This window comes from Phoenix dactylifera, chromosome 10, assembly GCF_051530095.1.
Source record: "Phoenix dactylifera cultivar Ajwa chromosome 10, Ajwa_hap1_PhDact_Kaust_v1.1, whole genome shotgun sequence".
Taxonomy (NCBI): Eukaryota; Viridiplantae; Streptophyta; class Magnoliopsida; order Arecales; family Arecaceae; genus Phoenix; species Phoenix dactylifera.
Window position 1 is genome coordinate 31,294,926 of NC_143199.1, and position 121,896 is coordinate 31,416,821.

The 121,896-nt window shown below is 40.3% G+C and overlaps 11 protein-coding genes, 2 long non-coding RNA genes and 1 other non-coding gene across 21 annotated transcripts; 9 read left to right on the forward strand and 5 right to left on the reverse strand.

The window, feature by feature from the left end:
* The first annotated feature begins 3,463 nt into the window (after nt 1-3,463).
* On the forward strand, nt 3,464-7,767 carry LOC149752760 (uncharacterized). The gene is made up of 2 exons (XR_016396719.1): nt 3,464-5,063; nt 5,293-7,767. It is a non-coding gene; the product is annotated as an uncharacterized LOC149752760 (long non-coding RNA).
* Nucleotides 7,768-13,593: 5,826 nt separating this feature from the next.
* LOC103707007 (uncharacterized) lies at nt 13,594-16,195 on the reverse strand. 2 transcript variants are annotated; one of them, XM_008791331.6, is made up of 4 exons: nt 16,020-16,195; nt 14,116-14,276; nt 13,888-14,036; nt 13,594-13,818 (listed from the first exon to the last, which is right to left on the reverse strand). In XM_008791331.6, exons 1-4 carry the CDS (start codon nt 16,069-16,071, stop codon nt 13,731-13,733), a joined length of 450 nt encoding a protein of 149 aa, XP_008789553.1. In that variant the 5' UTR covers nt 16,072-16,195; the 3' UTR covers nt 13,594-13,730. The 2 variants fall into 2 exon arrangements, with proteins under 2 accessions (XP_008789553.1, XP_008789552.1); XM_008791330.6 differs by having other exon boundaries at nt 14,116-14,327; nt 16,020-16,191.
* A 1,117-nt stretch (nt 16,196-17,312) lies between these two features.
* Nucleotides 17,313-24,372, reverse strand: LOC103707006 (cell division cycle protein 48 homolog). The gene is made up of 9 exons (XM_008791328.6): nt 24,073-24,372; nt 23,796-23,961; nt 22,964-23,192; nt 19,697-20,463; nt 19,373-19,594; nt 19,208-19,279; nt 18,819-19,100; nt 18,365-18,724; nt 17,313-17,838 (listed from the first exon to the last, which is right to left on the reverse strand). The coding sequence occupies exons 1-9, from the start codon at nt 24,105-24,107 to the stop codon at nt 17,539-17,541; spliced, it is 2,433 nt and encodes an 810-aa protein (XP_008789550.1). The 5' UTR covers nt 24,108-24,372; the 3' UTR covers nt 17,313-17,538.
* A 4,288-nt stretch (nt 24,373-28,660) lies between these two features.
* LOC103707005 (dolichol kinase EVAN) lies at nt 28,661-39,385 on the forward strand. The gene is made up of 14 exons (XM_008791325.6): nt 28,661-28,998; nt 29,596-29,708; nt 31,542-31,736; nt 31,871-31,975; nt 32,544-32,614; nt 32,731-32,808; nt 32,884-33,113; nt 34,330-34,519; nt 34,600-34,665; nt 36,704-36,792; nt 36,885-36,999; nt 38,131-38,182; nt 38,283-38,383; nt 38,962-39,385. The coding sequence occupies exons 1-14, from the start codon at nt 28,811-28,813 to the stop codon at nt 39,073-39,075; spliced, it is 1,707 nt and encodes a 568-aa protein (XP_008789547.3). The 5' UTR covers nt 28,661-28,810; the 3' UTR covers nt 39,076-39,385.
* An 8,305-nt stretch (nt 39,386-47,690) lies between these two features.
* On the forward strand, nt 47,691-49,157 carry LOC103707004 (auxin-induced protein X15-like). The gene has a single exon (XM_008791324.5). It carries the CDS (start codon nt 48,512-48,514, stop codon nt 48,878-48,880), a length of 369 nt encoding a protein of 122 aa, XP_008789546.1. The 5' UTR covers nt 47,691-48,511; the 3' UTR covers nt 48,881-49,157.
* A 1,575-nt stretch (nt 49,158-50,732) lies between these two features.
* Nucleotides 50,733-55,960, forward strand: LOC103707003 (U-box domain-containing protein 12). 2 transcript variants are annotated; one of them, XM_008791322.6, is made up of 4 exons: nt 50,733-51,168; nt 52,972-53,088; nt 54,204-54,617; nt 54,705-55,960. In XM_008791322.6, the coding sequence occupies exons 1-4, from the start codon at nt 50,857-50,859 to the stop codon at nt 55,764-55,766; spliced, it is 1,905 nt and encodes a 634-aa protein (XP_008789544.2). In that variant the 5' UTR covers nt 50,733-50,856; the 3' UTR covers nt 55,767-55,960. The 2 variants fall into 2 exon arrangements, with proteins under 2 accessions (XP_008789544.2, XP_038971265.2); XM_039115337.3 differs by lacking the exon at nt 52,972-53,088 and having other exon boundaries at nt 50,751-51,168.
* Nucleotides 55,961-57,068: 1,108 nt separating this feature from the next.
* LOC103707002 (ABC transporter F family member 1-like) lies at nt 57,069-62,349 on the reverse strand. Of its 2 annotated transcripts, none has more exons than XM_008791319.5 (6): nt 62,099-62,349; nt 61,779-62,001; nt 59,982-60,055; nt 59,685-59,895; nt 59,356-59,590; nt 57,069-58,370 (listed from the first exon to the last, which is right to left on the reverse strand). In XM_008791319.5, the coding sequence occupies exons 2-6, from the start codon at nt 61,995-61,997 to the stop codon at nt 57,313-57,315; spliced, it is 1,797 nt and encodes a 598-aa protein (XP_008789541.1). In that variant the 5' UTR covers nt 61,998-62,001; nt 62,099-62,349; the 3' UTR covers nt 57,069-57,312. The 2 variants fall into 2 exon arrangements, with proteins under 2 accessions (XP_008789541.1, XP_088562129.1); XM_088706003.2 differs by having other exon boundaries at nt 61,779-62,004; nt 62,101-62,329.
* A 3,605-nt stretch (nt 62,350-65,954) lies between these two features.
* Nucleotides 65,955-70,921, forward strand: LOC103707001 (uncharacterized). Its single transcript, XM_026804582.3, has 2 exons — nt 65,955-66,094; nt 70,302-70,921. Exon 2 carries the CDS (start codon nt 70,389-70,391, stop codon nt 70,773-70,775), a length of 387 nt encoding a protein of 128 aa, XP_026660383.3. The 5' UTR covers nt 65,955-66,094; nt 70,302-70,388; the 3' UTR covers nt 70,776-70,921.
* A 4,390-nt stretch (nt 70,922-75,311) lies between these two features.
* Nucleotides 75,312-76,795, reverse strand: LOC103707000 (heavy metal-associated isoprenylated plant protein 3). Of its 2 annotated transcripts, none has more exons than XM_008791318.6 (5): nt 76,690-76,795; nt 76,480-76,606; nt 76,166-76,392; nt 75,959-76,046; nt 75,312-75,812 (listed from the first exon to the last, which is right to left on the reverse strand). In XM_008791318.6, the coding sequence occupies exons 1-5, from the start codon at nt 76,696-76,698 to the stop codon at nt 75,445-75,447; spliced, it is 819 nt and encodes a 272-aa protein (XP_008789540.4). In that variant the 5' UTR covers nt 76,699-76,795; the 3' UTR covers nt 75,312-75,444. The 2 variants fall into 2 exon arrangements, with proteins under 2 accessions (XP_008789540.4, XP_017698238.4); XM_017842749.5 differs by having other exon boundaries at nt 76,480-76,603; nt 76,690-76,757.
* A 4,371-nt stretch (nt 76,796-81,166) lies between these two features.
* LOC103706999 (uncharacterized) lies at nt 81,167-85,417 on the forward strand. Of its 2 annotated transcripts, XM_039115336.3 has the most exons (5): nt 81,167-81,354; nt 81,511-81,625; nt 81,733-81,795; nt 84,037-84,096; nt 85,092-85,417. In XM_039115336.3, exons 1-4 carry the CDS (start codon nt 81,270-81,272, stop codon nt 84,089-84,091), a joined length of 318 nt encoding a protein of 105 aa, XP_038971264.1. In that variant the 5' UTR covers nt 81,167-81,269; the 3' UTR covers nt 84,092-84,096; nt 85,092-85,417. The 2 variants fall into 2 exon arrangements, with proteins under 2 accessions (XP_038971264.1, XP_008789539.1); XM_008791317.5 differs by lacking the exon at nt 84,037-84,096 and having other exon boundaries at nt 81,170-81,354.
* A 5,348-nt stretch (nt 85,418-90,765) lies between these two features.
* Nucleotides 90,766-96,839, reverse strand: LOC103706998 (ABC transporter B family member 1-like). Its single transcript, XM_008791316.6, has 10 exons — nt 96,133-96,839; nt 95,990-96,044; nt 95,726-95,901; nt 95,446-95,646; nt 95,100-95,359; nt 94,696-95,012; nt 94,061-94,284; nt 93,138-93,511; nt 92,350-93,055; nt 90,766-92,245 (listed from the first exon to the last, which is right to left on the reverse strand). Exons 1-10 carry the CDS (start codon nt 96,643-96,645, stop codon nt 90,980-90,982), a joined length of 4,092 nt encoding a protein of 1,363 aa, XP_008789538.5. The 5' UTR covers nt 96,646-96,839; the 3' UTR covers nt 90,766-90,979.
* Nucleotides 96,840-105,747: 8,908 nt separating this feature from the next.
* On the forward strand, nt 105,748-109,679 carry LOC120104383 (uncharacterized). 3 transcript variants are annotated; one of them, XR_005506792.3, is made up of 3 exons: nt 105,869-106,235; nt 109,122-109,400; nt 109,513-109,679. It is a non-coding gene; the product is annotated as an uncharacterized LOC120104383 (long non-coding RNA). The 3 variants fall into 3 exon arrangements; XR_016396720.1 differs by having other exon boundaries at nt 105,870-106,235; nt 109,122-109,196; nt 109,292-109,679; XR_015969505.2 differs by having other exon boundaries at nt 105,748-106,235; nt 109,122-109,679.
* LOC113462715 (U6 spliceosomal RNA) lies at nt 105,898-106,000 on the forward strand. Its single transcript, XR_003385698.4, has one exon. It is a non-coding gene; the product is annotated as a U6 spliceosomal RNA (small nuclear RNA).
* Nucleotides 109,680-118,138: 8,459 nt separating the features above from the next.
* On the forward strand, nt 118,139-121,135 carry LOC103707032 (uncharacterized). Its single transcript, XM_039115335.3, has 3 exons — nt 118,139-118,741; nt 118,910-119,039; nt 119,370-121,135. The coding sequence occupies exons 1-3, from the start codon at nt 118,606-118,608 to the stop codon at nt 120,025-120,027; spliced, it is 924 nt and encodes a 307-aa protein (XP_038971263.2). The 5' UTR covers nt 118,139-118,605; the 3' UTR covers nt 120,028-121,135.
* Nucleotides 121,136-121,896: the final 761 nt, after the last annotated feature.

Here is a 121,896-nt window from a genome sequence, read left to right on the forward strand (position 1 = left end):
GATTAGTTTGTTCTGGATTGGATGTCGTCAAGGGGACCACCATGTGTTTTTTTGCTACTTACTTGTTTTGCATGAAAACTTGCACCTTACTAATTTGCATTCTACTGTATATTCGTAAATAAAATTTTATAGTTCTCTCATCTTTCCGCATTGTTTTTCCATCTTCTCCCCTGGGCGGTGAAGAGGCACATGCTTCGAGTCCAACCCTTGTTTTAACTTTTTATAGGTATCATTGAGGTAGGGAAGACTTTGACCAGTACACTTGAGTCCTTGTAATTTAATATAGGTCGGCGATCAGATCCCCACTTCCGTTCTAGCTTTTTAAGTAATAGTTCGTGCAGTATGTATGTACTCTCTTGGACTTTGTAAAGAATGTTTATAGAGGTTTGATGTTAATTTTATGCTCTGCACCGTGTGCATCACATGGCTATGCACCAAGCCGATCACCTCATCTTCTTATTTTGCTGATTGATGCACTGAAAGTAGATGAGATGATTGGTGTGGTGTATAATTTGCTCAAGTAGGTGCACTACTGCAGTCACAAAGAGGACCGTTGGCTGCAAGAGACCTAGTTTGATATATATGCAATCCATATATTAACTTGTTTGGGACTGGAGTGCTATCTAGTACTGTGGAGCAGTTCTACTGTCTCCTTTAAATGTGGTTGAACTTAATGAAACAAAAATATTGGCATGCTTAGGCCAGGCCAAATTCTCTATTTCAGGGGGGTTCAAGTATGAATGTAAAAAGTAGTTGCACCTCCTTGATCTAGCTGGTGAGTCTCATAATATTTGCCAACATCATCTCTAAGGGAGACATTAATCAAGCTCCTCCATTACAGTTGAGCCGTTCAACTTCTCAGCCGATGGCAAATGAAGGCTTGCAGTACGGTGCCGTGATCACATCCATGAAGGCGAGATTCTTCATAACCACTGGAGTTTCTGCGTAGGAGATTTTTTGTTTGTCCATGCAGAAATCAAAAGATTGCACTGAAAAATTTTACGGAGGTCCAAGTGAAGAGCAGGTTAAACCTTGGAAGTATAGTTTGACAATACCAGCTTTGCGTTTTCTCTCTCTCTCTCTCTCTCTCTCTTTGGAGAAGGAAAGAGGGAGAGAATTAGCTTGGCAGTTCATGACTTATCAAGAGATTGATGTTTCGCATATGGTTCCTTAGGTATCTCCAGGCATGGGACAAGCAAGCTTATTACTTAAGTTGTTGATAAGATTGTTAGTGCTCGAATGGATTTTTTAATCCATGACGAATATGCCAAGATCTAATATCCAAAGAATCAGTTCTGCACTCCATGTTTAATTAACTTCAATATGGACAATTTTCCCTGCAATGAGTTTGACTGGCAATGCCATTGGCGCTTTGTTATCTCTAGTCAAGCAAAGCATTATCCCTTTCCCACACAGAGAGAGAAAAAAAACTCAGGACAGTTGGGTTGGTGTCTTCTTGTGTGAAGCAAGAAATGGAAGCCCCATTGGGAGACGAGAGGCACCTTCTCTACTGAAAATGGAGTCCCGGAGCAGCTATTGGGGGAGCATTTGCTTAGGAGTCGGGATTCTTCCTTTTTTTTTTTGGGTGGAATTAAGGTAGGAACGGGTAACGGTCTTCACCTGTCTTCTTTGACTGTAGCTATAATTGGAAGATTGGATTTCTCTTGGGTTTTTTTTTTATATATAATACATATAAATCATACAACTTCAGTATAAATATATCCACGTAAGTCAGAAAATATAATAAGACAAATTCTAGTGCGAGTACATCCACGTAAGTTAGAGAATACAATAAGATGGAAAGAAAAGGGGTAGCCTCAAGTCTATCCTATAAACTATCAGAATGCTGAGCTACATAGGAGATAACCCGGTCAGTCGTCTTGTTCGCCTCCTAATACACATGATTGATTAAGATCATTTTTTTCCGGATGTTCTGCAACAGCAGATGCTCGCCATTTGCTCTCATCGGTTTCGAAATCTTGTTCAATAATGGATTAGAAAGGATTTTGATTTAAACTTTTTGCTCATTAGCATTTGGTAACTTGTCATGTACCGCATCATGCTACGCCTGAAAGAGCAAGTCTTAGTTTTCCTTACATGATGACAATCTCAAATAATCACTTTTATACTATTTTAATGGCTTTATTACTATAATAATCTTGTTATTTTACAAACATCAGATCACCATCTGACACCAAGAAAATATCAAAATTTATTGTTGGTTCCCTTTTTCAATAATGTTCAAGTATATATGCATCTATAATTTGGTTAACTATTAGATGACAATGCTATTGCTGTGCAAGTTATTATATGCTATTATAACAGCTACTAATAACTACAATGACAGAATGACGATATAACAAAATCATTTTATACTAGCTAGATTTTTCAGAAAACTATTAGCCTACGATAACATTTTATGAAAGCAAAAATATTGATGGAAATGTGCTATATACTAAAATAGCACACATCTTTTAACTGAAAAATTACCATGATGTTTGGAAGATACAAAATAAAGTATTTTATATTTAGGTTTTTTTTGTATATATACCTTTCTAAATATTAAAATTTACATAAATACTCTTCTAAAATTGATATTTGCATATATATCCTCATTAAACACTTGTTTTGTATATATACCTTTCTTTTTCTTTTTTTTTTCTTTTTTTTTTTTTTTGCGTATCTGCCCATGCCATCTAATGCCATTAAGAATTTAGCAATTTAGATTTGAAATAATGAAAATACCTTTAGCAGGTAAACATGCAAAAAAAAAGTTTATAAGGGTATTTATGCAAATAGCAATTTTAGAGAGTATTCATACAATTTCATATATTTAGAAGGGTATACAGGCAAAAAAAAAAATCTTAAATATTTGCATAGATACCCTTCTAAATATTAGAATTTACATAAATTTCCTTCAAATTGATAAATATTAGATATAGTAGTTATTATAAATGAAGAAGAATAAAATAGAATAATTTCATGATTAGTGAAAGAACTTCCATAAATCTTTTTGTTATCTAATTATCGAATCAATCTTTTCTTAAGCACTATTTTTATAGAAAACATTAAGGAGCAGGCATTAGACAAATCCGAGTGTTAAAACAGATTGAAATAAAAAAAATAAAATTAGAAGTTTTTGCATGTAAACCCTTCTAAATATATAAAATTGCATGAATATCCTCTCGAAGTATTATTTGCATATATACCCTTATAAATATTTTTTTTATATATCTATCCATTAAGGATATTTCAGTTATTTTTAATTTTAAACCGTTAATTTCTTGATGGCGTTGGATGGTGTGGGTATATATGCAAGAAAAAAGTAAAATAAAAAGTATATATGGAAAACAAGTATTTTATAAGAATATATTTGTAAATATCAATTTTAGAAAGGTATTTATGTAAATTTTAATATTTAGAAAGATATGTATAAATTTTTTTTTGTATTTTATCTACGACTTAATGAAATAATTGTCTTCCTGCCTTACAAAAGATCTACAGTTGTTCACTGGGGGGAAGGAGAAACTACAGCTGCAAGGAAAGGAAGGAGAAACTACAGCTGCAAGGAAACAAGAAGCGTGCGTGGACCCATCGTAAGATGGGGGCTGAAATATCACCACCCAGATCTGCGGCTCAATTTATAAATACCCCTGAACTTCTCCCTCTCGCTATCCCCCTATGATCTATCCATCCTCCTCTCTCTCTCTCTCTCTCTCACTGTCTCTCTGTCTCCCCATGCTCTCTCCTTCCAGCCACTCAGCTGCCTTTTCTGGCCATCCTTGATTAGATGACCATGGCTTTTTAGGTGGAGACATGTCAGATCTCGGGCGGAAAGTGAGGATCCAGCCGGTTCTTGGCCGGAATCAGGCAGCCTTCTTCTCTTATATTTCGCTCTAGTCGTTTGTTATCCTTCTTCTTTTACTCCCTGTATGATCCCTATTATTATTTTGAAACGTATCTATCTGTTCCTAGTCCTCGGTCTCTCCAGAAGAGGTGAGGGGAGAAAATAATAACTTCAGGACTTGGATCTCCTTGTTCCTTGGATTTCGGTGGCGGCGGCACCATGCAAGCTAGAATCCGGACTTTTGTGGAGGTTACTGCACGACTGGACTGGATTCTTGTGTTCATTAGTTGTGCATAGAATAGATGGAATAGATCTCATTTTTACCTTCTTGTTGCTGCCATCTCTTCTTTTGGACCAATATCCAGACATAGACTTTGGCTTTTATTGACTTTTATTCTCCATCTCATTTGGATGCAACGCTACTGCATGGGTTTGGACGGAAACAGTCGGTGTTTGCGGGTGTAGCATCATCAAGATTCACATGGGCTGGGCGATCCGAGATCGTGACATGGTCCCAAATGGGAATCCTGATGATGCTGCATCAGCAATAAGCGACTATATATGCGATCTGGAAGAAGATGCTGCCTCCACTGCCATTCTTTACCCACTCCACCGAGGTTGGATTTCTTTATGTCCTTCTTGTCATATAATTATTGGGACTGTTTGTTTGTCTATAGGAGTACTTATTCCTTCTTGTTTTTAACTTCCTACCTTACTGCCGGAGTATAAAGAGAATAACCTGATTTTTTGCTTTGGAAGAGAATAACCTGATTGATGGAGTATTTAGAATGGGTATTTGAGGCTTGAGATGCTATGCCCTCAGCAAAGTAGATTAATTGCTAATCCTGCAAGATAAATTCCAGGTTCTCACTATTCCCTTGAGCTGATTTGTGTTATATATTTTTTCCTATTTTCGGTAGAGATTCAAATGCGTTGTCTATGAGAATCACAATATGATTCCATCGTTTTAGTCCACGAGTGGAGGATGGATTTTATATAAACCTTGCCTATAATTTTATGCTTGATCTTTCTATGAATAAGTTGTGCTTATTTGGTGCCAAAGTTTTGATTCTTTAGGTTGGTTGCTAGCTTCTTCTTCATTTGTGGCCCTTTGGATGTTAGCTTTTAGGGAATCAAGGAGAGAATATCATGGAGGAAGGGTGATGCTACATGAGGCAAGGGCACACTCCCAGTGAGTATCCATCCACTACTGCAGGTAATATAGCTGATCCAGTATCACCACAGTTTGGTTTCATCTCTTGGTGGCCTTGAATTTTTATTGAAATATATGTTGCATCAAGGGAAATTTTATTGAAGGAAACAAGAAGGGCCAGAGACCTGTTATGCCTAATTTGTTAGATGCTGGCATTCGGCTCCGGGAACTTTTTTTCAGTGAACTTCTTGAGGTTAATTTTTCACAATGATTGAGTTAATTAATCCTGCAGATGGATTATTGGGCTCTGCAGCTTTGGCGTATGAACCCCATCAAGCTAAGGAACATCATAAAAGGAGAAATAGGTTTCTCTTGATCTTCCCATTGTGCATTTCTTTTTGATAAAAGGGGAGGAATAACCCACCTAAGCTTTTTGTCTAAGAGAATGAGAGCTTGCAAAGCATTTAATTTTCCTGCTAAGAATGATTCCATGCCCTTCTTGCTTTGTAGATCAAGCATACTACATTATTGCAATGATAATCCCACAGATATATATATCACCATTGATCATACTTTTAAGCATGCATCCATTGCTAGATTGTTGAGCGTCGGACTGCAGGCTTATCGAGCTGTTATCGACTGTCATTTCTTAATGATTGGATGATGGGTTGTCCAATCTTTAATTGCATCAAAAGAATATTTGTTTCCGGGTTTCCTTGTCTATCTGTGAAACTTCTAGTACATCTGCAAATGATAATACGGGTTATATTGGATGAATGGTCTGGTGATCCTTTTGGATATTTGTATTTCTGTAGCAGTGGACACCTTAAAAAAAGATTACTAATTTTTTTACAGAATTTGAATCAATCAGAGTGACAGATTCCAACTTATATCTAAGATTTAAGTTATGGGGGGAAAAAAAAGAACTTGAATGTGTTCAAGAGATCAATATAACGGAACAACAAATAAGTATTCCAATCCGTTGCATGTATATGCATGGTTGTATAGCTACAAGTTTTGCGGGCATATAAGTTGCATTCAAGAATGCAATATTTCATCCTCTTGAATATGTGTGAATTCCCATTGACAAGTTTCGAGTATATCGGCCGCTATTTCTTCTACTTCTTTTCTAGCTGTACTATTTCATCCTCTCTTTTCATTGTTTGTTCTTTTTTCAGAAAAACAAAAAGAAAAATGTAGTCAGACAAGGTGCAGGAAAATCATTTTTGAGCCTTCTGAAAGAGCTTATCAGTGGAAGAAAAGACTTGAGACATGGAAATGCCCTTAGAATGAAAGCAACAAAGAAAAAGAAGGGCAAGGCAGGGTTTACCATTAATTAGTTAACACTTATCCATGACACATGCACATGCACCCAGCATAAGGTATATCCATTTTGCTAATACTTGTATGTAAGGTGGAGGGACCCCTCAGGACATCTTACAGAGAGGTGTCTGTAAAGTGAATTCCACCCCTCTTCTTCACGTATAAATTGACTCTGAATATATACAATGGAAGCATGCACACTCGGCCTCTGGAACATTTTTTTGTGTGTTTAAAATGCTTTATACATTCTAACACATCATATTATGTATGTTAGAAATTATAGTAACTCAATTTCTCAAAAAACAAAAAGAGAGACATAACAGTAACTCAAACATACACATATACCTTTGTAACTGTTCACTTAGTGCATAACATATGCTCCTCTCTCTCTCTCTCACTCACACACACACACACACACACACACACACATGCACCGGACTGGAATTAGTTTGGTCTTCATATAAGTTCAGATGCTTACTTTTTAGGACTTCATGAATTGCACTTAGTTCTGCAAAGTGATGTTCTCCTTTAAGGCACTGCAAGTAGTTTTAAGAAGAGTGTCCTTAGAGGACCGGTACTTTTGATGCAGACTGACATTTACACAAAAAAAAAAACCTGCATGCCTGCAATGCTACTTTGTTCTCTTTGATATTTCTTTCCATTGCACACCTAAAGCTCTCAACTGGTCGGTCCTAATAGGATTATACTTGACATTGCTGACTTCTTTAGTCAATGAGCTCTCCCTAGAATATTTTGATCGAGGATTTGACAAGATTTTTTGTTGCTGGAAATTGGACCCGGGGGCTACCACGAAGCCAGGACAGGGGGAGGAGGAGCTCCGCTACCGGAAGGGCGGACGGTGGCGCGCCGGCCGGTGACGTCCTCCTGGAGGGGTGTAAGTCCTGCAAAAAGCCGGTGGTCGGGCTCCCCGGCGCCGGCCCTCCGATGCTTAAGTCAGAGGGGGCCAATATGTGGAGAGAGCAGGGGAGAGAGTATGTGGAGAAAACAGCAAGAACATTTGGATAAGATAAAGAAGACGAAGAGGATGATGTCCTCCCTTGTGTCTGTGTTTTCCGGCGGGTTCAGTCCCGGGGATCTGTTTCCATTTTTTTGTTGTCCTCTTCCCCTTGGTTCTCCCAGGTTCCCTTTTATAGGAGGGAATTACGTTACCTGGGAGGTAACCGGGGGATTTGTCCCTGTCTGTGATAATTGGGCACGATTTGGCCCATTTATGGCATAGTGGAGAACGGGGCCGAATCAGACCGGAACCAGGGAGTTGTCACGGTCGATCGGACCTGTTGGAGTGGTTGAACCGCCGGCCGTAGCGGGCCTGGGGTCTGTGGATGGTAAGTGCATTTATTACCGAATGAACCGGCGGCCAGGTAGAGCCATACGCTCTGATGGTTCAGTGATCCGGAGATCGTCTTGGGCCGTGTTCATTAAATGCCTGAGTGCATCGGAGACTTGAGGGAGTCTCATGCATTAATGGCAGGTCGTGCCGAACGCCTGCGGAGATCTTATGTCTTGATGGCTTGGAGATAGTGGCAAGTCGCAAGCCGTAAGAGTTGTCAAGTCCCTTAGAGGGTTAGGTGGAAATTGGATATTTGGCTAAGGCATGGTCTCGGCCTGCTGTGCTCGGCCTTCTGGTCTCGGCCTTCTGGTCTCGGCTCTCTGGTCTCGGCCTTCTGGTCTCGGCTCTCTGGTCTCGGCCTTCTGGTCTCGGCCTTCTGGTCTCGGCTCTCTGGTCTCGGCCTTCTGGTCTCGGCTCTCTGGTCTCGGCCTTCTGGTCTCGGCTCTCTGGTCTCGGCTCTCTGGTCTATGAGCTCGAGAGCGGAAGAGCCCGATCACTTAGGATGAGCTCGAGAGCGGAAGAGCCCGATCACTTAGGATGAGCTCGAGCTTGCTGATGGATTTGGGTGCTATAATTACATTTGTGGGGTGGTCCATTTTTCCACCAACACTACCCCCCGACTTCCGAGTCCGAGCTGCTTTTTGGCTCGGGCGAAGGAAGTAGTTCAGTCATCGATCGTCCTGGTGCTGTGAGCGTTCTTACACCAAGGCGACTGAAGACGCTTTTTCTGCTCGGAGTCCGTTCTTTGGGGACGTCGGCAGAGAAGAATCCAAGTAAAGATAAATGAGAATGTAAAGACATTAAATGAATGGGTACCTTGTACCGTGTGCGTCCTTGCGCCGAGGTGACTGAAGACGCTTCTCTGCTCGGACTCCGTTCTTTGGGGGACGTCGGCAGAGAAAAGTCTAAGAATAAAATAATGTAAAGATATTAAATGAATGGGTACCTTGTACCGTGTGCGTCCTTACGCCGAAGCGACTGAAGACGCTTCTCTGCTCGGACTCCGTTCTTTGGGGACGTCGGCAGAGAAATCCAAAAATAGAAGAGCGGGCTGAGCTCGTTGGCTGAAGACGATGGAGCACGAGCCGAGCTCGTCCGGTCAGAGAGGACCGCTAACTCATAGCCGATGGAGCACGAGCCGAGCTCGTCCGGTCAGAGAGGACCGCTAACTCATATTCGGGGAGCACGAGCCGAGCTCGACGGTGGAAGCCGATGGAGCACGAGCCGAGCTCGTCCGGTCAGAGAGGACCGCTAACTCATATTCGGGGAGCACGAGCCGAGCTCGACGGTGGAAGCCGATGGAGCACGAGCCGAGCTCGTCCGGTCAGAGAGGACCGCTAACTCATAGCCGATGGAGCACGAGCCGAGCTCGTCCGGTCAGAGAGGACCGCTAACTCATAGCCGATGGAGCACGAGCCGAGCTCGTCCGGTCAGAGAGGACCGCTAACTCATATCCCGACGTCTCGGGCGTCCCTATAGCCGGGGCATCCCGACGTCTCGGGCCATCCCGACGAATCGGGGCATCCCGCTGTGGCAGGGCATCCTGACCGTGGTCAGGGTAGGAGAACGAGCCGAGCTCGTTGGCTAACCTGAAAATAGATAAAATATTGAATTTATTTGAAGCCAAAGTGGCGTCCTGTACCTTTTGGAGATATTTTAATAACTCTCGAGCTTCGAGGTCCCTCAGGACTTGGTTCGGCACCGGCCTTCTTTGGCTTGATTTTTTAGGTGTTTTGCGCTCGGGTTTCTGAGCTCGGTCTGCATGAGCTCGACGGGGGCTTCAGTGATGGCGACGCTCTGAAAGGGGAGCAATGTCGCGGGCGCCGTCCCAAGGACTTACGCCCGTAAGGAGGGAGTACATGCTGGTTTCTTGCTTGCTGCCGGAAGACAGAAGACTTGGAAGGATAATGGGATTTAATGGGGCTGTACCCTTTGTCACAGAGGCTTACAATCCCATTTTAAAGCTCCATAACTTTCCTTCTCCAAACCTCAGCTTTTATTTCTCTTTCCCCCCAACTCGTTGACGTGAGACTTGGACTACTACTTCTCACTGGTTGCCCCCACATACGTCGTTGCAGCGGGAGCCATGCCTGATTCGAGATGGCTCGGGAGTCAGGAGAAAGTTTCTTCCTCTGCTTCACATGATTCCGTGGAGGCGGCACAGGAGGGGCCTCCACTTGTTGCAGGCTTTGGGCTGCAAATAGCTAGCGCTTGGACTTGCTGCACAAGCGCATCGAAGTGCTCGAGTTGGACTTGTGGAACTTGATCTACCGGAGATCTTGATGGTGAATTTTGGGCTGAGCGTTTGGGACTTGGAGCATGATACTCGAAGGGGAAACCCGCTTGTAGGGGGCTCCGGTTGAACTGGAGCCGGAGGAGGCGGTGCCGTTGGGATGCCCCTGGGTTGCAGGCTTTGGACAGCGGTAGCCAAGGCCTGCACCTGTTGTACCAGGGCATCGAACTGCTCCGGCCGAACTTGATGAACTGACTCGGTCGGAGGTGATGAGTTTCGGACGGAACGCTCCGGGCTAGGTGGAGGACGTTGAGAGGCATTGGAAGCCCCTTTGCTTCTTAGCTTCATGGCAGCGAACTCGGTCCCTTCCTCTAGCGCCAACTGTTGCTGGAAATTGGACCCGGGGGCTACCACGAAGCCAGGACAGGGGGAGGAGGAGCTCCGCTACCGGAAGGGCGGACGGCGGCGCGCCGGCCGGTGACGTCCTCCTGGAGGGGTGTAAGTCCTGCAAAAAGCCGGTGGCCGGGCTCCCCGGCGCCGGCCCTCCGATGCTTAAGTCAAAGGGGGCCAATATGTGGAGAGAGTATGTGGAGAAAACAGCAAGAACATTTGGATAAGATAAAGAAGACGAAGAGGATGATGTCCTCCCTTGTGTCTGTGTTTCCCGGCGGGTTCAGTCCCGGGGATCTGTTTCCATTTTTTTGTTGTCCTCTTCCCCTTGGTTCTCCCAGGTTCCCTTTTATAGGAGGGGATTACGTTACCTGGGAGGTAACCGGGGGATTTGTCCCTGTCTGTGATAATTGGGCACGATTTGGCCCATTTATGGCATAGTGGAGAACGGGGCCGAATCAGACCGGAACCAGGGAGTTGTCACGGTCGATCGGACCTGTTGAAGTGGTTGAACCGCCGGCCGTAGCGGGCCTGGGGTCTGTGGATGGTAAGTGCATTTATTACCGAATGAACCGACGGTCAGGTAGAGCCATACGCTCTGATGGTTCAGTGATCCGGAGATCGTCTTGGGCCGTGTTCATTAAATGCCTGAGTGCATCGGAGACTTGAGGGAGTCTCATGCATTAATGGCAGGTCGTGCCGAACGCCTGCGGAGATCTTATGCCTTGATGGCTTGGAAATAGTGGCAGGTCGCAAGCCGTAGGAGTTGTCAAGTCCCTTAGAGGGTTAGGTGGAAATTGGATATTTGGCTAAGGCATGGGCTCGGCCTGCTGTGCTCGGCCTTCTGGTCTCGGCCTTCTAGTCTCGGCTCTCTGGTCTCGGCCTTCTGGTCTCGGCTCTCTGGTCTCGGCCTTCTGGTCTCGGCCTTCTGGTCTCGGCTCTCTGGTCTCGGCTCTCTGGTCTCGAGAGCGGAAGAGCCCGATCACTTAGGATGAGCTCGAGAGCGGAAGAGCTCGATCACTTAGGATGAGCTCGAGAGCGGAAGAGCCCGATCACTTAGGATGAGCTCGAGAGCGGAAGAGCTCCATCACTTAGGATGAGCTCGAGCTTGCTGATGGATTTGGGTGCTATAATTACATTTGTGGGGTGGTCCATTTTTCCACCAACATTTTTGAAAGAGACTTGCATTTTGTATTTACTTGGAATTTATGCTCTTAGAATCTTGCGGGTCAGATTTGACCAATATTAGCTTTTTCTAAGAAAAAAAATAAGGAAGCTCATGTTGGTATTTTCCGAACCAAAAGCCATAAAAAGAGACCTTAGAGGATAATTGATTAGAAGGAACACTTTATTACAGCTCATACCAGCTTGTCATTCATGTTACTCCCAAAGGATTGGACTTGAAAGGGCCATGGTACTGCATGCTTTCAGATCTCTTTAAATTTACCTCCTTGTCGCTGGATTATTATGAATTCAGGCTTTTGATCTCTCAAGATGATGTTTATTTTAAGCATGTTGTTATCATATACTACTATGACAAATCTTTATTTGGTTCATTAATCTTCGGAACAAAACACCCACCAACTCCAAGTTAATTTGTGAGCCAACTCGCCCGGCGACAATATGAAAATCTTTTACATACTTCTTTTGTTTGAGACCATAATCTTTCATGTCGCTCCTTTTTTCTTTTGGTTTGCTTGCGTTGCTTTGCCGTGGTTATTAGTACAAAGTAGCTACAGTGTTTAGCTTTAGTCTGTAAGCATTGCATGTGAAGGCGCAGGCCCTCGTGGGGGCTACAGACTGCTGAACCATGTGATGTTTCTTTGAAAACTCAACAAGAGCAGCTAAGCTCATGCCCGTGTAGTAGTAAATAAAAGTAAGCTAAAGATATTTTCCACACACTTCCTTTAATCTTTTACTCTTTCCGAACCACTGCTAAGTAACCTTGTTTCACTTGTTTTTCTTTAAAATGCACATATAAATTTATCCAGAGTTCATGTCAGATACTGCATTCGCCAACAGTAATGTTTGCTATAAGTTTTCCTGCAAAAAATATGTTTGAATACATATACGTTCTTACCTCCAAAAAAAAAAAGAAGAAGAAAGATTGCATGTACGCCTTTTTAAGATGCAGTATAGTATAGCAAGTCCAATTAAGAGGTATTATTGATCAATATTCTAGAAAGTTATGCATTAGTTTTTTCTGCTTGGATGCAATACAATGTATATCTAGTATACATTTTTATTTTTCCTTTTATTATATTTATATGATCATATTATCTACTTATAATTGAATTACAGCCGAGTTTGTTAATGCATTTATCATTGAGAGGCATATTTAAATAAGCCTCTTGTTCATCATAGGGAGTTTATTATTATTGTTTTTATTTTTTACAAACTGAGCAATGCTAAATTAATCTCACAAACAACCATAAGAGTCAGAAATAGTGTCCGAGAATCTCTAGAGCCTGGAATGTGTCTTCCATGCTGTCGCCATCGCCATTTCCATTGGCCAGGTGATTACCCAGAATCCTCTCTTTCATATTTTATTATTCTCTTTCGTAGCCTTCTCATATCTTGTAAGAAATATGCTCAGGATAACCCAATTACTGCTTCTCCCTCTACTCCAGTCTATGCTACCTTATTTATTTTTGTTTTCTTGTTGCATGAATTCATATTGTTTAGGCTTGGCACTTGGATTTGTGATATTGCCAATTTAATATGTGCCATGGAGGAATTGCATGTTGGGTTGGAGTGAAGAACTTGGATCGTCTTCAGTTATCCACCGGCTGCTGTGGATGTGAAGGTTATGGCAGTGGATATATTCTTTCTTCTCCGACCAAGTTCAGCTTGGTTTTCAGCAGGTCAGGTTGCATCTCGGAGAATATGTCGGGCTATCGGCAGCAGAGCCAGAGCGGCAACTACCAACAGCAGGCAACACTTTCCTCTTCTTCGTATAAAGGAAGTAAGAAATGGAGTTAAGAAGAGAGGAGCCAGAGTGCTTGATGATGTTCGGGTAAGGACAGTGGTTTGAGAATGAATATGGGATCTTTCAGGAACCAGATGTTAACAGGAAATAATATGAAAGTATGATTCTTTTCTTGGGCAAAATAAATTATGATGATATGTTTGCTTTCCAAGTAGTGTCAGGTTTTTGAGGAAGGAAGATATCCTTGCATGTGTAATGAAGAGGGTCTTGTTAAACTTTTACAGGAGACATAAAGCAGGACCAGCTAGAAACAATGTAACCTACATGCTGTATATCATAAATCAACAATCCATCCACTTCACATATCTTTTTGCTTGGCAAAGAAATTTTTCAAATCCATTGTAATTTGATGTTTTACAGGGCTGTCATGCATAGGATATATATGTTCACAACAAACACACGATCGAGACTATAGTACTTGGTTATAACCCAATCTGAAGAGGCTTACCAGCTTACTCTCCCAGTCCCTCCACACGTACGACAAGACCGAGCTGAAGAGCATTTCGAGCAGTAACTCCATTTCTTTGGAAGCCTGAAGAACCAAAACAGGTATGAGTTTCATAAGCATGCTGTGTGGAGGACAGTGAAAAGTCTGGCATACCCTGCAGTGTATCGAGTGGCCATGTTCTTTGCAGCCATTCTTGCCTTCTCAGCACTGTCTTCTGACAGTTTCTTAAGTACAAATCCCTCTCCATTACATTCAGCACAAATACCAGAACCAGCACAATCTTCGCAAATTTTTAAAGAGCTCTGCCTAGTTGATAATGTAGTTAGGGAAATAACAATGCAAACAACAGGATCCATGTTACATGATGATCAGAGAACACACCACGGTGGGGTCAGAAGCTTTCTTTGTCCTTGCAAGAAGTGCCGCTGCAGCACTCACAGCAATGGCAGAAACTATCACTGATGCAGCAGTTTCAGGTAATGCAGAGGACACCAGGTGATTTTTTTGTGTCCTTCCGTGTGAATTAAAGTGAAATGGAGACCCTGTAGAAGGATTGTTGGCACCTTGTACCTTGAAATTTGAAATTATAATGGCTTCAAGGCATAAATATTATTATCAGGAACAAGTACAAATTAGTGGAAAAAATTAAATTAAGTGCAAAAGTCTGAAAGAAATTCACTATGAAAAAAAATCCATAAGAAAGATATCAAAACATAAACAAGATATATACTTTTGAAATCAAAAGTTATTCTCTTACATGTTGGACTAACTGAAGTGAGTACGGTTAAAAGAAAAGGGCCATCTTCCCTTGTACTCAATGTATCCATGATCCAAGGGCAAGACCTAGATACATTCATACAGCCACTTACCTGCAACGCCTCTATACCCACATCGTCAAACTTGTTCTATTTCTGTCATATTCAATCAAGACTGTCCTTGCTTCAATTAATTCAGCATCAATAAATCAATAATTCCTTGTATGATGGTTTTTATATACAAACCTCTTTTTTTATTATTTTCAGAAAAAGGATAAAAAATGTTCTTTGTTTAATTCTTGTGCTGCATTTGGAGTTGTTTTTATTTCGTTCTAGGATGATCCTAACTTTTTGGGCATCCGGGCATGTTTGGTTAAGAAGAGTTGGATTTTGGAATAAGAATTTAGTTGGGGGAAGTCCGATTCCCATTCCGATTCCGGAGGGGAATAAGAACACCCCAAACCCCCAAAATTCAATTCCTACTCTTTCCTAGTATGCAAATCACATTCCAATTCCGATTCTTATCCAGTCACGAATTAAATACGTCGGAGGATATGGCCATTCCGATCCTCATTCCGATCTATTCCGATTCCGATTCCAGTCGCGAACCAAAAGCACCCTAATAATATATGGTTTCCCTGCTACTGTGACAGAACATATATTACACCCATTTCCAGCCCACGAAACTTAGGTAAAACCAGATGAAAACATTAGCAAGTTCAAGCTACCTAGGCATGACCAAAGAAAAGTCAAGAAGTTGCAGCAGCTACCTTTTTTTTCTCCTCTATTGCAACTAATCCTACTCATTCTAGTCTGAGTCATGGACCATCCAATTTACAAAACATAGATATATAAAAAGTTTATCTTTCTTAATAACCTTTCTTCCATGATTCCAACTACCTTAATCTTCTAGAATAAACTTGTCCTCCTCACTCCAATCAGATCATGAAAAAAACCTGCTCTCCCATCCCATCCCCAGCACACAACTCTTGAGTTGCATCCAAGTGACTCCCTCTCTTCCTGGTCCCACTTCAATTAAGAAGCTCCATTGCTTCGCATCATTTCTCCTCAGCTTCAGCATACAGCGTCGAAAACCTCTCCGAACTATATATTATAACCCATCGGAATCTCAATACCTGCATTCCCGAGAAAGAATAATTCGAGAATAAGTCTACTTTGAGATGCCAACGGGAGGGATAGGTAACGCCCAACTCCCCTCGGTCTCGCATTATATCGATCGTATCGCATATGTCGAGAGACGGGCTTCACCAAAATCCGGCAAACTATGCGTGTTGACGTCGGAAAGGCCAACAAAGAATTGAACATGAATCAAATTCCAGAAACACAAACAAAAGAACAAAATAGAATCCAGCAACGATCTCAATTAGCATTAACGGTTCAAATTATCAGATAGAGCCAAACAAAAGAAGTACCAATAAGAATCGAGAGGAGGAAGGAGGGGCACAGAATATCGAGGCGTTATCGAGAAATTCATCTAAAAAAGTTAAGTAGGAAAGATTAGCAGAGTACCCCTTTTGGGAAAGCAATTCGTTGATGGGGCTGTCGGTGGTCGGAGCACCATTTCGATAGCAGGAAGAGAAGGGTGGGAGCGTTTAGCCGCCCACCTCTCGTTCACCGTCGAGGTGATAAGAACCGGAAGTCCGCGCAGGAAAATAGTGCTACGTGTCCCCGGAAGGGCTGTAATGGCAAAATCGACCGGGTTGGCACGACTTTTAGCGACATTTTCGGGTTATAAGTACAAAGCATTGTACCAAGAACCAGCAGGCTCTTAACGGGCCGGATCTTCTGTACGCCTCGGACTGGGTTCCTTACAATACCTGGGCCCGTCATTGGTTGGGACAAATCATGGGAACGTATTTGACGCTGGGTTATATGCGCATGGCAGTCAAAGAAGACAGCCTCTTTTCTTTTCTTCTCTTTTTTTTTTTCTTTCTTTTTTTTTTTGCCTGAAATAGATGGTTTATATATATTTAATTTGGATACATTCAAAAAAATCAAAATACAGCAAATTTCAGACCAAAACTGCACTTTGTTCGATAACCTACTCTATTTAATGAAGAGGTCTCAGGTTCAAGTTGATAGCTTGAAGAAACTTGGACTTGTTTGTCTTCCCTGTAACGGCAGACATACAAGAAGCTGCGTTGTTGTTATTTAATGTGGAATCAGCGACTCTTTAACTAAAACTTTTCCGACCATGTGATACTCTAATTTAAATTGATTTCTCCATTGCTGAACCCCAAAACCTACTCTTGTCCCACCCTAGCACCCCCAACAAATAATAATAATAATAAGAAGAAGAAGAAATCTCCATTCACAAGCATGAAGTGGGCATCTAAGGAACTCCATGATTTTCAGATCATACTAGCTGTAAGAATGTCAGAAGCTCTATGACACGATCTGGATGACATTGTCCCTTCAATTAACTTCGTCTAGTGCACTCGACTTTACCAAAGTTATGCAACTGAAAAATCAACTGGCTGGAGACTTGAATCATGGCACGCTAATTCATACAACCAACATTAGCTGAGCTTTTCCATTTGCTCTCAATGACAGTATCACTGAGCGAAAAAGCGCCAATCGGACCTCGTTTCAAAAGGTTATGGCTCGGAGCTAGTTACCGTCCATCGATAACAGTATGTGCTACTACCTTATGGGCCAGATTCAATATATCACTTGTTCTAATCTCAGACTATTGAGATGCATGAGCATTTGAAAACAGGAAAGCATCGAACAAGTCTTAAAATTAGAGAAGAATATGCAGCGAGATAGTTATGACTTCATAAATGCAAAAAACAAAAACAATTTAAGCTACTAAAATCTGAAATTTCGGCATTGAGTTTTGTAGGGCACCAAAGGCCATATACATCGTAAACCGAAGAATTTCTGTTAAACTCCATTCTAAATAGGCCAGTTAAGTCCTGAATCCGTTGCCCCATAAGCCATCCTAACATATTAATAATTGAATAAGTAGTTGCAACATTTAACAAAAGATAAATGGTAGAACGGTGCGTGACTGCATGTTCATAATTTAATTGTATAGATCATCCTCATCAGCGCCAGCACCTGACGTAGCAAATGGATCAGATCCAATAGTCCCAGCACCTGTGTCCGACTCAGTTGAGAAGCGGAATTCGCTTCCAAAGCCCCTCGATTGCTGCAAAGTTTGCGCAAAAGCCTGGTATTTCCGTATGTCAGCATCACTGACACTCCTTCGGGCAAACTTCATTGACTCTTCGAAGTGAACAGCTTTGATCTCTGCAACTTCATCAGCATCATCTTCCTCCATAGCCTCTGGATTTTCGCTCCTCTTCCTCTCCCTTTCAATATCCTACAGCATTCAGAGAGGAGATAATATTAACTCCCATAGACGGCTTCAAAGTTTTATGCATGGACATCCGTTCAAAAAACACAATGGTCTTTTGCATATCCGGCCAAGAAGTCAGTGAACCAGATTACAAGGCTGAGAAGTTAGAAGGTCACCTAAATATGTTCCTTCCATGAGCGAGAGAGAGAGCGAGAGAGAGAGAGAGAGAGAGAGAGAGAGAGCAAATAGATAGGATCAAAAAGGGAGAATTGGAAATGGGATAGTGTGAAGTAATTGCAGGATTTCATGGGACGGACTAGGAGGAAAACAATGCAACATAGGCAGCAAATTAATGGGATAAGGCTGGTTTTCTAAGTATAACGTTCCACATAATCAGAAATACTTAGTATCAGGTGCATCATGCACAAAAACCTGAACCGAAAAAAAAAGAGAGAACAGGAAAATGCAACTTTAATCGAACTGATTACGTCAAGAAGTCCCCAAAAAGCATATGAAAGTTGCTCTAATTAGACCCAAGGCTGAAACTTACCTTCTCAATGTTTTCTCTAATAGCATATTTGCAAGCCCGTTGGCAAATCTCAGTAATATCTGCCCCACTAAAGCCTTGAGTGTACTTGGCAAGAGCCCCCAGGTCCACCTCTTTTGCAACAGGGGACTTCCTTAGGCAAGCTTTAAATATCTGGTAACGAGAGGCTTCGTCTGGGAGGGGGATATAAATTAACTGGTCAAGACGGCCTGGCCTGAGCAATGCTGGATCTATGATGTCAGGCCTGTTGGTTGCCCCGATGATAAAAACAGTTTTCTTGGCAGACATGCCGTCCATCTCTGTCAACAGCTGATTGAGAACCCTATCAGCAGCGCCTCCTGCATCTCCAACACTGCTCCCTCTCTGCAATACCACAAAATATAATAATCAAAAAATAAAAAGAAAAAGAATAAAAAGTCAGAAACCAGTTAATTGTTATATACATGTCAAAACAAACCTGAGTAGCAATGGAATCAAGCTCATCAAAAAAGAGGACGCATGGTGCAGACTGGCGAGCCTTGTCAAAGATTTCTCGAACATTCGCTTCACTCTCACCAAACCACATAGTCAAAAGTTCAGGACCCTTGACACTGATAAAGTTTGCTTGGCATTCATTAGCAATTGCCTTGGCTAACAAGGTTTTCCCACAACCAGGAGGTCCATAGAACAGGACTCCCTTCGAAGGTGACATGCCAAATTTTTCGAACTTCTCAGGATGTTCAACTGGATATTGAACAGTCTGTTTAAAAAAGGAAAAATGGGGAACACAAACCAAAAGAAAAGAGCATTAGTGAGGAACTACAGCATAATCACTAGAATGACTATAAGATCATTTCTTCTACACACCTCCTGCAGTTCCCTCTTGACATTCTCGAGACCACCAATATCATCCCAGCTGACATTGGGCACTTCAACAACCTGCTCATCAAAGGAAACAAATTGTTATTCAGTCATATTAGTACTCGCTTAATTATTGCAGATGCTGGGAAACAAAAAGGGCAACGCACTTACTGTTTCTCGGAGTGCAGACGGATTACTGGTTCCAAGAGCAGTCTTGAAATGTTCATTGGTGACAGCCATAGAGTTCAGTATCTCAGCATCTATGCTTTCATCTTCTAAGTCAATGATGTCCATTTTCTCCCGTATGCACTGAAGAGCAGCTTCTGTGCACAAAGCAGCCAGATCAGCCCCGACATACCCATGCGTGTCCTTGGCAATTCTTTCCAAATCAACCTGTATGTGCAATAGAACATCAATCACCACCATGAACTCAAGAAAAACTTTGAGAAAAGGATGAAAAACTGTGAAAAATTAAGGAACAATCAATGGTCTTACATCTTCAAGAAGCTTCATGTTCTTTGTATGGATGCGAAGAACTTCCAGACGTCCAACTTCATCTGGCACACCAATGTCAATTTCCCTATCAAACCTCCCAAACCTTCTGAGAGCTGGGTCGATACTGTTGGGCCGATTGGTAGCACCGATGACAATTACATGCGCACGAGATTTCAAACCATCCATCAAAGTCAAGAGCTGAGAAACAATACGCCTCTCAACTTCTCCATGGGTTTTCTCCCTCTTAGGAGCAATGGAGTCAATCTCATCAATAAAAATAATTGATGGTGCATTTTTTTCAGCTTCTTCAAAAGCCTTCCTAAGATTGCTTTCACTTTCTCCAGCTAGTTTTGACATAATTTCAGGGCCATTGATACAGAAGAAAAATGCTCCAGTCTCATTTGCAACAGCTCGGGCTATGAGTGTCTTCCCAGAACCAGGAGGCCCATACAGCAAGATTCCTTTTGGTGGTTTTACACCAATAGACTTGAAAAGTTGAGGGTGCCTTAGTGGAAGCTCAACTAATTCTCGAATCTGAGCCATCTGCTTTCGGACACCACCCACATCATCGTATCCTACCTCATTAAGTCTTTCCTCATCCTCTCTTTTCACAGGTTCCCCCTCACAGAAGATCTCTGTGTCTGGAGCAACAACACAATACTCGGGTGGGTCGGTTTCTATAACCTTAAATTCTACACTTCGCATTCCACCTCTAACAAGAAAAAGATCCCCTTTCCTTACAGGGCGATATGCCTCCAGAAAATATGCTGCAACACATATGGGAAAATAAAAGGTCAAGATAAAACATCTAGCAAGTACAAAAGGTCCGTGAATGCTACCAACATATTTTCATTAAGAAGGAATGATAGTGATTGCACAATGCATCCAGCAGGACTGCAAACTCCCAAACAAATATCATATTCATATAGTGCTATACAGTACTTTCAGAAGAGAGATACACAATGCAGAATCGCATTAACTAATGGGTTGAAGCAAAAAAAAAAAAAAATGCAGATGGCTGTGACCAATGTTATGCCCAGATATTGAAAAATACCAACTAGTACTCATTTCAAATAAATGATGCCTTGTAAATCAATATAAAATCACATTCAAATTCTTACAACTTTGTCCTTTTTACGTAAAGGGGGAGAGTAAAGGAAAGAATTAATCTCACATAAGGTTCTAAATTCTAACTTACTAAAACTGCAATTCACCTTGTCCAGACCTGAAAATGAGAAATCTCGCCCCGCCCCACCCCCCCACCGGTGGTTACTCACAAGAATTCCTATATCACTTAATCCCTAAAAGCATATTAATAGTGAAAGAACATTCAAATGAAGCTTGAGAAAGTTATTTGGTCAGGCAGGCAATAAGTACAGTGTAACATCTCATAAAATATTGCATACTACTCAACCAATAAATGGTTTCTAACAGACAGAGTGAAAAATGTTTAATTACAGTAGAAAGAGAAATCCTGGAAATCTTCTCCATGATCCCTCAACAAATAACATAATCAAAGTTTTTGGTCATTTCTAGCTTCCCAAGAAGAGCAGTCAACAGAATATGCTGTTTATATCCTTGAACTGTTCTTCTAGATTTCAAAGTTGAGTCATAAGTTATTTAAGATTATAGAACATAAAATAATAAAGGAAGAACTAACACAAGCTCCTCTAAAACATGCAACTTCCCTTGCACATGCAAGATCAAAAGCATCATTAAAATTTTCTTTGGCCAATTATTGCAAAAAGTGAACGCAAAACCCTCACAAAAGAATTCATCCTACTATGTGTAATTTTATCTCAATTAGAAGGTCAAAAATTAGAAAAAGAACCTTTAAGATAGGTGATGCACCAGGAAAAGAATAATTATCAATCATCACTAACAAGTTACACTAGACAGTATAGGATCTTAAGATTCAACTAATAATAGAAAACCTTGGAGGACAGAATACATTAATAAAATTTATTTATTCAACATCTTAACTCAACGACAAGATATGCACAGAGATTCTCCTTACTCCTACCTCAGCCAACATATCTCCACCTTCAGGATAGAATAAATCACTGTGGTTAGTTCTACAACTATTTATGATAATTTTTTCTTTCCTTTCCACTGCGTGCCATTTAAAAGTGTTTTACCTCACTATGTCAACTGTTGGTGCCATTCCCACCCTTCCATTAGCAAACTCATTAACAACTTGCAACAAACATACCTCAACATGCTCATCTGCATTGCCATCATTTTATGCGCAAAGGTTATCCTCACCAGTCATTCAGCACCTCTCTCATCTTCAAAACTGGCATTCAGTTTTATACAGATATTCGAAACTGAATATAACCTAAGTTACATCTGCAAATTCTTTTAGGTAGCAAGACAGTTTGTCTTTGTGAAAACAGAAGTAGATATCTAGCTTAGAAGTTGGTTCCACTCAAATGAATGCCATCATAAACCACCGAATAAGCATTGCAAATTTACTTGAGATGTGCCAGTTCTCTCATCAACACAAATTACTATAGGCAATTACTCCTCCCTCCCATATAACCACTGAGCTATGACAAATTTAGGGAAGTGATTGCAAAAGGAATCAATATCTAAAGCAATCTACCTACAGTCAGCAAGTTACGACGGTATATAAGAAAATCATATTTGACGCTCAAAGGCTTTCATGCACTATATAGTGGGAAGATTTCTTCTTTAATAGTATTTTAGCATGCCTTCTATGCAAGACAACACAAGCAACAATGGGGTGCAACGTCCCCCTCAAATCATCTACATGTTAGCTCCCTGTACTGGTGAGCACCATTGGAGCTCCCTGATCAAATTAACAGGTTGGACCAAATATTTCACAGGGGGAGAGGATGTTTGCACCATGAAAGGCATGCATAACCGCACAAAAGTTGGATTTTTTGATATAAGTAATAACAATCATTGTAAGAAACCATACTGACTCTGCTCTGCTGAAGGAAAAGGCACTGCTCCTTCAAAAGGCTAAACAATTAGTAGATAATAGCAGCCAATATAAACTTGTACATATGATCATATCAGATATGCAAGTCAAAAGCAAAATGCAGGCCGTGCATTGATGCAGCAGCATTCTAAATACCATAGAGCTGATTAAATGAAATTCATATAATAATTCAATAACAATAACCATTTGAAGTCAAAATTATCAAGCAAGTCTTTATAAAAAAGAAAAAAAAAATTGAATGATTTTGAACTTAGAAAGAATATAAAATAGATCGGCATGATATGGAAAATTAAACTTACGCTTCAAATATGCATCAAACAAGTTCCCTGTAACACCTTCAATGGTATCATCTATGGGAAGAATATGGACACGCTTCCCGTACTTCACATCCTGGCACTGATGGACAGAAACAACATCACCAAGCCTAACCCTGAGATTTGATCTAACAACTTTGTTCATCCTTATCTTAGGCTCTTCACACGCATCATCAGCAAGTGCGATGCAAATAGTATCTTTCCTTTTCTTGCCCTAAAATTATTCAATTAACAAGTAAAATTTAGACAGTCGCACCACAAAAGCAAAACTCAGAAACAAATATATCAAACAAAATTCATTGATCTTTAAATTTCCTCAAAAATTTGAAGGATCCCGTATCATACCACAGATATCTGTAAGTCTTGAAAAAATTGAAAAGCTATCCGTGGTATGTCCCGTACCACAGATATTGTGAGTTTTGAAGCTTGGAAATTTAATCGGAAATAAAGACACTAGAACGAAACCCTAATTCCCAGAAGAGATGAAAGAAAACATGCGATTTTTCTATAAGGCGAAGGTCTCTATAACTGAAAACTCAAGATCCTAAAAAAACCCATCTTTCTTCAGCTATCCCAAGAAGTGGTGATGAAGGCACAAAATTTATAGATCAACAGATCCAACTACTAACGAAGGCATCAACAAAAAAAAATAAATCTGATCTTCCGAAAATCTGACAGATTCGAACCTCTGCCCACGAAATACTTCCTTAACTCCATCACAAAACCCTAGATTTCCAATACCCCAAAAAAAAAAACAAAGAACAATACCTTTAAGAATTTTAAAAATAATAATAACCACAAAGAATAAAACCGCTACCTTCAGCAGGATCGTATCGCCACGGAAAAGCTGCAGCTTTTCCATCGTCTCTGGGTGCAAAGAGACCACCGAATTGTCGTCATTGACAGCCTCGTCCACGATCAATCGATTCGCGGCCTTCTTCCTCTCAAGAATCGCAGTACTGAAATCCCTCTTCGTGCCCTTGCTGCGATTAATTTAACGATTTTTTTTTTAAAAAAAAATGAAAACTCATGAATCAAAGCCCTAACCCTCAATAAAGGAACCCAAAAAGACAAATGAAATAAAAAAATCTTACGAATCGGAAGAGGCGGCCTCGCCCTGATTCGCCATCGAGGAGAAGAAATCGATGCAGGGAAAGAAAAATATATGGGGTCGATGGGCAGCAAGGAGATCTCCAGGTATTTATTTATAGAAGCCGAAGGGACCCGAGGCCCGGGATACTTTTCTTCCCGGTTGGACTTGGACTCCCCTTGCTCTCAAAGAAAGAATCTCACCCGTTGGATGAGCGCTCCTAGTCCTAGTATGAGATCTCCGTGGCCTGATGGCCTCCCCTCCCCACAGCTGAGCCACTCGCAGTCGAGAACGGATTTGGTTTGACGTGGGTGGATCAGGGCCGTTCGTTTTTTTGATAATACATAAAAGCTGTGCCAAAACTAGGGGTGGCAATCGGGTCGGGTCAGGCATAAACAGGTCGGGTCAAATACAGGTCGGGTCAGAAAACTATAAATCTGAATCCGACCTGTTTATTAAACGGGTCAGGAATTACAAACCTGAACCTGACCTGTTTATTAAACAGGTAATCCGACTCGACCCGTTTAACCTGTTTAATAAACAGGTAACCTGTTTACCCAACCCGACCCGACCTGTTTAACCTGTTTGTCCAACCTGACCCGTTTAATCTGTTTAGACCTATTTAATCTGTCCAACCCAACCTGTTTAACCTGCCCAACCTGACCTGTTTAGACCCATTTAGACCCGTTTAACCTGTTTAGACCCGTTTAACCCGTTTAACCCATTTAACCTGTTTAGACCTATTTAACCTACCCAATAGTTAAACGGATTAAACGGTTTAAACGGGTCAGACATCTAAAACCCGTATCCGACCCAATTAATAAACAGGTTAAACGGGTCGACCTGTTTACGACCCGAACCTGTTTAGGCTAAACCCAAACCTGTTTATGGCGGGTCGAACACGGGTCGGGTTGGCGGGTCGGGTCATATTTTGCCACCCCTAGCTAAAACTAGGATATGTAGTGTATTACACTACTAGAGTCATCAAATAACGTTTTAAAAACTCAGCTGGAGGCTTGGGAGGCCCCATCCTCTGGTCATCTTAAGGTGAATTTCAATGAAAGTCTGCCTGCTAGTGATGATAGTACTAGAGTGGCATTTGTAATTAGGGACCATGGCTCCAGATTGATTATTGTGAGGATTATCGTTCCTTCGAGATTTTAGCATTTGGGATGGAGCTCAGGATAGCATGAGAGGGACTCTCCTATGTGAGACATGTATTAGAGGTTGGATATATCATCTTGAAGGGGGACTCAGTCTCGTTAATTGAGCACTTATTAGAGGAGAGGCGGGAGAAGGCAGAGCATCCGCTCCTAGGCGACACACGACAGATGCTGCGGGAGTATCGTGCTTTCCAGGTCAGGCATATATTTCGGGAGGCGAACAAATCTGCTGATTAGATTGTTTTATTTGATGCCCATCATTCTGGAGAATTTCTTTAGACCCAGCAGGCTTCTGTTCTTTTTTTTTTGTATAGCCTTCTTGCCAGTGATGTAATTGACTGTACTCATGCAAAATCAGTGTGACCAGCCGATATACCAAAAAAAAAAAAGAACTCAGCTAGAAGCCTGTCGTTTGGTGAAAACTAGATGTTTTCTGCTAACGTAGCCGCAGTCATCCAATCTGCCGAGCAATTCCAGTCTCGATAGATATGGCTGGCTTCAAAATACATGTATAATTCTTTTTCATTGCATCAAAGTCTTTAATCAACAGGTTGGAAATCAATGAAATTCATGTTAAAATCGTAACAGTCTTCTTCAAGCCATATTTGTTAGGGTTTAAATTTACGAACTGCACAACGCACTACAAAATCAAGAAATCTAAATAATACCATCTATTTTATTCTCTATCACCCGCGATCAATTGTTCACGTGTGATTTGGGTGGATAAGGGCGCTAACAAATTTTGAGGCTGATATGGTTGTCGATCCGATCTCTTTTGGAAATTGTTGAGGACTAAATCTCTAATAGTCTGCTCATCTTCCTTCCATCCTCCTTGTGGATTGCGTATCATACTGATGTGGTTGCGACGCCTCCTCAAAATGGTTGATCTATATAATTATTTGGTATTTGCATCACCATCTTTACACCATAACATCCTTGACTTCTGCCTCTAGAATTTTTCTTGTATGTGGAGGTTCCTATGATAAGCTTGAAGGGTGTTAAGTAACTACATGGGCTCCTGATCTGATAATCCTTCAGATCAGGCTTCTAAATATTTTGAATCTTGGTGGGAAGACTGAATACAGTTCCAATACCCAGATACAAGTCATAAGGTAGTGTCAAACATAACCAGTTGGATCTTAGCATGCCTCCTTCCAAATAAACTAGTAGATAGACCATTGTGAATTTGTGTTAAGAACTCGTGACTTCTGTCGTTCGTGCCTTAATAAATTGTTAACAATAAATTTTATATGGGTACATGCAAAAGGGCTCGACCCTACTATGACTCCATAGCTAATGTACATGAGCACAATGGTTAACCATCCAATCACATTCTTGAATGCTCCTTGTTTGCAAAATAATAGCATTGGTTACGATTTTCGACTATATGATGTTAATAACTTTTCTCTGGAAGTAATCTAGATCCTCGAATCCAATAAAACAAATCATGCCATCTAAATCGGTGGCGTCTTTCCATCAATAAACAAAAAACAGTTCGATTTCGCAAAGAATTTCTTGACATGCACCCAAATTACAGCATGTTGCAACTGTTGGTTTCTAACCTGATTCCATGATCAATGATGGTTTTATCCCTATTCCATGTAACTCAATCATAATAAACTCCTGAATTCAGTCCTAGAATGAGCTGAGTGGAGTGAGTCAAGGTTTGGAATATGGGCTCGGTCACATCGAGGAAACATTCAGGCATTGGCTCAAGTTCAAAATAAGCTCAACTGTTCAGGATTAGACCTATCTCAAGTGCAACTTCAGATAAATGGATGCCGAAACCAAGCTCGAGTTTAAATTATTTTGCGATCCAACAGGAGCTTTCTTATTAATTATTAGCCATATTTTCAAGTACGGATTGCACCGAACTCGTCTGCCCGCCAAAGGCAGTTTGAATCAGCTCTCTTAGCTGGATTTTGTGGCTCAATAGTAGTTCATCAGCTAGCCACTACCAAAGCTTATTTAGCATATGGTTTCTGAAGATTATAAAGGCCAAAGCTTATGTTCGCTACCCCTTCATGGTAGTGCTTCTTTGGGCTTCTTATACTTTTGAGTATTGGCCTTCTGTATATATGTAATGTGTGTCTGCTTTTATGTTTTGGTATAATGGTTGTAATCCGTAAACTCTCTTAATTTTTTTTTTTTATCTATATAGCAACTTCTCTTTTTTCTTTTTTCTAAAAAAAACATCACTGCCAAGTTTTTTTTTCTTTTTTTTCTTTTTTTGTACATTGGCTGCTCACACTAATCTCACGTGAGCACAGCCAGCAGTGTCAAAAGCAAGAAGGTAGCTAGGTGGAGAAAGAACAGTAATACTCCGAGTCCAAAGAAACTCGCCGAAGTGATAAGCAGCATATGAGACGACCCGGTGAGCAACTCTGTTCGCCTCTTGGTAAACATGCACAGCTTGAAAGGTATTACACTTCCTCACTAGCCACTGTATGTCACTTAGGAGCGGGTGATCTGATCCCCTCCTTTCCTCGTCCAATATCCATCTAATCACCGCGGCTAAGTCTCCTTCAAGAATGATGCTTCCAGCCCCTAACACCTGTCTCACATAGAAAATACCCTTCCATACAATACGGAGCTCTGGCCCAATAATTGATGCCTTGAAGGAATGTCGCCTCTTGCCGCAATCAATCTAGAGTCTCGGTTCCTAATCGTAAAAGCAACTCCATCTCCCTCACCTCTGCTTGGCAGATTTTTATCAAAATTCATCTTAAGATAGTATAGGGGCAGGGGCTCCCAAGATGCAAAGAACAAAACCGAATGCTGTAGTAGCATAAAGGTAGTCACGTATTTCCCTAGCCATAAGCAACCACGAGGCCCTCGGTGACCTCACAATAGTCCAGAAAAGTTATGAGGCCCAAATCCCTTGCGACAGCCTACTGTGTCGCTTCCTGCTGGCGCGCCAACTAGTCAATGACGCTGGTCTCGCGTATCACTCCAATAGACTTTTGCCACGTCAGTTCTAAAGTGATTTGTTACGGTACTAGATATTTATAGGTGTCCGCTGAGCTGTGCGATGCGAGTACCCGCAACCTACACGATGACGTAAACCGGTTACCGATTCAGCGACGCGTTTGTGGTGGCCCACCCCGTTCGCCTCAGCTCGCAACGCCAAGGCGTAAAAGTACTAGTCGTTCCAGGCCTACCGCCAATCTGGCGGACCAATCTAAATACGAACCAATATGCGCCGCCTGCGTTACTCCTTTCTTTTCAAAAAGATTATTTTCCATGCACCAGGTTCACGCCATCAATTACAACCCCTCATTCTTGCAATAATGCATCAAGAGACGTGCTATATTAATGAGGTCCACCGGAAATGAGCGGTTATAATTGTTGACGTGGCATGATATGAAGATTTTTGGTTGAATTAGTCCACCGTGTGGATATTTCTTCGCTAAAACCGCCGTTTACGGCAGATTATATCCTGCACCGCGTGCCATGATCATCCGCGTTGCGCGTCCAGGTCGCTAACGGCGGCTGGCGTATACACCCGGTTTCCCGAACCTTTTTTTTTTTTTTTCTTTGTTTTTTCCTCGTACTGTTTCCATCCTTGGTCCCTGCGCCATGGCCGGGGCCGCCCAGCACTGCAATGGCGAGAGGGCCGTCGTCTTGCTGTTCGTCTCCCGCGTCCTCTTCTCCGCCCCCCTCTCCCTCTCCTTCGAGGCCGCCGCCCTCGTCCTTCTCACCGTTTGCGGCCTCGTCGTCGAGATCTCCGCCGACTGCTCCACCGCCCTCGACCGCTTCAAGACCAGGTCCGCCTTTCTCCTCCCCATCCCCACAGTTCTTTCAGCAATTATCCCTAATTATTCGTACCAAAATCCCAAAAGTTTTCTTTCGAAAGAATGCTCTTCCAAGAAACGGGTCTTAGATCGGTCGCCACCGATTAATTGGCAAATTTCCCCTCCGGCGTTTCTTTTGAGTTTGATTGCTGTTTTCCTCAAAGGGATAATTTGGTCGTGTGATTGATGCTGTTGTTTCATTTTCATTAAATATCCTCCCTCAAAACTCCATTTTTCCCGGTCCTTCTTTTAGGTTTAAAAAACGTCTGAACTCCATTGGTAAACAATGATCCTTTAGGGTTCGTTATGTTTCTCAATTTCTACATCTAATGCCTTATTTATTATGAGATAATATTTCTTAATTTATTTTTTCTGCAAACTATAGTGGATAAATTTCGTATCTTTTCAGCACGAAGATTGCGTGAAATATGATTTTGGGAACGGTCGTTTTCTTTATCTTTTTTTCTTTTTGAAGTTTATGACATCTTGGAGCTATAGGTTACTGGGGCGGATTCGAAAACTCTCCTTTGGGACGATGTTGTGACCTTTGTCTCTCCCTTTGGTTTTTAGGCCTGGCGCTTCATCTGGGATACTACTTGGTGCTGTCACACTGCCTACTGTCATGCTGTCACGGTTGATACAACTCTCAAGGGCACTATTGAGGCAAGATGCTGGGCCTGAAGGTAAGAGTGGCTGATCTCGGTTTAGTTTCATGACTTGCATTGCTATTGACAGATCATTCGGATTTTACTTTCGAACTTTGGATCTGACAACATTGTTGCAACTGAGGCCGCTGCCCTGTAGACCTATAGATTTTGTAGTTGCTTAATTCCATTGCTATGGACTCATATCCATTGCAGAATTGGTCGATATGCAAAATATCAAACAACTTTGTGTTGTCCATCTAGAAAATGATAAATTATATCAAAGAATATAATAAGATCTTAACTTTATCCACTTGATTCAGGAAGCCTTTGATTTTGCTCACGACAAAAGATGGATATAGTTTTATACTAAAATTCCCAACTTGTATCATAGATTTTCAAGAAAAAACCATAAGAAGGATCATGTGCTACCATTCGGCTTAATTGAAAAAATAAATATATATAATGATGTCTTTCTGAAATCATAATATGATAGATTTGGGACCTCTTGGTTTAGTTTCATGACTCATATTACTATTGACAGATCATTCAGATTTTACTTTCGAACTTTGGATCTGACAGTGTTGTTGCAACTGAGGCCACTGCCCTGTAGACCTGTAGATTTTGCAGTTGCTTAATTCATTGTCGTGGACCCATATCTGTTGCAGACTTAATCGGTATGCAAATATCAAACAACTCTTGTGTTGTCAATCTAGAAAATGATAAACTATATCGAAGAACATAATAAGATCTTAACTTTATCCACTTGATTCAAGAAGCCTTTGATTTTGTTCATGACAAAAGATGGATTTAGATTTATGCTAAAGTTCTCAACTTGTATCACAAATTTTCAAGAAAAAGCCAGAGACATAATTGAAAAAATAAATATATATAATGAAGTCTTTCTGAAATCGTAACAAGATAGAATTGGGACTGCAAGCAGCAATTCTGGAAACCCGCACCCCCACACACCTCGAGTTATTCCTTTGGGGATTCAAATTTCCTTTTAAATATCCTACTATTCTTTTCTATCCATGTGAGCCAATGAAAAACATACATATGTTTGCAAGAGCCGATTATACTTTAAAAATATTGAGCAAGAAAGTTCCAAGTTATGATATCTTTCAAGGGCATAATGCAACAACTGTTGTAAAATCCTGAATCTTCTTGACAGACAATATTCCTCTAAATTAGTATGGCAACTGGATGATTTATACCTTTCACACCAATGAAGCTCTACTGGAGCCATTGAAGAGGTGAATCAAATGTCCATCTCCAAACTAGTTAGCGTCTCTCATCATGTTTTCAACTAAACCTGATTTCATCTAATCTAAATATATCAATTATCAAATGCTTTCTGACGCTAAACCAGAGAATTGTCCTGAGGACAATTAATAGCTTGATAAGAGGTTTGCCTATAATGCAATTTGCTGGGTCTTGTTTTTTTGTGTGTGTATATATACATATGTGTATATATATGTGTGTGTACACACACACACACATGTATGTATATATATGGAAATGATAAACAATTAATTCTTCATTTGCAGATTATATTATTAGGCTAGAAAAGTGGCTGGTTGCATATATATGTGTGTGTGTCTGTTTGTGTTGTCTATTTTGTTCTTTAATATTTTTCTACTGTTCTAGACTGATTGCAAGCTTGCAGATTTGTGGCCTCCATGTAAACATGAAGGTTGTCTGATCTAGGGAATACACCTTTTTTTCTGAGAAAGAAACTAAATTGTTTATTGTCATGGAAAAAAATGTTGCTGCCTCGTGCTTCGTTTATATTTCATTTTCATTTTCCTGCTTTGAATAATTTATTTTATTACTTATTCTAAATCTAGTAATCTCTCTTTGCATGGGCAGAGCTTGCTTATATGAGCATGCAATATTGGACCGTGTCAGTTAGCTGCTTTGGTGTGCTAATCTTCTTCTTTTTCATACTGAGGCGTTCTCCCAACAATGCAAGTTCGAGTTCTCAAGCTTCAAAATATAGCTTTCTCCACACAGTTCTGTATGTACTTACGTGCTGTCTGTTGTTTGCAACAAAATCAGACAGTGGTCAGTCCATAACTCCTTTAAGATTTGCTCTGCTGCAATATGTAATACTATACTGACATGTTATTGGCTTAAATTACAGTAAGAGCAATCTATCTCATGATATGAAGCTGATCTATCTCTTTATCTTTTTACAGGCTGGTTTATCACAAATAATTTATTGTGGTTACTCTGGCATGGACTGACTACTGTGTTTCTTATCCAGCATATTCTTCAAACATTTCCATCCTGTGCCTCCATAGGTTTGTATCTGAAACCTACATTCTATTGTGTGTGTTTTATGGCCTAAGCAGATTTGCATTGGTCTTATGACATTATATACTATTAAGATTGCATTATTGCCTTTTGTTTTAAATTATTTTTTTTTATAAACAAATCTTTGAAATTGCATGATGGCGGGCTTTGGCACAATTGTAAGATTTGATTTGGGTATCATAGGTTTGAAACATGGAAATAGCTTATGCACACACTATTTTCTAAATTTCAGTTATACATCAACAACGGACTCTCTCCTTTACCCCGTGACCTTTTAAAACCTTATTCATCTTCTCTTTTCCCAACATCAAAACCCTAGAATGGTTTATTTGACCTTTTATTTGTCCTTAATCTCAAAATCTATCACTGCTGCCCCATATACAGGTTTTAGGGCAGCAAACAATCGGATTAAACCAATTCTTAATTTAGACTGTTTGATGCAAGATTATTGTGTTATTGCTTACTGAAAAAAAATCCTTATTCAGTTTTTCTAAGTTGAATATGAAGAACTGCCTTTCTTATCTTTTAAACCTTAGCCTTTTGTTTTAATTTCAGGAGAAGCGCTTTTGGTGTCAAGTGGTCTGGTTCTTTACTTTGGTGATATGCTGGGACTGACTCTTTCAAAGGTTGATTGTTTGCTTCATAAGTTGATAATTGGTTTTTTCTCCCCTTTCCATGTTTTGAGAAATCCAAGAAAAAAGTATTAGCAAAACTAACTCGCTTCTTATGAATAATTTAACAGATCAATTTTTCCTTATTATCATCAAAATTAAATTTCATAAGATACGGAACTCGAAGTGAAATAGCCACAGTTATTCAGGTAAGATCCATTATAACATTTGAATGAATTCTATCAGTTCTTTGAATGAATGGAAGGATTTTATCTTTCTTGAAGGGACACTTGCTTGGTCTTCTCCTTTTGCCAGTATTTTACAAAAGTCTACTTCAAATTTGGATGTACTTTGCAAATTTGAATAAGCCTGAAGAGCAAGCCGCTGAAGGATGGACATATAGAAGGATTGGAAGTTCTGCTGTATTTTATGCTTCTCTGTTAGTTATGTTTACAATTTTAGTTCCAGCGTGGATGTACTTCATTCAGGATTTTCATGTGCATCCTTTGCTATGGTAAGCATCCCTGACATTTGATTTCTAGGTACAGAATTGATTGGAAACTTTTAGTCTATTCCCAGTTGCGAGCGCATTGAGTAAATGAAGTATGCTATGTCTATAATATAGCTATAAATGGCTTTTGCTTTCCAACTGTAGGAAGAATACCAGTACTTCAAAATGCACCTTTAATGTCATTCCTTTTAGTTCAAGTCATGCTTAAAGCTGTGGCTTTTCTGCTGGAATATGACCATGGAAATATGAAGTTGTAGATTAAGATTTTCTGTTGTAGTGATATTTTATTTTTTTTTTAATAAATAACAAACATTCATATTTGAAAATTCTCATGACAGGAGGAGAAAGCTTATCCATGTCAGAAGGCTAGAGGGTTTCTGTTATTGCTACAAAATACTGCTCTTTAAGCAGTTAAATTCTTGATAGAAGCTGCTAGTGATATGCTAAAGTGAATTGCTTTATAAACACTGGTTGGGATTATGATCACTTGTTAGTGCATAACTTTTCTGCCAGTCATGGATTGCTTGGTGGTCAATATCCTTTCATATTAGATACGGTGTTATGAACAAAAGGCAGCTACCATCCGTGAATAAAACATCTAAATTGCAAAATATAAAATTGCCCTAACCTTTAATAACCTGCAGAGAGTGAGATTATTTTTCTGATCTATAGTTATTTTTCCTGAACACATGTCAGCTGCAGGTGATGTTAATTTGAAGGAAAAACTCTAATTTGGATAGAAAAGAAAAGGTTAATTAATTTTTTTTTCTTACTTTAGGTGATCAATCAATGAATCTTTCTTATTGCATTTCAAGATATGGACCTTATTATAAAATATGTAGCGAAGAGCAGATCAATAGTAAGTGCAAACACTGAACACTCCTAGAATGCATATAAGCATCAAATATATATTTGATTTCTGGTCTGTATTTTCATTATTGTTAGTTTCAGACTAGGCTTCACGGCCTGTATGCTGATTTTCACCTCTAGTTATTCACATTCTTCAGGCTCCAGCTGATCTAGCATGTCTGAGAACTAATTAAGATAAATGACTGTTTGTAGGTGTCACTGACTATAGTTTATGTTATTTATAATAACTTAATTCTTCAATTGATTGGATGGATAAGTTCTTCATATTTGGTATAAAAGTTACGGTGCAATAAATCTTTTTCAATCCAAATGATCGGGATGTTTCAGTATATCATATGACTTTTGGCAGGGTATTTACTTTTGTGCTCACTGACCCACTGAAACGGCTGGCATTATGCATATACTGGATAGGTGTGATATGTGCATCTGTTTTGCGATTCTACAATATATCAAAACACAGCAAGATTGAGAGGATTCTTCTCCGAAAATACTACCATTTAGTGGCAGTTCTAATGTTTTTGCCTGCTCTTCTGTTTCAGGTGATGTTTTAAATCTTTTAGCTGATGCCTTCAGTAGTCCCATGGTTCCTCTTAATGGTTAATGTATCCGTACTTTGCAGCCATCTTTTCTGGACCTAGCATTTGGTGCAGCTTTGGCAGTTTTCTTAGTATTGGAAATGATTCGAGTAAGTTTTCAACCAGATAGTAATTATTCTTTAAAACACTGTGTATGTTAACTTCCATAATTAGATGTTGAAACATGATCAATGTGAAGCAAGAAGTCTAGCTCTCTTCGTACGTGTATAAACTCCCCTTTACTGCTGATGTGTTAAATTTTTAAATGAAGAAATGACCCAATACATTTTCAAATTGTGTCAAATGATTTTCAGACTTATGTTCTTCCTTGTATTTTAATAGAGTATTGAAGCAAGTATAGTTCACAATTATGAAGTTTTGAAGTCAAGTACTTGCATGAGTATTCTGCCCACCACTTCATCTGCGACTTACTTTCGTTGACCTTCCTGGTGCTTCTTGGTCCTCACTTGTGTCTCCACTATTCATGACAGATCTAGCATGAATAATTGTTTTGAAAAATTAGCTACTTTGAATCTTTGTTTCCTAATTTTTGTTCTACTGTAGATACTAGTAAATTAGTAAATAAATAAGATAGGAATTCCAACCCGTGTAAGCATTAAAAAGATAGGCACATGATTTAAAATGTGAATAATTAAAAAACAGTAGTGCAAAACCACCTTATTTTTGTCAGTTTTGTTATTTTTGCTTTCTATATTTCATCTTGAAATTGAACCGAATGAAATTTTGATTGAAGTCCCACTTACCAGTGTGGTCCATCCTCAGAACATCTAAAGCAACATTATCCTATAAATGCTTTTATGGTTGAATCATTCCTATTTATAAGCATGAAAAATTGATTCATTTATGTTAGATCAAGTTGCCAACACTTGACTTCTATCTTCTCAGTTCTCATTGTGCATACTTCCATTTATGGTCCACCAAATATACACATTTTAGTATTTTGAGGACAACGATGATGTATTCTTAGTTTGACACTTTATGAATATTGTCTAGTTCAAACCAGGATTTTTTTTTTGGGGGGACCCAAATGCTAGTCTACCAATATTAACTGTAATGGTACATCATCTTCTAATGGTGGATTATTGACAAACAGATACATGGTCCTTTAAGGGCTTTTTAAAGTACCAAAGCAAAATATTGATGTCTTTTAGCTACTGAAAATCATCCTAATTGAAGTAGAACTTTCGATCTGTAGACAAGATTGCGAGATATGCATGTTGCCATTTATGACATCATTATCCTGCCATGTAGTAGGTAAGATGGAAAATGATGCATCAACAATCGGAAAGAATGTTAATAGGTTAGAATTATCCTTGGTGGTGAACATGGTTTAGAAGCAGTTGTTGGACTAACTTATATTAATGTCATAATGGTAAAGTCAGGGTATGTGCATCTTTATTGTCCCTTGAATTTTAAAGATTTTATCTTTACTTTGCCTTCTTGGAGTTGGTGGAAGAGATCATAGAAGAAGACGTGCAAGTTGGTGAGTCCTTGGCCAAGTTGGAAAACCAGGTCTTGAACCTTCGGATGCACTTATCCGAAACACCTCATGTTGTATCGAGGCCATCCCCAGCAAGTGGGGTAAATGGTAGTTTTTGACAAATTATTTCATGTTTTTGCGAACCTAGCAGTCATCATTCAGATGGAAAAAATTTCTTTTGCTTAAGGGAGTCATCTTTCTTCAGTTTTTTATGATAATGCATTAGGCTGGGAAGATCATTACAAAAATGGTAGAGGATCACTTCTCTAAGGAAGTTGAATCAGAAGTGATTGTTAGGAAAATGATTGGGATAATTGATTAGATGAGCCCTATAGGTGGTATGCTCATTCAAGGCATCATATTGGTGAAACCCTAATATAAAAACAGTTTTCTCGTCACGGGGAGTGGTTGTGAGTTCTTTGGAGAAAAACTGTGATAAGGTCACGTACAGCAAGATATTTAAAGGTTAATTTAAATGGTGAGCTCCTTTTATACTGTATTATGCCCTCCTCTAACTTTAGGAATGTTAACATGTGTATGTCTGTACACACACCTTTGTAAATGTCTCCGTTTGAATGCTTCATGCGATTAATGACACAACCAAAAATTTGTTCTCAAGCCTCATTAAACGTACACTGTGTGTGCAGGTATGGAAGATATGGCCTCTGGGGCACCTTGTACATCAGTTCATGAATGCATTTACTGATCATCGTGACTCTGAGATTCTTATCATCAGGCATGAATTTCTCTAGCACTTTATCGAGTCGTTTCTTTGCATTTTTGGTTAACTATTGATGTTTCCCTTGTTTCTGTTTTGGTTTGTTTCAGTCATTTTTCCCTCTTACTAGGATGTGCTCTTCCAAAATGGATGTCTTCTGGGTTCAATGATCGACCGCTTGCGCCTTTTGCTGGAATTTTGAGCTTAGGAATTGGTGATACCATGGTCAGTATTATGCTCATATTTTATTAGGTAGTCTTTGTACGCTTACCCCTGTCTTGCATGCCTCTGACTCCGATGTTGCCATCTGAGAAAATGAGATTAATTGGATTATGTTTATCAAATAACAAAGTATGACAATGATGATTTGCTGGCTGTTACTTTCTCATATTATTGTGTCTTTTTGTTTATGATGTAGATCGAATCAATATAAACATTTTTTGAATGTCATCTTGAACCTTGCCAAAAGCTAGGATTTTTTGTAATTGATTTGACATTTTATTTTGTTCTATGTCATGATGCATGAGTAATCATTGTACTGTAATATGCCATTATATTGTTAAGTGGGTAAACAGACTATAATAATTTTTATATTTATGCATTTATGCACAGTGTTTGTTAAGCAGATAGTTATGGAGAAGGGCAACTGAGTGTGCCGTATATTCTTTAACAAATATTTCTATTCTAGGATTTTGTCCAACCCCATCTAGATAGGATAAAACATGCTGTTTTCATATTGTTAATCTCATATTTTGGAAAAAAAGATAATTATTAGTTATCATCTTGATGATGATCAAAACTATTCACTTTGACATGATGGATGATGATGCTCAAATGTCTCATTTTCCTTTATCTTATTCTCCGTCTCTTTCATTATTTTATCCATGAGATTAGCGAGTAATTGTCCCAACCTTATGTTGTTTTATTAAATAAGCAACAGAACTTACTTTCTCCCCAGTGTTGAATTGACTTGCTGAAAGAAAATTGCTGAACATCTCTCTCATTTTCTTCTGATTATTTTGTAATTTTTGAGCGAATTTGCTAGAAAGAAAAGGAGAGAAAACCAAGTTTTCCAGACTTTAGGATGTGGTTTAGAGAGGCTTGAGTAGCTAATAAACTGCAGTTATGAGCCACTTTCACGTGATACATTAGAACAAAAGGAAAAGGGCCGTTTCTATTTAAATTATAAGAAAGAATTATAGATGCGACTTCGAATTTGCTGATGACTGGTGCTATTGTGCTGGTAAATTGTGTTTTTCTGTGTGCGCGCATGTATGTTTGAAGTATTGCCATGGCCTTTCTGCTGTGCCTGAGTGCTTTGTGACCATACTCATGATAGTGGCTCGTTTTCCCCAGGCATCAATGGTTGGCCACAAGTATGGTGTTCTCAGGTGGAGCAAAACTGGGAGTGAGTTGAATTTTCCATCCTGTACATTTTTGGTTACATGGATCATTAAAATTTGGTTTCCTTGTTCAGGCTACTAACATGTGCATTCTCCCATTCTTAGAGAAAACTATTGAAGGTACTGCTGCTGGCATAACATCAGTCCTAGCAGCTTGCTCAATACTACTTCCTCTCTTAGCATCCACCGGCTATATACTGTCACAGGTTCGATCTCTTTCCTCAATCCTTGAAACTTTAAAGCGAAAAAATTATCATGTTGCCTGATGCGTATGCCTTCTTCCATGCGACAAGAGTGTAGTCATAGTTGGGGACTGCTGTGACACGAAAGACTGAATTCCACAGTTTCCATATAGGGTGCTGCAGATGTTTATTGAACAAGTACTGCTACCGATCACTGATCATTCACTGCTCCGTTTCACTAGTCCGATGTGGCAGTCGAGAATTGGTACGGTACATGGGGGATAGGTGGCGGCAGCCGAGGCCACATGTACTGCTCAGCCAATCACCAACTTCCACACAGGACCAGTGAACTGAGGTGATATGGCGGGTGATTGCTAGCATTTTTCTCATCAAATTAGTATCAGAAATGGCATTGCCTTCAAGGCTAATAAATGGATAGGTCATGGTGCAAATCAAGCCAGTCATACCTAAAAAGACATTCATGGCACCAGTTTTACAAATTTTGTTTTTTTTTTTTGGTTTTCTTAATGAATGCTTATGCTTCCTGTCTACAAGGTTATTACATCATGCTGAAGCTTTGTCTTTCTTTCTTATCGGTGCAGCACTGGTTATCTTTGCTTCTGGCGGTCACTGTGAGTGGTTTATTGGAGGCCTACACAGCACAGCTTGACAATGCTTTCATCCCCCTCGTATTCTATGGCCTCCTTTGTTTGTGAGAGTGCCGAAGAATACCTTCCTGGGGTGGCTTTTCACCCTCCCATCTCAATTTTATGATTTTGACGGCCTTGTGCTTTTTCCAAGCACCACTGTACATAGAAGCAGCCTGCAGGCACTCGAAAAGCAACAGGATAGTTTACAGCACTCAGTTGTATCATTACGTTGTTGTCATTAGTTATTTATCCTTCACCATTATTCGTCCATTTTAAATCATCACAGCTTTCTTGTATCTACAAATCCTAATATATATGCATATACATATACATACGTACGTACGTACGTATGTATATTTCCCGAGAACACACAAAATTCCTCCCAATATCCTCCTTTCTTTTTCTTGGTTTTTGTTAAACTGCTACTGTTTTGTTTGCTGCATTAGTTGGTAAGGACATAAATAACAAAAGCAAAACGAAGCACATTCTTTACCTTCCATTATCGTTAGTTACGTACCCCGGTCCTTAAATCGTGCATAACGTTGATCATGGGGAGACTTGCTATTAGTTTAGGCACTGGTCGATTTGAAGTATGTAACCTTCCAGGGGTCCACTTTTTTCTTTCCATTCAGAGCAATACGACCACTTAATTATATAAATTTCATTCACCAAATTGTTCAGCCCCTGAGTAATCCATGAGAGGAAGGACCGGGTTAGGTCCTATGGATAGAAATTTTTGTTTGCATACATGGATTTGGGACAAAGATATCATCTCTCTCTATCTCTCTCATGAAAACCACGAAATCTCGGTCATATTGGCAAAGAAGATTCTCTCTCCTATGCACAACCATCCTGCTTTGCTCTCTTGCTGGATTGCATTCCTTCTGGAGAAAGCTAACAATTCTGATGAGAATAACTTCAATTCAGATGCAATTCATTAGTAGCATAAAATGAGAGAAGCAGCGAAAAATCATGCCTTCCTTCGAATCCTTTCGTGGTGCAAAATTATTGGCTAAATCATCTCCATCGGCCAGTCCAACAACAAAAGAATATACCTTTGTTACTTCCTTTTTACTCTAAAATTTTTTTACCTACGCTACCTGCACCAAATGGTCGTACATGCAACCAACAACAGCTGCTATTCTGCTAGTTTATGTGAGCTCTATTAATTAAGCACGAATCTTGGTGCCTATCATAGGAACCGGTGGCTATAATTGGCCGCACACATGCCGATATATGTAGTGTAGATAATAATTTTTTTAATATTTTTTTAATTTATATTTATATTTTTTTTTTTATGTTTGGATCTCATCAACCAATAATTTCTTCTCCTAGGCTCATCGCAGCACTCATTGAGGCTTGGTGCACTCCCTCATGATTGCTCCGCGTTATATTTAGCTGCCACCAATCTCCACCCCATCAACGTGCTCTCAGCACGGATGCTTTACGCAAACGGGTATTCACCAAATCCTCATATCGCTGTACTTCACACGCTCAGCCTTGCCTTGCTCCCTAGCTTTATTTTTAAGTTTTATTGCGAGCCCAACTCATTGAGCTGCTTCATTAATTGATGCGACCAGCCATGGTTGGCGAGCCCAACTCATGGGGCTGTCTCATTAATTGATACGACCAGCCATGGCTGTCATGATACCATGTTTGAAGCCATCAGGAGAGGAGGCAACGAGCCATTTTTTAATGGAAGGTTGTATTATCTTGCACCAAGCTCGCCATCCATCCCAAGCTTTTCTTATCTTGGTTCCATATGGCTTCCTGGCTATTGGTCCTAGAAGGAAGTGAGGATTGGAGTCGTCACATGGAATTAATGGGTATGCTTCCATTATAATATCTCATCTCATGCTGGCTTGTTTTAATCTCATACTTATTTTTCTTGTTCATTTACTCTCCCTCCCTCTCTCCTAGATTTCTGAACCAACAGATTAGCATGTTATCGGCGTATGTGTGACTTAACCACTATTTTAGTGCCTTTGAAAGAAACAAGGAGGTTTTTATTAAACTGAAACAAAGAAATGAATGGCAGGAAAACAAATGATGATTAACATATGCAGAGTTCCTATTTTCATAAGCAAATTTAAGGGAATCCTTTTTCTTTCTTCTTTAATAGGAAATTTAATCAACCATAGAGAACTTCTCCGGTTCTGGTAGTGGAATTTGTGTTTTGTTTTTCCATCCAATGCTTTCGGGTTTTAAACTGAAATAATCTGATAACAATATTAAATAATGCTAGATATTTTATTAAGAATGATCAGATTCACTCTATTAACACGATGAAGGAATGAATAATAAACTAGAATAAGATAATAAGTCATATGTGCATTTCGTGTAGTAATTTTTTTTGAGGAAATTTCTTTTTGGTAATTCAAGAATGTACAAGACTAGGTTATCACGAGCAATTTACCATATATTTGTGAACAGAATCGCAAAGAATATTTGCTATAGATCTACTTTCATTTTAGGTTGCATGCTCAACTTGACTGGCTTAGGTTGAAGGTATTTTTATATAATGTTCAGACATTGCCCAACATGGTTACGTTTGTTATAAATTTTATAAGAAAATCGCCGGCAAAAGAACTGGTGTTTGTGCTAGCTTCTCATCCAATCCTACTACCTATTTGGATATTCTATAGTTCCTTGCCACTTAGCTCCATGTACATTAGTTTGGCAATGGCTGGCTGGCATCCCCCCCTTCACTTATGAGAGACCCATGGTTTGAAACAACTTAACCTTATTAGTAGTCTAGCTAGCATTTTCAAAATCATTTGTTTATTGAGAGAGAAAAAAAGATTCATTTGTTGATGTCATATTTTCTTTAGTTAATATTTGTTGATGTCCTTTAATCTGCCACACTGCATCACAATTTACAAATGCCTTGAGGAAAGCTGTCTTTGATTAGTTTAGCTTCATCGTGTAAAAGGAAATCAAGTATCAGATTTTTGAGTCATCCAAAGAATTTCTCCTCCTCGTCTCATTATTGCTTCCAGAGAGAAATTATTAGTTGAACCAAGTCTACCAGCTTAGCGGTGGACCAATCTAACCAGAAAGCAATATGGAGATTCGAAGGGCCTCCAGCTGACAGAGCAGCTGACTGGATCGCCTCCTACGTTGCCCGGCACTCCGAAGAGTTCCTTTGGACATCTGTGGCTGACATTCCTACTTTTTTATACTTTTTATTTTCTTTTGATTTGGCTGGATGTACTCACGTTAGAGCTATATGAAAATTGTCGTTTTCACCAAAACAAAAAAAAAAAAAAAAGAGGGCCACCAGCTCTCTTTTCTCTTTCTTCCTTTTCTTTCAATGTTGCTTTCTGGTTAGACTGGTCCACCTAAGAATTTTTTACTTCGGTGAGCCACCACTGTCACTATGATATTCTGCATATTCCTCTTATGGTCTGAGGAAGTTATGGAACCCTGCTTTGACAAAGGATGCAGCGGTATTGGGGTCTTTTGGGAAAACTAGCTCCTATGGGCTTGCAGTCCAAAGCAACCTGCAAGCGTTATCTACTGATGAAAGGAAATTAAGAAGGAAAGAGGGAGAGAGAGAGAGAGAGAGAGGACTATTGTATCATGATATATATATATATATATATATATATATATATATGTATATATATGATATATTTTTTATATTTAATTTTTGAAGTATGGCATGACATTTTGTCAACTCAAACCTACAAAAGTGAGTCTGCTCAAACTGGCTGCTACATCAATTGCACTTTATTGCTGAAAAATTGAGAGGTGAAAAGATTAAATGTTGAAAACAAAAGTATAATAAATTCAACAGGTTCGAGAGTATGAAGAGATTTTTTTTTTTTTTTTCAAGAGGATAAGATGTATGACCAATATAAATGGCCTATGATAAGAGTGAACCCAGCTGATGACACATCATGCATACAAGTAATCCGTATGTACAATCTGATTTCGTGATGATACATAAAATGCTCCTCATTGTGGTGTGATGTATTCAAAGGATACACAAGTCAAAAAGGTCTCTTTTTGGATTCCTGGCCCGTAGGAGCTTCGGTACATTGCATGAGTCGACCATATTTTTTAAGATCTTTGTAAATGTAGGTTTTCGTTTCTTTTCATTAATTTATAGAATTTTGGAACTATCTTTTTGCATGGAGGCTTTCTTAGTCCTAGCAAGATAGAGAGCTTTGCGTAGAAAATCTCTTTCTTTTATATTTTTTTCTTATAACGAGTTTTCTTTGAATCATCTCTGACTGGTAGATGGAAGCTATCAACTGAAGCATTTGAATGCAAATCTTCTTATAAGTTCTTTGGTTGCTCTATCAATTTTATATTTAGCTTTTTCTTATACTATGACACCGACCTAGACAATAGTGTGACTTGAGCCTTGATATGCCTCAGAACTAACTATAACTGATATAGTAAACCAACTAATTAAAGCTTGCTACAAGCTCTCGATCAACCAATCAAAGCTTGTTACATGACTAATCCAAAAACGTGTGGAGAGTCCTTCAAATTTTATATTCTCTCCTTAACTGGCAACATCTTAGCCACGATCACGAGCAATTTTCTTAACCACATGGGCGAGATTCGTAGAACATGATGCACAAGCAAAATATCTTCTTGTGACCTTCGAGACATGTGATGGACTACCAAAGATGACAAATCCACAAACCCGAATTCCTCAGTGACGGACACCGACCCTTTTCCATACAAACCATTCCCGAAGAACTCTCCAGATAAGTGCTCTCGAGGCTTCTTACGTCTTTATGTCGTCGTTCTGTCACTCTCACAATGCCTCTGCCGTTCCCTGAAAGTTTTTCTAATTTAGGCGTCGGAGGGTTCCTTGTCGGATACTCTCCGGTAACATGACTTCTTTGTCTTTGTTGTTTTAAGTCGGATCCGATATCAGAGCGAACGTCCGAGCATGATCCTCTCTTTCCAACACCATCTCGAGAGTGACTAGCATTGGAACCAACGCCATCCGAGCACATCAACATCTTCAAAGGCACATCGTGATCTTTGACTAATCTCTACAGTCTGAACAACCAACCATCCGAGCCTTCTAGCAACTCAACCAGCTCCGCATCTTGGTCGGGCTGCTTTCCAACGGCAACAGGTTCGATGCTTAAAACTCCACTTGGCCAATATTACAGAGCAGTTTCCTGTCCATACTCGAATAGATGATGCATACTTGATGCCTCATACAACATATGAGGTTTTCGGGTTTAGGAGTGCAAAATTTGTAGGTTGGAAACCAGTCAGACTATTTAACAAGTCCTCTACTCGTATGAGCCAAATTATCTCTAATCTACCCTCTGTCTCCAAAGTATAAAGAATCGAAAGAAAAGAACAAAGGAGGCTTCGAAACGTTTCAGAGAGGAATAAATGTTTCAGAGTGATATGTTTTCCCGTTACACCATTTTGTCCACAGTACACTAGTTTAAATAAGTTACAGAACTCTGTTTAGATAAGGGGGAGAAACAGAATTGGTTATTTGTTGTGATGGGATAAGGGATGTTGTTATCGATTAGGGAGGAGATGGCGATGGCTTCCATGATTTGAGGAACCGATAGATTCAACACGCCCCCGCAAACTCAACGGAAGATACCGGACGTTGAGTTTAGATCGCAGAAAATGAAAGCGAGACGTCGATAGAGGCTTGGTCAGAGCATCAGCAATCTGATCTTTGCTGGAGAGGAACCGCACAAGAAGTTGGCGCTTAGCAACCTTCTCACGAACAAAGTGAAAATCCAACTCAATGTGCTTGGTGCAAGCATAGTAAACTATATTAGATGAGAGGTAGGTGGCACCAATATTATCGCACCAGAGACAAGGAACCGGTAGCTTGATGAAGCCCAACTCAGATAGCAAGTAGCCAAGCCATTGGAGCTCAGCAAAACCATTCGCAAGAGCCTTATACTCAGTCTCAGTAGAATTTCGAGCAATAGTAGCTTGCTTCTTACAACTCCAGGAAATCATATTAGTGCCAAGATAGATACAATGGCACTAATGGAGCGACGATCATCCTTGTCACCAGCCCAATCAGCATCGGTAAAGGCGTGCAATTGAAGGGAGGAAGACGGTGAAATAAGGAGACGAAAGGAGATGGAGGACTTCAAGTACCGAAGGATCGATTTGATAGCTTGCCAATGAGAGTTCAAGGGACGATGTATATACTTGCAAACGGAATGAACAGAGTAAGCAATATTTGCGGATGGTTCAGCAATGTCAGCAAAAGAGGAGGGCTGATTTTGGTGTGTGAGGCGTGACTCATGAGTGAGGAGATGACAGTAGAGTTCCTCAAGAGATGGAGGATCAAAACGAGTGGTAACCGATGTAACAAAAGGATCATAGTTAGATCCAAGACCAACGAGTAAATAACTTTGAAGAGCATCACTGCTTAACGAATGTCCGGCTAAAGCAAGTTCATCGAAGATCTTCTTCAGGTTACGAAAATAGTCAGTGATAGAGAGGTTACCTTTCTTCAAGCTTGCCAACCGGGTGCACAACTGCACAACTCGTGCGTGAGAATGTGAGGCAAAGCTCCTCTCCAAAGCTTGCCAGACCTCATGGGAAGTGGTATAGCCAATGATTTGGGCGAGAATACCTTTTGAAAGAGAGGACATGAGGGTGCTCGGGATAAGTTGATCCTATTTCACCCACTGATGAAAAGCAGGATTGGGTATCCGAGAACTCTCGGCGTCATCATTTGAAGACGGAAGTAACCAAGGGGATGGGGCTTTGATTGATCCATCGAGGAAACCAAACACATTTTGTCCTCGAAAGTATGGAACCATTTGAGCCTTCCAAAAGAGAAAGTTGTCACGGGTAAGCTTCACTGTGAGCATATGAGGTATCGCTGTAAAGGTGGGATAAGCGGGGATGACATTCTCAGCAGAGGATTCGGAAGGAGATTGCCCAGTGATTGACATCAGGATGTTTGTCAATCATTTGCTCTGATACCATATAAAGAATCGAAAGAGAAGAACAAATGAGACTTCGAAACGTTTCAGTGAGAGAGAGATATGTTTCCCGTTACACCGTTTCGTCCACAATACACTAGTTTAAATAAGTTATAGAACTCTGTTTAGATAAGGAGGAGAAACCGAGTTGGTTATTTGTTGTGATGGGATAAGGGCTGTTGTTGTCGATCAGGGAGGAGATGACGATGGCTTCCATGATTTGAGGAACCGATGGATTCAACATGGAGAAACTTCAACACTAACATAGGTTAGGTACGCTGGGCCCTCGGATTGGCGTGGCATCTCCATCACCACCATTTATACATATGGAATTGGAAAACACTATGAGCATACTTCTTGCAGCTTATCCCCATGGATATCAGACTGGCTTATCCCCGCACGCATCGGATACAAGCAATAAACGTTCCAAAACGAGCGTTGGTTTCTTAAGATATCGAGCGAAAGAAATGAGCTTAAATGTGCGGCAAAGAGACGTCCGGGACACCGCCCCACAGGGGACTGCCCATTTGGTGCCACCAATCCGGAAACTGGGTTTGACCCGGGGATATCTTGTACCGCAGGACAAGGTGTCGCCCGGCTCCAACTAGGGAGTCGTCCTTGAAAGCTGGATATCTTCAAGGTTGGAGACTCGGGCTCTCAGATGAACGACCCAACGGAACTCTGCTGCTGGTCTAAGGGGAGGCAAGGAAGGGAGGAGAAGAAGGGGTCTGATTAATGACAGCTATAATATTTTGCGGAGGGGAAAAGGGAGGCAAGATGCATGGCTGGAGGAGCTTGCATGCATGCCCTCTCTCAAATGAACAACTCAGGATAGAGTTTGGAGCATGATGGGCTTGGCCTTGTGGAGGACCCTGAAGGCGCCAAGGTGGACAATGATTCACCACTAAACGCATTGCTAATATGATCACTCTTTTTCTGGTGAAAGTGATCTCTTTTTAATGTTATTTTGTGGAAGAGACTATTGGAATCTGTTCCAAATGATGTATTGCTTGGCAAATATAAGTGCACTGTAGGCATACAGGTTATACAGAATTGATTTATAGGCAAGTACAAATAGTTTTCCCTAACAAATCTGTTGTGAAAAAAAAAAATCATTTATCTTTAATTAGATACTTATGTACAAATTCTTAATAAATACAATCATGTTCATGAAAAACCTTTGAAAATATAGAATGCTCCATGGAATGGATATTCCTCCATTAACTGGAAATTATGGGTAATTGATTTTTTTTTTTTTTTTGGAAATTCAATGATAAGAGAGTTTGCATGATAAAATAGTCGATCGGGACGGGCCTTTCAATTTTTTTTTTCCCTTCTATTTCTAATTTGGTTAGGTGCGTCGAGGGCACGAATCATCTATAACCATAGGCATGAAAAACTCACATAGGTGTTGATGGTTTGTTGTTTGAGAATGGGTGTATATCATGTCAGCTATCCAATTTAGTCTGCAGTGGGTCACTTCAAGCAAGATAAGATATGTTATGTCCCTCCAAATGGTGCAAATTAAGTTGGGTGCCATCAAAAGCTGCTAGATTGGTTCCGTGAACTTGGTCAGTGAAGGACTCGTCGACCCATAAACAGTGGCTAATTCGCCCTAATAACCTACAAGACTACAAAACTGCATGCTGTTGATATTTGAGCAATGCTCAATTCTCTAGCCATGTGATATGAGAGGATAAGCGTGACTCGCGTTGTTGCCAAACATATGGGTTGGTTAATTATGGATGTTGCCAAATTAAACATTGTTTATTATTATTATTATTATTATTATTATTATATTGTATGGGAGGCTAAGAGCCACCCAGAACTTTATTATGAGAATTGAATTTAGAGAAATAGGATTCACATGGAGTCTTTACAAAAAGAACGATAGAAACAAAACTATTGTAGCCATTAAGAGAAGTTCAGGAAGAATTCCTTGTCTTTATATGATCACAAGATCTTCCATTTCACCAATTCTATGGAGCTTCTATTAAGAAATAATCTCATGTTTCTCTTAACGAAGCAGCATCATGCAGTTCCTGCAACCAGCACAAGGAGAGCAAAAGAGAGAGCTGGATTAATATACTGCTGTCGACACCAGAGGAGCAAATATCGGCCAATCTTAGAGCCTCGCAGAATCGAGACCAAATTTGTGAGCCAAATGGAACATTCTTAGCGTGTTGAAATTTTCGTGTCCATGCAACCGGCACCCCGAAAGCATTTCCCTTGATATTTTGAAAAGTGGATGCATGGTTCTAAAAATTATCTGAGTTAAGAGATATTTGGCTCTAAGCGCAAGTTATGCAAGCATCCGAGGGCTCCCTTCCACAGGCTGAAAGCCATGTTCGGGGCGGGGGGGCAGGCCATTAGGACAAACTGAAAGCCTCCATATACCTACATCACGCTGCACTCAATATTATTCTCTCGAGCTAATCGAAAACAGGCCGGCACAAGCGTATCTCTCGAGACAAGAAGGCAGTCCCATTCCTTTCGCTTAATCCCCTATATAAGCAGCCAAAGGAGCCAAACCTTTGACAGCAAGGAAAAACATGGCCAAGGCAAAGTTCATCAAGAGAAGCAGTGTTCTCAAGCATGCAGTTCAAGTCCTGCAGAGGAGTCTTCTTCCATTCTTAAAGATGAAGACTGCTCCTTCAATATGGGGTCATTTATCCGACGAGTTCGAAGAGGCTGACAGAATTGGGGTGCTGCCGGAGGATGTGAAGGAAGGCCACTTTGCAGTGGTGGCAGTCTTTGACGAGAAGCCAAAAAGATTTGTGGTGTCGTTGAGCTGCCTCTCACACCCAGTGTTTCTGAGGTGGTTGGAGTTGGCAGAAGAGGAGTTTGGGTTCCAGCATGAGGGGGCCCTTGCTATACCCTGCCGGCCGAGCGATCTGGAGAAGATAATTACAGAGCTGTGAGGAAGAGGACAAGTCCCATGCATGCATGTCCATTGGTTCTCCATCTCTTTTTCTTAAAGGAAAAAAAAAAAAGGTCTGTTGATCGAGTCGCAATAGCAAGGATCAGATTGGATCTTATTAACCAGAAATCAGAGATGCATTTGCTATGCCGTATTTATTGTTAGGCAAGCAATTGAGATGTGAATGATGATTGTAGCATGTGGATGATTAAGATCGAATGCATGTGTAAGTTTGCTTGATTGATGATGATGGACATTGTTTGCCGAATGAGTGTCGTACCACCAGATCGATAATACCTTCATCAATTTTGTGTCTGAAATAAGGAATGCTGGATGTACACGTTGTTTGAAATTAAATTATCTCCACGCATCGTGCGCAAATTGCATCCATCCAAGCTTCCTCTATAGGTTTCATTTCTAGTATCCGTAATTAGGACCTACATGGTAGTTCAAATGTGCTCATTATTCGCTCGCACATGCAAGTCTAATTCATCCCGACATGGTATGGTCAAGACCTAATCTTTGATGGTTAGGGCTTTTATCGCTTCTCCACTACTATAATTGGAGCCATTTCCTCCAGTAATTTTCCATCTAACCTAAGTCTATTCAACATACTGTGTAGAGGCTGTAAACAATTTACAGACAGTCATTATGTAGCTCTCGTCAATAAAAAGACTTAGTATCAAAGTAATACACATGGAAAGCTAAAATAATTTGGGTTTTTAGTATCATTTGGCAGTGGAGTTTGCAGACTGTGATACGGTTACTCAAAGACATCGAAGTAATTCGGAGTTTAGCTTGAAGCTAGGTTTATTTCCAACCTTCTCAATTAAATATTTAGAAAATATAAGTTACGAAAGTAGGAGGATAAATATTGACCTTCTCAATTAAATATTATAAAATACTTTGTCAAAACAACTTGCCTAACAGATGAGGAAAACATGCATTAAGATGTTAGGTGGAATATAATTATAACTTTGAGGCATCATCATGCAGCGCTCTTCATGCCATTCATAGTTAGAAATCCACAGTCAACATCAACATCTCAGTGTACAAGGCCACGTTACCACCAAACTCAACTAAACTAATGGTGATAGGGATTGTGAGTTTAAAATATTGGTAATAACCAAAGGCTCCTAAATTTCCAATAAATACAAATATTTAGTTAATTGGATGTCTAAACTCTATTGATATTTTAATTTTAATTAAAGTTGCAAATTAGAATCTTGGACATGGTCTCTATCAAGCTGTTTAAAAATGGGTGGCTACGCAAGCCGAATTTTTTATATTCCACCTGCTCTGTTTGACAATTGTGTCGTGTACGAACGGTTGGTGTGGCTGATGGAAAATGTCTGCCTTCCAGCTTGTCCGAAAACTACCATAATTTTTTTATTTTTTAATATTAATAATAATAACAATAATAACTATCATTATTAGAATAAATTATAAAAATTATCTAAAACTAGAAATAAATTATATTTACATCCAATAAATTAAAAAATCACACTTATTTTTTAAAAATTTATTTTTATCTAATACCGTAGCTCATAACTTGTTAAATTATTGATCTTAAATAAGATTCAAGTGCTATATTAGAAAAAATAAAAAATAACTAAAATAAACTTAAGCAAAAAATAAAAAACCAATGACATAACTACATAAGAATATATATATTGCCATTCAAAAATAATTTTAATTTTTTATATAATGTACATAATTTTATTAACATTATTAATTTAACAGAATTTACAAACTATTAATTACAAATATAATAAATATAAATATTAAAAAAATATAATTTATTATTATTATTATTATTATTTTGTCTTGCTGTTATAAAAGTTCTCGCCGCGGGTTGCGTCTCCGCTTTCCCCACCTGCTCTCTCTCGTCCTGTCTATTGTATTATTCTCCGGCATCAAAACCAATTCATTTTCTCGCAAAGAAATCGAATTCGATCTCCAATTAGGATCGTCGCGATGGGGCCGACGACCGACGAGGAGGAGCCGGAAAGCGGGGGCGGCCTCGGCGGGATCGCGGTCGTGGAAACCGTGTCGAGGGCGGTGGCGGAGATAGCGGGGCTGCCGGAGAGCCGGGGGCCGTTGAGGAGGCTTTCCTGCGATCTCACCAGGCGGGTGAAGCTCCTCAGCCCGCTCTTCGACGAGCTGAGGGACGGCGGCGGCGGTTCCGTTAGAGAATTCCAGGCCCAAGCCCTCGCCTCGCTCCACGACGCCTTGGTGGAAGCCAAGGAGCTCCTCGTCTCCGTCAATGATGGGAGCAAGTTCTATCAGGTACCCCTATCGCTTTTAATTCCGGTGCTACTCCTTCTTTCTTTCATGTTGGAGGTTCAAAAGAGCCACCTTTAGAATCTTGAACCCTAGAGATAGGGGGTTGCTTCAATTATGCTTTCTAGTAGGGAAGAGATGATAATTGAGTGTAGCCGACTTGAATTATCCAAATTGGAAATTATTGATGATGGTGAATCTTATAAAAAAGGATGCTTGGTTAAGTTCAGAGACGTGATTTCTTCACCAAACCCCGTAATTTTGGGAGTATGTATGTATCTGTATCCGTATCTGCATCTGTATGTGTTTATGTATATGTATACACAGTTACACACATATACATAATATATATATACACACATATGCATGCATGTACGTATGTATGTATATGTACATGTATGTATCTATGTATGTATGCATGCGTTCATGTGTGTGTGTGTGTGTGTGTGTGTGTGTATGTATGTGGCCATATACATCAATTTGAAGGGAGAACCTAATGTCCAGGATAGCCAGATTTTGAAGAATTTTATTTTCAATTGCTGGCATGCTAACATTCATGCAACATTATGTAACCATGCACATCACTGTTCATTTGCATGCTCTAGTTAAGAATAGACTTTATTCCAATAAATCATGTCATTCTGATATTGTACAACCAGGATAATGAAAACTAAGTTTTGGTGGAAAACTTTTCACCAATGAATTTTTGAAGTGCTCCGAAAATTGCTTGTTGACGCCTCAATCTGGTATGAATCACATCCGAATTGATTGCATACAACTGTGGCCTATGCTGGAATCAGAGTCATTCATGGGCTGCAGTGATTGCTATGGAGAGAAAAAGAAAGGCAAATAACTGATTTCTTGCCTCTGTAAGTGACCGTTGGAGAATCGAGATATGACAAGTATATGGTAGCTACGCTCTTCAATCCAACTTTGATTAACTTGGTTATTACTGCCATACTATCAAGACCAACCTTAGTTATGTTCAATATACTTTGTTGTCTCAATCTTCTGCATTCTTTTTTAACTTCCTCCAGCCTCTATGTTACTTGTAACAAGAAAGCTAACATATAATTACCTTGTCAATTAATGAGACCCCTCCAGTTATGGAGATTTCAAATCATTTAATGCATGTTCTATCCTCAGTTTCGTATAGATTTCAAATAATATGATGTGCAGTCCATATTTCATTAACGAGCAAATTAATCTGTAATTGCTTAAGGTAGAAGCACTTTTGTTGATGATTCAAACATATGCAATTGATTAAATAGATTAGAACTACTAAATCTTGACATGTGATCTATCTTTGAACTGATTGATTATCGATTTGTATTTTCTTGGGAAAACTATGTCATGTCCATATCTAATTGTTCTTGAAACTTAAGATGCATCACACATCCATGCAAATACAAGTTGATCCTTGTATCAGGCCAGCATTTAGCTTAATTTCAAATACTCTGACATCCTATCTGCAGTGCATGCTGGGTTAAGAAAGTTATCAGCTAGCCAACCTAATTTTGCTGCATTTGGGGCAACTTTGGAATACACAGAGTTTGTTATGGTTGAATGGACCCTTAACCCTTAGGGTAATGCCTTTATTGGGCTGGGCATCGATAGCAAAAGGAGGCACCCTGTTTTTCTTAAACTGAGCTTAGAAGAACAGCAGCCATAGTATTACAAGAGAGATAAAAGAGGTGGCTTACTGTTTCTGCTAGCCTGAAAGAACAACCATGTCATGAACAGTTAGTCAACTTTACATTCATTTCCCTTGTTTGTATATCTCTAAACCAATAATTTATTTTGCACCAGGCTCTACAAAGGGAAAAGTTTGTATATCAATTTCTAGAGGTGACCGAACATATTGAGAAGGCACTAAGTGAAGTATCCTATGACGAGCTCGATATATCTGAAGAAGTTAAAGAGCAGGTAACATCAAAGAAAAAAAAGCGTGATCCTATCAAAATATATATATTTCATTAGAACTTGCCTTATACTTAAGTTTATGGTGTATCCTGCAAGAATTTGATCATGCAACCTAAATATGAATTTAATTAGTTCATATTGGTATTTATATGCTTATTTCTGTAAAAAATCCTTTGAAATCATATTCCTTCAGTTTTTCCATTGTATGTGCTTCCATTGGAGCAACTATCATTCCAAATGACTGTGCTATGCACATCTATTTTAAGTGAATTCATGGGCACAAACCATACATATCTGGAGCATCAATACTCTTATGAAAAGGTTTCTAGATTTTTTAATCACGTGCATTTTGTATCGCTGCCTCCTCTTTCCTCAAAAAAAGGGGGGAAAAAAAGCTGATTCCTCACTGCCATGACATGTCCCCCCCTTCTTGTTTCCTGTTGCCTGGTTAAGTTGGATGGAGAAAAAAATTATATAGTTACTACATGCATATTATATGTAATGTTTTGAAAGTCAATTTCTTCTATCACGTAGCTGATGGCATGAATAATAATTACTGTACCTGCACTAGCAGCAGAGTATGAATATGCACAGCCACAGTAAATCTTGTCCTGTTGTAATTGGGGAAGGACAAGAACTTTGCACATCCAATTAGCGCCTTTTCATTTCCTTTTGTGGTGGTACAATTTGGGTTTGGAGTTGAGCAATCAACCCAAAAAATAAATAAATAAAGCTTTCTCTTCTCTTTTGACTGTTTTGATTCATTTTGGTGAAGAGGGCTGATACAGCCTGATAGAGTGGCAAGCCATTGAGTCTAAAAGAACAACTGGCAACAAGAAAAGATTGGTAAGACACAATACAACATCCCCATCCATCCCCCACCCACCCAAGCAAGCCAATGTGATCATGTGAAAGTTATATGCACAGATATGTGGTTTCCTTGAATACCAAAACATCCAATATGCCATATTCCTTTCTTTGGCTTGTCCACATCCATCATCCATGCATGTGTCCCCCATTTCTTCTGCTGGTATACTTTTCAGCTACATTCATATGGTATGAGTATGGTAATCTGATCAAGAATTATGGCTGAATACTGACTTTTCAAAATTTTCCAGATTGAACTTGTGCATGCCCAGTTTCGAAGAGCAAGAGGAAAAATTGACTCGCCTGATTTACAACTTCTCCAGGACTTAAAATGGGCACTCAGTGAAAAGCACTGTGACCCTATTATCCTTAGAAGAATTTCAGGGAAGTTGCAACTCAGCACAATAAATGACATGAAGAAGGAATCGGTTGCTTTACATGAAATGGTAATTTCTAGCGGCGGAGAACCTGAGGAATGCTTGGACGAAATTTCATCCTTGCTGAAGAAGCTTAAAAATTGTGTAGTCGTGGAAAATCCTTCTTCTGATACTCTCAAAAATAAAACAAGCTCTGTGAAGCACAGATCTCCTATTATCCCAGATGATTTTCGGTGCCCAATTTCCCTTGAGCTGATGAAGGACCCGGTCATCGTCTCCACAGGGCAGGTAATAATTATTGTAATCTTAGACGAACTTAACCTTTTTCTCTAAATAGTCTTGTATAAGTTATTTGTATCTTTCTGCTTTTTGCAGACCTATGAGAGGTCTTGCATCCAGAAATGGCTTGATGCTGGACACAGAACTTGCCCCAAGACACAGCAAAACTTGTCTCACACTGCTCTTACTCCTAATTTTGTCTTGAGAAGCCTGATTGCACAATGGTGTGATGCCAATGGCATTGAACTGCCAAAGAAGCAAGGGAATTGCCAAGCGAAAAAGCCAGGATGTCACCCAGATTGTGACCGTGCTGGTATCAACTCACTATTGCAGAAATTAAAAAGTGGGAATCAAGATGAGCAGAGGGCAGCTGCCGGTGAACTGCGGTTGCTCGCAAAAAGGAATGCAAACAATAGAGTGTGCATTGCTGAAGCAGGTGCAATTCCATTCCTTGTGGAACTCCTATCGTCTCCGGATCCTAGAATACAGGAGCATGCAGTTACAGCGCTCCTCAACCTCTCAATCAATGAGAGCAACAAGGGCAATATTGTGAATGCCTGTGCAATACCAAGGATAGTAGGTGTGCTGCAAAATGGGAGCATGGAGGCAAGGGAAAATGCTGCAGCTACCCTTTTCAGTTTATCAGTTGTAGATGAAAACAAGGTGACAATTGGGGCAGCTGGCGCAATACCTGCACTTGTTGATCTGCTATGCCAAGGTAGCCCAAGAGGTAAGAAAGATGCGGCAACTGCAATCTTTAATCTGTGTATCTACCAGGGTAACAAGGTGAAGGCTGTGAGGGCTGGGCTTGTGGAACACCTGATGAGGCTATTAGTGGATCCCGGTGGAGGTATGGTGGATGAGGCACTCGCTATATCGGCAGTACTTGCAGGCCATCCAGATGGCAAGCTAGCAATTGCACGGTCAAACCCCATTCCTGTCTTGGTAGAGGTGATGAAAACTGGAACCCCTCGAAACCGCGAGAATGCTGCTGCAGTGTTATGGTCGCTATGTACTGGTGATGCGCAGCAACTGAGAGCTGCAAGGGAATCAGGTGCAGAAGAGGCACTGAAGGAGCTCGCTGGGACCGGAACCAGTCGCGCCAAAAGGAAAGCTGGAAGCCTTCTAGAGCTCATGCGCCAGAATATGGAGGCATAAGGTGGTGGTTCAACCTTCATGCAAAAGCTATTATTGGTGTTTTTGTTTAGGTATTGAAGAGCAAGGCTGATTCCTCACATGCACATGTAAATGATCTGGAAAACGTCGTATAAGGATGTGGCTTGTCTCTCAGTCTTGGCCCTTGTAGAAAAGCAAAAAAGCTGCAATAATCAACTCCTGATTGCTTGTTCTAAGTTTTGAGTTGGCATGCAAAGTTACTGTTTGGTTAATTTAGTGTCGAATCTTGCTGTAGTAATGCTTGGAACCATAATATGCATGTACAATTCTAAACTCTCTAGAGAAAACGTCAAGTAACATTAGGGAAGAACTGCCAACTGATTAACCACTGTGTTGAAATTTGTAAATTGTATGATTTTGATAGCAGAAAAGCATCCAAGACGTACTCGTTATTCATCGTTTTGAGGGTGATGGCAGAGGAAAAAAGCACAATGACTGTTTGGATGCATTTTTGATTTCCATGGTTCTCAATAGGCCTGGAGTAATTTCAAAGAAAAAAAAACTAGTGGAAATTCCTCCAACCTGGTTGGTAGAATTTCAAAGATCATTCTTAAAAAAAAAAAAAATCCCCAAAATCTACTCATTTTTATGTCTGTTTGGATGGTTGGCTTGGATTTTTTTTTCTTGCCATAAAATTTGGACTGGTCCAAAACTATTTCTAAATATTTATGAACATAGATCTAGTCTAATCTAGAATATAGACTTAGTCCAACATATAATTTTATGATTTTGCTATTTGTATTGGTTCAATCTATAAACTCTATAAAATTTTTTATCCAATCATTCAAATATGCCCTTAGAATTTTTTTTTACCTATGTTTTGCAAGCAACATCAACTTGTCAGGACAAAACATTACCTCGTACTTAGACATTAAAGCACAATCTGTCCCCATTTAACTCACTCCCTTTCTCCCGCACATTTTCCCCTTCGCATCGAACCAGCCCCAAATGAACACATTTGGCCCTGGTCATATCATAATTCGTTTATAACCCTCGCCATTTACTTTCTTCATTGATCACAATGAGATGCATGACCTCAGTTCTCTGGCTGCTAACCAAGGAATACATGTTCTGATTTCCTCATTGATATAACACCAATCCAAACCTGAGCTGCATTCAGTTCCTCAGACCACCTCTATCTGCAAGTAAATTCTCTTTCCATAATCAGTCACAAACTTTCAATCCTAGATTTCATGTATTATCATCCCAAATAAACACGCTCACTTGCAGATTTTGCAATGCTCGTATTTTAATTGCATTTTGGTGAATTTAGCAAGCAAGAAATTCAGAAAAAACATTATACTATATATTAAGGCTAAAGAGTAAATCATCTTCAAAGAAGGAGAAAGCAAATTACTCGCGCTGCTCCAAGCAGAGGCTTCTTCAGGCCTTAATAGGCTGCCCAGGAACATTGAATGAAAAACAGAAGGCAGTCAGATGTAATAAATACTGCCAATATTACAAATATTAAGGATTCACAATATAAGCTCCATGATAAATTTGAGATGTTTCTACTTCCTTTCAGAACTCACTCAGGCAACCCAGCCCTATTCCTCAGATGCTCTTTGAAGTCCATGATGTCGCCCTCCCACCGAGTCACTGTTTGATTTTCACACACCCAGATCTCCTGAGCCACCTGGTTGATCAGCCTGAAGTCATGACTCACCAAAACTAATCCACCATCCCACTCATTCAGCGCTTCTGCCAAGGAATCAATAGTTTCAATGTCCAGATGGTTTGTTGGCTCATCTAGCAGCAGCAGGTGGGGCAGCCTCCAGGCCAACCAAGCAAAGATCACCCGGCTCCTCTGTCCATCTGACAAGTTCTTCATAGGCATCACCTGGGCTTTTCCAGACAATCCAAACTTACCTATCGCAGCCCTCATCCTCTCCTCCTCGTTCCCAGGGTATTCCTTCATCATGAACTGGAGAGCTGGCATCTCCAAATCAAGCTTCTCTGCCAGATGCTGATGGAACTGAGCAATCCTGAGATGATTGTGACGCCTTACCATACCATCCAGTGGACCAAGGTCACCAGTCATCAGCTTGAGCAATGTGCTCTTCCCTGCTCCATTAGGTCCCACTAATGCTATCCTCGAATCAAGGTCCACCCCAAAATCAAGGTTCTTGTAGATGAGGTTGTCAGGGGTGTACCCAAAGGTGACTTCCACAAACTGCAGTACTGGTGGAGGAAGTTTACCCACATCCGTGAAGCGGAAGACCAGTACCTTGTCCTTAACAACCTTCTCAGTAAGCCCACCACGCTCCATCTTAGCAAGGGTTTTCTCCTTGCTCTGGGCTTGGCGGGCCAGCTTAGCAGAACCATGACCGAAACGAGCAATATACTCTTTCATGGAAGCAATCTGCTCCTGCTCCCATCTGTACTGCTTCATCTGGTTTTCTTCCAGCTCGGCTCGGGTCTGGACATACTGGTCATAGTTGCCTGTGTAGAACTTAAGTTTCCTGTTCTGCATGTGGATGATGTTGGTACAGACACCATTAAGAAAATCCTGAGAGTGTGAGATGACGACAAGGATACGATCAAACTTTTTTAGCATCTCTTCAAGCCACACACATGCTTCAAGATCTGCCACAAAGACAAAACAAGAAAGAAATCTGAGCTCAATAGACTTCCTGTATCACAAAACAAATTATAGGTTCATTTAAAAAGCCCATGACATGCCACAGGTACGCTTGAGCTCATCTGGGATATTGATAATGCTTGAATAACCTCAGCTCAGCACCACCAGCCTATGTACCCCAAGGACTAGGATGACCAACTGCATGTCTACCCAATTAGAGGTGCCCCATGGACTAGCTTGATTGACTGTACGTATGTATAGCTTACGTGGTGGGTTGGGTTTAGGCCAGGTAAGGGCGAATGGCTTGGTAATCTGAGATAAATTAACACAGTTAAGACACTCAACATAACCCAAGTATCATGAATTAACTTTCACATGAATAACATATATAATTACGCATCACAGAGCACCATCCATACATGACAATTTTTTTGAGCAATATGCCAGGATTTGAACTGTAGAGCTCTCCCAAGAGTAAGCCTTCAGGAAAGAGGTGCCATCTAGCTATGACAGGGTGGTTGACATACATTAAAAAACAAACCTAGACAATTACATAAGCTTTAGAAACCTTAGATCCCATTATTATGTTTAATAAACAATTCTCATAGTTTATCTTGCAGTGGAGCATTGTACAAAACATGGTTTCCACTATTGTCATTGAATGTTTTTCCTCTTTTCACCAAAAGAGGACATGATTGCCTAATAGTTCCCAAAAATATTCATTGGCCATCAGCCCCTCAAGCACATTAGCTACCACCTAGTCTTGTTGTCCAAAGACCCACCTGACCTCTGAAGCACCCTAATCCAATCCTTCTTTCGGGTAGAGAGCTGGCTACCTTATTAGTCAGATCGACTTTCCCTGCCCAACTATGCATTTCTACACCCAAAACTCCATATAACATGGATAAATTCTTAAAGGTAATGCTATTTATGACAAACAGAGTATTATGCTATTTGCTGATATTTAGATCCAAGGAGTAGAAACTTTACCAAGATGATTTGTGGGCTCATCAAGTAAAAGGATGGTTGGGTTCATAAACAGTGCTCGTGCTAGCGCAATCCTCATACGCCACCCACCTGAGAAGTCTCGAGTTTTCTTTGCTTGCATTTGTTTATTGAAACCAAGCCCATATAAAATTTCAGCAGCGCGCTTCTCGGCAGTAGAGGCATCAATTGCGTCTAAGCGCTCGTAGATGCGTTCCAAACTTTCTCCACCACCATCATCCTGATAATGTTTTCACATCAGAAAATTATTTCAAATAACATCAAAAATAAAAATACTTCTAATTCTAATGCTTAGATGTGTCTTAAAACCCCACCTGAGCTGCCAAGATTTCAGCTTCTTTCTCCAGCCTTAGCCTTTCTTCATCACAGTTAATGACAGCCTGAAGTGCAGACATGTCTGAAGCTTCAATCTCCCGGGTGAGGTGGTAGATATCCATGTGTTCAGGAATTGGGAGCTCCCTACAACCTATTGATGTAAGGAGAGTAGACTTCCCACAGCCATTCAATCCAAGCAGACCATAACGTCTGGAGGAAACAAACATTTAGCACGAGATTAACATAATAACATGTGGTCCAATTTATTTGTATGAAAAGGTTGATATGATATATACCTTCCGTAATTAAGCTCCAGTTCAGAATCGACTATGAGGTCATGTCCATGAAATGTTAATGATAGAGACTCTATCTGAAATGTGCACAATTTGAAGAGAAACATCAGAATATTAAAAATCCAAAGAGATGTATGTAACAGATTACTCATCGTGAACCATGAAACTTACCACACATAAAAGTACAACTACGAGAATGCAGAGATAAAAATACAGAGTACCACAACATGAATACTAAACAGTCGGTCGCCTAGAACATGATTAAAACAGTTACTGATTTTTACATAGCTACTTCCTTATATTGAGCAGCAAAAAGCACACACAAAAAAATAACAAATATAAGTGTCTATTTAATTAGAGAGAAATTAAAGTTGTTGGGTGAGCTAGGTGTAGTTGATAAGGAGTTAAATTAAAGATCAACTCTTTCACGGTATCCATTAACAGGTAAGGAATCTTGAGTCCACCTCAGGTTTTTTGCTAAGGAGTTACGTGAGCTATTGTACAGATGCTTCTAAAGCTCCAAACATTTCACATGTAATTGATAAGTGCTGCTGCTTTATGCAAGTAAGACGAAAAATAATCTCCATGAGCATTTTTTTTCTAAAAGAGACAAATATCATATTCTACATGAAAACAAAAGAATAAAAAATGAAGATGGCCCCTAATGCTTAAACCAATGCTTACGATAAATAGAAACCCATGCACTAGTTTTCCTATTGCAAAAACTCCTCCAGCATTTTTTTTTCTACAATCAGCAATGAGCATATGAGATTCTGAGAAGTAATAATTCAAACAAGCATCCATTTATAATAGAATTGTACAACATATAATACAGCCTAGAGTGAAAAGAAAAAATAAAAAGCAAAAGATTTACAGCATTCACCTCAACATGCCTAAGCCTGTGTAAGGAATAAACAGAAGTAATTCATAGTATGCAAAAATAGCAACACAATAGTAACAAACAAAGAAATATTTCCCACTACTTATAAGTTCCCAGATAATTGTTCAGTCCCAATATAATTCTCCAGATCAGAGAACGAAACAAGCTTCAAAATTCAAGACAGGGTCCCCACATAAAATAAGTAGGAGGCCTGATTTGTAATAGCAAGGGGCTTCTGCATCAACTTACCTACTACGAATGATTTCCATTCACTGAATCTGTTTTTTTTTAGCATTTTGTCCAAATCAAATTGGACGTAGATGATCACGATCGAACAACTAAAAGGATATCCAAAGTTAGTGTTTTCACTCATCTAGCTAGCTTATTTTATCATTGGTAAACTAATTAAGCGTCCAATAGAGAACAAGAAGCCATTTTTAACTTACAACGCTGTTCAGTTAAGGTAGTAAACCAAGTACGATAAATTAGCAGATTTTTCATCGTTCTTTACCAACAACACATATGATAGGAACTTCATACTATCAGTGTAAACAATGAAACAGAGTTAGCAGATTTTTTTCATCGTTCTTACCAACATGACCTATGATAGGAACCTCGTACTAGCAGTGTCAATAATAAAACAGAATCACCATTCCAACACAAGGACATCGGATTTAGAGCTACAAAGGAATCATCGCATTTTGCCGTTCAAACTTGGAACTCAACTCGAGATAGAGATCCAAAACCTAATATTACCGATTCTCTGACCTCACTAAAGCACGAAAATCAGAATTCTGGAACTGCAAAATTCGCCTAAATTTTCATCCTTCGGTAGCCAACATTCCGATTTTGATACTTCTAAAGAATTTATTATTTTTTTTTAAAAAAAAAAGATCTGCGAGAAAGTAACGACAACTTACATGGATATCTCTTGAGAGGGGATGAGAGGCAAGGACCCCGGTGCACGTCCGATCGGATATCCGGAGGGATCCAACACCATCTGCAACCTTGTCAGCTCCACCGTTCTGCGCCTGGACGGCGGCCTTGGACGACGACGTCGCCGGAGATTTCCCTCCCCTCTTTGCCGCCGCCGCGGCCTTCTTCGCCGCCGCCTTCTTCTTGCTCGCGTCCGACACCATTCTCCTGCTTTAAAAAAATCCAAGAAAGACCCTTTAAAAACGCTCCAAGAATCCCGGATCGATCAAGAAAACTTTAAAACTTAAAAAGCGAAATTACTCACACAAAAAAAAAAAATGCTAGGAATTGAATCAGCGGGATCGGATAGGACGGCGGTTTCTGGAGATGCGGCGAAAGGGCGAGGGTTTGGGAAAGAGCAAACGAGCTAGGGTTTTTATTTAGGGTTTGCCTTTTATTCCGATCTAAGAAAATTAAAATACTATATTCTTTCCTCCCTCCAGAGAGAAGCAGGAAAGAGATACCCCGATCGAAGGGTTCCAGGACCCGCGAAGGCGAGCGAGCTCCGCCCTTTATGGCCCTCCAAATTACTTTTTTTATTAATATTATTTTCCTTTTTTTGCGCACGTGTCCCGTGGAAAACCACTCATAAGGTCGGCGCTTACGTGTATTTCTATGCGAGGATGCATCCGGTCCGTCCGTAGTTCGCGGAGGACAACACGAACGGCAGATTAGGTTATCGCATAAAGGTTGCGAAAAAGGGCGTGCGTAGTTTTGGGGCGCCGGGGTGGTGCCGTCATGGACCGGGTGGCGGAGGGGGGCGGAGAGGGCCAAATCTATGGGTGCGTTCTTGATCGGCAGCTCGGTGAAACTTTTGTGATTGACCTTGACTTCTCGTAGTGGGGCGGGCGGCATACGTGGCCCCCATTGTTGGGAGCCAAATGGCATAATTCCTCCGAGTTCACGTGAAGGTTAATCGACAACCACGGGAATACGTGGTAGCTTCTGATTTGCTGCCAGCTTGACTGGTGAGCGCACGTGCAAACGCGGTTTGACACATGGAACGGCACAAACCTCGTCGTGATCGGCGGCCCGAGATCAAGAATGAAAGCGCCGGAAAATATAAAAATAACAAGAAAAATTAGAATTGGAGACGCAAGCGCACCGAAAGGACGCCTCACGGGAATCTCACCCACCTTGCAAGGCTAAACCTAACAGCGCCCTTGCAAAAGATTGCTACTACGCCAAAAATGCCGCTCTCTTGCCCTTTTCCTAGACTAATTCACTCCACTGAGTTTAGGGCTCCTACTCTTACATTCTAAAACAGATGCATGAGAGAACCCAAAAAGGTTAACAATTAAGCTAATGTTTCATAATCGCACCAATTACTTGATACCACGCCTATTCTAAACGGGATAGCTCGTGGAATAGGAGCATGATCATATCCATCTATAGAGCACTCTTGCCCTCTTATCTAACAAGAATGCACTGCCAAGGGGCATAAAAATAAAAGGAATTGTATGAACTAAAAGTGGGATGGTGTCTATGCTTCCGTCGCGAGCATCACATATCCCAACTACTAGTTCAAGGCAGGACAAGCTGCCTTCAAGATGAGAATATGGTATCTTGAAGATCATATGATTATTTATTCTAAGCTAATTATTCTCCCTTTTTAGGTTCTAGTTTTATAGATAAGCATCTTAAAGGTCACAAGAGAATGGAGAGCATAAATAGTGTTGTCGCTGAATTTCGAACCGAGGTCGGAGCACTACTTGGTTTGCTTTGAGAATAATGTGATCCAAACTAAAAGCGACAAAGATGTAGAAGAACTAGTTTCCTTCGAAGATAACCTGCAAGAAGTTTACTTGCAAAAAAGTTTTCGACAAAAAAATTCTTCAATGGCTAAGTCAAAATAGTGATGCAGTAGTATAAAAAGGAGAAATTTGTATAAAGTAGAGTTTCCAAATGAGCTTTTATGAGGATCCCTGGACTACCCTTTTTATATAGAGTAGTCCATTGATCCGTTACCTGATTTGGCGCGATGCGCTTTAATTATTAGATAACGGTCAGTTGAGCGTTTACAATGTGGAAAATATTTTGTGTGAAATTATGTCTATCGTGCATTTTACAGCAATATTGTCATAACTGCCAGTCTTTGCTAGCATGTGCGAATTGACTTCTCGATTTTCACCAAAATTGTTCACCTCGGTTAATATCGAGGTCAAGGAGGTCGATCTAACCCAAGATGGAGATGTCCGACATTCCCCTTATCAAGTAGTATTGAAAACTCAAATGCATGCTATTATGTGAATTGCAAAAATTCAATTTTTGAAATAAAAATATTATGCCATTACGTTCTGGCAAGTAATAGGAGATATTCTTTTAAATATTACATGCTCATTTATAGTATCATGTTCACATGTTTAGATGACCATCAACTTGTCAATTTGCAATTGATCAAAATGATGAGTTCATGGCATTGATGGAATTTCAAGACTACACCGACATGACTATTAACAATTTTGCAACATATTTTCAATATATCGACCCTTGCCAAAATAAAAAGATAAAAAAATATATAAAGGAGAGTCTCAACCTCCACATGATGGAAAGATTTCCCCCACAATTTAAATACCATGTGGCAAAGCGCCTTCGATAATATGATCGATGCATAGCTACTTCCTTTGCCAATTCCGTCTAAAATTTATTTCTCAAAGATCTTTGTTGAAAAATCGATGGTTTGATTCCTTGTCACGGCAAGCAACGAACCAGGATATAGCCCTTTTTTTATATGCCAACACGAGACCAACACCATTGCTTTGTGACATCTTACAAACCCTTGTATTTATTGTTTTACAAGAGAGGCCAGTATACCCTCCATGCAAATTGCGAGCACCACTTTAAATATGACAAGAAACATGCACCTGGGGTTTAAATTAAAATTGGCGTTAACAGGGGGGTATATATAAGTATTATTAAAATTTGAGCTACTTCCTCCAGACCAAGCACTGGAGTTCAAATTGCGCAGAAGCATCATAAAGCATTATTGCATGCATACATCAGATAGCTAAATACAATATTCACGATTGTAAGGGTGTTAGCTGTAATTTTTGCATTTGAATTTTATCTAGTCTCGGCACGCCTATTGCCGGAGTTCAAATTCGTCGAGTCAGTATCACTCATACATCCAACACATTTGCAGGACTCATGTTTGCTAGGGGTTAAATGAAATTTTGCTTCTACTACACTTCATTCAGTCCCGGCCGTTATCAGTAAAAACCAACCGAAGCATTTGCGATGGCTAGGGACATCTAGGACCCCCTCTTCGCTACTATAGCGCCCGGATTTGTCTATCTCTTGGGAGCCTCCACCTCCTGGCTATCTAAAGGTGAACTTCAACGGAAGTCTGTCCGGCGGTGCCGATCGGACGGATGTAGCATTTGTTATCAGAGATCATGGCGCTAGGCTGATTGCAGCAGGTGGGTGACGTTCTTTCGAGGCCTCGACTTTTGGGGCGGAGCTTAGGGCTGTTTGGAAGGGACTTTCTTATGCGAGATATGTTCTGCAAGCTGGTTGCATCGTTTTGAAAGGAGACTCGGCTTCCCTGATGGCATGCCTAAGAGAGGAGGGGCGGGAGGAGGTGGAGCACCCACTTCTGGACGACATTCGTCAGATGCTACGGGAGTGCCGGGTTCTCCAAAGGCATGTCTTGCGGGAAGCGAACCAAGCTGCTGACTAGCTCGCCTCCTTCGCTGCGTACCATTCTAGAGACCTTCTTTTGATGCAACAGTCTTTTATTCCTTTTATTTTGTGTTGTTTGCTTGATGCTGATGTGGCTAGCTGTGCTCATGCTAGGGTAATATTAGCAGCTATTTCACCAAAAAAAAAAAAAAACCGAAGCATTGTTTTTAAAATATATAATAGATACTTGTTTATAGTTCCAATGTTAGGCGGCTATGCATAAAACTGCATCTTCCGGCACTGCGACTGCCGATACCAACTCAAATTTATCTGAAGTATTATCGCAAACACGCATGAGATGTTTCTTTATAACCATAATATTGGATATGAATAAGGTGTTATGTGTAACTTTGCGACTTCTTAATTTGTAGCGCGGGGTCTGGAACAAATTTATCCAAAGCACTTTTATCCCGCAACCCCGTACCAATGTTATTTTATATATTTGGCGACGACATGCGACGGCTTTCCTTCGAAACAATAAGACCATCTCTTCTTCCTCGCGGTAGCATCAGCGGCCGAGGGAGGACCGCCGAAGGCAGCGGCCGCGGAGGCGGAAGCGTTCGCCTTCTCCGGCGTCGAGGTAGATCCCATCTCTATCTCTTAAATCTTTTATTTCCATTGATGGCTAGGGTTAGGGCTCTTCTCCCTTCTCTTCGATTTAATGCGTCGCTGTGATAATCTCTGCAGTAGATTTATTCTTCTATCTCGTGCTCTTTTTTTATCATTTTTTTCTATTTGTATTCTAAGATCGCTTGTCGATTAAGTAATTGGGATTAGAGTTTATCTTGTAGGGGGAGGAGTTCATGTTCTGTGAGTATAGAATTTAATTTAATACAGCAGGACCAACTACATAGCTGTGGCTAGATTCGAGAACCAAATTTTGGAGAAGCTTTTGCTATTCTACATCACAAATTTGTTGCTTTTTTCCTAAAAAAATAATTTCCAGATGTAGTGTACTTTGTCCAGCATCAACCATAAAAAAGGGTACGAGGGGAAGGCCTTAAAAAAAAAAAAAGTTCTATCCTACAAGCAGCGAAGCATAAAGGAAGAGGATAATTGCAAGAACATGTAGCAACTTTCCAAATGATTCAAAAGGGGCTAACACTTTAATGCATACGAAAGGAGATACGTTCTATTAACTCATTATCCATGTTGCTCAAGTCCCTGTTCAGGCTCTGCCTGACTTGGGAGTCATCAGCCATGTGCAGAAGGATATGAGTTCATGGTCCCAATATGTGGCAAATTCCAAGTGCAGAAGATAATTGGCAGCATCTACAGTTCAATGGTACCACTGTCAATATTAAGATTCAGGACTTTGTACAATCAAAAATGAAAAAGAAAGATAATTAGAAAACAACTTCTGCAGCCACGTATTTTTGTAGCAAGTATTCTCGTAGTGTAGATATTGGTGGAGTATATGGTATTTAAAAACTAAACCCTCTGCAGGAAGTCTTATAAAATACAGGAATGATGTCTACCTCTTATCAACTTAAAAATTAAGCTTGCTATGTATATTAACATGATATTCAATGATTTTAGTCGTTCTATGAATTTAAATATCGTCCCGCTTGTGAGAGGTCAGAGCATGATACAAACACTCACAAGTTGGATGATGCCTGCATCCTTATCGATTAATCTACAATCTTGTAACAAAAGTGAAGCTCCTTTTTAAGGAAAAAAAAATCATTTTTAAGTGTCCTAATTATTTTTGGTTATTAGACAAGTTGTGGACTAAAAAATTGTGTAATTTATTGATGGAAACTAAGAATACTGACTTCCAAGGCTACCCTTTACTTCTTAGTTCTCACAAACAAATTGAAATCTGTAAAGTCTCCAAGGCATTTATGTTAAAGCACCATGTCCAATTTATAGTTTAGATATGCTGAGTTTGAGATAGTTACACTCATGTAGGTATTATCTATCACTAGTTAGTTATCATTGTATTGTAAGCTGGTCATGCATGCAGTTACCTACCCATATTAGACGAGTAACCTGTGTCTATGCTACGCAAAAGGTAGAATGCACTGACAGCCATGTCTTGCCTGTCTTGCCTGTCCTGCCCATGTCTATGCAATAAAACTTATATACACCGTACATATTACAAAGTAACTTGCAAAAAATTCTAGCCTGAGAGATTATGTGTGTGCAGTACTGACATGATTCATTGGAGCTCAGAGCTTGCTTTCTTTCCTTTCCTTTTAAATAAAATTGCATGAAGTTGATGTTAAAATAAAGTATGGGAGAACTCAGCATAGGTCTAATGCAATTTAGAAGCTTCTACACTTGTATTTGGCATTCAATCAGCTTTTACTGTTATATCTATTTTCAGCATATTGTGATTTTCTGTCCTGAAATCTGAAATTGTAGGTGTTGGTGATTCCTTGCCAAGAAAATCTTGAATCTTTTAGTTGCCTCTGTAGTTTTGTTCCTTTGCCTTGTTGCTTATAGATCTCTTCCATAGTAAAGGCAAGTCTAGAAACTTGAAACAGTTTGAATTGGTCTAAACCAGCTGACATCACTAATTCATACGAGATCTGACTACCACCAAAACAATTTGAGGGGTCATGCTGTTAATAGCCTGTTCCTAGCCACATGCCAAAATCTACTAGTTCACACTGGGGATGCAGCTAGACCATTGCGCTGCTTTAGGATTAGTTTGATGGTCTGATTTTTGTAAAAGAGCTGAGTCTTTGATCCCATTCTGTTCTTATGAACATGTACATTTTGAAAACAAAAAGAAAATAAGTTATTTTTTCAGATCAGTATGTGCAATTTACGAATCATGAGTTTATAGTGGGTATTTGTTCCCCTTGAAGTTTGAAATAAAAAGATGCATGGGAAGCCAGCAAGCCCAGCTTGCTTTTAAAGAAGTCTTAATTGGACTTGAGTCCCTAAAGGTAAGGGGCTTCATAACTGGCTTCTTTGAGAGGATGTTGGAAAACTTTTGGCATTTTATGAGTCCTAAAGGTACCCAGAAATAGGAGTCAATGGTCCTAGGGGTGAAGTGCAAGTCAAAGGGTTTACATGTTTTGGCTGGCTTGTTCATGTACTGTTCTCAACTATGTTGTTAAACAAGTCCTGAACTTAATTTTTTTCTTCTTTGCTTCTATGTTCTGCTGGTAAGTTGAGCTTCTTGCTTTATGTTCTTCAGTTTCATACATCAGATGGTTATAGTATAAACTGGCCAATTGACCTGTACCGGCTGGGATTTTTATTTTATGTTTGGTATCCTCATTGTTCTAGGTTCTAAAAGAAACTAACTCGATGAGTTATCATTTTTTCCATTAAAATGGTAGCATAAAAATCATGTACAATGTTATATTGAAGACAAATATTTTTATCTCACTACTTTTGAGTATATAAATAATAATTCATATAACACTTTAACTGGTGTGAATTTAACAATTATGGTTTTGTATTGTAAAATTTAAATAACTTATGTTTCTATTTTTGTATAACTTTTAAGTATATTTTCTTTTCTTGATATGTAAATTAAGTGACGCATATCAGCTGTTTCAGAGTTAGGTGAGTGGGCAAAACAGCTGTCCTTCATGAGTAACTTATTTTGAGTGTGTGTGTGTGTGTGTGTGTGCATATGAGAGAATGAAAGAGTGAGAGGAGGGGGGGGGGATTATGTTACTGTCTTTCCACCAAAATAGACAAACCTGACTACTTTTTAAAACCGTCCATTATTTGTCATTGTAGTCTTTAAACATTTGTTTTGGATGGCATAAGATATGCAGTAGCCAGTTCTTCAGTAGTTTTAAGCTTGTCTGTATTATTTTTCTGAATCAACTATACCTCATAATCATAGATGAAGTATTTGCACATGGTAAATTGCATGTAAGAAGAGATTGCAAATGATGCACCAACACATCCTTTCTTCATTCAGCACCTAACATTTTGCATTAGATACAGCCAAATAGCTAAAATAAGCCCTTCCTTTTATTTGACAAATGGTGAAGGTTGCTATTTAGATGTTTTATTGATAGTACTAAGGTTGCCATTTAGATGTTTTGCTGATAGTACTTACTAATGGTTCTTTAGCTTTTCTTCATTTGTCTGGATGAATTATTTTGAACATTATCTTCTTGTGAAGGCTTGTCCATACTATTTGCCTTCTTAGGTTTGGCAAATGTTGACCTCTCTTTGGGCCAGATTTGGTCAGGGATTTTTAAGCTTAGGTCTGAATTTTGTGTCCTGCAATTTGAATGTGGTCGGCTTACCTCAGGTCGTGAAGTGAGGGTTTTATTTGTTTGGAATCGATCTGTGTTGGTTGACTGTCACATCCATGGAAAGAATTTTAATAGTAAATGGTCTTTTTTTGGTGTAGTTGTTGAGGTTGGGTCCCTCTGGAGTTGTGTCATGGTGAGTAGAATACTTAATAGAGTCAGTCAGGCTGAGTTGGTCGGTTTAAAGTTGGGTCATGTAGAGTGCAACAGCTTTGGTTATTTAGGTCATGGTTCTCGGATGGTCGGCAAGTATGGATAGAAGAAGAGTCATGACTTCATGTTGCATCAGGTTGGGAATGGCTTAAGGTTGTATATGTTAATTGTTCTTATCTAAACCTACTTGAATCTTTCTTACAGCCACCCCTACATCTTGCCGACTGACTTCTCTGTCTAGGTAAGCTGCATTGTCAAAAACAACGGCTGCTTACGCGTCTTTTAAGAACTTGTGATCATTGTCTATTGTTCTTTTGATGTAAATGATGGCAAGCCATCAGGATGTCTGTTGCTCTCTTGACGAGGCTTAATCAAATCCATGTATTTCAATTGATGTTGCAGATAGTTCATGGTGAAATTCTGAATAGTTATATCCTTCCTCATTCGAAGAAAGCGGACATTCTTACGACATTGTAGAAGAGCAAACAGATGAGTCGGCTTCCTTCGCTGCCGGCAAAGAGGTATGTGCTACGGCTTTTCATATCACTCAAGTTTGTGACTGCCAATGTCGTGGATCGGCGGAGCGGGCGAGTGGTGGTGACGGCATCTTCAGTGGAGAAAGCACTCAAAAAAGCGCTCGAGTGTGGTCGCACCTGCAATTCCAAGGCAGCTGCAGCTGTCGGAGAAGTGCTCGCTGTACGCCTCAAGGTTGATGGCCTGTCCCAGGAACCAATATATGCTGATGCGGCCAAGGAGGTGGAGAAGAAGGGATTCAAGAACCGCACCAAGGTTTGGGCCATCTTCAATGCTCTCCGCTCGCATGGTGTCAACCTCCATCTTGACCAGGATGACCATGGGCCTCCTCCTTGCCCCTGATGCAGATTTTGAAAATTTTTGCTTCTATCCAACAATGTTTGTTTGGCAAGGTTATGGAGATCTCCTTTCAGTCTTTTTCAATGTAAATGCGCAGACTGTTCGTTCAACATAGAATTTGAGAAGTGAAGAGCTCCAACTTAGGGTCATGAATGACACCCTTTGGATGAAATGCTTGTGGGTTGCAGCATGGACTCTTTTGGAGGGCAATCAAGGCCCACAAGTCTGTTTGCTAGGTTCTCGCAGCTGACGAAATCAAGCGCACCTCCTCCGCAGTTGTTCTTCTTTCCTGTAGTGCTATGTTTGTGCACTTGTCATATCATGTAACTATTGATGAATTCCAGCTCTGGTTAATGAATGGCATCCTTTTGATGAAATGCTTGTTTGGTGTGTACTGGTCACCTCCTCGCAAGGGACACTCCAACCGTACTCTACTGAGCCATGGTGTTTAACCGGCCTCTTAGAGCATCTTTTCAGATTCTTCAACTTCTAGCAGGTCTATTGACTGCAGATCCCAGAGTCCGAAGCAAGTAGCCCCTCAAATTGTCCTAGTGGGGGCAATGGCCTCGCCAAGCCAATTTATCCTAAGGAATTGAAAGTAAAAGATTAGAACTTCATGGAGCCATAACTAGCATCATTAGATGGAAAAACAGAGGCTGGGTGGGAGGTGTTTCGGGGGCCTAGCATTTCCTCATGCACTTGTGTGGTATTCTTGTGTGGTATTTAGAAGCTTTGCTTGCTCGTAATCATTTTTTAATTAGTCTACAACTCTAGCCTTCCAAGCTAGAGCCAATCAAACCTCTTCCTTTTTATAATGAATGGTTAGGAGATGGACAGATTAATATTTTGAATGGTTAGAAGCAATCTAGTTCCTTTTATAAAAGTTCCGAAAAATATCTAACATTCCTGTTGAATCTTTAGGCTTTTAAAAAATTCCACAAGCCTCTAGCTCTTTAGGCTCCTTTCAATAGAGGAGCCTAATACAATAAAGCAAGTATTTTGGAAGGAAAAATATTTTGAATGATTTTTTTATTTATATTTTGAATGCTTGATACATGTACATCGCCTTTCGTTGGCCCCATTAACTATTTTGATTCAACTTTTCTGTGTTGGCCAACCTATCTGTGACGGCGTATTGGAAGGAAAAGACTGTGGTACAGCCTCAATTTAAGACCCAAATTAACTAGACTCCTTATGGCATAAAAACTCCTAAACACACAAGGACTCTTTGAATTCATGTGCCATGCTCCTGCATCAATCTACAGCAGTATATTTACTTCTCTTGGCACATGGATTGATAGCAACATACACTGATGCAAGAAATCAATAAGTATTTAGAAGATTTGTACGTAAGCGAACGTGCCACCATGTGAGAGCTCCCTAAATTAGATTTTCTTAGTTAGTTGGCAGTAACTTTGATTAATTGATACCTTCAAACAAACAAAAAAAATCTTTAATTAGCTGACCAAGTGCTTCTATGTAATTTCCCACCGCATCTATTAGTGTAACCACACCCTCATACCTCGATCAGCCACAATAAATATATGCAGCTCGACCCTTGCAAACCCAATTAGATAATTGCAACTATTGCATTAACAAGAGATCATAGCAACCAAAGCCACCACATTCTTTTTTTAAGTCCGCCGCCAAAGATTCTTTACAACGTGGGCGCGCCACCGGCTTTGCCGGTATTGCGCTATCCGGCGGCGAAGGTGAGCAGAACCCTCCTTTCCCGTCTCTATCCACGCATTGACCGGATGCACGTGGAAGACCCGGCGGCGGCTTGACCTTGACCATGTGGTCAACATTGCTGCCTCCCTTCCTCCTGACGCAACCAATGGAACCCCATCCATCCCTCATGCATCATGGCGACGGCATCCATCCATGCCATGATGCCATCTATTACGCACGGTGTGACGCGATGAAATGGTATTACAAAGTATATGAACGAGTACCGTACATAGGTGATAACTAGGAGATTCTAATTACATGACCATTGAAAAAAAAAAAAAACTCATTTATTGGAAAAAAATTTCTTTACTAAAAGATTAGTATATGTTGCCTAAAAAAATAATTTTTATATATTTGGTTGATAAAAAATAATGGCACATTCTAAAATATTTTATATTCGTGAACACATTTTTTAAGAAATTATATAAAATATCTGTTATATCCTAAAAATCTTGTCCTATCCTATATAAAAGTTAAATAATATATTTTTTAAAAAAAATATCGCTATTTTCAGCCGGTGAAAATTGGATATTTTTATATCCCATATAAATTTTTTTCCCTATAAAATACAAAAATTTTATTTCATGGGAAAATATTTTTATTCTTTTGAAAACTCAACCCAAAATAAAATTTTTTTTGATTCATTGTATTTAAAACAATTCACGTTTCTCCGCTTTTTTTTTTTTTTTTGATAAGTTGGCTGCTCACATTGCTCGCATATGAGCATAGCCAGCTACATCACTATCAAGAAAGCTACAGAAAACAGAAGGAACTGAAGACTGCTGACGCCATAAGAACTCGCCTGAATATTGAACAGTGAATAAGGTGACCCAATCGGCAGCCTAATTCGTCTCTCAAAGGACGTGCCTGACCTGAATGATCCGACACTTCCGTAACATCCATCTCATGTTGCCCAAAAGTGGGTGCTCCGCCCTCTTCCGACCCTCCATCTTGAGGCGATCAATCAAAACAGTTGAATCCCTCTCCAGAATAATCCGATCAGCCATCAACACATATCTCTTATAGGATAGATCCTCCCATGCAGCCCTGAACTCCGTCCTAAATGCCGAGGTCTCAAAGGAGCAGCATCTTCCTGCAACAACCAATCTAGCTCTATGGTCTCTGGTTACAAATGCCACCCCTGATCATTCCGCTTTTCATAGGTAGCTTCTTTAATTTGTTTTCCGATCCATGCTTGACTCAAAGAATTGGCAGCTTTGTATTCAATCTTTTTAAGATTTCATAGTTTGTCCTATCGTCTTTTTGTTTTATTCTTTTATTATTCAATTCATTATCGTACTTATTTATAGTTTGCTGCATGCTTTATTCACTTATTATTAAATATTAGGAGATATTCAACGGGGCCCAGCAACGTAGGGAGACTGCTACCAAAACGCCATATATAACGCAACCTTATCCTCAACTAAGCTAAGAGAGTGGACTAACAGGGACTGATTTCTAAGTAATTAACCTCCACCCTCTGGACTATGATTTCTAAGTGGATTCAAAGAGATAGAGACTCCAATCTTGGAACCTTCCTTGTTTGAACTCATTTCTAATCAGTCCCACCCCCTTCCAATTCAGTTTAAAAGGACCAAAATAATTATTTCTCAACATTTTAAACCACATATCGGCATCATTATGACGAGAGACATGATTGGGTCCAAATTGATCCGAGTTCTTTATCCTAACTTTGAAACAAATATTTTAATTCACTAGTATTTATAAAGATAAATAAAAAGACAAAGAAAACAAATTAAAATGTATTGCTTTTTGAATATAAACAAGATGGCATACAGCATATCTTATGTCCTTATCACCCGAATCTAGCATTGAAGCAAGCAACACTCGAACATCTACTTTGAAGATAGAAAGATGTGTATTGTTATCTTTACAAGTCAGTTGAACTACATACATAGGTTGAACCTCCATAATATAAGCCACTCGACATCCTTGTGCAAATGGGTTGAATCTTTGCTCTATTGGTAGCATCAGAGCCATATTTTTTAAGGTCGGTTCTTCATCATCAAAAAAAAAATTAGTTTCAAAATTCCTACAAGAAGAATGCCAGATCAACCACTTCATGGGATATGTTGTTTACAATAGAAGGCGGTCGGCGCCTAATAATAATGCTATAGTATAAAATATGTAAGGAAGAAGCAAATAAATTTTTCTTCTTTTTTTTGAGCACGAAGATAGAAAATTATTTTCAACAATAACTATTTTATATAGTTAATTCTAGCAATTAGCTACCCATAAGTTGCCTCTTGTATAAATAAAAAGTGGTCAAACATAATTCCTCCATCATGCACAAATAATTAGGCAAATTCTGATCGATTTAATATTCTTGTTCATTTATTATACTTGATCAATAATTTTTGGGCGTAAATATTAATAAAGATGACACTAGCAATCTCTCTAATCACCTCGGATAATATTTTTAAGAATATCATGGATAAGATCTTTCTTTGAGAGCAATAACTATCTATATGGCTACGAACGCAGCTTTTCTATGAATCTAATTATCAAGCATGAATTTTGGTGTACCATCACAGGATATATTATTGTCCCCTATAACCCCGACATCGAGAATCTACCGACCGTTCCCCATCAAACGGTCCGGTATAGCGACGTTCCCGTTTTCCTCGCCTTAAATCCCTCCGTTGCACGTTTTTCGCATTTATTAGTATCCAAACATTCCTCAATCACTCATTGAAGGCGGCATGGGCCCATACTTATCAAAAGATAACCAATTGTAAATAGACACGCGGAAACATCGCAACCGCAGAACCAAGAAAGTATCATATCTACGACCAAAAAGGATTTGCATCAAATTCCTATTTTCTTTAATTATATTATATTCTACGGAGCTTTTCTAACAGAGGAAAATTAAACCGCCTAAATTAAAAAATATAAAACCGTTCCCGGCTCCGTTTGCGGTTCACATAACGGAGCAGCCGTTGGGGTTCTCATCGCTGAATAGCTGGGGCGCGTGCCCCATCTCGATGCCGTAAGGGTACCCCGCCGTATAGTAGTAGTCCATCCGGTTCGCCTCCGCTTTCCCGCCGTCGTCCTTCCCTCCTCCTCCTCCGCCGCCGCCCCCGCCGCTGGCGGTCTCCTTCTCGCCTCCCTTGTCCTTCTTGTCGCCGCCTTTGTCCTTCTTCTTCCCATCGTCGTCCTTTTTCGGCGACGCCACCTCCACCGCCTGCTTCAGCTTCTGTTTGAGCACCTCAGGCAGCGCCTTGGCGTCCATCGTCCCCTTCACGGTCACCAGATCCTTCTGCGCGTCCGCCGTCACCTGCTGCACTCCTGCCCATCCGTCATAAAATACCAAAACTATCAGGGGCATTTCCGGCATAGATCCATCTCTTCTCTCTCTCTTTTTTAAAAAAATATTGCCCTTTTTCCCTCCCAAAAGAAAAGCGAATAGAGATGAAAAATATTAATAAAATTACCCTTAAGTTTGCGAATCTTTTTTGTAATCCGATCGACGCAGCCATCGCAGTGGAGGTGAGTCTTCAGCACCACCGTCGAAACCACAGGCTGTTTGAGAAATGTAAAACGAAACAATTCATCAATTACTTTGTAAAACCAATAAAGAATCGGATCGCTTTTTTGTTTGGGGGAAAAGAAGAAGAAGAAGAAGAAGAAATAAATTGTACCTCCTGGGATTTTTTTTTATCGTCGGATTTTTTGGAGACTTTTTCGGCGGCAGGCTTTTTGGAGATGTCTTTCTCTTTGGCGTCCTTTTTGGGGGGATTGATGGGGGAGACGATGTCGACCTTCTTGTGGGTCTTGGCGGCCACCCGATCGCGGAGCTTCGACGGATCTACCTTCCCCACCACCGTCAGCTTCCCGCCCCCGATGTCCGCCTTCACCCCTTCGACTCCTGTACGATTTTTTGTACGATTCCACCGTGAGACAAATCCAATCAAAGCGCTTCGAGATCGACGCAAGGAACTAAGAGATTAATTACCTTCGAATCCCTTGACAGATTTCTTCACCTTCTCAGCGCATCCCTCGCAATGCATGTCGACCTTCAAGACGACGGCGATCGTGCCGCCGTCTTTCTTCCCCCCTTCTCCCCCTTCCTTCTTCTCCTGCTGCGATCAGAAAAGCCCACGAATTAGAGAAAATCGGTGAAATTTAGTGATCGATAGAGGGAATTCGTGGAAGTGAAGCTCACATTGCCCATGATGGAAGCTCTCTTCTTCTTTCGCCCGCTCTCGCGCTCGCTTCGGTCCCCGGGCTGCACGAAGTGGAGAAGAGGATGGAGAGCGGGGGCGAGGTATAAATAGGAGAAAGACGATGTGATGGATGTAATGTATGATGACGGGAGCCATGGCATCATGATCCCATTTGGCATGGAGATGGGGCCCACGCCTAAGCTCGGGAATCTTCGGATGAGGTGCAGGGCGCGTCGTATGGACGCGGAAGTGGGGGTAGTTGGTTGAGTGCATTTCTGTGTAATGACTGAGACGCCCCTATTAGACGACCTCTATCGGGGGTTGTACTATAGGGGTATTTGAGTAAAATGGAAGGACGGTGTCGGTTGGGTTTTTACGTGGAGCGGTTGTTAAGAACTTTCGGTCCATCTTCATCTTCAGTGTAAGTCGAAGGTTGGGATGGTGGATCCGATGATACCATGCTCATAAGACTTAGAGGCACGGACTATTATACATAAAAAATATTAAATTTTACTTAGATTTAAAAATATTAGGTTCGATTAAAAATAAATAAAATCGAGGCTCGAGGCTGGACCCAGGATCACTCTAGACATGCTCCATGATATTTTCAAGTTTGTCCCTAAACTTTTATCCATGTGTTAGGAGCGCGAGTTTAGGTTAATTTTACATAGATTTGATTCGAAGTCTAATTAAAAATAAATAAAATATAGGCTCAAGGCTCGACTCATGATCAGCTCTAGACATGCTCCATGACGCTTTCAAGTTCGTCCATAAACTCTTATCCATGTGTTAGGAGCTCGAGTTTAGATTTGCACTGGCCAAAATTCTTAGACCATGTTAAATGGACCATTCTTTGATTAAGATTAGAATGGATGGTATTGTGATTAATTTTAAAGAACCATTCCCATGAGAAAAGGAATCGGGGTATAGTTATCGTTTTATGGAAAGAGGTTAATGGACATGGAGATGAGTCGGAGGGTGAGAGCTATTGTTCCTTTTGAAGAAAGAGTATCATTTTGGAATTGTATTTTAGGGAGAGGGCCTATGTGTGTCAAAATCCCTATTATATAAGGTTAGGAAGATGCTAATATAATCAAGATAGAGAAAGAGAGGCATGATTTTAAGTTAGAAACATGAGTTATGGCTCTCAAATATGATGCTTTTCTAATAATAAGGGCTTGATGAGCTACCAATATTGTAGCATGATAAGTATTTTACATACATGAGTGCGAAGTGCATCCATCCCAACTATCCACTTCTCCCAAGGCATGTAATTGTCGTTAGAGTTGGTCGGAAGTTGTGCTTGTCTCACAAGCATTGATGTTTGTCTTCTTTATTGAGAGATGGTCTCCGACATGGCCGTTGATTAAGATCTGGTTTTTGTTTTATGTGAGTTAAAACATGCCAAAAGAATTAATTAAATCGAAATAGCAGCACATCCTCTAGACTAATCGAGATTATTCTAGAATTATTTAATAACAATCACATGATCATGAGCATGAAGCACTTCTATCGAAGAGTTTATGCTTTGTTTTTTCTTTCTATATTTTGTCTACGAGCTGGCGTGTTGTTGCAAAGTACCGTACTTTGTCGATACTCTTGTGCATGTTCGTTATCGTAGGGTTCAAAACATAATACTTTCCCACTGAATGATTAGTGCAACGTGTTTTGGTTTTAAAAGAGAACGATCAGGCTCACTTCTTTTGATATTATTGTACAAATAAGTGTAGAATAGTATGATACCTGAAGCAGATCTACTGTACCGGCCCATAATCTCAAATAAATACTAAAAAGATAGAAAAAAAATCCTAAAATTTGAGCCACAAAAAAGACACTCTCATGCATCATCGAAAAGGCCACCTTTCACTCTCTCCCCCCTCTCTTTTCCCATGCCATCCAAGGATTTTTCATCTCCCTTTCTCGAGGACTCTTCACATAACTTTCTCTCCCTTTTTATAAAACCACAGCCTACCACAAGACAAAAGTATCACTGGCCCGCTCCAGTTAGAAAACAAACTCGGATATATTAAGCTTAAAATTTAACCTAATTAAAATGAGCTAGCACTAAAATGTAAACTATTTCAATTAGTATTGAAATAAAAAATAAAAATAAACCAAACATAAAATTTTAGCATTGGTGAAACAAGCAACAGACTTTCAAAAAAAAAAAATAATACAAAGTCCATGCAGCGATAGATTTATCGATATCATAAAATATCATCGTAGCCATTGCCAATATTATAATAGTAACAATAATTTATCGGACCAATTAAATAATAATTTTTTTAATATATATTTTGAAACCGGCAATATTCTCTAGTACTTCTTCTCAGCGTTAATTTTATGATTATCGTGCCAAGATTTCATAAACCATCCATAAGGATACATACGACGCTATGGGAGTTCCATGCTTCGACCAGAGCTCTGCTATCATTGAAGCCATGGGCTCCACCGTAGTCCATAAAAGCTGTCTCACGAGGAGAGGAAAGGAGACTTTGTTAAGTCGCGAACTCCACGCGGCAGTCATGTTCCTCAGGAGTCAGGAAGTTAGGGGGTCGTCTAAGAAAGTCACTTGACGTTCATATTACAATCCTTTTTATCTCAAAAAGTCCCCCACCCTTTTCTCCTATCTCCATCCCTCTGCTTTGGTAGTTTACATATGGAAGGCTCTTTAATTAATTATGATCGGAGTATCGAAAATGAGAGACAAAGGAGACGATCCTAACATTGCTCTTATGATTATAGTCATTTTTATAGAAATCATCTTATTATTTATTTTTAAAAATTTATTTTATATATCTAAAATAAAGGTTTGATTTGTACAAAATTTTTTATTCACTATGTGAATATCGATGGTAATGACGAAGTTTCCGCTTGGCTATTATTAAAATTTATTGCTTAATGTGTAGCATAAATTTGGTTACTATAATATTTCGAAAATATTGAAAGAAAGGAGAAAAAAACACACCTTGCACATCGTATGGGGCATATATCAATGACAATAATATTAATGATCGAAAGTTTTGCACCGAAGCATAGCTTATGCAGAATTCTTCATTTGCTATACAGACGTTGGTACCGATAATGAAAGTTTCTGCTCAATTTTTTTTTTTTTTTTGCTTCATATGCAACAGAAGCTTAACTATTGAAGTATTGTAATTCATTACATTCCTATATCTTATCACAAAAATACTTGGAAAAAGAGAAAAAATCATTTCCATGCACGGATACGACTATAGTCGCTTCTATAAAAGATCATATGGCTATTTATTTATGTAAATTAGCTTAGTAAAATTATTGCTGTCATATCCGAACTAAGGTAGAAGCGCAACTCAGACAACCCTGAGGTCGGCTGAAGACGAGTTCAGCAGGCTGGTTGAGACGTTGGGTGTTGGATTCCTTTGTTGGATAGCCTGCAAGAAGTTTACTTATCGGAAGATTTTCGATATGGAACTCACCGATGCCAAGTTAGAATAACGAGACAATAGTATGGAAGGGAGAGATTTTAGCAGAGTAAGAGCTCTACAAAAAGTGTAGCATATTGCATGTACATTGCCTCTTTGAGGTCCTCCGGGTTGCTCATCTTATATAGAGAAACTAATTTGTCGTTACCTAGGCTGATGTGGCGTGCAATGATAGTCAGACAATGGCCAGTGGTACGACCATGACGTGGATGCCTGCCCACGTGGGCGACAGAGTGAGTGGTGGGGTGCAGGATGTGATGCCACCGCGACTGCAAACTGCAGGGCTGTTGGTTGTTGGGACTGTTAGCTCTTGTCGACATGTGCCGATTATTCTCCACAACTGGCAATTCCTCCGTCGGAGCCAAAATCGTTTGCTTCAGTTTACGTATGAGGACAGGGAGGTCGGTCAATCTCGAGATCAGGGTATCCAGTATTTCTCCCATCAGGAATGAAATCTAGATTCTCTACAATTTGAAATGTTCTAAAATTACTCGCCATCCATGCATCATTGAATGGATCGTCATTGACCGAGGTTCGTCTATATCCATATTTGCGGAAGATCCTACTTAAATCATGAGGCATTTTGCAAGTCATGATCAACTCGTGATTTCGATTCCAATCTCTCAAGTTCAATCCCAATTTGCAGAGGATCTGGATTTACTATAATGACCTTCTAATTGTTCATGCAGCCAAGAGACACCGTCGACCCAATCAGTTCAATCCCAGCCATCAACGCACTGCTTTCTTCAATGCTTTTTTGTCCCGCGTGGAGGATCCGAACCTCAAGTTCGTCTTTTGGGCCTCCCCGGGCTTCCAGTAGGCCCGTCAAATTTAATTGGGCTTTGAAAAATGATTCGGTCCAAATCAGGCTTTTGAGGATAATAATAATAATAAAACATTCCCAGGCCATTCCTAAGAACCCAAGCACGGACGGATCAGATCGCCTTCCAGCGCGCAAGGCGGACGGCAGATCTGGATCCCGCATAAGTATTTGCTACGCGGACAAGCCGAATCTGAAGCCTTGCTCATAAGTCATAATATCACGAGGCTAGGGTTCCAACGCTGCGAGCAAGAACCTCTCGTTGCCGCCGGCCGCTAGCTCGAAGAGAAGAGAGATGGGAGGGAAGTGTCCGCATAGAAGGGTGAAGAAGCGGAGATTCTCGCATAAGACGGATCGCCGCTCCAAATTCCTCCTCAAAGATATCCTCCTCATCTCTTCCTGTTCTCCTTATTTTCTTCCATCCCATCTCTCTCTGTTCTTTTTTTTGGGGCTAGAAATTATTTTGTTGCGTTTTAATTTGATTCTTCGATTCTATCTTCATTCGATTTCTTTAACCTAAAAAGATTGATGATCACGTGATGATATGGTGTACGGCGAGCTTTTGAAGCTAGCGGAGGGGGCAGAGGCGAAGCCCCAGCCGCTGGATGAAGACCTCCCCGGGATGGGCCAATTCTATTGCCTCCACTGCGAGTATTTATCACTCTCAATCTCTCCCCATATATAACAACCCCACAACGCCTCCTTTTTTTTGTTTTCGTGATGAGATCCTTACAAAGTTTTAATTTTTATCGTTTTAGTCGATATTTTGCTAATAAGGATGTGAGAGATGAGCATTTCCGGTCAAAGCGCCACAAGAAACGGTAATTTATTCGGTCCCGTTCCTTTTTCTCTAACGTTTTTGCTCTCGGCGTTGATATCACTTATAAATGAGTTTATATTGGTTGCATTGCAGTGGGTGATCGGTTCTGTCTGTATTTTTAAACTCATCAAGATGCTTCCAATCTTTTCTTGCTATTTAAATTATAAATAGATTCGCTCGGGCATGATTTTTTCCATCTTTTCGATGGTGAGCTTTGAATTATTTAAAATTGTTATTGCTAGGAACCTTGCTGAAACATGTGTTAGCTTCCTATGCTTATTAGATTTTGATGGAATCTGGTCAATAATGCCGATGATCCTACTGTACCAAGAACCTAGCCTCTTCTAATTTATCTGCCACCTAGCTTCTTTCTTCTTGGCTGCTAGTTATAATTGCTCACTATAATGGCTCGCTTCACTATATGAATTCCTTTTCCAGCTTAAGTTTGTACTTGGGTGTACTTCCCTTATATAGGAGTTTCATGCACAAGATCATGATCGACGAGTAAACTCCTTCCACGGATGGTATAATTGACATCAAAAGGACTCAATGATTTGGAGGAGTGTCACAAATTATTGGGTTGGAAATTTGCTTCCTTGCTACCTAGAGGTTATGGCCGACTTTGTCGGTAGCAGCAATCACTAGCTCTTTGAGGACCAGGTATCGCATGGTGACTTAGTTAATGTTGAATCCATGAGTTTTAGGAATGTCGGCAGCACTGCAGTGGGTCAGTGAGACCGCAGAAATTGTTAGGTGCTGTATCTTGGGAGCAATGCAAACTTAGGGATGTAGAGTAACCTTTTTACAATGTGATGGCATGGATGGTGGAATGAGATAGTCTAACATGGAATATTTTGGTGACAAGAGAGGAAAAAGTTCGTGACACCGGGAGATATAAGCGTTGCATGTAGATGGCCTAAATGGTTAGATATGCTTGTTTTGGTTAAGCAACTTATCAAGATTCTCCTTGGTGAATGTGTTTTCAGAAATCCATCAATCTTTATTCACCCATGCTATATGTATCTTTATTAGGATTATGCAGCATACTATCTATGAATATGGAAATAAAAAAGTCAAGCTCCTGGCACTGCAGTTAGATTATTAGGTTTCCAAACTTGTCATTTGTATCATAATTTAATGCCAACATAACTTGATAGGTGAACATTTCTGCAATATGTTGAGTAGAACACACACACCACACACATGCAAAAGAGAAAAGGCTCCCTCTTGTTCTGCAAACCGCAAACAAAAACTGTTTCTTGTTTAAGCATAGAATGATAATTCATAACATGCTCAGCTAATTTTTTAAAGAAAATTTAATCTTCTATAATGTGTTTGTAGGAGAGTAACTTTCCAAAAGAAACAAGTTGACATGTATATGTTACAAGCATGTAGGTGTTGTAATCCATCACTGTGATGTCTCAGCTAGTCAGAATTTGCTTTAAAAATCTTCCTTCATCAATTTTTCCTATTTAAGTGTTACCTCGGATGGAATGATTTTTTATTCTCTTTTTCAAAGTTTCGGGTAACTTGTTTCATGTAAGGCTTCTCATTGTTTGTCGTACACGACCATACCATCTAAAGTGGAAATATTGGTTTGGTCCTGTAGAAAATTTTGTTTTCTTGGTAGATGCTGGAGTATTTATATTCAACTCCTTTCACTTTGAGTAGGAGTGCTTACGTTACAATTGATTTTTGGGAAGCTTCTAGATAGGTTATTTAAGTCTCAAAATTTCTTTAATGATTTGATTTGGTGTTTAAGAAGGTTGAGGTGTAAGAGAGAATTCTAGACTCAAAATGAGGTGAGGTGTTAGCTTTGTGTTTTTTCTTGAATGAATAGAAATCTAAGAAAGTCATGTCAAAGGAGTAGGCTGGAGGATCGAAGTTGTTTTGCTTGATTACAGACTTTAGGACAAATTCACAAAGTTCACACATGCACAGAGATGGAGATTGAGATTAAGATAGAGAGATCACAATGCAATGTTAGATGTGCTTTTGATGGTTATTATATGATAACATATCATACTATATGCAGGTTTAGAATTCTGAGTTTGCACACAACAATGTTATTAGAGAAGGAAAATGATTTTTTCTTCTTTTCTTACGTATAATGAAAGCATAACATGCATGCCTCCCATATGAAGGTAATTTGTGTTGCAAGGTGTGCGTTTCTCATGAACGTCATTCCGATACATATGCCTCATCCTCTACAGCCTCACTTGTGAGCCTTGATGTCTTTCAGGAGAGCTTCTTCTAGAGGCGTGAGGGAACAGATACCTGAAATGGATCTTTTTTAGCAAAGGTATGATAGTCACATATTACTTAGCAGTGAGAAGCCTGAGTTATCATAGTCTTTATAAACTCCAGTAACCTAGGTTGCCACCTTATCTTTGAATAGCAAGGAAAGGTCCTCTGTAAATAAAGGAAGACACTTTTGAGTATGTCTAGCACAACCATGGGAGTTAAATCTAAGATTTATCACTTCGTATTTCATTCTTACTCTATCACCTTGTATTGGCTCATTGCTGTTGTCTTATTTATTGTAAATCAGGTTGGTGGGATATGGTAGCAACATTTATAACTCAAGAATGTAGGTGGTTAATTTTTTTTGGTATCTCTATGGTTAGCTCGTGCATCAATTTTTTAATAGAGATGAATTATGTAATTGTTGTTAGTTGCTCTATCCATTTAAGGTGCCGTCCCAGACCATCTTCTCCTAAATGCCGAACTACGGGCTGCCCCAGACCATCTTCTCTTAAATACCGAATGGGTCAGGTGTTGAACCAATGAGCCAGGGTTTGATCAACTTAGGTATCAAATGGGAGGGTAGGACTCTTAACCCGAACCAGACCCTTTTAACAAAACGGGTAAAACAGGTCGACCTGTTTAGCACCGGAATATGCTTAGTACAAACTCGAACATGTTTATGGTGGGCCGGTAGCATGTCTGCTGGCTGGTCAGGTCATGGATTGCTACCCCTGGATGTATGATGGATGGACTTTTCTCGTTTCTCATTTTCTGAAATCTATCAGAACTTTGGTTGTCATAATATTTATGTTTTCCTTTCATCTTGGTTTCCTGTGTTTGCTTTAATTGTTTGTTGCTCTGATTGACTGCATGCATGGGCAGAAAGGTGTGTTGTATTAATTAACAGAATTTTGTTGTTAAAATGCATGTTAGTTTCATGAAAGTTCTCTTCGCATTCAATTACGAGTCTTTCATGTTTCTAGCAACCTGAAAATTTCAGCATGGTTGGGCTTTCAAAACTACATTACAATCCGACTCATGTTGTTGCAGGGTGAAGCAAATGATGGGACCTGCTCCACACACTCAGCTAGATGCTGAGCTCGCTGCCGGAATGGGAATGCCTGATAATGGTCCGAAGCTCATGTCACCATGAGCCCTTCAGTTTTGTAGGCGTTTCTGCCATAAAAGCATGTAAAGTCTGGAGCCTGATAACAATTTTCAGTATAGGTAGCATAAGTGGAAGGCTTTCTGATTGACAAAGAGGATGCCGGCAGAATCTTTTTACCGTTGTGTTACACCACTTAGTCAAAAGGAGCCGTCATTTATAATTAAAGTCATTTATAATTAAATGGTATAAATTATGTCCCATTTTTCCCTGTGCTTTGTTAGTGAATTTTCTTTTCCCCTGTTTTTGAAGTAGTCATAATTTTAGGTGAAATGCAACAGTGTGCTCGGTATTCTTGACTTCTAGCCATTTACTTTTCTCCTTGCACAAAATCAAACAGGTTTTAGCCTGACAGGTCTGGAACCATGCCATGTGGTCCATGCATGGTTGGGAATGAAACAAAAGACCATGATTATGATCTTGTTTGGGGCGATCATCTGATGTGTCTAACTATTTTCAGATCATATCTTCTTTAGAAAAAAAAAAGATTCAATCTCATATTATTTGGTTCTGCTTGTGGGATGCTATAGCCCTTTTATATTGTTCAAAAGTTGAATCAGAAATTCAGCATTTAAGGACCATTTGACTTTTTGGGGGAAAAAATTCTAATAGGAGTAGACAGGTTATGATTATGATGGTTTCTCTTCTATATACGATTAGCCACTTAGCCAGAAAAGTTTCTTCCATCATGCCATGATCCCTTCTCACATTTTTTTTAAAATCAGAGCTCTGCCAAATTTTGTGACTAGTTGCGTGCCATCGTTTGGCACGGCTCGCAAAGCATGTCTTTTTTGACAGTCAAATCACCCAACCAAGTATACTTGTAAGTCTTTCATCATCTTCTTATTGGAACCTTGTTCATCAGAATAAACTTGTTTTATTTAGAAATTTTTTTTAGCTTTTCGTAGTTCGGCTATTTTGAATAAAAATAATGTTCTCTTTGGATATTTCTATAGAATTAGGATTTTGGAAAAATTTTGTAGGAATCAAATCTATTTGATATTCCAAATTCAGCCTAGATTCGAGCCTTTGGGATGCGCATGCACATCAGAAAAAAAAAGTTATATTCTATAGAATTTGGATTGAGTAGAGTTTGGCTGATATAGAGTCATTCTTAAACCCATGGTCCAATCTATGAATCCTGCAAAATTTTTAACTTAATTTTATAGGAACAACCAAATAGATCCTAAATATTTAGAATTTTTACAGCTCTAAAGGTATATTTAAACCATTGTTGATGATTTCATTGTTTGGGAGATTCCATCTCCAATTAACATGACGACAAATTATGGATCTGATCTATATGTGGTAGACTTCAACAATGCTGGAAGAGAGTCTCTTCTAAATATCCGGGAACTATTTGGCTGGGTCGATATTTCTTGCTTGAGCAAAGCAAAACTTTTTCGAGTACTGACAACTGGAAAGCTTTTGCATGAAGCTCTGTGAACCATCTTCGCTCTCTCGTGGTGCAGAAAAATATCCTTCCTTCGTAATTCTTCAAAAGAAATCATCTCTTTCGTGCTCCTGCTTTATCATCTGAACTCAAAGCTTTCATTGGCATTTGATATCTTCCGAGGGATATTATGATCTTTGCATTTTTTGTCACGCATCATTCGAAAGAATTTTTTTAGAAAAGCATTAAGGCCGTTTCTTCTACTTTGCGTTTCATTTTTTTTTTTTTTTTGAATTGTTCTGAGTGTACTCATGTCCGTCTAGTGTGAATCGCTGGTGTATAAAAAGAAAAAATATTATGGTCTTCAGCTTCCTCTGAGATTATGTCCTTCTCTTCCTTATCAAGAACGTCTGTATAGAATCTTGATGTTGGTGACACAAAGGGTTGAAAGAAAGCTCAAGAGAGAGAGCCAGATAAGAAGTCTTTTTTGTTTTTTCCCTTTAACTCAAGGCTTAAACGCTCACCCATCCATTCAAGTTAGAGAAGACGAAGGTAAATGCTCCATGCCAAGGTGGGCTGTAATTCATGCATCGAAGTAGAATAAAATGAAATGTATATACAGTAATAAAAAAAATCCAACAAACATCATGTGTGTATTTAAAATTTACAGGCCTTCAAGACTGATATTTTCAAGTCAAATTAACTGAGCTCTAAAGTCAGATCATTCATTGGGAATGATGCAAAGGTCAGTCCAGTCCAACCAACTACATAATGTATCAGAACGGCCATATGTCAACTTGTCAAGTCGTTCAACAGGGCTGTCTTCATTCTTTTATATATAATGTAGCATAAAACAAATCCAATAACCATTAGGAAAAAAAAATATTTCTAACGCCTTGATGACTATGAGTCCGTTCAAACTTAGCGTGCTATTTCATAAGGTTTCTTCCAAGTTGATGCAGGAAGAAGACAATCCCACCCATCCTTTTAAAGAACAGACAAACTTCAGACCCATTTGGCAATCAAAGCACCACTAACTTGTTTTAAAATCCTGACTCTTTGACCCATCAGACTATATCCTTCTCAACTTGGTACTCTCAACCCAAAGCCAACCGAAAACCACGCAGCTACGCCTTTATTCTATTTAGAAATCTGAGTGAAAAAGTTAACTTCAATGAATGCGGCCTAGAGGGCAGTGGTAGAAAAAATGCGGACTTTGTTGTTAAGGGCCCGAACTCTAAAATGGTCGATACTGGGACTGTCAGATATTTGACATCTCGTTCAATCTATTTATTAGATTAATTAAAATTTTAATTTTAAATTTGATTTATTTATTAAATATATAATTCGATTTAATTTGTAAAAATTATTTATTAAATCGATCACATTAGATTAACTAGTTTTAAACAGATTAAATAGATTAAGCGGATGTGGTTAAACATATGAGACAAAAATTAAGCACTCTATTATTACACGGGCTAAAAACGAGTTAAAGGGATCAAAAATTTAAATTTGAACCTAACTCATTTAATAAATAGATACAAACAAATTAATTTGTTTATAACCGGATCATTTGTGTCAATCCAAACCTTTTTAAAATGGATTGTTTGTGAAATGTGAAATGGATTGATGGGTTAAGTCAAAAATTGCTGCTCGCTCTTAAAATAAATGCAGCATAATAGAGCTGGATGTTTAGTCCCCCCGTCTTCCACCTGAAGGCATTCCTGACCACATAGCTTCCCGGAATCACGGATGAGAGAAGCCTTCCTCTTCTACTTCTATCACCGACTTAACACCCATAATTAATGTACCCAACTAATCCAACACAAATGGAAGGTAATTACTACTTTTCAAACAGTGAACCAACTCAAATCCCCACTAGGATTTATATAATCCCCACTTGAAATCTCATGCGGACTCTTGAAATCTAATTGCAGAATTAGATGATCGTGTATGTTGAAGATTATTATGCCCTGTTGGAGAGATAAGTAGGGACATTTTTAGGACGGGTGACACGATTGCACTCCCAAAGTATCTTCACTTGTTATATCTTGGCAAGTTTCTATTTATTTTATGTCTCTCTTTCCGTCTCTAATGGAAACTAGTAGCTTTTGTGCTGGCTGGCCAAGGTTCAAAGCAATGGAATTAAACATATTTAAATAGACCTTAATATTTGTTTTATGATTATATCATCCGGCATCATGTAAGTTTGTTTTCAAACGAGGACATAATCTGTGCATTTTCTACTCTTCACCAATTTTCTTTTGAAGAAAAGAACCTAGGAATCTTTCAAAGCTTTGGTCAGGGGCTATCTGATGAACCCTTAACCCAAGCCACTTGCTAATTCATGGATAAAAAATGAGGCTTTTTTATTCTTTACATAGGTTTCCTAGCTAGCAAGAGAGGCCTGTTCACAAAAATGTTACTTCTCATCAAAGCAGCATCACATCTTAGTCCTAACTAGATTCTAGATTTAGTACTATCTTTCAAACAATGGATGGCAGTGACTATCAAATTACGGAGGAAGAGCTCGACCGCTAGTGCTAACCGCTCCCCTTTATTTTTATTAATAAGATATGGTGGTTGAGAACGTATCAATGTTCATGGATGATAAATTATAATATAATTGCCAAAATTTGAGGAATTGGTCAGTTGTTGATCTAGTAGGCTAAGTCAAAGCTTCGTAGGGCCACTGTATGTTTCACCGATCCAGTAGAAATACAGATATATGGTAAAATAATCCAAATGCAACAAGGGGCACATGTACTTGCATGAAAAAAGCGAACGAAGGGCTACTAAGATGGTAGCACAGTTGGAACGGAGCTTTACTTTCACCGGCGTGGCCCAGGTTTGAAAAGCACGGACGTCGATTAAATATTGGGAACCGTATGCCCCCCTAAACATGCTCGATGGGAACGCTATCTGTTCCGATTGGCACTGAGATGGTGCTGGGGTGACGTACTCACATGTGGGGTGACCTACGGGTTGGAGAGGTTATGAGCAAAATTTCTACCTGCGTCGAACATTTTTGGTGGAAGGGGCTCAGTGAGGGCTGCTACGCGGATGAGGTTTCCTCTCCTCCTTCTTTATTTGACAAAAAAAAAAAAGAAGGAGGAGAGGTGAAAAGTAGGTTAGTATATTTAAGTTATCATTGGTGATTAATATCGAGGAAGATCTAGGAGAAACAATATCTTGCATGCAGGATTTCAAATTAAGAATAAAAGGAAAAATGTTGTGCCAACATACTACCCTACATATTCTTGGTAGGTAGGGTTCTGTTTATCGATACCAACATAATAATTTAATTTTAGCATTTGAGCAGCAATGCTTTGTAAATTTCGAGCAAGACCTACTGGTATCAATAGAAAAGAGAGAGCAATGCTTCTGTTTGATTATTGGATGTTTCTGACCTCGTTGGAGAACTCTACTGGTACCATTAGCAAGGAGAGAGAGCCCTTTCATTGAACTGGTGGTGAATGGCTAGCACCTGTCGCGTCTGCATTGTATCAACCAGAATGAAAGCTGAAGTACCAGCAAAATCTAGATTGCATTGGCAATAATGCAATTGATTTCCTGTTTTAGCGGCTCTAAATGTTCGACGTCATGGATGAAATGAAGTTCCCTTCTCAAGCAAATTATTGTGCCCTCAACATCCACAGAAATGGGTCATGAGACGCGAGTACATGAATGATGGACCTGTGAGACGTGAAGCTCGTAATTTGCAAGTGATGTTAGATTGCTGTTAAAATGCATAATTGCAAAAGCAATACTAGAAATTGGACCATCACATTAGCATTTCTGTTTATAAGGAGGTCCACTATCTAGGTTCCAAACTCTTTAAATTATTACAAATGGTATTAAAGAGGACTCGAGCCATAATCTTTGTGGACTAGAAGACACTGCAACACAGATTCATTGGAACTGACCACGGACCGATCGTGATTTTTGTGATTAGATTTGAATAGATTTAAACTCTTAGCCTAATGAAAACGTTAGAATTTTCATGAAAACATCGGTTATTTGCTAAGTAAATTTCGTGTACTTATACAAGATCAAGAATGCAAATAATACATTCCGACTAGCCATTTTGGATGAGATCTTGGTTTATTACATATTATTTAAGATTATTGCGCCAAAAGCATTCCAACAGTCGTAATGCAATAGAATGGGTTATAAGGCTAAATATTCTTAGCTTTTGCAAATACGGCTAATAGTGGACTAAGCACGCATTCCGTAATAATTTAATTACACGAGGAATTTAATTCTGCGCGAACGAAACATGAAAAAATAAACAAAAAATTAAAAACACAAAGGAGGCAAAAAGGCAGCGGTAAGCGTGGCACTTGGATCTTGGCTCACCTCCCCCATCCGGTCCGAAGTTCATATCCCGGCAGGGTTGGATGGGCCCGGCGCGCCGGCCTCCGGCAAGCGCGTGAGCCGCTGGAGCTGAAGCATCCTGGCGTAGCAGCCCTCCGGGTGGTGGTTGAGCAGGTGGGAATGGGACCCCTGCTCCACCACCTTCCCCTCGTCGATCACGGCGATTACGTGCGCATTCCTCACCGTCGCCAGGCGGTGCGCCACAACGATGGTCGTCCGCCCCGCCGCCGCCCCCGCCCTGTCCAGCGCCTCCTGCACGCTTCTCTCCGCTTCTGCGTCCAGCGCGCTCGTCGCCTCGTCCAGCAGCAGCACCTGCGCCTTCTTTAACAGAGCTCGGGCGATCGCTATCCTCTGCCGCTGGCCGCCGGAGAGCTGCATGCCCCGCTCCCCGACCCATGTCCGGTACCCGTCCGGCAACGCCGCTATGAATTTGTGCGCATTCGCCTGCGTCGCTACCTCCACCACCTCTGCTTCCGTCGCCGCCTCCCGTCCGTACGCGATGTTCTCGAAAATCGTGGCTGCAAACAAGCATGGTTCCTGCGGCACCACCGCCATCGCCCGCCTCAGGGACTTGAGATTATATTTCCGGATGTCCTTCGCATCTATCAACACCCGCCCCGAATTCGGCTCGTACAAGCGCAGAATTAACGAGATGACCGAGCTTTTGCCGCAGCCACTGGGCCCGACGAGGGCGAGCGTCTTGCCGGCGCGGGCGCGGAGGGTCAGGTCACGAAAAACCGGCACGTCTGGACGGGTTGGGTAGGCGAAGTCGACGTGCTTGAGCTCGACGTCGCCGCGTAGGCGGTCGAAGACCGGGGCGGCGTCCAGATCGTCGGGCTCCACCTCCGTCTTGCGGTCGAGCACTTCGAAGACAGAGCGCATGGCGCGGCCGCCTTTGATGAAGTCGGGGGCGAGGGTGAGGGTCTCGGCAGCGCCATTGGCGGAGACCATGAGGACCATGAAGACGCGGATGGTCTTGGAGAAGTTGGAGATGCCGTGCTTCACGAGCCAGGCGGCATACCATAGGCCGAGGGCGTAGGAGGCGTAGAGGAGGAACTGGGCTACGCCAAAGCCGCTTCCGGCGATCTGGCCCTTCCAGAAGCAGCGGCGGAGGGGGCTCTGGAGGTTGGCGGCGAAAAGCCGGGCGATCTTGGCCTCCGAGTTGAACGCCGCCACGGTCCGGACATTGGCCACGGCCTCGCCGGCGATCTGCGTGGCCTTGGCATGCGCCTTCTCCAGGTCCCCGGAGAAGCCCTTCAAGAACATTTTCTGCGACCACAAGATGTTCGATTAAGTTTCAAAAAAAAAAAGAGAGCGAGGCCAATTCGCAAACACTTTTAGCCATCTGCATGTTGACGACTTGAATGGAGTACCTGCAAAACGGTGGCGGCAACGACGACAGGGAACACCGCAACGAGGACGAGGGCAAGGCGCCACTGGAGGACAAACCCAGCAGTGCAGGCGACAAGCATGAGCGCCGAATTCTGCACGATGACCGATATCCGGTCTCCGATTGCAGACCTAACATTGTGAGCATCCAAGGAGAGCCTTGCAGCAATCCTGGCGCTTGCATTCTCTTCCTGGTCGAACCATGCAATCTCATTTCGAAGTACCGCAAAGAGCATCTTCTCTCGGACTCGCTTAGTTAAATTCTCCCCAACAACATCCCAGAAGAGATGCTGCAGGGTGTTGAAGAGCAGCGCGGCAGAGGAAACCCCGATCAGGAGGTAGCAGTACTTGGCAATCTCCCGTCTCATGTAGCGGTGGTCCTGGGCATAGTAGATACTGAGGACGGCACTGAGGACGTAGGCGAAGAGGGCACTGATGGAACCGCACACCATCGACCCGATGGAGCCAATGAGGGCGTAGGTCCATTCAGGTGAGTTCATCTTCGCGAGGCGCCAGAAGGAGCTGGCCTGGTCACGGAATGCGAGCTTCTCCATCCTGTGGTTGGGGTCGATTGAGAAGCTGAAGTCGGATGTTGAGAAGTCGGAGAGACGGCGGGAGTATGGTGATCGGCCGTATGATGAGTTCCTTGTGATAATTGGGGAGCTCACCGAGTTCCGAGCACTGGAAGGCCTGACATTGAATCAAACAGCGGAGTCACTAGACTCGGTAAAGCTAAGCTGTGCAGCAGGATAACATGGGAGTTTCCGATTACCTCGCGCTACTCTTCCTGGCGTTGGCGATTGCGGCCTCGTGGGCCTGCTCCTGCATGCGAATCAGCTTTGCGTAGAGTCCATTGTCACCTTTGGCCATAAGCTCATCATGAGTGCCAATCTCGGAGACACTCCCCTGCTGGAGGACCGCGACCACGTCGGCCTTGCGGATTGTTGACAGGCGGTGGGCAATGACGAGTGTGGTGCGGCCAATCATGAACCGGTCGAGCGCCTCCTGGACAAGCTTCTCCGACTCCGAGTCAAGGGCACTCGTAGCCTCGTCCAAGAGGAGGATCGCCGGATTCTTCAGCATGGCTCTCGCAATAGCGATCCTCTGCTTCTGGCCGCCGGAGAGCTGCAGCCCCCTCTCCCCTACCTGTGCCACACATCAAGACGGGTTCAAACATGCGGATGACTCACGCCTGAACTGATGGCTAAGGAGTTGACTGGAAACCATCATGGCGAATACTGCCCCCCACCCACAAAAAAAAAAAAAAAAAAAAGAGAGGAAAGACAACGACTGCTGCTATCCCTATGATTCCAATTGAAAGCCGGTGTAATTAGTTAAATCATGGGACTAATCAAGGACAAAATGAGGCTTTAATTCCAACAAATATTTCTTGTGAGGGCAGGCGGAGCGATTTTCAAACCACCCACCCGGAGGCTCTTACTGTCAGCTTGGATTTAGAAAAGGACCTCAGAAAGGAATCTTTCCATGTTACTTCATTTTGGACCGTGGAGGGGCCAGTTTTGTCTGTGATTGGGACGCTGGAGGGTCACGGTGTATGACCTCCTCCACATAGAAGGACAGAGCTGAAGTCATATTGCATGGAGAGGGGCTAACAACAGTCAGACGCGAAGAGAACAAACATGAAATGTCGACAGGTTTTTCCGTATGTTAGATAAAAGGTGGATGGATGCAGACCTGGGAATCATAGCCATCTGGTAGCTTGATGATGAAGGAATGGGCATTGGCAACCCTAGCAGCCTCTTCTATCTCCACTTGGCTAGCATCTTCCCGGCCCAAAAGAAGATTCTCTTTGATGCTGGTTGCAAAGAGAGTGGGCTCCTGGCTCACCAGCCCTATCTGTTGTCTTAGCCACCTTAGCTTCAGGGTCTTTATGTCATGCCCATCAAGCAACACTTGTCCTTCAGAAGAAAAGCAGGGAGAATTAATAGGATGTATCAGCATAATCTCTATAGTATCTAGAACCGCAGGAAAAGAACAAAAGCTTATATCAAAATCCCAGCGACAACAGCACTTTACATGATCAAGATTTATGAAAAAGGGAAGAAAAAAAAAAATCAGACATTGTGACTGGTTTTTGTCTCTGTTGATCTGTGCACATACATCATAAATAGATAGACCCGGGAGCCTTATCATTAATTACTCTTCGTTCTGTTGTGTTAGAAGTTAATAATTGGAGCCTTATTAGTCACTAGTTAAAGATGGATCCGTTTAGAAAAGAAAAGGGAGGAAATTAAAGCTATCACCAGATGTCTGTCTCGGTTGAGAACATCGGGCGCAAATGGAAGTAAGGATGTTGCTATCGTGGCTACCTGAAGCGGGATCGTAGAATCTCTCGATGAGGGAGACCACAGTGCTCTTACCAGAGCCACTGCTCCCCACCAATGCAAGGGTCTTCCCCGCCGCAACACTCAGCGAGAAATCGCGGAGTATCAGGACCTCCGGCCTCGAAGGGTAAGCAAACTCGACATTCTTGAACTCCACATGCCCCGTGACGGCATTCAGCTCTGTCCCCGCCTCGCTGTTCCGTTCGATGCTTGGCTTGTGATCGATGGTCCGGTGTATCTTCGCCGCTGCCACTCTAGCCTTGGCGAATGCCGTCATGCTCGGAGCCGACTGCCCGAGAGCCCTGCCGACCAATCCAATAATCCAAATTGAGCGCAATACCAACTCGACGAAATCAAGCAAATAACTTGGGAGCAGGCTATATCCTTACAATCCTCCTATCATGACGGAGAACATGGTGGCGATGGCAAGTCCGCCATTGGTGTGCTGGTGGCGGACGAGGTATCCGCCGTACCACAGGAGGAGAGCATAGCAGCAGAAGACGGTGAAGTAGGTGGCTCCCAGTCCCATACCCTTTGCGAGGCCAATCCGGTAGCCGATCCTTTGAGCCAGCTTCAGAGCCGAGGAGTAGGCCTGGAGAACCCTAGACTCGCCCACGAAGGATTGCACCGTCCTGATTTGAGCCAATGCCTGGAGCCAATAAACTAATAAACTAAGCAACCCACATGGTGCCAAAAGGAGTGGAAGGACTTTAAGCAAATGGATTGAAATCTCGCCTGCTCGGCTATGCTGCTGGCCTGGGACAGGGCATTTTGGCTCTTGGAGGAGAGCTTGGCCAGTGTGGCGGTGTGAATGCCTCCGATGACCGCGATGAGGGGGGCGACGGCGAGCGTGACGAGGGCCAGCTGCCACACGGCGGTGAAACCCACCACGAAGCCGGAGACGAAGGTGGCCATGTAATGGATAAAATTCCCCAGCTGCTCGAACACCATAGCCAGCATTAGAAACCCCAAACCATCGGAGAGATCGGGTAATGTAATGGAAAAGGAGCCCCACCTTCTCGCTGATGGCGTCCTGAACGATGACCGCGTCGGCGTTGATGGCGTAGACGACGTCGGAGGTGCGGACCTCGGTGTCGAAGTAGCGGACGTCCTGGTTCAGCGCCGCCTCCAGATACTCGATCCTCATTTTGGTCGTCTGCCGCTCCCCGGTCCACATCCAGCAAGATATCTCTGTTGCATTCCGATAACCAGCTCTCAAATTCTAACGATATTCGCGAAATCAAAAAAACAAAAAAGAGAGAAATCGGGAAGAACTCACCAGCCCAAGAAGACGCCCAAATCGCCGCCCCGACGACCAAGAAGTAGAAAGCATACTGCAAAATTCCCAATAACAAAAATCATTCCTGCTCAAATAACCCAAATTCTCTTCTATTGGAATAAATTGGTGAAGGGGTCGAGCACCTTGACGACTTGGCGGACCATGGCGTCGGGGTCGTCGGCGTTGGAGCCGAAGGAGTCGACAAGATCCGCAAAGAAGCGAAGAAAGACAGGAAGAGCGCAACCATGGACGATAGCTCCAGCAGTCCCGATAGCCATCAAAATGTAATCAAGACCATCGGCAAAGCGGAGGAGCTCCCCGAAGCCCACCGACGGTGCCGGCGGAGAGGGCTTCTCGACCTCCCCACCACCGGCCGCCGTCTCCGGCGACTCCCCTTCCTGCTTGCCGTTAGATACCTCCATTTCTAAACTATGAGTAACGACAGAATTACTAGTAGGAGGAGGAACAAAGGATGAATCTTTATGTTCGGCTCCGCCGCCGGTAGGAAGACCTCCTCCTCCTTTGTCGACGAATTCGATGGCCGGCGAGTCTTCTTTAGGAGAGTGTGGGTGGGAAGCTTGCATCTCCGGGTGATTCCATTCCTCCACGCGCCCCCTATTTATTATCTCAGAAGACTCCTCTGAAGCCTGAGACATATCGCACAGCAAGCACCATGAGAGCTCGCTCCCTCCCCTCTCTCCCTCTCTTCACTTTCTCTCTCTCTTTCTTGCTCCTTTTCTTGCCCTTTTTAACCCCTTGCATATGATCGCCATTTTTTCCATATTTGATTTAAATTTTATTTTTAATATTTTAACTGAAGGGAGAGAGACTGGGAAAGGAAGGGCGAGGCGTTCGATTTTTTTTTTTTTTTTTTTAACAGAGCTCTCGTTGAAGGCCGGAACGGGAGAAAACTGGCAGCTGGCTGTCCCGACAGCAAGGCGTGTGAAAACTGAAAGGTCAGAACTCAGAAGGGGTGTTTTTTGACCAAACTTACAGGTTTTGGATGAGCCCAAAAAATTGACTGCGTACTAAGATCTAGATCCGACAATTATTATCTAATTTACTATTTAATGTAGTTTTAAATTTTCAAATTATTTTAGTTTTAAATAATATTATTGTTACTATACTATTCCACAAAGAATATGACAATAACATGTTTGGCATTCAATCATACTTGGCTAATATCTTCCTAGAGTAATTTAGTCCAATTCATAAAAAAAAAAAGTTATTTTGTAATGCTAAGTCACTTTCCAACCAAGCAACATTCAAACAAAACCTCTGGAATTATAGATTTGAACAAAATAAAATTAGGCTTATTCCGTTTAGTCCTAGGACTAACAGGAGTAAAGAAGGTTAGAAATAAATTATTCTACTTGTGCTATTTTGCTTCCAAACATAGTCTTATACTTTATAACTTGTTCAAAATAAAGGCATTATAACTGCTAAAAAATATAACAGTCATTATTTTTTCTTATTTTCATTTTTTTTATTATAGTGAACCATTATAACATAAACAGTTATCATTATTTTCACTTGTAGTTTTTAATAAAATATTTTTTTCTGAAGTTCAAATTTTCCTTCAAATTTGCTCCAAAAATGATTTTTTGGTCCAAATATATATTAATTTATATAATAAAAAATTAAAAGAAAGATAATGCTATTGTATTTTCGTTATTAGCCATTATTTTTTATTACAACCATCTTTATTTCACAAAGGTTGCTTTTTGAGACAAGTAACGGTCCTTATAACTGGTGTAATGGTCAATAACAATTTTGACATGAGGGCAGCATAATAGACTAATCCATTATTTAAAATCTTAGCTCGATACGGATGCATTACAATTTATGTATTGAGGTATGCTGAAATGTTTTTCACTTTTCATGTTCAAAGAAACAAAGAGGAAGTCCAAGAAAATTGAAAAATTCACCAACTCTCTTTAACCTCGATTTTTCAGGGATAGAAGAATAAATCTCACTTGTATGAACAAAGTACTTGATTAATGCAATCTCTAACTCCCCTTTTCCTCACTAATCTAAACCTCAAGGACAGACTTGGTGTGAAATATCTAAGAATTTACTCTAGTTCTTTTAAATTTTAATTACGATTCTTATATTTTGGAAAGATAATTTTGGACTTCAACATGTCACAACAGGTCACAATCTTCAATCAACGTTTGCACGTGCCTTGCACCTGTCATATTCGTGAAGTAACCATGTTCCGTGGAAATATTAAAGGTGAAGACGGAAGCAAGCGTGTGAAATCGAGAGGCCCCTCCACCCCATCAAAGTCCACAGCCTTGCTTCTCTTTTCTCACTCTCACACTCCTCCAGAGTCCGTCCCCTTCTTTTCCTTTTTTTTTTTCCTTCCTCCCTCTTTAACGCGGCGACTTCTCCTCCCTATTCTGCGTCTCTTCTATTTATTTATTTATTTTTAATAGAAACACAATGTAATTAAAAATTTATTTGATTCATAATTCTTTTTTATTAAAAATTTTGTTAAAAAAAATTGATACTTATATATATAATATCTAAAAAATAATTTTTAATATTTAATTGATCATGAAAAAGTAGTATATAGAAGACCAACTTATCTACTTTCTTAGAATAGTTATATAAAATATCTATTATTTTCTCAATATCTTACTCTATTCATATCTAAAACTTAAAAATATTTTTTTTAAAAAAATTCTAATTTTCAGCTAGCAGAAATTGAAATTTTCTATATTTCATATGCTTTTTTTTCTTCATATAAAATATATAAATTTTATTTTTTATGAAAAAGCTACTATTTTTTATCTTTTATTTGAAAACTCCAATTCAAATATAATATATATTTTTTATTTTTTTAACTTGACTATACTTTGCACTTTTTTTTTCTGCAGTAACGTAAAAAGAGAGAGGAGTATTTCGTGATTGTCCACGGCTTCGTTTAAGCTCAAAATTGGTACATGGATCCAGATGGACATCCACTGATCAAATGGTCCACAAATCTATTAATATTATTATTAAGTATAAATTAGCAGTAAACTAAGTAAAGGAGTACAGCGAAGGAAAGGGATTCGCTAAGTCTAGAATCGGATCCGTGGAGCTTTCACGATTTCTTACTTCTTTCTGCACTCTAATTAATATAGTTTACTTTGATAAATTAGTGGGTTATACAGCAAAGCACGCAACGCGGAGAAAAGAGCAGAGATTCGCAAATCGTACGGTGGAGATTTGTCCAGCTAAATTCGCCAATAAATAAACCATCTTTAATTCGACGGTGAGCCTTTGGCGCCAGTCAAACGGACGGCTGATAGCAGAATTTATTATTATTATGGTGGATCCCCGGGTTGTTCCCTTCAACGATAGGGCACGGATTTCTGCTTATTTACAGGATGCCATGGACCCAATCCGGGCGAGCAATCCTGTGCGTCCGATTGGAGATTTATCTCTCGAGATTTATTGAAGTTAGGCAGGGTGTCGCTATCGTTGCTATAGCTCGTACGTCTTCAGATGGAGTCTAGACTTGGATTAGTGATGATTAAATAAATTTAGGCCGTCGAGTCTGGTCAACAAGTTTGGCAACCAAAATTCTTCAATCATGTTGATTCAAAACACATACCATCTCCTATTGTTTTAAAAGCTAGGAGAAGAGCAGGTGTAGTCAAAATTAGGTTGGGGGCAAAATCTAACCTAGATTGTGGATATCCGATATCAATAACTTTACCAACCCAACCAGTTGATACACAAATGCCTGATGGAAATATTGAAGATTGTCTATATAACTATATTGGGGTGGTTTGCTGATAAAAAAAGAGCAAGATGATTATCTAACATAAATACCCTACCCATTTTGGATCCTACATTTCCCTGATTTTGGACAAATTTATCATTTGTGAAGTGTCATTTTTACAAGTTGTTCATATTTTGGACACAGGCAATTCTAGGGGGCAAAATCCAACACTTGCATGAAATGTCTCTCTCATGGTTACATTAAAAGACAATGTGCAATGTTGTGATAAGAATGTTGACAAAAGGTGTACTTATTTTGTCAATTTTGGAAGGATTGGAACAGAAAATATTGGAGCTATGTGTACTGCAATTAAGGCCAGCTAGCAATTGCTTAAGTCATTGTTCTGATTTTGTACAATCAACATACCTGTTTAAAGGAAAGTTAAAAGATGAAGAATAGAATTAATTGAAATTTATATGAAAACGTTTTTGGGTGGCATAAACTGTAAGAGTGGATAGGTGAAGTTAATCACTTGATTAACTAATTATTGTATCTGAATTTCATTTAATTTTGTAACATATCAATAAAAATGTAAATATTTTCTTGTGTGAACTAGATGATGCCTCGGTTCTTTCAAAGCCTGTTCATAATTCAAGTCTTGGGTGATGCTAGTGCAAACCTAAGTATATAGGTTGAGTTATTTACTCAGATCGTGAGTCTTCCCTTCCTTTCTCTCAAAAATGGTATGTATTTTCTCACATTTGATCTAGTATATTTGCGTGCATGTGCAAGTAGCTAACATTTAATTTTTTTATGAAAATTTATATCATTTTTATGTCAATTGAAACAATTGTTTCTGTATGTTATCATGAATTATCTTGTTACAACAACATAATCACTATAAATAAAGCTGATTCTTGAGGTTAAGTTTGATCGAAGAAATTATCTAAATCAAACAGGGAGTCATGGCCAGCAAGTAGTACTAATCATATGGACTAAAGCTTAAGGGAGCCACTTTAATGGAGCTTTGCTAGGTGTAAAGCAGAGTGGTCAGCAGACGCCATTCTTTAGGTTATGAGTAGATTAACCATCCAAAGCTTTGATTACCATATAATTATCATATTTTGGCATCTCTCATGCTATTATGCAAGTTCGAGGCTGGAGAAAGCTAACCTAGAGGAAGTCAACAGGAGAAAAGGAAGTGGGCTTCCAAGACCACCTCTCTTTAATTTATTTTTCTTCTGGAGGTGGCCACTGCGGCGGAGATCGCTTAGTTCTTTGGACGCTGAGTTCTTATTTTAAAAACACAGAGAGCACTCAGAGCCCACTCAGAGCTTCCGTAAAAGTCCGACCCATGTGAGCTTCACTCATATATAATTTGGTGGCCTTGTCTTTCTCGTCTGTTTGGGTGTAGAAGCTTTTCCTACTTCTTTTTCTTTCTTCTTTGCATGCTATAATTAAGGAGCAGAATGGGGGTATTCAATGCACGAAGGCTGAAGAGGACTTGCATGGGACCCCATGAGACCTAATTAACTAAGGTATATGGATGGTGGGAGTGCTGGTACACCGTAGATTGTGCTGTCTTGTGGATGAATGCATGCGATTCCATGTCGATTACTATCGTGATCACCTACTTATGCGGAGGTGGCAGTTGCAGTCAACTGGACGACAAGTGTGTGTACCGAGCATCCACATGCATCTGCTATGAAGGTATCATTATCCACGTAAATTAATAACAATTTATACATTCTGGTTTAATTAAGTTTAGCATGACTCTGAATGGCTCGTACCGATTTTAGATTTTGGTTTTGAGGCTTCGAGCTAAATATTACTTAGTTATGCTTGTGAGGTGAAGTTTGATTTCAATATTTGATGGACATTAGCTAAAGTTTAAAATGATTGACTAAGTATTTATATTTATAAATTTTCTCGAAAGATGTACATATGCTTGCTAAATGACTGAAATTCTTCCGACATTTTAGCAAAATATAAAAAAAAAAAACAGAATAAAATACTGTCACCAAAATCCTGCTTGAACGAATCACTATGAATTCAGGCATTAAGATATATATTAAATTTTTTCTTTTTTCAAAAAGAATATATATATGCATTTCATTAAAATGCAACTACTGAATGAAATAGCTAATCCTTTGTCACCGTACAATGGTCGGTATTAGTTGTAAACATATGCCTATGAGGCGTACTTATCTTCTATACTCTTTTTCCTTTCTCTCTGCCTCGATTCCACTGTCTGCTTTAATGCTCTCACAAGTCCCAATGTAGGCAAAACTCCTCCGTTTCTTTGAGAAAAATCATGTACAAGACATTCTCCTCCTAATATCGATCCCTAACGGACGAGATCTTGCTTTTGTGCATCATTCTATCGTGGACAGTTTGTATCGAGTGCTTAAGCCTCATTTTGGTTGCGTAATTAGGTCAAGTAAGATTAGTGTTACTCTCATGCAATTTCAACTACAAAGAGAGATGAAGTGATTTAATTTAACAATCAAGTCGACCAGATAATTGCTCCCTCAATTTCATGGCCGTTTCCCATCCTAACCTCCAAGTCCAGATACTTTGAATAGGCTAATTATACCATCTTCTTTAAATTGACCAAGATTTATTAATTGGAAACCTATCAGGTCCAGGTGCCGACTCCAATCCTTGTAGTGGCTCGTGACATCACTAATAAAACTAATCCACTTGTGCGGTGGGAATCCTAGTAGAGGAACTCATTCAGCATCTCCAACGGTTTCTTGTACTGCTCCCAAGGTAAACTAATTTCTTTAGCGAGGAGTTTAGATGGTCATAGTTGATGGTTCGGCTGCACCCGTTCACATGGCTCAATTCGTGGGTACTTTGCAGAATAAATTACTAATCCCAATCAAATTTTGGAGTTTCTTTTGCCATCATCGATGTCTAATCTCAGTTGGATCAGGAGACCACCTTGGCTTTTTACCCCATAGCATCATCACTCCTCGAATGACTTTATCTAATAGCCTCCATAGCCTACATATATGCCATGTCGTCGATAAATGCACCCACGTTATGCCATGGTAGTATTATTCAATGCTGATTAAAGGTGTATATATATGGAACATCTGATCAACTAGGAAGGCAAAAAGAGAAGTCTTCTATTGCATCTTCCAAACTGGAAGTTGGGGTTAATGAGTAAACCATGGATTTGGGATTCATTATGCTTCTTTCTCTTTAAAAGATTCTTGGCTTCTTGCTCTTTAATTACCTGCAAACACCCTGAATAACACAAAACTAGTTAAAATTTCCAGCACATAAGATGAAACCTATAGCCTTGCAGAAATAGCCCAAGAAAAGTACTTGAGACAAACTTATAGACTAAGCCTAAGTGATAACTAGAAGTAGAGAAACAGGATTAGTTTAATATGTCAATCATGATCATTTGAAGGGTTTTAGGAGTTGCTTTTGGTGAGGCATCAATAGATGTGATTAGGGTTCCCTAGGGTTGGCCAGTTAGGAGGTGATTAGGGTTTGACCTCAGCCCCTTAATGACAAAAAACGTGCTAAGAGTTGATTGATGGCTGATTATTGCTACTCCAGTGGAGTTGGTCTCCATGTGTGCCTTCTGGGGTTATAGGGGCCACCGAGTGCACACCTTTAAAGGGCCTTCGGAGGCTTTTTGTCCCCTGCACGTGAGCTGTTCGTTTATTCTCCTGTTCTCTTTCTCATCTTCCCCTCCCTTTAATCCTCTTATCTGTACGTAGAATTCCATTTACCAGGGTATATATATAGGCCTTATACGTGGAGACGTACGTGAGACAGGGTAAAAGCATTCTAATCCCATGCACCATTCAAATCCCTCACCATTCCTCCTATTATTCCAGCTTCACGTATGCTTTTTGGTTTGGAGGGGGTGGAAGGATGTCATTGCCATCCTGAATCAAATCCCTCACTATATATCCCTCCTATATATTATTCCAAGTTCGTGCAATCTTTTTATTAGCCATCCTGAAATCATTTCTTCCTAAAGAAATGGATCCTGAAAACTCCAAAAAAAATCATTGGTGTAAGTTAAGGATTAAAATAAAAAAGAAAAAAGTTGGAAGCTTTCGTTTGGCTGGAAGAGACGTAGGAACTACCAAATAAAAGGTGACTTAGGTTCCACGTCCTAAAGAGGGAGTTAAATATGTAGATAGAAGTCCGAAGGTTCATGTGAAGGGTTTGTTCATTAGCGTCTCACCATGTTCTCTCGGAGCCCCGAGAGGAGGCTATTAATCCCCACCTTACTTCATCTTTGTTCATAGATTGCGATGGGTCACTCGACCTACCGAAGGAAATTTTTGTTGCCAGGGAAACCTACCAAAGGCACAGATCAGGTCCGTACGTGGCACTGTAAGGACTCCACCTTATCAATCTTTCTTCAGCAGCTGGTAGAATCCATCATGCAGTGATGCACTATTTGTTTCGTGAGTTAAAATTGGGTTCATCACGGTCCGAAGGACCACTCTTGTGCCAGTGCTTCTTGTCGACAGAAATAAGTGCAAACCCAGCCTCCTATTGAAGCCCTTCTTAATATGGAATTAAGGAGTTACCGTCAAGATGCGTCGTAGCTCAGGGCTCAGGAACTCGATGAGCTCAAGTCCATTTGAGGACTGGAAACAGGTCGCATGAAAGTTTCAAATGCCAATGAAAACTTCAAGTTGCGTGGGAGAGAGGCTTGGCCATCTCCAATGCATTATTATCTGAGTACTCGAACCGATGTCACCCTGCAACACAGTACCATATATTTTGTTTTCAGCAAGGAGATGGTACGTAGTTCAACTATATGTTTTACTTTCTGAAATGCCATAGAGACTAGGGTGACGAGCCAAACCTCACGGTTAAAAGGCTATTATAATAGTATAACAACTATTCTTTCGATCAGTAACGTAGGCTTATAATTTTACAAATGAACTTTTTTTTTTCATTTTGTAAATAGGATTCAGATTTCCTGATTCGCAGCCCTCTCCTCAACACTTGCTCTTCAGAGAGATTATTTTTGGATGTGAATGATGGTATTCGCATCATATTTTTTCCATAAAAAACATTAATTTTTGTTTGTATATTACTTTTTGTGAGAGATATTTTTATATCAATTATTTACTAGTTTTTCCATTTATCATGGAGGACACAGCTTACAAGATAGATAGGATGGATGCGCGATGATTGAGAGGAGAAGCAGTGCATGCATGTAAGCAAGCCGGCCCGCAAGAGGTTGCTTTCCAAATCCATGCAGGCCGGCTTGCAGTGCATGCAAGCCGGCCCGCATGGAGAGCGACAGGAGGAAGAAGGAGGACAAGAGGTTGCTTTCCAAATCCACAGGCAGAACAATGAAAATTCTCTTGCGAAGCCGGGCGGTGGGATTGGGTGGCTTGCCTTACGTGCTCTTTAAAGCAGCAACACGCTACATCGCCTTCTTTGTGGTCCGGCATTCGGATGGAGTGATTTGGATCAGAGTCGAAGATATATCCCACCCTCTGTATCATTTTCTTTCTTTTGATTTAGCAAATTGTACTCATGTGATAACTATATGAATGCCGTTTTTAGCCAAAAAAAAAAAAAGCAACACCACTTAGGTCTGAAGAAAAAGATCCACCCTTAATTCCCCCTCATCTCCTCAGTGCTCATCTTTCTCCTCTAAATCTCTGCAGCCTTCCTGGTGGGGGAATTGAATGCTGCCGTGGTGGGGGTCCTCGTCGTGTCGCACCAGTCTTTGGTTCGGGTGTCTCCTCTACAATTTCTTCTCTGGACCATATGTTTGCTCTGCTCCATGAAGCCTCCAAGAGCCCAGGTGCCTCCAATGCCGTCCGGATTCATGCAGAAGCCACCTTACGTATGGGTCCAGGATGGCCCATCCAAGTTCTAACCTGGCTAAGCTCAGTCCTTGGGAAGATTTTTATCTGTCATCATGGCCCAAGCCCAAGGCTAGCAACTTCATCAATCACGGGACAGGAGTCTCATTTCATCTTTTTTTTTTTCATTAAATTTCTTCTTTTCAGATCATTTGTGGTTAATTCTACGTTTGAACTATGAAGATTGGGCTCTCGGTGGGCCCAGTTAGACTAAAGTCGGCCTACCACTAGGTGGGTCGACCGGACGGGTGCGTCCGTTTAGTCCCACATTGAGAAAGTAAAATATATTTCCTTAACCCTTATTGCAAAGATGGAGACGTTGTGGCGTCTCTTCGGAGACATCCGATAAAATTGGAACGATACAGAGAAGATTAGCATGGCCCCTGCGCAAGGATGACACGCATAAATCGAGAAATGGTCCAAATTTTTTTTTCCCCAAATTTCCGATTGCTATCCTGGCGGGCGTCTTCCTCTCCACGTCCTTTCAATGCCCTTCGTTTTTTTTCTACCTATGGTTGGGGATTTCGGCTTCTTCCTCTCCACGCCCTTCTAATTTGTTTCGGGTCCCCCCTCGATTTCTTGGTTTATCAGATTAAATCCGGCCATGGCGGGACACTGGGCATGGTTGGGGATTTCGTCTTCGTCTTCCGTACCCTCCTACAAGGTAGGCAATCCTTGCCCTAGTGGGACCAAGTGAAACCCTAGATTTTTTTTTTTACTGCGGTTCTTTTTCCTTTTTCATTTGATTTTGGCCTATTGGGAAAAATATACACCTGTTTCTGTATCCTTGAAGGAGGAGTGATTGCATCTATCTGGGTTTCAAGCCTTTGTCCCCAAAGTATATTGAATTATTGCAAACATGATTCCCTTGCTTCCAGTACTACAGCATATACCTACACTGCTTATTTATTTTATGCTTAAAGATTCTATCTGGCAAGAAGAAGCTTATCTGCAGGGTTGCTACTTTATATGCAGTGTGGTTGGCGAATCTCTTGTTTGACTTTTGCAGCTCACTCTGTCATATGCTGTAAGAAGTGTTTTCGTTCGTATTTGTGCACTTGTTCTTGTTTTTGCAATATTATGTTTTAGTGGTTGATACTCCAAAACTGTTGTCAGATGCCTTTGTTCCATTGCTTGAGCTATGGTGTAATGACATCTTATAGAAGCAGTTTACTGAGAATTCTCTGTTTCTGAACTGCTGATAAATTTAACTAAATAACTTTAATGGTGGAAAATAATCGGCAGTATAGCAGCCATCAAGCAACCAAATTGGTGATAAATATATTAGCGACCGTTGTCGCAAATTTGAGATGTGAGGGTCAATTTGGCTAGTGAGGATATCTGTAATTTAGAATGAATCTTAGGAGAAAGACATGGAGATGCTAGAGAATCTTTTTTGAAAAAAAAAATTTAAAACAGATTAAAACTAATCTCTGAACACAACTGAAAGAATAAACTTCGAGGAATGCAGGCGAGGTTCAAAATGATGCATGATTGTCAACAATTCAGAAGTATACCTTATTGTCATTTCAATTCAGAAGAAAACGATCGTTACAGAATGAATTTATAATTTAAATTTTTCAGTGAGTTAGCTGACCAAGGCACCAATTTGGGCTACAAAATCCACTATAACGATAACCAAGAGGCCCAATCACATGTAACTTCTTGGCTGCGTGGATGGCTGGATGCTGTATAAGACACTTCAGAAGTTGCATGGCTAATTTTTACAAGTTTTTTGTCATCTTAGGAAAGTAGAGTGGATGTAAATGAAATAATCAATATTTTAAGTACCATGAATTTCTTCGACTTTCTCAGTATTTGCAGGGGATCATCTCAAGAGCGGCGATCATCACTAATGCATTAATTTTCTCGTCTTGCTCAATTTCCTCTTTTTAATGATTTTTTATGCCGTTTCTGTTTAGGCACTTACAACTCATGTCCTTTCTCAGCCTTTGTGTTCTATCATGAGCCTAGAATTCATGTGCTTCATTTTATGTTCTGACCTTTCATGAGTATTATATGGATGCTTTGTGAATACTACAATATTTCTTTCTGGTTTCCCATGTCAGGTTTTGCAGCTAGATACTTAGATGTTGATTGAGATTAGAGGAACAGAACAGTGTTCTCCAACCAGATTATTGTAGTTATGAAGTTCATAACAATATATGCTTGCTTCCTGAAAAAGGCAGGAATAAATCTGGGAGAGCGAAAAGTCTGAAAATCAGAGATTAAGCAATTCGAATCCATGAGTTTTTGCTTAAAAAGAGTTTGCAGTCTTAAGAACCATCCTGTTCATTTGCTTAGATTGTGAGATTTTGTAAAAGTATAAATCTCAAAGGAATCTAAATTACTTATCCAGCATCGAGGTCGATTCAGAGCTTTCTGCCTCATGAATGATGGAAAAATTAAAACCAGCATTCAGGGCATTACCTCTGCTGGCTCATCTCTGTTATTCGGTCTCCAGGCTAGGTAGCTTCAGCTTAAACATCAATGGGGGGATCAACGAGCAGCAAACCTTACCAAACTTAAACCTTCATGTTACAAATGATTAATTGGATTGGCTGCTTCCACATTCAAACTTCTATGTTGGTCTCTTTGACTGTAACGAACAAGAGCCGATCTCGCACAATATGGTAGTAAGGTCTTTGCTTCATGTTACGTTTTTAGTTTATTGTAAAGCTTTGCTTTTATTGTCTCAAGAAGAAAATTACCCTAGGCAACTTGTTTTTATTGTTGAGCCTTATGGAGCCGACCTTGAGTCGAGCTGGATCAAATTTTGGCTCGGCTTGAAATTATTTTTGAGTCTATTTTTGCTAGTACAAGCTTCGTTTGTTTAGCTTCAAATCGAGCTTGATTTAAGCTCAAACTGCTCTGTTCATTTTGACCCCCACTATATATGTATCATGGAAAACTGGCTGAGTAGAATCCAGGAATACTGTTGTACCCCAGTATTTTTCCAGCATCATTTTTTTCCTTTTTTTTATTGGGTAGCATTTTAAAATTTGCATGGTTATGCTACTATACTTATAATAAAAAAAAAAGCCTAAATAAATTGCAATTTCTGGCTCATTTCGGCAGAGCATAAGACCCATGTTCTATTATGGCGAGCAGAGTAATCTAGAAACTAATTGCACATCGAAGAGTCCTCGAAGAATAATTCTGAATCTTGTGGAAAAAGAGTTGAAATTCAGAGAACTGTGTTTGGATGAGTTTCAGGCAGCAAGATGGGAGTTGTTTCAAATAACTATTCCTCATTAGATTTATGATGTCATGAATGATCAGAATACTTGATGGATTCTTCATAGCAGCAGCGGCCTTCAATCATCGGCTTATGGTTGGTCCACAGGTGGTATTTTTGTGCGAGGAATCAATGTACAATTTCTTACTGCATAATAGATCACTGCAAATAAAGTTACTTGTGTTTCTTATGTGAATCCGAGTCATTTGGCATTGAAGAGATAAAGCTTGCTGTCCATGTCCCTAGCATGGTAGGCCCTGACATCTAGCTCTTGAAAGCTATCTCTTCTGAAAATGTTTTTGTTTCTTGCAGATGAACAAGAGGACATATCCTGAGGCAAGATTTCCCCCAACAAATGGATTCTTAGTCGGCAGCACAAACTGTTCTGTAAGTCATGATGAAACTCCATTTACCCATGAAAATCCCACCTATTTCAGTCTGTATTCATTCAGAAGAAACTATTTTTGCTTGGCCCAAGCTAGGATCTTGCAGAATATTATGGGCTAGCCATGGCTAGCTTGGACCAGGCCATGCTTCTGCACCGGCCTAGCCTTGCCACTCAACGATGCACGAGTGACCTCCAAATTGATGGTAAAAGAATATATCGGTGCATTATTAATAATAAATTGGATTAAGGATTGTTTAGTTTACTGCTAGGAGAGGAAGCTTATGTTGGCTTACCATCGGGCAGTGATTTGTGCAGCTTGTGGGTGATTCTTGTGAAGGCTGCATAGCATCCTAGTTGTGGTATGTTCGAGTTGCAATCAAAACACAGAATCTGGACTATTTTGTTTGAACAGAATCAATACCAAGTGCGCCTGCCGACGATTATTGTACATTGCCATGGTAATTATATATTATCGTAGCTAATTGAGCTTGTTAGCTTGTCTATATTTGATCCGGTTATTTTATAATTAACCTTCACTTATCTAGCCCTAGCCCAAATCCAAGGGTTGTCCCCAAGCCTGTTCTAGACCAGGCGCGACCTACGGAGTAGCCTGACTCGGACAAGCCCAGTCGGTCCCTATATGTGGTTGGGGTCCGATAGGTGTTAGGGTGATACTAAAATCTGGATGGTCTTAAGAACAGGCATGTTAAGCTCTCCCATGGCAACTTTGGCTATTGATCTTAATCACTCCATCTTTAGTTCATCATTAAAGGCTCTTCGACCAGACCATTGGCGAAAAGGAGTCGTTGTCACTACCGGGGTGGTAGCACGGTTGGAACGGAGCTAAGATTCTAACGGAGTGGCCTAGGTTCGAAACGTGCGGGTATCGATTAAATGTGGAGATCGGATATCTCTTGCATGGTTTGTCCGGTGGAGTTACTATCTAGTTTGTCGATACTTAGGTAGTGCTGGTGTGACGTACTCACACGTGAAAGGGATTACTACGTTGATGGGATTTTTTTGTAGGTGGAAAGGTGTGAGGAAAACTTGTCTGTTTGTATCGAACATTCTTCAGCGAAAAGAGAGCTCGGTGGGGGTTGCTACATGGATGTTCTTTTTATTTTTATTTTTTTTTTTTCAGAAAAAAAAAACAATAAAGTCGTAGTCTAATACTGGGATCTAGTAGGTGCATGTAACATGGTTTATTGGCACTGAGAAATGCAATGGAGCTTGTCTGTCAAGTCACCATTTTATGGTGCTACTGTTTCTTAGTTTTTCCCCTTCTCTGGCTCTGTTTCTCTCTCTTGAGTCTTGGTGAAGCTTTCTGGATTAGTCAAGTAGTGCCATGAGAGCAGAAAATAAACAACAGAAATGGAGAAATATACAATTGTTTTGAGTTGACAGCATCTGTGGGTGGGGCTACTGGCAACGTCCAATCTTCATGGGAAAATGGGAATCCAACACTGCGCCTGCATTAGTTTTCCCACTCTGCGCGGGTTTCTCAGAAGTTTTAATCGAATGGGAAGTCGATAGGTGGATGGACGGGATGGGACAAAGCTCTCTCTCTCTCTCTCTCTCTCTCTCTGTCTCTGTCTTTCTACCACTGCCTTTGTTTCACAGCCTGGCCCTTCCCGAGGCAAACGCGAGTACTGACATCACCTCGCAAAAGCAATCTCTCTCGACCAACTTCATATCTTCTGTGATGCTGACGCTCCCTCCGACGTGCCACTGTATTTGGTGACCCAAGTGCATTAGTTGTTCTGCTGCCTATGACCATTAGCAGCAGCAACATGTTCTTGGAGTCAGGAGGCAACCAATCTTTTTTTAAATCTCCCATTCATTTGAATGGGGTCTGGTGATTTCCGGCTTGGATTTCTATATAAAAGTTGTTGTCATATATATAAAAAAACTATTTTAGTGACTGGATAGGATTCATCTTAGACGTTTGCATGGTTTTGGGAGGAGAGGGGCATGATCCGGGCATGGGTTCTGATTCTTATAATTTTTCTTGAAGTGCCAAAAGACTGAATGATGAGAAAAACTATGCCCAGAAAAAAATTGTGAAATTATGTATAGGGAGGCTTGCGATCCAAGCACACGGTTCTTTATTCTAAAATGTGACTCAATTACTTCTATATATATATATGCTCATGTGGCCCCGTATTCTCTAGTTCTTAACGTCAATCATTTAGTCTCTGGCATTGTTTACTGATCGTTGGATACCATCAAACTGCATACGGCCATTTATTTATACAACAGACAAGAACACTTCTTCAGTTGCTTATTTTTTTTTCACCGTGGCAGATAGGAGGTTGTTTAATGAATATATATACTAGTCTTTACAGATAAAATAATCTATTCTTATTTTTCTATATGCACGTACATTTATAAATAAATTACAAAAAGTTTTTAGGATTAATAATAAGTTACACTTACACCTAAAAATTTGAAAAATATACTTCTACGGCTTATTTTTATCCAATAATTTAATCCATAATTTAGTAGAATATTAGTTAAATTATTAACTTATAATGCTAGATGTTACAAATCATTAGTTGCAAGGATAAAAAACATAAACTTTAGAAAATTTTTTGTAATTTATTCTATATTTTAAGTAGAGTAGTTAATTGAGTAAGCAACTTTATAGATTTCTAAATGCCTTGCCAAGAGATACATGCGATATCTATTGTCAAGGGAGGAAGAAGAAGAAAAAAAGAAGGGATATTCGTGTGATATTTGGATCATGGATGGGAGAATATCTAAATGAGCAGGCAGAAGGTAATTGAAGCCAGAGTCCCCAAAGTTCAGACACATTAACTTGCAAGGTACCACCGGGCTGGCATCAATGTATGATAACTCTCTCCACCGAATGGTTTTGTGGTGGGCAATGTCCATGTGTTGGTTTTCTTTTTCTTGTTTTTTTTTCCGGGCATTGCAGCCTGCAAATTTTCTTCTCTGATCTGCCACCCACAAAGTGCAAAAGGAACAAAAGAGAACCGAATGCTTAGTGTAGATTCGTTGCTCACAGAGTCAATGCAAGTGACGACACTAATATTTTAATGAAGCTATGTGGCTCTTTTTGTGGTTGATGGACATGGGTCTTATTTATTTTATATTGGTGGCCATGCTTGTTTTGTTAAAGATTCCATGATAGTGTCTAGGTAGCAAGTGGGGTAGCTCTATCCCATCAACACAATTCACCTTTTTTTTTATATGGTGATCTTTGTATGTGATGCGGACTTGGCCTTAATTTATTATTATTTAGTACAACAGTCTCTCACACATGATAGGTGTCGATGCGATCAATAAAATTAGAAAAATAAAATTAGCGAAAAAAAAGAGCAGACACATGATTTTTCTTGAATAAATTTCAGAAGTGATGAGCTGCGTAGAAAGCAATCCAGTTAGTAGTACTGTTTGTCTTGCGATAAATATTTATTATTTTTTAAAATATAGTACGTAACAAGAAACTTGTTAAACCTTTTAGAGAAAAAAAAAAGAAAAAAAAAGAGCGCATGCACAGACCATATGGTTATCAACTAATGTAGAAAAATGCTAATGCCTTCGATTGGTAGTTGTTATTAAAGAATTCAAGACTTGTGTTTTGGGTGGCTAAGCCTCCCTTCATCTCAAACAAACCAAAAAAAGGGGGGGGGGGGGGGGGGGGGGGGGAAGAAAAATTCTCTATAAGGACAATGCTTTAATTTTCAATCTGTGTAAAATTCTGCTTGTGGCAATATTAAGTTCACTGGCTTTGTTTTTGTAGAAATTTAGATGGTGGATTTTGTATTGCCTTACCACTAACTACTCTAGGTTTTTTTTTTTTCCTTTTGTTATTTAGGAGGAGGTCTCAGTTTCTCCCTAGCTAGCTAGCCCCATTTTGATGGAAGAAGAATTGGATGATGAGTGCTGGAATTCTGTTCCTATGATTGTAGGGTAAATTAATTTCGGATAATCTATACATGAACAATCAACAGTTTCCATAAATCTCTTTTTTTTTTCTACCTTACAATAAAAAACATTATCAATATTTACAAATTTCTTTAATGATAACCAAGTTTTCTGATTACATACATATTGGCATGTTTGCAACGCTCATACTTTACGGACAATTAACTTGCATGACAAATCGTTTTGATAATCTCTCTTTTCTTTATCATCTTCTTCTCTTTTTTTTTCCTTTTCTACAACTCAGGACCTCATCCAAAAGTGGCTAATCAGAAGGTATTTTTTGGGTTCCTTAGTCCTGTATAAATACCCAAGATCTCCTCGATGAATAATCGATGTGGGACTAAGCACACTCCTGCACAGATTCTCACATGCTCCTCATCAGACTAAAAGTTCAAATCCATTTAAATCTAATCACAAGCACCATGATGGGCTTGTAGTTAGCCTTCGTTAACTTGTGCTGGAGTGTCTTTTTGTCCACATAAGCTAGGGCCGAGTTCGCTCTGATATTATGTGTCACAACCCAGAATCTCACCCAAAATAACTAATTGGAAGGTATTTTTTGGGTTCCTTAGTTCTGTATAAATACCCAAGATCTCCTCAGCGAATAACTGATGTGGGACTAAACATATGCCCATACGGATCCTCACACAACAATAGTTCATCTACTGGACTCTTGAGGTGCCTTCCTCTCATACTTCTTTATTGCATGAAGACCATCAAAGCTAAGAGCTTCTTTTCTCTTTTCTAGACTCAAGGGGAATGGATGGCGGCCAGCAGACCTGAAGTCCCAACTTCAAATCTTAGTTGAACTGATTTAATGATGGTTCTCATATGAAATGCTTACCTTGAGTTGGTTTCTTTTAGAAGGTATGATTCAATGATGACTTCAGGGGGATGAATTGGCACGGCTAGGTCTACATTCCACTTAATAGTTGTAGCTATTGCTATTTTAAGTGCTTCTTTAGATGTTCTTTTTGCAGGAACAAGTGTTTAAGCAGATGAATATATAGTAATTATGGAAAGCTTATTATCTGATCAGCCAAGACAGCAGTCAAGAATGTCATTGGCTAGCAGTTAAAAACAGAACTCTTAAACAATGTAATGGTTCATAAGATTCCAATCCGCCACCCCACCACCGCCTTCTTTATAGTACAGAGAAGTAAACGGGGGAAGATCCATGGTTCTCTTTCTCCCTGGCTTCCTTTGTTTAATTTGACGAGCGTCTTTGCCTCCCTGTCCTCAATAATAGATGAACTCTAAAGTTCTTTAGAACCAGTTGTATGTACCCATGCATATTTAATTGGTCGATATCTCAGCTGATATATCAATATAGCATTGCTTGGACTTTGGCATTTATAGTAATAATATCACCCATCGAATATTATTTTTTTTTTTGTCATTATCAAATTTACTTCATGATATCAGCTGATATCTGAAGATCTTGACCAATTATCAGAATTCCCAGGAGTAGCTTGATCCAATATTTGAAGTTGCAACCTCATTGATCGTATAAACTGCTTGGTGGAAAAATGATATAGATTTGTCGTTTGGACCTTTTAATTGCTAATGGTTGGTTACAGTTCCATTCTCTTTGTTCGCACGTCTCAGATGCAAGAAAGTTTTGTCTAAAGTGGAGATGAAGGAATCCAGTTAGCTTTCGTGCATAGTATGTTAAAAGAGAGTAGTTCGAGCTTGGTCTAAATGGAGAAGCCAAGGTATTCAGCAATTCAACACTACAAGAAAAGCATGTTTTTTCGATTACAAGAAGCCGATGCTAGGTAGAAGCATCGGCAATTTTGGCTCCAACATCAAAATTTCAGGCATGGAGAGTAGACGACACTATAGAGTATCGCCGGAGTCAACCGGGCTTAAGACGATGCTTATAAGCAACGACGGAGGCCTCAACCTAAGATGACGCTTATAAGCATCATCGAAGGCCATCCCCCACGTATTGGCCTAGCCTAAGATAAAGCTTATAAGCGTCGTCGGAGGCCTAGACCTAAGACGACTCTTACGATGCTTATAAGCGTCATCGGAGGCCACATGCCTCCTTAACCCAGCCCAATCAACTTGAAGGCTTCATTTCTAAGCCCTAGCCCCCTTTTCCTCCTCTCTGGCGCCCATCTACCGACCCGATGCCCCAATCGATCTCCTCCTCCCTTCTCTCTAGCGCCGACCGACCGACCCTCAAACCTTGATCGAGTTTCGCCTCCGTCCGAGAATCTTCTCCTTCTCCCTCCTCTCCAGCACCAACCGACCAGCCCTCAAGCCTCGATCGAGATTCGCGTCCGCCTGAGAATCTTCTCCTCCTCCCTCCTCTCTAGCGTCGACCGATCGGTCTGAAGCCCCGATCGATCGAGGTCCGCCTCTGCCCAAGGTATTGCACTATGCATCATCTTATAATTTGTGCCACCATTTGAGCTCTTGACTCATACTACAAAATCTGATTTAGAATGTAGTTAGATTTTTCATTGATGTATTCCAAAAGAATTGAGTTTCTTGGGGTGTTAGAAGATCTGATTAAGGGTGATTAAATTGTAAGCTGATCTCTACTTGAATGGAATTGCTTTTGAGCCTTTGATTTGATTAGGGGTAATTAGGGGTGATTACATGTTAGCATCGGTGGACTCCAAAATGGACCGGCGCTTATAAGCGTCCGCCTATTTTCGCTTTCTACCGACACTTGTTAGCATTGTTGGACTCCAAAATGGGCCGACGCATATAAGCATCGGCATAGCTATAGTTTATACCGACGCTTTTTGAAAGCGTCAACAGAAAAAATTTTCATCTCCACCTGTCCGACGCTTGTGCGACGCTTTTGGAAGCATCGGCACAAAAATTATCGACACTTATAAGCATTAGTACAAACTCTAAAAAGCGCTGAAGAAGGCTATTTTTATTTTTTATTTTTATTTTTTGTAATGCAACTAATCTTATTCATCCATCCAATCTTCGCATAGCTGAATTTTTAATACTGGTGCCTTTCCTTTTGTGGCTATAATACTCACCACCAACTACTTCGTCTCAGACATGATTTTCCACCTTGTACAGGATGTGAACCAATGCAACAGTGGATTGACATGGTGAAAGATGGCTTTACTTGACAGGGACTCAAATCATTTTTTCAGCAACTAATGGCCTTCTCAGAATGGAATTAATTAACGCGACCACTCACTTTTGCAATTTCTTAATCATCGAAGCAACAACTAATGGCTGCGACGTTGCTTGATGTGCTCTACCAAGTTGGTATGCGTCGCTCTACCCTTGTTGGCAAGGCAGCACTCTCTGTCGAGCAGGCATTTAGGGCGAAAAGCAGACCTGTTTGGTGTCCAAACCAACCTGGACGATTACTTTATTGGAGTCAGAAACACGAGACAAACCAATGAAGAGAGTGAGAATGAATTGCTTCCAGTGACTCAGTTGTATGCTCCATTTGCTTCATGTACTTGCTCTTGCATGGGTCAATGCTGAGCATCGAACGTCCATCATATCCTGCTGGTTGTTGAGGTAATCACCAAATCCCTTGACATAGAAGGCAACATGCAGGCAACAAGAAAGAGACTTGATTGGAGGTTTCAATGGTCGTTGCCATTGTTTTAGAAGAGTACCTTATTTTCTTTTGTTCTTGATGATCTAGTTAATGCAAAATTTGGACACCGTTGGCAGTCATTTGTCGAAGGGACTATTTTTCTTTCATGCATGAGGTTGTTTGGAAGTTGGGATGTCCATTCATGCTGCTGTAACTTGATATTGGGAGGAATATTATCGTCACAACTAATCTTCAAAATCCTTCCATTCAAAAATAACGGAGGCGACTTAGATACCAACCCAGTATGTCTGATTGATATGTTATGTGGGGTCCTTCGGCTATCTCAGCAGGTCACGAAACATAGAAGTTTGAAAGTTTCAGTTAAAAAAAAAAAGAAGAGGAAAAACATAGAAGTTGAAAGTATATGAAACAGGGGCATAATCTAGTTGATTGCAGTTAGGTGATACATTTTCTTATTCTTTTTATTCGATGAGGAAATAGGTGATGCTTTTGTTTAAACGATGATTAATTTAATTCTTCGATAAAAGCATTATACTGTTAGGATACGAGTTATCTTCAATAGAAAGCAGCATAAAATAGATAATATCAGCTAGAGTTTGAGAGTTTGTTCTACGTACGTGCATCATGCATATTCTAATGAACCCATGCAGCAGTCATCATAAATCTGAAAGTTCACCGACACTACATCTGATCAAGAAGTAAACTTTGTTTTATGCTTTGCACCATGCACTAGATGATGGTAGTGTTTTTCCACTGCATCTTTCTTGTGTAGAACTCGTGAGGCTCTTTATTTCTTTCCTTTTGTTATGTTTGGTAGATATTGCTGTGTCTTTCAGTCTCGGTGGAATCTTTTATAGATTATGGTGTGTATATATATATATATATACATATATATATACTATAATCTTGGGCCCTAGTGCAGGCTTCTTGTTTGTTATTTTCATCTGGTAAATAAAGATGGGAGGAAACCAACCTTTTTTTGTTCTTTAAATAAATAGATTAACTAACTTAAGAAAAACTACTTTTGCGCTGAATGCGTCTTAATTAGAAGGGACCTCTAGCCTATACTAGGCTGTAAACCCTGCAAATTCCTAACAATTATGTTTGCTGCAATTACTCGAAAATTTTGAGTCACTTCAACATGATGCAAACCCATTACTTGTACGAAGCATTAAATTCCTTGTTTTTTTTTTTTTTGGGAGTTGGTATCTATGTGATTTAGCTGATGTTTGAGATGGATATGAATCCTCTTCTAGCGTGACCCTGTTAGTCCAGCGGTACAAAACTAACTCAATGTGGTCATTTTTATACGGTGTCAATCTAGTTTACATGCTCGGGACACAAACAAAAGCCTTGTAAGGAGGTGTATAGAGACATTAATATACAACTCTCTCGTTTGTCATCAGGGTGCATGTGGCTGGGGACAGAATAAGGTGGGTCTCAAAGGCTACATTCTAGTATCGCACATAGGCTGAGGTTCGAAAGATGTCACAATATCCAAAGGCCCCACTTCCATCCACCTTTACCCACTCGTGATATTACCCATGCCTTTTGGTTCTGGGGATATGAAGTAAAGGGAGAATAAAACTGGGGGAAGCAGAGGCTTAGGTAGATGGAGGCCCTCCGGAAGTGTAGGCACTCCTACATTTATACATGATGGCAAGCCTTACGAGGCTAAAAGACGGAGAGAGCCGCAGCCAGCAGAGGAAGGAAGTGTGATTAATTGAAACCAGCTGACAGGCTATCCTTTGACTTCTTTTAACATTTCCGTCTCCTTTCTTTCCTTATATACCTCTGCAATCTCTCTCTCTCTAAGCCACAGCCAGTGTCTCCTTCCGAGAGCTTATCACAAGCCAGAAGGCGAAAGGGGGGAGTGGAGGAGCCACAGGGCTTCGCATCTGAGAGACATGGGGAGGGCTCCATGCTGCGACAAAGCCATTGTGAAGAAAGGTCCTTGGTCTCCAGAGGAAGATAGACAGCTCAAGGAGTATATGGAGAAGTATGGCACTGGTGGCAATTGGATTGCTCTCCCTCACAAAGCTGGTAAGACCTTGGACTTTCTCTCTTTGATCCAGTTTTTTCCATCTTTAAGTAGGTGGGTGGAGAGAGAGAGAGAGAGAGAGAGAGAGAGAGAGGTCTCTTGCTCCAATTTTCTTCTTCTTTTTTTGTTTTCTGTTTACAGGGGTATTATTTGGTTGGTTTTTTGAGCAGGTTTGAACAGATGTGGCAAGAGCTGCAGGTTGAGATGGCTCAACTATCTGAGACCCAACATTAAGCATGGGGACTTCACTGATGATGAGGACAGGATAATCTGCAACCTTTATGCTACCATTGGAAGCAGGTGAAGTAATTTTATATATCTTCCATAAATATCTCGCTGCTTGCTCTTCTGTCTCTTTTTTTCTCATCTATCCTTCCTTGGCTATGACTCGAAACAAAGTAAAATGAGACAAAACAAAAGGAACCCCGACCCTTGTGTATTTTTAGCAAAGTTTGCATGGAAGAAAAGGATCTTCTAAATTTAGGCATATCCTGCATGCATGCCGATGTATCATTCTCATCACTAGCTACTCAATTAAAGTCTATCGCAAAAGGATAGTTTCCTTTCCCAAAAGACTAGTGGTGGTTCTTATGGACCAAAATTCCTTTGCTTTTCCTCTCTCGAGTACAGGTGGTCCATCATCGCTTCCCAGCTGCCAGGAAGGACAGATAATGATATCAAGAACTACTGGAACTCCAAACTGAAGAAGAAGCTTTTGGGGTTTCCACCATCCCAAAGAAAAACCCATCAACAGCTGCAGAAGCAGCCGCAGCAGCAGCAGCAGCAGCAATTCTTCCCATATCCTCCTGAGATCAGGACTGGTTCATTCTCATCGCCACCAAGCCTTGAAGGCATGCAAATCTCCCAATATCTCCCGACCCCTATGTCGGCCACCACTTTCTCCTCCCCTCTCCCACAAGGTTCCACGCATCAATGTCAAGTGAAGGACAGTAGCAGCCTCCTCATCTTTGGGAGTGAGCAGAGCTGCAGCTCCTCTGATGGGAGTTGCACTCAGATCAGCTATGGGAGTAATGTCGTCGACTATGAGCTTTGTAATGGTGGGCAACAGATGCGATCTCTTGAGAGCTTTCTCTGTGGTGGGATGGAGGAAACCCAGAAACTATTTCTTGGCGATGGTGAGGCCTCATTGGAGTACAATATTGAGGAGATTAAGCCATTGGTTGGCCCAAACAGCTGGTGCAACAGCCTCTTTGGGGATGATCTAAGCAGTGCAACAACTAAGGACATCAGCTTCAAACCCCCGGGCAAGGCCATGTACTACTATTGACTGCTGTAACTACAAGAATTTTTTTTCTTTGGAGGTAAGGCTGTGTGTTCTGATGGAAGACTTTGACGGTACATAGGCTAAAGCGAGTGTTGGCTTTCTTGTATGCAGTTCCTCTTTTGTGACATGATGTTTGTGTGTGCGAGTGTGGTGAAATCCCCTTGGGCTTAGCATTCAAGAATATCATATGCCTTGCAGTGTTTCAGTCATCAGTGGCAGTGGTTGTACCTCGTGAGGTCATCATTGTGAGATTCAAAACCAAACACTCATGTCTTTCTTTCCTTCCTTTTTTCCCTATCTTTGCCAACCTTTATCCCTTTTTCTTTTTTGAACCCAATCAGAACTAGATTGGTATGGAGACTTGAGACTTTGGACTTGGTGAAAGTTTAGGGGCTTGGGATTGCATCGGAGGCATCCCAATGTCGTTTAAAATACAAAGTTTTAGATCTCGCATGGATTGTTGTAATGTAATAATAACGCTGACGCTTTGGTTTTGAACTGAGATTCTCACTGCAGCTCCTTCAACATACGAGGTGATGCTCAGTTATCAATTGTAATCCCAATAAAAGCAAACAAAGAGGGATGTCAGGTTAACCTTTTTTTTCTCCAATTTTTGTTGGTGGGGGAGGGGGTTGGGGGGGCACTTCGTTCCAAAACAAAAGAAGATAGAAACAGCCACAAACTGAAACCTGTAAATGGTTCTCAGCAGCAAGTAAGGAGGACAGCTGCAGCGGAAGAGATTGATGGAGACCAAAACCTCATATAAAAAGGCAAGATATGGGGTTGGCCAAGCTGTTCTACTGCCCTTGCCACCGTTGGATTGGTGCAGGTGCATCTCACGGTGTGTAGCTGCTAAGTATAGGTGATCCTAATTCTGTACCAAAGATCCCATCAGAAAGAGAGAGAGAGAGAGAGGAAATCAAAATCTATTATTTTATTGCAGCAGATGCATTGGTGTCCCACCCCACTCTGGTTAAAAGCAGAAAGAGTATGCCAGGGTTACCAAATTGTAAGACCTAAGGTTTTTGTTGGAGCAATGAGGGATAAGTCAAGCTTCATGGATGTTTTTTTTATCCTAATCTTCTAAATTTCAATTTGTTACATGGCCAAATAGCTGCTTTGGTTCTTTTTGACTGTCCCCTCATGGTTGAGATGTTTGGATTGTCTTGATTAATAATATAAAATACAGAAATGAAGCAAAGAAGCTGATGATTTGATGAAGTAATTGGAAATATAACAAAAAAATGGAAGTATATTTCCGTTGAGTCAAATGCTTGGTAGTTCTATTTTGGTAAATCTTGATTGCCACAAGGCTTTCAAGGACTACGTTGGACCTCAATGCATTGCATTACTACTTGGAGATGCATGAGAAAAACTTTGATAAAAATTCCAGTGAGAACCAAGAAATCACAAGGAAGCCTTTGAAAATAAACTCCAATCTGATCCACTGGTCCATCTATGTTGAACAAAATGGCTGCAAAAACCCCTTCTCTCTCTCTCTTCAAGTACTACTACACAAAAGTGACATCTAAACATTACTTGTGTTGGTTGTACTCGCGCTAGATTAACATGAGCGACCGTTTTACCAAAAAAAAAAAACATTACTTGCTACATCAACCAAGGTAATGCATTTCTGTAAAATTTGATAAGATATTTCGATATAATTATATGTGATAGACTATGGATTGCAAGAAAAAGAAAATGTGGGATAGGCTGCAGTAAGTTAAAATTGCCAAGGACTAAGCATTTACTTCTTAAAGTTAGTCGCTGCAAGCCCCTTAAACAGAACAATATTCCAGCTATATGTATAACGATGAGAAACCTTTTGAAGTGCAAAGGCACTCTTTTTTAATTATAACATAGTGAGACATC

Bases quoted from the DNA above. Each gene is read 5' to 3' on its own strand.
- LOC103707000 (XM_008791318.6), bottom strand. The intron at 76,047-76,165 runs GTACAATTTATT...TTTCTCAAACAG, and splicing joins ATAAAAAAAAATCCCAGGAG to CCTGTGGTTTCGACGGTGGT. The intron at 75,813-75,958 runs GTAATTTTATTA...ACGGATGGGCAG, and splicing joins AAAGATTCGCAAACTTAAGG to GAGTGCAGCAGGTGACGGCG.
- LOC103707004 (XM_008791324.5), top strand. From the start codon at position 48,512: ATGGCCAAGGCAAAGTTCATCAAGAGAAGCAGTGTTCTCAAGCATGCA.
- LOC103707032 (XM_039115335.3), top strand. From the start codon at position 118,606: ATGGGGAGGGCTCCATGCTGCGACAAAGCCATTGTGAAGAAAGGTCCT. The intron at 118,742-118,909 runs GTAAGACCTTGG...TTTTTTGAGCAG, and splicing joins TGCTCTCCCTCACAAAGCTG to GTTTGAACAGATGTGGCAAG. The intron at 119,040-119,369 runs GTGAAGTAATTT...TCTCGAGTACAG, and splicing joins TATGCTACCATTGGAAGCAG to GTGGTCCATCATCGCTTCCC.
- LOC103706998 (XM_008791316.6), bottom strand. From the start codon at position 96,645: ATGTCTCAGGCTTCAGAGGAGTCTTCTGAGATAATAAATAGGGGGCGC. The intron at 93,056-93,137 runs GTAATCGGAAAC...ATTCAATGTCAG, and splicing joins GCCAGGAAGAGTAGCGCGAG to GCCTTCCAGTGCTCGGAACT. The intron at 92,246-92,349 runs GTACTCCATTCA...TTGTGGTCGCAG, and splicing joins TTGCCGCCACCGTTTTGCAG to AAAATGTTCTTGAAGGGCTT.
- LOC103707007 (XM_008791330.6), bottom strand. From the start codon at position 16,071: ATGGTGCTCCGACCACCGACAGCCCCATCAACGAATTGCTTTCCCAAA. The intron at 14,328-16,019 runs GTACTCTGCTAA...TATGCCTTGAAG, and splicing joins GAATTGCTTTCCCAAAAGGG to CCATTATAATTTCAAATTTC. The intron at 13,819-13,887 runs GTATGCCAGACT...TTGGTTCTTCAG, and splicing joins GCCACTCGATACACTGCAGG to GCTTCCAAAGAAATGGAGTT.
- LOC103707002 (XM_008791319.5), bottom strand. From the start codon at position 61,997: ATGGTGTCGGACGCGAGCAAGAAGAAGGCGGCGGCGAAGAAGGCCGCG. The intron at 59,896-59,981 runs GTATATATCATA...TGTTTCCTCCAG, and splicing joins CTGGAGCTTAATTACGGAAG to ACGTTATGGTCTGCTTGGAT. The intron at 59,591-59,684 runs GTGGGGTTTTAA...AAACATTATCAG, and splicing joins CTGAAATCTTGGCAGCTCAG to GATGATGGTGGTGGAGAAAG.
- LOC103707003 (XM_008791322.6), top strand. From the start codon at position 50,857: ATGGGGCCGACGACCGACGAGGAGGAGCCGGAAAGCGGGGGCGGCCTC. The intron at 53,089-54,203 runs GTAACATCAAAG...AAAATTTTCCAG, and splicing joins CTGAAGAAGTTAAAGAGCAG to ATTGAACTTGTGCATGCCCA. The intron at 54,618-54,704 runs GTAATAATTATT...TGCTTTTTGCAG, and splicing joins TCATCGTCTCCACAGGGCAG to ACCTATGAGAGGTCTTGCAT.
- LOC103706999 (XM_008791317.5), top strand. From the start codon at position 81,270: ATGGGAGGGAAGTGTCCGCATAGAAGGGTGAAGAAGCGGAGATTCTCG. The intron at 81,355-81,510 runs ATATCCTCCTCA...ATTGATGATCAC, and splicing joins CTCCAAATTCCTCCTCAAAG to GTGATGATATGGTGTACGGC. The intron at 81,626-81,732 runs GTATTTATCACT...TTATCGTTTTAG, and splicing joins TTCTATTGCCTCCACTGCGA to TCGATATTTTGCTAATAAGG.
- LOC103707006 (XM_008791328.6), bottom strand. From the start codon at position 24,107: ATGGCGAATCAGGGCGAGGCCGCCTCTTCCGATTC. The intron at 20,464-22,963 runs GTAAGTTTAATT...TATGTGTTGCAG, and splicing joins GTTTGATGCATATTTGAAGC to CATATTTTCTGGAGGCATAT. The intron at 19,280-19,372 runs GTAAGTGCGTTG...TTTGATGAGCAG, and splicing joins CGTCTGCACTCCGAGAAACA to GTTGTTGAAGTGCCCAATGT.
- LOC103707001 (XM_026804582.3), top strand. From the start codon at position 70,389: ATGAGTCGGCTTCCTTCGCTGCCGGCAAAGAGGTATGTGCTACGGCTT.
- LOC103707005 (XM_008791325.6), top strand. From the start codon at position 28,811: ATGGCCGGGGCCGCCCAGCACTGCAATGGCGAGAGGGCCGTCGTCTTG. The intron at 31,976-32,543 runs GTTTGTATCTGA...TTTTAATTTCAG, and splicing joins TCCATCCTGTGCCTCCATAG to GAGAAGCGCTTTTGGTGTCA. The intron at 37,000-38,130 runs GTCAGTATTATG...CGTTTTCCCCAG, and splicing joins TAGGAATTGGTGATACCATG to GCATCAATGGTTGGCCACAA.